We start from the raw sequence: 144,179 nt of genomic DNA, 5'->3' as shown, positions 1-144,179 counted from the left end.
AGTGAGACACATTTAATCACTCACTCATACAGTCAGTCATGCACCTACTAAATTCTTCATCCAGACACTTATACATCCACTCATTCTTCAATATGTGAAACATATTTAAACTTTACAGACACATACAATCACTGGATGTTGTGATCAGTGATGTCATCAGTGATGTCACTGACCATGTCATGAATGATGTAATATGTGACATCATCAGCAGTGGATTGCGGGTGCGCGATATATAGTTAGCGCTTATAGTTAGCTAACTATATATGGAATTTCAATGGTTTTATGCGAGTAAAATAAGGTTTTGTAAATGCTAATTCCTAACTATATATGGCCTATAACCTATGGTTTTTTCATTGAATATATATATATATATATATATATATATATACACATTTTTTAATATTAATTAAAACATTTATTCTTTTGAATTGCATTACTTATATTATTTTTATTTATTATTTTATTTTATTACCCTTTACACCCAAAAAACTAATTCCTCCCTGCTCCCTTTAAATACCCCTGCACCCCATAATCATAATCTACCCTTACTCCTTAAAATACCCCAACACCCTTAAACACTAACCCATCTTAACCCTATAAAGATACCCTGTACCCCAAAACCCAAACCTATCCCTAAGCCCTAAAAATACCCCTGTACCCCAAAACCCAAACCTAGCCCTGAACCCTATAAATACCCCTGTACCTCAAAACCCAAACCTGCCCCTGAACCCTAAAAATACCCCTGTACCCCAAAACCAAAACCTAGCCCTGAACCCTAAAAATACCCCTGTACCCCAAAAACCAAACCTACCCCTGAACTCTAAAAATGCCCCTGTACCCCAAAACCCAAACCTAGCCCTGAACCCTAAAAATAACCCTGTACTTCAAAACCCAAACCTACCCCTGAACCCTAAAATACCCATGTACCCCAAAACCCAAACCTAGCCCTGAAACCTAAAAATACCCCTGTACCCCAAAACCCAAACCTAGCCCTGAACCCTTACAATACCCCTGCACCCCTAAACCCAAACCTACCCCTAAACCCTAAAAATACCCCTATACCCCAAAACCCAAACCTAGCCCTGAACCCTAAATATACCCCTGTACCCCAAAACCCATGCATATCCCTAAACCCTAAAACTACCCCTGTACCCCATAACCCAAAACTATATCTGAACCCTTAAAATACCCAAACACCCCAAAACATATACCTCAGTACCCCAAAACATATACCCCTATACCCATACTTACCTTATCCAAACATTAAAAAAAAAAACATGCTTTTACCATTCATGCATTTACAACGAATTTCGTTGTAAATGCATGCTTGGTAAAAGCATATAAAATGTAATGCCATGCGTTATAATGGCATTGCGGAGTCACGGGACTTTCGTAATAAAAGTATGCGGAGTGATGGTATGCGGAAAGAAAGTTGCGGAATAATGGGTGTTTACCCTCCCCCGGTAAGTACATTGGTGGCACGGCGGCCCACATCTCCAGCAACATACTCATATTTTTTCACCACCCATTTGAAAAATGCACAGGTCTCTCTCATTGATGGTCAGCACCGACATACACTTTTAGACAGACCTCCCGCCACAAGTTCTAGAATTGCGAACTTTAGAGCTGGGGAGCTACTTTCGAATCTCGGCATCAGCTCAACATCCTGTGATTCCAGGCAAATCGCTTTGTCACCCCTTGCCTACCACAAATGAATGTGTTCTTCTGTAATGTAAATTGTGCTCATGCCATGTTGTCGAGTTCGCGCTATATAATATTGCAAGGAAAAATAAAGTAGGGAAACTCGAGTTCACACACTACTGAACGCGCACTCATAAGTGCAGCAGCAGTGCACTGTGAATCGGAGCGTTTCACAGGCCTGTCACAGATAAGAAATGCTATCAAAACGAAATCCTACAAAACAATATACTACTGGCCGGCAGCAATTCATACCCGGACAACGTCGGGACGGGCTGCTAGTATATATTAATTTAACAATTTTACAATATATTACATTTTAATTTAAGTAATAATTAATACTCATGTATTTGAATTAATGCCTGAATATTAATACACTCCCCCAGCCAAAAGCCCTATTTCCCATGCACCCCATCCCAGGGGATAAGTGCCAAGCCCTGTTAATAGTTTTTTCATAATTTTTTATTTTTAAACTTTTCTTACAGTAAAACTAAATATTAGCTTTTAGGCAAGCATAAAAATGAATACCTGAGTATTAATACACTCTTACACTCAAAATACCTGTTTTAAAGGCATTACGATGAAATGCCTGTGTTGTAATGGACTTTACCCGTTTGGCACATGCTCTTCTTTCCTGTGACTGTACGGGGACATTGCAAAAGAAGAGGGATGGTACTAAACCTACTTGTTTTTCTGTCTCCGTTCCTCACCAAGACTAAAAAGCATTAGAAGGATCTTGATAACATATTTCTTGGGGCCAGCATAGAAGAGGGAAGTGCATTTTTACAAAGGTGCTCTGCTTCGCCTCAATTTTCTGGAGCATCTTGAACAAACCTAATGCCTCTTCCTCTGCTAAAAGGCCCAATAAGGATGTGGACTCTCCCTCCAAATCACCTTCCCCTTTGACCTTAGAAGATCTTATGGAAGAGATTAGAGCTCTGAACCCTTTGTTGTTGAAACCAATGCAGCTCTTCAAGAATTGAGGAAAAAGGCTCTTTTCATAGTAAGAGAATATCTGCCATTGAACAGATTGGGAGTGATGTTGAAGATTCTATACCAGATGCTTCACACATTGGAAAGGTAATAGAACAACTTAAAAAAAAAAACAGAAAACCTGGAAAACAGGAGAAATAGCCGTAGTCTGTCTGGTAAGCTGTAGGGATCTGAAGGTTCCAACATGATCTAATTTTTACAAAAGGCAATTCCCTCAATTGTCTACTCAGCATCCACAGGGCTCATCGCTTGGGCCTTAAGATCTCTTCTTCATCTAGCACAAGGCCTAGGGGTATTATTAGTCTGTTACTGCAGGTTACAAAATTGATGGGTATTCTTTCAGTAGTTGGACAAAATCTGAGAATAGTACTGGCCAGGCTTCAAATTCTTCTTTCACCCATGACTCAAATCCATAAATGCTAGATATGGTTTAGTGCATCTCTGCTTTTTTAACGTCACTTATAATGGTAATACTTTTACATTTGATGACCCTGAAAAGCTCAGAGATTTTTTCAGTCAGGGTCCGGGGAGTAGTTTGTGTCAGTCGTTCACTCTTCAGCCCATACTATGAGGGTCCTGGTGCTCTGACTCTCCCTGACCATTGGGTGCAGTAGGTCAACATAACACAAGCTCTCAGAGTTCATACAGCATGGAACAGACACAGCAGCTGCTGCCCCCACTGAAAAGGTGGGCCCCCCTGAAGCCTATAGTTCCTCCGATGAAGTAGGAAATTAACGTGTCTGAGTGATTACACTTGCACGTATTCTGCCTTTGTTTTCACTCAGAAACTTAAACAGTAAATAGAACAAAGAGGTGCAAATTGAATGCACTCATGGATACACAAGTATAATGTGTGTGTATAGCTCCTGGTGACACAATCTGTGTCACTGTGATTTTACATGTGTAACATGAAGGAGCATTCGTCCATTAATTAGTGCTGAATGCTGATTAGTGATTAATTCCTCCAGTGGAGTGGAGCGGAGTGGCAAAATCTTTTGATAATTCCGAGTTACAAGAGTAACAGGGAATTAGTAAATTCCTCCAATTCCGCCGGTGGAATAAAAAATTGCACCCACCAGTAGAAAATTCTTGAACATCTGATGATAATTTCCTACTAGGTGGAGATTGTGATGAATTAATGGACCCTTATCTTGATAGGTATTCCTCAGCTAGATTTGTTCCTAACAGTTCTCATAAGGCATTTAAAAATACCATTTCACAGAGCTCCCTATATGACTCCTGAAGATTGTATTACCTGGATCTTCCAGAGTTATCTTTCAATCAACCACTCATGATTCTCAAACTAAAATTGACTATTTAACATTAGGTAATAGAATGGTTCAACATTTTGTCATTTCAGGAATTGGCTCGATTCTGCTTTCTGACCATGCCCTAGATATTCTGCAGAGCAATAAAAGGAAATCTCCATAGAGATTTAATAATTCACTGCTTTCAGATAAGACTTTCATTACCGTCTATGAAAACTTTGTCAAAGAATAATTTGACAATAATTCTACAGGGGACACCTCTTTCTACTTTGTCTGGGATAAATTTAAAACAGCCTGTAGAGGTTTTAAAATAAGTTACGTTTAAAAAAAATAAAAATGCCAAAAACCAATCTGCATTAATTCTGATCTGTTTGCATTGATGGTGGCGAAAATGCAGTTTAACGAATACACTACTGAAAAAGCTTGTAGGGTACTTCTAAAAATTAATGCTAGCTATTTTGGTGGGTAGAATAGAGCCGGTTCTTTATTGGCCAATTACCTGAAGTTCAAATGGGAAAAGACAGCTGTGAAATCTATTGTGAATGACTTGGGCAAGAAAATATTCAGAGATTCTGATCTGATATTGCTGCTTGATTTGCGAACTACTACCAACATTTAGACTTTCCTGAGACTAATTATTCTGAGGTGCTGGTTAATTTCTCCTACTCTAGTCTTTAGAAAGAAATACAGATAATATAGATTTGTCTCCTCTATAATAGCCATTAAAAATTGAAGAGTTATACTCTTCTATTAAAGTTCTCCCAACAAGGAAAGCACCAGGTCCCGATGGATTCACAGTTGCCATTTTTAAATATTCTTTTTGCAATGCAATTAAAGTTGATTAATGACTTCTCTGCTTTGAATGGTTCTGTGGGTTCTTTTTCAGAGGCTATGCTTTGTATCATACCTAAAAATGTTTGAGATCTCTTTGCAAAAATCCATTTCTCCATTAAAACTCATTGTGAAATATTTGCCAAAGTGCTGGCACTAATTAACTTCATATCAAACTGAATTGGCCTGGATTATTCAGGTTTTATTGAAAATAGAAGCATAGCCGTTAATTGCATACTTTAAAAACCATTTAAAAGCTTCTAAAATGGCAATTCCTATTGTTGCACAAACTATGGATACTGTGAAAGCTTTTGACAGCGTTAACTGGCAGTTATTTATGGAAGCATTTAAGTGGATTGGGTTTGGTCCAAAATATTTAGACTTTATATCACTACTGGATATTCTCCCAACTCATCAGTAATAGTAAATGATGTCCAATCCCCTTATTTTCTCATTAATAGGGGTACTAGACAGTGATGTCCCCTGCTCCTTTATTCTTTATGCTGGCATTAGAAGCATTTTTCTTTCAAATAAAACACTCTACTCTTAGAGTTTTTCTGGCTTTAATGTTAAAGATTAACACATTAGATTTACTGCTTGTGCAGAATGTACTTTACGGTTTGTGTCAAAGTCAGAATTGCCTATACCAGCTTTCTTCAATGAACTATGGACCATATGTATCATTCCATATTGTGATCACAAATGCCAAAATTCATAGAATTTCAGCGTTTGCGATCGCAATTGGGCTTAGTGGTATGTATGAAAGAAAAACTGCCTTGCAAAATAAGGAATCGCAACATTTGCTATTCCCTATTTTGTGATTGCATTTAAGGGATCGCAAATGGCGATTCCTTAAATGCAATGTAAGAAGCACAGAAAAAGTGCAATTTGGCATTAAGAAATCGCAAATTACCACCAACTTCAAGATAGTGGTAATTTGCACTTTCGTTGAAAAATGCACTTTTTTGCATTTTTCAAAGTGCCATGTGGCGCACATACATGCCCTTAGGGCATACATATACACATACATGCCCTTAGGGCATGTATGTGTGCCACATGTTCACACATGCACATTTCAGGGGTGCAACAGGGTGTCCTTTTTACACTCTGGCAACCTTAAAATTGCATTCCCAATTTGCAATTCTCTATTTGAGAATCGCAAATTGAGAATGGCTTCCCATTCATTCTGATGGGCCTCCTAGCCCATAGGAATGAATGGGAAGGTACTCTAGAGCGGTCTTTGGTTTTCCCTTTTTCTCAAAAAATATGCTTTTATGTCTCAATCACCAATGTTTTGGTTGCCGTCTACTGTCTTACACTCTTGTTACTTATTAAAGCCATTTGTAGTTGAAAATTATCAACTTTTTATCAGTTTGGTAGCATCATGTATAATAAATTCATTGAGAAAAATAAACATATTGTAGAAAAAGTGGACGGACAGGGGCATTTTCATAATTTTACAATTATTGAAGGATAACTCTAGTGTTTCTTTTTCAGAACAATCCAGCTCATAGAATCTCTCAAATAATATGTTTACACAGTATAATGACCTTAAAGGGCTCCTCCACATTGCACTTGGGTCACTCACTTCTTCTAGCCATGTGGCTCCTCATGTGCAGAATAGTCCTATTTCTAGGAACTTGTTCTCAAAAGCTGCTGTCATATACAAATTGCTCCAACCACCCAATATAAACTGACCTAAGCTTCCGAACAAAGCTTTTTGGGAACTGGAGTTGCATTGTATTTCGTTGGTCTCCACCTGCAATAAAATATGGGCAAAAGTGCATTCTACTGCTCACTCTGCTACTTTAGCACAAACTGTGTTTTTTCTATAATAGATTATTTTACACTCCAGTTATTCTAGAGAAACACGTTCATTAAGATGCTTGGTGGCATTGCGATGCACATGCTGGTTCATACTTGCATATGTTTTTTCTATGCCCTGCTGTTTCTGAATTCTGAACCCATGTTTGGGAAAACATTGACATTATTACCAGTGTTTCTCACCTTTTTCATTAGATAAATTGTTTTTGAAAGGGGTACACTCTGTTTGGTTTGATAGCATATTGCCAGGAAACCTTGTAGACCTCTTAATAGGATTTTGCTTCACAATTCATTACTTGTAAATGGAAATCCAGAGAAAATACTTCTAACTGCTTGTGGAATTTAGCATGTCACAACCACAGATTGGAAAATTTTAATCTGAACAGTTAGCATTTGAACGTGACAAACTGTGATAACCAATTAAAAATTACTTATTTCATTGTGCTATCAGTAATGCTACTATGTCTTCGCAAGACTAACTTTTTTGATGAATTTCATCTATTTTATGTATTATTGTAGATGTTATATTTCACTCGCATTTAAAAGGATAATTTGTGATCGTCTCTTACTATATTATACTTTTTTGTCCCACTCTCTTTTTTCCTTCTCAGTTTTCTCCTTCTGGCTTTCTTTCTTCTTTTCTATCATAATATCACACAGTAATTGCCTTTTTGATGACTTACTGATTTAGATTTTTTTAATTCTCTTCATTTTGATATATTGTTCACATCCTACTAAGTTGTTGGCTATATGATGTATTGGCTTACAATATGATTTGCTGTTTTGATTTGTCATATGTCCTGTGCAGGCCTATTGTCTTTTTCCTATATTAGCATAAGCATGTTAAAGACGGCCCTCTGCTTTGCACACGTTACTATACAATATATTTTTGTATGTGCCACACTGAACTTTTCTCACAAAACTTGCCGTTGTTTTTGCGTTCTGTTCTTTCCTGGGATTTACAGCCTGATTCATGTACGGGCCGTTTTGCGTGGCCCTAATAGCGAATCATAGCGACTCGCTATTGAGGACACGCAAAACGGCATTCATGTAGGAATTGCTAAATAAATAGCGATTCCTACATGTTCTCTATTTGCGAGTAGCAATTTGCTACTCGCAAAAAAAGGAATAACTCCCCATTCATTCCTATGGGCCAAAAGGCCCATAGGAATGAATGGGGAGTATCCCTTATTTGCGAGTAGCAATTTGCTACTCGCAAATCAGATAGCGATTTTAAGGGTGCCAGGGGTGTCCAAAGGACACCCTGTAGCACCCCTTAAATGCAAATTGTAACAGGTGATGCGCACACACATGTCCAAAGGACATGTGTGTGTGCAACATGCAACTTAGAAAAATGCTTTTAAAAGCATTTTTCTAAGTTTTTGCTATTTACCGAGAGGTCTGACCTCTCGGTAAATAGCGGCCCAAATTTGCAAAATCGCAATTTTGTAATGTGTCATGAATAGCATTTAAGGAATCTCTAATAGAGATTCCTTAAATGCTAATCCTCGCATGTTTGCTAATTCTTTAATAGCGATTTTTGCATTTGGGATCATGAATACCAAATGCAAAAATCGCACTTGCAAAGGGCCAGATTCTCAGAATCTGGCCATTTTGCGAGCGCTTTTAGCTACATGAATCAGGCTGTTAGTCTGCACACCACAGACAAGGTCAAACAACAATGCCCCTTGTTATTTTGTTCTGGTCAGACATCAGAACCTAGACAGAACACACAAATGCAGGTGTTGTATGGGAACATGTACTTTGTCACATATCTATGTACAGAATAGGTAACAACACACTTGGAGAGGGATCTTTCCAGGGAAGAGATCCTGACAGCACCTGAGATGTGGAAATTTCATCTCTGCATCCAAAACCTAGAGATCTTGTGATATATAATCATCCTTCTTCTGAGGAAGGGGCAGGGGGTTAGGCTATCCTGTCTTATACAATGACATCTTCTTTTTTTTTTACAGGTTGGACCTTGAAGATGGACAGGATACATATTAAGGTATACATTTTGGGCTATTCATTTCCATTTCTGCACTGACGGATACGACTTTGGAAATACAATTGGATTTAATATGACCTACATTTAGGAGGAATTGAACCTGGTACAAATTCCTGCACTTAGTGGACGCATGATGATGTGAATTTCTTTGAATTCAACGTATACGATAGATATATATATATATAATATATGTTTTGAATGGACCCGTTGGCTGGATTTTCTGTGTATATTTATGGATTTCAAGTGAAGAAGGAATAAAAAAGATTTCTTACAATGTTGCATTGCACAATTTTTGGATGAGAAAAATTTCCCTAATGCACCTTTTCACTTGGGTTATCAATATAGCTCCTTTTCTGCTTTATGGATTACTTACTATGCTGACCATATTTGTGTTGGGCATTTTCTTATTGTGGCACGTATACTGCATTTTAGAGCACAATAGTTAAAATAAACATTTTAAACTTTTCACGTGTCTCTGTCAGAACTTATTGTGGACTAGTACTAGTGTGAGAGAGAAAGAGTGTGTCCTGTAACCGCAATTCTTGAGAGGGTTGGGAGTAATGAGTTTTAGGGTGTCTAATCACTTGTTGCTCTGTGATTGAGTGGGCAAGTGAGACACTTTGGCTAGTCGGTCCAACGTCGTTCCCAGGTTCATGGGTACTCAGGTGGTGGGATCCCAAGCATTGTTATGTGACTCTGCAGAAGAAGCTAAAACAAATAGAAAAAGATAGGAGCAGTGAAAATTTCCAGCCCATTCAAATAGTACTGCAAGCATGCAAGATGTCAGATTGGTAAATTCAAGACCAGGAAATACATTTTCCACTTTTGCTTTAACAGGAATAGTCCCATGTGAATGTTTTTCAAGAGTTCCACATCAGTTGCAATATTTTATGGCAACCTTCATTTTGTGGCCCAACCACAACAATTTTGCACAGATCAGGCCAAGGTTACCTTTATTCTTTTGCATTGGAGAACTACTCTTTAGCCTGGCAAGGCTTTGATAGTTAATCAAGACAGAGTCTCTGGCTTTCTAACTTCATAATATTTATACAACAATGCAGCGCTATCTATTTGTGAAAAAACCAAAGCAAATAGCTCAGACAGGGTTTTGAGTGCTTTGACAAGAATCACAAGATTTATTTATCTACATTAGTTAATATCAGCAGTTGATGACCGAGGTAGTTTGGACCGATGAATCAATCGCCACAGCATTTTAACTGGGCCTCATTGAAGAATTAAAGGATGTGTTATCTCTGATAGTGAACTGGCCACATCTTCTTCAGCCACACTCACAGATTTGACAATACAAATTGACTTGCTGAAGAAACAGAGCCTCCAGGAAAGACTCTTCTTATCTAAAAAAAATCCTCACCATCGTACAGAACGTTGACATTCCTCACAACAGTAGAGCAGATGTATATAAGTAACATTTGAAAGACACTGGCAGAGTAAGAGAAGGAAAGAAGATGTTGAAGGGGTTTAAGGGCTTGATTTTCCAGTGTGGCAAAGAAGTTACTCAACTGCAACGGAGTGTGCTCTCCACCAAACCCTCGCTCAGCCCATCTGATTTAAAGGCGGACGGATCTTAATTATTTCAGTGACAGATCCTACTATGGCCTGGTCATTGACATTCTTCTCTGACAGTCTGACAACATGTGGCCCATCAGAGGTCCACATGAAACACTATCCGCCCGATTTATAGAGGAGGGTGTTAATATGTTTTCTTTGATGTTCGCCAGGGACAGTGAAAAACAATAATGACCACCACACAATTAGAGGCAACTGCTATGGTATGTGGGCCATTAGATTTTGCCCTTTTAAAAACAAAATCTCACTTTAGAATTTGCTTTTTTTTTAAAACAAGAACGTGATAAATGTTTGACAGATTCCTTCATTTTTGACGGAGCCACCCATCAAACTTTTAATACACTGACAGGACTCACCAAGATGGGCGTTATTGCCAATGTTAAGATATGTCTACAAGGCCAAGGGATATCCCTAACTGCAGAGTATGGATACTGTGCACTTTAAATAAGGCACTATGTCTTTACTGTGCAACAGCCGGGAATTTAGTTAAAGACTGTTCTCAGCATGGGGGAGACTACAGGGCTTGACCATGAAAGGTGAACCCTGGGAGGACTCCCTTCAAGAAAAGAGGTTCATCTCCATGAAGAAAGAGTTAGGAAGGCCCATCTCCAACTCTTATTCGTATTTTAACATCCAGATGTTGTTTGAATCTACTTGCTTTATTAGATTGTGGTGTGTCTGGTTATTTTATGGATAAAAAAGGTTCCATACATCACTTGACATCACAAGCTGGTGCTCCTCTCTACAGAGAACAGATGCCATTTACACTCATATCAGTCTTTTTGCAGCAAATAAATGATGTCCAGATATTATCCAAATTGGATTTGAGCGATGCATATGATCTAGGCCGAATAAGACAAGAGTCTGTACAAAGCACCTATGATAGTTAAATAATTTATTAATTACATTTTTACAGACATTTTAGATGTATATGTCGTTATTTTCCTTGAAGTCCTTAACTCGTAACTATGTAAACAAAGTGCCGCTTTAAATAGGGGCGGAACTTATTCAGGAAATGAAGAGGGGCGTAGCCTATTCAGGAAATAAATAGCGGTGGTAGAAGGACTACACGTAATCACTTTTTTTCAAACGAACTACTGAGGGAGGTCGAGACGTCTCGAGCACCGCGAATATTTTTACGGTAAGAACTCGGCACACCCCGCACGAACTCCGCATTAGTTTAATGTAATTCCGCATCTTGTTTAACGGAGTTTTTGTTAAGTCCTTCTCCGTTATCCTTCAATCTCACTCGTAACTCAGTGATCTTTGATATCCTTTTTGTGTCTAGTGGACGTACTCTGGTCAACAAACATCCAAGTTGCACTGCAGCCCCCGACTAATGAGAGCGGAGTTAAGACACGCAACGGCTTTTATCCATTACCGCGTCTCTCTGAAATAACCAACGGCTTCTATCTATTGCCACGTCTCTCTGAATAACCAACAAGTGTAAAAGGTAAATACTAATAAAGATAAGCTAACCGAGACCCCTAGAGTGATTTCTTAAAAGCAAACTGACACATATTTATGTATTTATTTTAGCTATATGAACTAACGGCTTTACCAACCGCTACGATACACTATGACGAAAGTGGCTGTGAACGCTTGAGGTTTCCCCCCCTTTTTAAAAAGATGACGAAGAGTAGTTGTAGGTAGAAGTAAGATGGAAGCAGTGAACACTGATTAAACAGGTAAGAATGTTATCCGGCATGATCACAAGCTAAAAGAGGGAGAATCCTGTAAACCACGGGTAAATTGCTATAGGAACTTAAATACCGTAATGTTGTTTCCTTTAAACAGTTATCACATACCGACTCCGGATCTTAAAGGAAAGGTGCCTTACTCCCTACATCAACTTCGAACCTTTTTGGTCATAACATATTTTAGGTAAGAATAGTAATGAACAAAAAACAAACTTAATGAAGCAAGGAAGGTCGTGTTTGTGCTCGTTTATTTAACATATATCAATCTTTGCTTCTAAAAACTCAGTGCAATACAAACTTACAGAGACTTTGATTTATTCAACTGCATTTTTAACTCTTGCTTTCTTAACTAGAGGCCTTGTTTGACTTATTACAATGAAATCTTATTGATTAACATGAACTTGCCGCATTCATAAAATGACCCTCTAGTAAAGCTTCCCGTCCTTCTTTTCTCAAACATAGGCCGTTCTTCTTGTTTAATAAACTCGAATAAATGCTAGATAGATTGCATAGGGATCAATGAGAAATCTTTTTTAAAACATAGTATAACTTCTTAGTGATAGTTAGAGGTACTATTCTGGAATGTGAAGTTTTATAAATGTTGCGCCAACCTCTACCCAGCTTTGATACATACGTTTAGAAATATGTTTGTGATTGTAACGTTAGAGATGAATTCTTGTTGTAAAAACTGTGAAATATGAAATATTTATGTTTTCCAACTATGAGTTTTCATGTAATTTGTACTACTACATAAGTCTGGCTAAAAAAAGTTATCAATTGAAGAACATTCTATTGTTGTACAAAAGCAATGCACTGTGATCTTAAAGTTATTTAAATATTATTTTTTTTGTTTAGAAAAAGTGGCTGAATATCCATTTGTCCTGATGAAGACAAAAAGACTTTGTCGAAACGCGTTGACACACAGCCCTATTCTCCATAATCAGAGAATATAATTGAAAGAAAAAGTCTTTTTTTATATTTACCATGATGCTTCTTTAATATATTTTGAAAAAAGCCACATAAGTCTTAAGAAAAATCTTTTTATTGTGTAATTTGTCAATTATATGTATCTATTCATCTTTTATATTTATATTAAAAATTATCTCTTTTGATATCATTCCAGTCCATTGCATTAATTATCTTTTATTATTTTTGTGTATATAAATATGTCTCCTTAAATAGCCAGCTTTTGTACTTAAAGTCTGCCTGGGTATATGCCTTTACATAAAAAAAAGTTATTTTCCTTGAAGACATCTTATTTTTGGGGGAGTAACTCAAAGAACATTGAAAGCAGAAAAAGGAAGAACTTACAAGGTTAAGACAGAACTCTCTGTAATGAATGAGAATGCATCTTTGATTCTCTGAAGTGTTGTTTTGGGCTTTAAGATTTCGGATAAAGGAATTCAGATGGATCGGGTAAGATTATGGTTAAGAAAATGGTTCTCTCCCAAGTTAGTGAAAGATATTCAATGTTTTTTTTTGCTTTGACAATTTCTGTAGGCAGTTTGTAAAAGGAGTTTCTGAGTCAGGCAAATATTCCTACTCATAAAAATGGAGTTATGTTTTTCTTCAGAGTTGAACAAGAGCGAACATTTATTAAACCTAAAAACATTTTCCACTGCTCCCACTCGAGGACATCTGAACTGTGAACCTGCATTCATTCTCGAGATGGAGGCCTTATCTTATTTGATTGGTGCCATTCATCCACAAAAAGATCCATAATACAGGGTATTCCTACCTAGCAGAATATTTTCTAGAACTCTAACATCAGACAAGATCAATTACTCTAACTACAATCAAGAAACTTTAATCATCAAAGAAGCTTTGGCACAATGGTGATAATATTTGGAGGGATCTCAGCGTAGGGTCACTATATGGACTGATGCCCTGCCACAACAAGGAGAAAAGCAAAAATGTAGCATAAGTCCTCCCTCTATTTTGCTGCTCATGGAAAAAGATGGTAAGGATGCATAGATCTTCCTACAGACATTACAAGAACGATATCAACCATCATTGTAGATAAGGGGTTAGCCAAGATCATGTGCAGAGGAAGTTAGAAAAAGAACTCTTATGGCACGGCGAGGAGTTTGTTTTTTGTTACAGAACCAACATTGCAAAGACTAATACTGAATGGGGGCAAAGGGCTTTGTGCATTCCTTCTAAATACCCACACACAATAAGGATCTTAGGTGGGCCTGGGTGGGCTATCACTGGAAGGATGGAAGGGAGGAGCTGGGCACAGCCCCACTTACATTGAATAGGCTGTGTCCTGCCTCCACACAGAGGGCTGCATTTCCCCCGTAGTTAGTCTGGAACGAGGTCCAGAAAGGTAGGGCACCTTTGTACTTCAAAGGCATACCCCTAGAAGCCTCTCCCCACTTCAAAGGCACAAGTAGGTTTAAATATTGGACATCAGACACCAATTCTTCGGTACACTTCTGGACCTGTAGATACTCTGCTAGGAATAAGGACTGCTGTGCTGCTGAAAGGACTGCCACTCTGCTGGACTGCTGCTCTGGAGGACTGCTGCACTGCTGTGTTGACCTGCTGCTTGCTACCCTTGCTGAGCACCGGAAACCACTGGCTCAAATGAAGCACTGCTTGGTACTTCAACCGTTGTCTCCTGGCAACCATCTGTCTTCGGGGCCTGTTAATTAGCGTGTTCGCAGGTTCCAATAAACATGTCTGGATCAGAGACATGTAAAGGGGGAATAGAGGTGTCGAGCAAGGGTGGGGCTCATTCCTTTCAAAAAGGAACACTCTGTGGTAAAGGAAAAAAGAGCAGTCTCTTTCCCAAATCCTGCATCCATATCAATAACCAACAGGGCTGAACTGGCTCTTTATCCCACCGGGGAAGTGTACTCTTGAATATCAATACAAGAATATTGTGGATCACTAATATGGTGGGCAAAATATCAAGGGACACAATATCGAAAGGTAAATGCACTGAGGGAAGTACAGGTTTACTATTATTAACTCCACATCTTTGGACCTTGACAAAATGTGTATCCTCCAGGTACATAGATGAGGCATTGGGTATAGAACATCTACACTTCTAATCTTTCAATATTTTGTCCCTCAATATTTTGTCCACAAAATTAGTGTCCCATGATGTCTTGGACTGGATATACAGGTGCCAAACCCCACTGGGCATCATCTCCATTGTCGGCTGAAGCCTTCGAAGGCGGGTCCCTGAGGCCTAAGGATGCTGCTGGGACCTGTCACTTTCTCCAGCTCTTTGCCATGGCTGCGTTTGATTCTCAGTCCAGCCCTCGGTGGAGGCAGTCGGAGGGCCAAGGGTAGGACTAGGGATCTGCACTCTGATGCCATGGCCAACATCCCGGGCATCTTGATGACGTAACTGCTGGTGTTGATACATATTGAAGTGTCCTCTGTATCCCGCCGTGGCTTAATATCACCATGCCCCTTCCACCATAGCAAGAGTGAACGTTATTAGATGTGCAGACAGACGCAAAAAAAGAATAACAAAACGTATCACTGTAGGAGACATTGGAGACTGTTTTTAGGGCTCAGGGTGGGGGGCTGGGGTAAGGGTAGTTTTGGGGGGGGGCCTTTTTTTAGGGCTTAGTGCGGGGCAGGGGAAAAGGGACAGTTTACAGGGCAGAGGGCAGTTTTAGGCCTCCGGGTGGGAGGGGCTGGATTGGGGTAGTTCATGGATATAGGGAAGTCTTTGGGGCTCAGGGCGGGGGCGCTAGGTTTGGGGTAGTTTTCGGGCATAGGGTTAATTTTGAGGGCTCAGGGGAGGGGGAAAAGGGACAGTTTTGGGGACAGGGGGCAGTTTAAGACCTCAGGGCCGGGACAGGGTCAGGGTAGTTTAAGGATGTAAGGGACAGTTTTTAGGGCTCATGGTGGAGGGATTAGGGTAGTTTTTGGGGTGTGGGTTTAATTTTTAGGACTCAGGGTAGTGGGAAAAGGGACAGTTTACAGTCTAGGGGGCATGATGTTTAGCATGCATGTCCCATTACCCATTATGTCTTTACCACGAAATTGTGTGGTAAAGCCATGCATGGTAAAGCAGTGCTTAATTTGAGCAAGCGCTTTCTGGTGCTAAGCACCGGCACTTAATTGGTTTCCGGTGCTCGGCACCATCACCTAATTGTCAACACCATACTTAGAACAGTCCAGCACATGGTGGCACTGCTCGGGGAACATCCTTTTCAACGCAACTTTTCTGACGCATGCCTTAACATCGCAAGTTTTACAACGCATGTCATTACAACGCATTGCGCTGGGGGGCGCTCTAGGATAGGGAATAGATTTAATTTACTATCCAACACCTTCCCTACTATCCACGGGGACTGGAGTTGGAATAGTAAATTAAACTATTCACTATCCAGCACCCTTCAACACTAGGCGTTGTAACAGCATGCATTGTAAAACTTGCGATGTATAGGCATGCGTAGTAAAAGCATGCGTTGTAATGTCATACAACTGGCGCTGCTCATCTAATTTAGAGAAGAGCAGAACAACGGTAGTTTAGGAATACAATATGCATTAAAATTGCTAATACCTGCCTCCCCAGCCATTCCTTCAGCTTTGGGAACCTGGAATATTCTGAACTGCGAGGGAGATGGTTAGTAGTTGTTTTGGCAGCAATGACAAGGGTGATGGGTGACGCAAGCTGCAGTGGCTGGTACATGTTTTGGGACTTTGAAAATGCTGAAAAATGTCCTCCCACTTCTACCAGTCTCTCACCATAAAACAGTTGCCCAGGCCTTAGTGATAAAGACTGGATTATGTCAACTCCTTATATTTAGGACTCCCTGAGTATCTATCAGGTAGTTTGCAGATCATTCAGAATATGGCAGCCAGGGCTATTTTTCTCACTAGGCCCAGAACACATACCTCTCATCTCTTGTGCTCACTTCACTAGCTTCCAGTGCAAAAAATAATTTATTTCAAAGCCTTTGTCCTGTTTTTTAAGGCTTTTCATGGGATCGGGCCCCATATCTAAGGGAAAGATTTCAGCCTTACATGCCTCAGCGCTCTTTAAGATCTTCTACCCAGTGCCTGATCTTGACTCCAAGGATCAGGCGCTCACGAGTAGGAGGAAGATCTTTCCAGGTAGGAGCTTTCCGACTCTGGAATAACCTCCCCCTCTTGCTGCGACAGATCCCGGACCTTCTGACTTTTAGGTGGAATCTGAAGACTCGGCTTTTCCAGCTATAGGATTTTCTTGCACTGTGATTTGGGGTATCTGTTTGTCAGTTGTTATGGTGGTCTTTTTTTAACGCCGGGACACTTTGGAGTAGCCGCGCGCTCTACAAATTCTGGAATAACATTACATTACAGTGGCCTCTTGGTCAGAGCCCTGGCACTTAATATTTTAGAAATTAAGCACTGTGTTAAAGGCATGCGTGGTAAAGGCATGCGTGGTAAAGATGCAGTCATGGTAGAGACCGTGTGGTACAGGCATGTGTTGTTCAGGCATGCATTGTACCATCATACAACCTGTGTGTATGTATGAGCGTATGTGTAAGCATGTATGTGTGAGTGAAAGTAAAGGTTAAATGGCGTGTGATGTCACTTCTGCTACCACTGACACTTTGATAAATTGACCAGTGGCGGCTCCTCCGCTAATGCAGAGGGGCGGCGCCCCACTGCTTTTCAGCAGTGAAGATTAAATTGATAATAACAATGGTTATTATCATTTTATTTTTACTCGCTCACTTCCTGCAGCCGAGCCGAGCGCTGGCACGTCCATTCGGACACAATACAGCTGCAGGAAGGAGGAGAAGTGGTGGCACTGTTTCCAGTGCGCATGCCGGCCTAACCGGCATGCCCACTTCGATCTCTCCACCCGTGCTGTGCTGTACAGCCGGGTGGAGAGCAAGCGCAGGGTCGTAGTCCATAAGTGAGCGCCTAAGTAGGGCGCTCACACCAATCGCTGTGCTGCTTCCATGCTGCGCAATACCAGCATGAGTCCAGCGTCTGAATTGGCGTAGGGGAGCCTGTGGCATGCTGGGAGTCAATGAGCAGAGGCCAAAAGAGCAACAATGCTGCAGAATGCATGGTAAGCATTTTTGTATTCTTTTCCCTGCACTGCTGCCACCCCCCATGCTGACTCCACCCTGCGCTGCCCCACCACTTTAACGACTCACCACTTTAATGCCCCAGCAGCCGCCACTGAAATTTACGTTCATGGGCATTGGTGGTTCTCTAACGTACCTGCGTGATTTTCATGAGAGCATTATAATACCCTGACCTATTAACATCATTTTTTTAATACACAAAAAATATGATAAGAAATTTGCGAAGTTCTGCCAAGCTCATGCAATTCCCCAACAGTAGGGTCAGTTTCCCATCAATGTCTCCATTTCCTAACTTGTTTGTGTTTAGTGATGTGCAGGTATTGACCGCATGTCCTGAATGAGAAATAATAATTTATTTACCAACAAATGTCAATAATGGAAGAACCTTGGATGACTTGTTGTGTTTCTTCAGAGGCTCTTAGCAACCAGCATGGGTCTTGTTACCTGTGCAGGGCTTGTGAAAGGTGAGGCGAAGGAGAGCTGGCTGTGGTCCTTGCGCGTGGAGCGCGTCCCCAGCACCTGAGGGCGAGGCGTGGTGGTACCCTAGCGCTGACTCTGAGATGCAGGTAACAGGAGGATTATTTCTGTTGCATGATTTAGAATTTTAATGTTTATTCTGTGCACATGTCTAATCAAATACTCTCACAGTACATACGCACAGTATGTGTCTATTTATCTATTACCTACCTATTTCATGTTCTATCTATCTGTATGTCTGTCTGTCAGTCTATCCATCCATCCATCCATTCATTCGTCTGTCTATATATGCATATATGTAATGATGCATATATACATATATTAATAGATAAGTAGATATGCCTCCCTGTATCTGGTTTGTAAGAGGGGCCATTATTGCATTAGGATGTGACGTCTTTAAAGAGATGTGTATTAAGCTTTTTCTTAAATTAGAGCAGGATTGAGGCAGATTGGGGCAGTCCTGATGGATATATTTTATTGTGCGTGTGTGGGCGTGCGTGCGTGCATGTGTTTGAGAGAGAGAGAATGCATAAATGCACATATACATGTATGTATTCGAATAATTGATGTTATTGCAGAAACAGAGTATTGAAACAGTTTTGGCCACTAACTTCATTAACATTTCAAGGTAGACGTGAACCTGTGAACAGGTTAGTAGCACATAGAATCCACCGGGGCAGAGGCTGAGTTACTAAAAAAAGCAACGACCACTGGTTAAGACGAGTGAATAAAAAGTGCCATTGTGTTGTGTTCTGTGACTTGAAACTGTGGATAATTATGTTGTGTGCCCTGGTCCATGATGGTGCAGCGCGCTTTACGTACCAAGAGGTACACATGTCATGGCCGCGTGCAGGACCCGGGGTGCGTGCAGCGATGTTTACATAAATCTTATGACGATGAGGGGGGCTGCAGAAGGGAAGGGCGCAGGTATAATGAGTTTTAATACAAGCATATGACTGTTATGATACCAATGAGAGGTTAAATAGAAAATGCATTTGTATTATGCATATACATGTTCTTTATATGACATACATATATATATGTGCACATATATATATGTGCACAGGATTTTGTTAACTTGTTAAATATCAATGAGTTTAACTTGCACTTTACCTCACACATGAGTGCTACCATGTTAGAATTTCTGGATGTCCAAGTACAGATAATTGATGAGAAATTGACAACCACAGCATACAGGAAACCAACTGCTGGAAACGCAATATTACACGCTTCAAGTGCGCATCCGCGTCACTTCATAGCAAGCATACCCTACGGGGAATTGTTACGACTTAAGCGCATTTGCAGCACTTCGGAACAATTCGATGCTTGTAGCCAGTCATGTTTGGACCGTATGCGACATAGGGGTTACAATGAAGACATCCTTAACAAAGCCATAGCGAAAACTAATGAAAGACCAAGATCTGCCTTGTTACCTAGCACCACTGAGTCAGATATCCATACAACAGAGGAAGATAGTTCACCTAGATTGATCACCACGTACAGCAAGCAGGAACGCAAGATACGCTATATCCTGAACAAGAATTGGCCCATAGTTCTAACTGACCCTATCTTGAAAACCACGTTACCAGAACATCCCAGTGTAACATTTAGAAAGTCCAAAAACATGGCTAACCTCTTATCTAGAGAGATCCCCACTGGGACCACCAATATTCAGACGTGGCTTCCTACTGGTAACGGTTTTCGTAAATGCGCGACTTTTCGGGCATGTAACTTTGGAGCCAATACTGCCACATACAGGACTCCTTTTAAAACCAAGGAACAGCCTATAAGGGGTAAATACGACTGCCGCACTGAGTATGCCGTATATATTCTTACCTGTACATGTGGCTTACGTTATGTAGGTAGTACGAAAAATCCTGTACACATGCGTATCCTGCAGCACATCCGTGCCATCATTAATTGTGACCCGGCTTATCCGGTAGCCAGACATTTTAAAATAAGCCACAATAAAGACGTCAACTGTCTTACTTATTTTGTGATTGATCAGGCACCGGTACTTAAGCGAGGTGGAGACAGAGACAAGGCTCTAAGGCAATTAGAGACAAGATACATTCTCAATCTTAACAGCAAGCATCCTAATGGCCTTAACGATAGAGAGGACATGCACACCTTTCTGTAAACAAATTTACCTTGTCCTGTCCCCACAACCATTTATCTAATTAGGGTCACCACGACAACATGTAGTCCCTGCCAGTAAGTGTTGGAAGCCATACCTGTAAATGAGCGATATTATGAGAAGTGTTGATTGGCTTCTTCTACTACACCTTAGATTTTATCTCTTTTCACAATCACTTTTTTTAGAAAAACTTCCTTTTTTTGCACTATCATCACTCAACACTTTTAAAACTTGGTTTATGAACTTGCAACATATGGTTACCTGATTTTTTAATGGTGCTCTCCCGGGATCGGGACAGTCAAACTATCTAGGTTAACCAGTTCCAGCACTAGCACTTTAATTGGTAACTGCTTATATAGCACGAAACGCTAGGTTTAAGCATAATATTCCAGCGAGGCAGCTTGAGTATGTACTTACTACCATTACATCATCGCAATGTTGATTTCCATTGCGGCAACATATAAGGTTATTTGCACATCTATTTTTAGCACAACATGAATGTGTATATGCAACACAATCATTATTAAATGGCTTTTTAATAGGGTCTTTTAAATAACCAATTTTAACATATTTATATGTTATTTATTTTGTGCATATAAATCAAGATGTAAATATTATCTATTGAATGTATTTTTCATACTATGTCATGCTGCTAGCTTATTTTGCACAACCTAACGCATTTAATAAATGTTCCATTGTTACACTGACTAATGTCGATATTATGAGTGCTTGTTAATACGCTGCTGTGTACATAAAACGCTATTTTGCAATTGTAACCAATCCTGTGCACATGTAAATACTCCACATTTGGAGTCTATCTTCAATGTTTATCACCAGAGCACGTGGTGTCATTGTGAAAAAAATGAGTGTGTGCCCTATTTAAAGTGAACATTACTGCATGTCCGCCATGTGATCAAGGGCAGTTCCTGCCCGAAACGCGTCATGCCTACCTTAACTGCCAATGGATAATAAACCTTGGATGTGAACACTCTGAAAGCCGTGTGGTGGTCCGTATTTCTCTGCGGTTACAGCCTGGGAAGCAGGAATCAACCTATATATATATATATATATATATATATATATATATATATATATATATATATATTGAGCTCCAAATTCTACCCCACTTGCCAAAGAATTCTCCACACTCACGGGGCTGATTTTCCAAGGTTGCTTTATTTACAACAGACAAGACAGACACGTTCGCGTCTCGGCACACAGCCTTTCTTGATGTCAGTAGCCACTAGACATCGGCATGTTTTTAAAACACTATCCCCGCAATAAAGGAAGGACTTATGGCTTGCTGGCATTCACCAGCGCCATCTTGGAGTGGTATATATTACCTTAGATATGATCGATCCTATGTATGTTATACATTTCCACATACATTTTATCCACTCATTTAACCAAGTAAATCAAAAAATGTGATATGTAATAGATTTACCATCATTCCACACATACAATTTTCAGTATTGGAATCAAATTGAATTACTTGGTTTTATATGTGTGTGTGTGTGTATGTGCGTGTGTGCGTGTGGGTGTGTGTGTGTGTGTGTGTGTGTGTGTGTGCGTGCGTGTGTGTGTGTGTGTGCGTGTGAGCGTGTGTGTGTGTGTGTGTGTGTTATTAACCTGTCAAACAGACGTATAAGGATCTTGCCGGTCACTGCGGGGTTTCTTTACATGCTCACAGCACGTTGTTTCCACTTTGAGTGTCATCCACGTGTATTTATTGAACAGATGCTCACCAAATCCTGAACTGTCTCCTGTACATTTGCTTCCTGCACTTATGTTTGGGTAAAACTGGTCGTCATTTGCTAGGGGGCGCCTGCCCTTGGAATCTGAGTAGAGCCACCCGCCATATTCAGGCACCCGCGCCTGCTCAGTGTGGGATCTCTCGGTCGCGTAACACTAACAACACCTCCCCCCTCCCCCCCCCCCCCCCAAGGTAAGGTCAAGAGGGGGGTTATTGCCTTGTTGCCATCGCCTTCACCCACCACCCAGCAACATACCACAATTCATGGAAAATAATATTGTTCAACACAATTAAATAATGCCGTAAAACCAAGTATTCTAAAATATTGTCTCACTTTAAAGCCTTTGCACGCTTGCGAGTTTTGTGTTTTCTATATTCAGACTCCAGCGGAAACCACCCGGCCTCAGAGGCAGGACACGGCCACCTAAGGCATCACCACACCAGGAGAAGGCCATGTAACCTCGGAGGGTGGGGTGTATCTGTAAAGAACGCATCCACCATGTCGTGCTCTGCACAGGGACCTTCTTATAGCGCCTAACAAGGAGCTGTAATTATGGACGGGTCGGTATGTAGTAAGTACATTTTCAACCACCCTCACGGGTGTCCGTTGTGTGTCCAGAAGGGTTGCACCCATGCCGAATAATTTGGACAACCACAAAAGATGAATGCGCATAGAGTAGAACCAAACGAAACTAGTGTATATAATTATTTGTTATCGTAAAAATATGAAGCTGACCCATTCACAGACACCCCTGCGGCGCAGGCCTTCGATTAGTTTGCCACTGTAACCCTCTCGGCCATCTGAAAGGCACGTTTGGGCCGGTTACTGGGTGTTCACCCTGTCTATATACAGGTAATTAGGTATATTTGTATCTCGTGAGTGACTTTTCTTTTTAGTGCTTATGATATAGAAAAGGGGTTCTAGTTCTAGCCGAATTGGTGTCTGGGTGAGAGAAAAAGTTTATTTACATGGAAACTGTCACGTCTTGAGGAGGTACCTAAACATGGCTATAACCAGGACTTTAAGAGGGGAAAAAAAATGGTGGTGCTCTAAAAGGGGCGTGGCACATTTCTTAAAGGGGTGTGGCCTTCCCGAGTAGGGGCGTGGTCTAAATCAAGATAACTAGCATTGTGTGTTTAAGAAAATCATGAAGTCGCATCCAGCAAAGGATAATAAAATCGGCAAAAAGATATATTTATTAAGTATGAGCCGTAAAATACCAAACACTATACCAGAGTGGTGGGAGGAGTAGCACCTGGGTCTCAATAGGGATGTGCCTGCCTGCCACAATGCTGGCTCTACCTCCTGCGGTGCGTCTGATGGCCATGGCCCACACTCACAAAGGAAGAAGAGGTGCACTGGCAGAGTGCACCCATCTGCATGTAGAGTACATGCAGATGGGTCTATTCAGCCTTGTGCTGACTCAGCCAGCCTCATGGAGCCGCCCCCAGCCCCTGTCACTCACAAACCAGACAGTCAATACACAACCAGGCAGAGGCACACAGAAAGGTTGAACAGGAAAATAGCCACTTTCTAAAAGTGCTATTTCCAAACTTAGAATTTAAAAGCCATCTTCACTAAAGGATGTGCTATTAAATTCTGAGTTCAGGGATACCAGATTCCATATGTCTATCTTGCAGTTATGGGAAGATATGCAGGTAAACATATTACACAGCAATCCCCATGTTGTCCTATGGGAAAGATAGCCTTTCAATAGTGAAAAACGAAATTGCCAGTATTTCACTATCAAGACATGTTACCCACACTAGCAGCACCAAACAAAAACCGGGATGTCTGGTCACCCTACCTTTGACCTCTGAGGCCCGAAAATAGAGCCCTCTAGAGCCCCCTTTCGAGCCCCCCCCCCCCCAAAATAACTGGAGGGGCTCTGACCCCTACAGACCCCGACTTAAAGCCCTGGCTATAACACTCTGGCAAGTGAGAGAAAGATCTTCTCAGAGTTGGGGTACCTGGTGGAGAGCAGAATGACTGCTGCCCTTGGCCTGGCAGATCTGAGGTCTCTGAAGTAACTGAAACAAGGAAAAATGAAGAGTGTGCTTACGGACATAGGGCAAAGAAATGTGAACAGCGGAAAGCAGCGCCAGCGCCTTTAATGGCACGGTAAGAGATGCGCAGAGATGTAAAGAGGACCAGCTTCTTATCTGAGACTAACTGCAGTGTGGCAAGGTAGGAAGAGGGAGTTTCTGCAATTCAAGGCAATGTGAGCCGGGCAATTGAAGAATTGGGAAGGCCAAGATAAAGAGCGGTTCCATGATCCAGGCAGGAGGAGATGAAGGCCTCAAGACTAGAGGCTCCCAAAGCCATATTTAGGAGCAGCAGGAGGAGGCCACATAGTTAACCTGACTCCTCAATGCAATGAGTTGTCAATCAAGACTCCAAAGCTGGGCACCACGCCTGTCAGCTGCGAAGAGCATTAGACCACCCGGTGAATGACCAGAATGATGCAGAGCCTTGCAAGACAGGAACTTCAGTCTTGTCTGTGCTGCCATCAGTTTCTGAGATGGGGAGAAAGAGTCATGCAGAGAGTGCCTGCTTCATACTGTGAAGTGCTGCTACTCTCCCTCTGGTTACAATGCATTCCTGCATGGAAGTGAATGTACTTTCCCTAGTAGGTTAAACAAGTACAGATAGTCAGCACCTTATACCGCATGAACATTTAAAGCAATAGTTCAGCATCATAGTGTTACTTATGATCCATGTAGCACTGGAGGTCATGCAAAGGTGGAACTGTTCCTTGCTAAATAGTTAATCATCTAGGTATCATCGGTGCATGAATAGAAGGCGAAACAGAAGGGAAGAATTAAGGAGGCTCGATGTGCAACATAAAAGTTAAAAAAAAAAGAGCAGGGCTGAGAGAAAAGGCCTAAGGGGCCTCACAATGAAGGTGGGAAACATTAGATTAGCAAGAAAAAAGGTCCAGAGGTTTAAAGTGGTTCTGAAACAAATACAAACCCCATATCAAGACCATGGGCCAAATTCCCAGCTCCTGCAGTCTGGAGACAAGTAAACATAATGTATATAGTAGAAAGTGGCTCACAATTATAAAGGAATGACAGCATGACACAACAGGTGTCTAGAAATGAAGGGAAGTTGTCAAGGGACCAGTACCATGAGTAGTACACAATCCTACTTATGCAGGATCATGAAAAGTTCTACTTTCCAAGAAGGAAGAAGGCTGGGCATTGAATGATTTGCCTTTTCCGGATCTTGCCTGAGAGAGCAGCACAGATGGGTAGATGCTAGTTGTCAAGCACTGTAAGGTCCTCCATATGTCTTTTCAGCAGAAAAACTAAAATGGTGCTATTGTGTGTATGAGTGACTGACATGTGAGAGGTTTCAAGAATATGGGTTTTTGTGAACGTGCATGTGAGGTTTTGTATAGATAGACCAATATATATCTCTATAGATGCGTATAATGTGCTACTTATCACCATTGTTGAGTGTGCGAAGAATCCATGATTTTTTTAGAGGAGATACCTCATGTGAGTCACGCTGCCAATGCCTCAACAGTTATAATAAACATATCACTTTTCGCACATCTACAAGTACAGTTTAACCCCTCCCATGCTGGTGACGAACCCCAGCCGTCACGCCCCGCGGTGGGCGTGTGCTGATGACGGCTGTGGTTCGTCACGGCCCCGCCCTGTTCTTTTGTTTACCGCACAGCGGTAAAATCGCGGCTGCAGCGAAAGGGTTAATGCATGTTGATTCGTCTGTTTAGTAGACGTAAACAAATGTAGCTATCCAGAATCAGAACATACATTTTTAACATCTATGAATTTCGAGAAAAATCACACCAAATGAGTCTTGTTTTCCCTGTCAAGTCATTAAAATTTGATTTCTGTGATAGGGCACTAAAGAAAACAAACAAAAAACAATGGTTGGAATCTTTGAACTAATCTCAGCCACAATTAGTTACCCAGGGTGCATTCCAGTCCATTGTGTGTTGCCCACCATGCTAATCCGAAGATCAGCCCCATGCACATTAAACTTAGGTCAGCTCCAGTAGATTCAGTTTATCCAAACTGACAGGCAAGTCCCCTCTAAACAGCAGCACAAGCAACCCCAGACACGTTTCGGCCTACTTTTTTGTAAGGCAATCAACAGGGTTTTCTCATGTCAGAAACATTGTGCAGTAGTAATAACATGGGTAGATATATATGCATGAATTCTTACTTCTCAGCTGTCTTTTTTAAGCGGGGTAGTCCTGATTTTTAGACCTACATTTTGGGTTTACTTTCTCTTAATTGGCAAAGCTGAAAATCTATTCTTCAAAAATACATTTTAGTCGGTTGGAGCCTGTTTCCCCTCGGCACCCCAATTGTTATTTCTTCCTTTCTGCTATCTAATGTTGGGAGTCACTCTTTCACATTGGTGCAAACTGAAGGGCTGGGGAAGGTAAGGGGCAGGTTAACTGCACACAGACTCCTCTTTATCAGTTTGAGAAAATTAAGAAGAAATCCTTTCACATACCCTTATGCTGATGCGTAACCCTGTAGGTATCCTGATTGCGTTGAAAGAGCTCTAAGTATGACCCAACGCACAGTATTATGCATAGAAGGATAAAGGGTGGGTTGATGCTGTTTGAATTCCTCCCCATGGTCTACAGATTCCATACAGTTATTAGCAGAAAACACATTAACCCTGAAGGCTACCTCTCTATGATTACAATCTGTGACATGCAGGAGAACTCAGATATCTGTGCATAGTGTAGATGAGTAAAGAGATGCATTGTGAGACGAGACATCTTTGGATGTAGGTGAGCTCAGATCCCTGCGCATAGTGTAGATTAGGAAAGAGATGCTTTGTGAGATGGCCTAGCAGCAGTTGCGCAGTGGATGACGCGCAACTGCCTTCAACTGAACGCTGGGAAAACTGAGGTGCTTCTCCTCGGTAAAAACCCCGGTCACTGGAGCGATCATTGGTGGCCCTCTCTGCTTGGCCCCACTCCCGTGCCTAAAAATGTTGTGAAGAACCTAGGTGTCTGGCTGGACTCCTCACTCAACTTCCAGTCCCACACAAAAAAGTGGCAGCTACGTGTGTGGGTCTACTGAGGAGTCTCAGTCCGATACTCGGTTTCTTCGACTCCAGAACCCGCCAACTTATCATCCAATCCATCATCCTTGCTCGGCTGGACTATGCCAACGTCCTATTCCTAGGGGCGAATAAAACAGAACTAGCACGCCTGCAACGAGTTCAGAACTCGGCTGCCAGGGCTGTGGTTGGCCTTCCGCGCAGGTGCTCTGCCAGAGCCACCATCAGGAAATTACACTGGCTGCCAATTGAATCCCGCATTCAATTCAAAACTCTCACCACTGCTTTCAAAATTCTTAATTCAGACGGTCCTGAACTCCTGCGCCCGCTTCTAGTACCCTACACTCCCCAGCGCACCCTGCGCTCGCTGGGTCAGCACCTGGTGACGGTGCCTCGAACCAAGCTCTGCAGAATGGGCGGCCGCTCCTTCAAAGTTTTAGGGGCAAAACTTTGGAACTCCCTGCCTCTGCATATCCGCACCCTGACCAACCTGACTACCTTTCGAAAGGAACTAAAAACCCACCTTTTCTCCGTCATCTAATTCTTTTACGACTTTCCCCCTCCCCTCAGGTACTGTTTAGGTTCAGCGCCGGGACGCTCCGTTGCTGGGGCAGCTGTTTTGCGCTACAACAAATTGTTAACATAACATAACATAACAGATGCCTGTGGGTGTAGGTGAGCTCATATCTCTGTGCATAGTGTAGATTAGGAAAGAGATGCTTTGTGAGATGCCTGTGGATGTAGGTGAGCTCATATCTCTGTGCATAGTGTAGATTAGGAAGGAGAGGCTTTTTGAGATGTCTGTGGATGTATGTGAACTGAGATATTTGTGCATGCCACAGGAGTGAATAGATGTACCTAGAGAGCTCTGTAATGCTTCGTTTGTGTGGTAACTCCAACGTGCAGATCAGCATAGTGGTGCCTTGTGCCAGCTCTGTGGATATTTCACTGTAAGGATAGCTTTATATGGGTCAAGTCATGAGAGCTCAGAGGACATTTCAGTGCTAAGCACATTTTGCACAGGGAAGGTCAGATTAGAGGTGCATATGAGAGTGTGGTGCTCGTCTCAGTGGTTCAATAGCTTTGCATGGAGCAGGTCAGAATAGAGGTGCATTCTGAGGGTTCGTGGAGCAGTGGTGGCTGCAACTGAACGGGGATGGTGGAGCAGGGTGATGGGGGTTGGGAGACTGAATGAAAAACAAATATAAATCACTTACCTGGGTATGGTCGCCAACTCTCCTTGTCTCTTCTAACTCCCGATCACTGGCGTAACAAAAACTGAGGGGGCCTCCCTGCACGGTACGTTGAGGGGCCCCCTCCGGGCTCAATCATGAGCTCTCTGGCCAGAGTGCAGTGTCGAGAGGGCCTCTTGGAGCTTGGGGCCCCCCCGCACCGCGTGGGCTGCGGGGGCCTGTGTTACGCCCCTGCTCCCAATACGAAGCAGGAAGCACACAGCAGCGTTGTGATTGGTCTGAGCACTGTGGTTCAACCGTCGGATGGGGAGTATGAGCCTGTGCATGTTCTCTACCCAGGTTGTGTAATACAGAAGGGTGAGGAACATGCAAAGTGCGCATGACTGTTTGGGAGGCCCTACCATTCCAAAGATACTATTGAAGCTTTCTCAGTTTTCTCACCTGCCCAGTGAAAAGGAAATAAACACAGAGGTGTGCACAGCTCTCACAATGCACCCCTTTCCTGAGTATGGTCACCCCCTTGATCAGAAAAAAAACCAGGCATTTGCACATATTTTGCAATTTTGACAGTGCCACAGTCAAGTAGGTGAATATGAATTTCTGCAAAATCCTTAACATTCTTTTGAGTTTGCTTTAAGAGACCGTAAGATTAATTTGAGCATCTATCCAATACTTTTAAAGTGATATTTTTGTTTCGATTCTGCATTTCAAAAAGGAAATGTACTGGTTTTTACTGATTTTCTTACATTTTTACCGGACTGAACAAAAAAATATAAGGCAGGCCAGTAAAATTCCATAAAAAAAGTAGATCTCCCAATGAATAAAAGGCGGAGAGCGCCTCCCCGATAGTTGCTTCCTTTCATTGACTACCTGCTCTAAACAGGCCAGGGGAATAGTGAGTTCGACGGGGAGTGAAATGTTTTCTTTTTGTGTGTAGATGCAGATATCTGTTTATTTCATAAGTAATCATGCACTCTGAAGTCCTTATGTAATGTAACTGGTTCTATTCTAAAGTTCTTTGACACCTTCAGGTAAAGTACGCGCTAAATAGAAACACAAAAATAATTAAATAAATCTGCTTACAGTACCAAACTCTACAAAGTCCCTTTTGGCCCTTATTAATAAGTGTGAGTGAAATGTGCATAGTTTTCTTTATGGAAATTATACAAAATATCAAAAAATTATAGCAAATTATACAAAATGCCAGGCTGGCATTTTTTGCTGTTTTTAAGCATGTAATGCATCCTTGCATCCGGCTTTGACGCTAAACCAGACAGGACACATACAGCAAGGGCTTGCATCCTCTTTATTCATATTGTTACTCTGCTTCTGCAATAGCAGTTTTACCCGAACCATGGATCAAGTACGCAATGTGGAGTAGTGGTGTAATTCTGGGCATTTCCTATATTACGCCGGCGTAATATACATTTTCGACCTAACCTACTCATTATGAATGGGCTGGTCATTTCTGTTATGCGCGGTAACTCCTATTATGACACATATTGGAATTATGAATGTTGTATTTTTAATTGCATTTAGTACATACTGGGTGCGATAAAAAGCGCATCCCATGTCAAATTTAGGCAGGTCAAACCTGCCAGGATTTAGAGAGTGGAAAATACAGGAACATTTTTGGTGCTGTCAGCCCCAATATCCACATGGGATGCCCCATTTTATGGAAAAATCTGATATATGGGGCTGTTTATTGCACCTGATTAATATTGTACCCCACTAACACCAGGCCACCCACTATAAGGATCTAAGTGTGTGAAATATTTGTGAAGATGCTTTTCGCTTTACTCCATAAAGTTGTCAAACTTTGAAAAATATTGCGAATAAAAAGTCCCTGAAAATCCCTAAAAAAGGAGATATTGAGGGAGGTAAAACATGAAATGTAGACCCAGATTTACCAAGCCATCACAAAATGCAGCGCAGAAATTAAAGTTGTTATGCTGCGATGTGCAGCCGAAGGAGAGCAGGAAAGCGCCATATCTACAGATATATGGTACTTTCCTGTTCGCTCCCTAGCGCTGGCGCACAATCAGGCTGCTGATTGCTAAACACACACCTTTGCATCATAGCGCAAAGGGGTCATCTGTGTGAGTCTATTGTAGGTTTTGCAGTGGAAGGGTACTCTTCTAGTACAAATACTATGCTTAGACTAACTTTAAAACGTTTCCCACTTTGGGTGTGTGCTGTGCTGTGCAAGGCACATGCAATGTGGGAAATGTTAGGCAAAATAAAAGTATTTCCCTTTTTTAACCCCTGCTTCAAAGTGATGTTTTTTTGGTGCAAATCCCTGTCTACTCTAGTTAGTAGACAGGGCTTTTCATTAAAAACCATGGGCGTTGCATTGGAAAGCCCATTCACCACCCATGGAATGATCCCTTGATGTTGAGTAATGCACAGAGCTTTGCTTTGCGTTACTTTCAGCAACTTTTCAGCACAAAACAAGGCAGTCTGTTACTTTTGTGATGCAACACAAGTGCAAACTTTTTTAAATCACGCCCTGAGTTTTCTTGCAGGAGAGGTAGCTCATGAAAAAACTTCAACTAAATTGGCGTCAGGCAAAGTTTCGCAAAGATGACAAACCTCACTTGCATAATAATACTTTCAAACGGCTCTATTTAAAATACGTTTTTAAATTCGATTTTTTTCACCACTTTGCTTGATATGCTATTGTCAAAACTGCTGGTTTCATGGTGCACCATACCCGGCAAGATCTTAGGGGCATATTACCAATGTTAAGCGATATTTATCGCTAAAGATGTTTAGCAGCGAATTTTTTAACGCTAAGCATCGCCGGAAATTATCGCAGAGATAACTTGCTATTAGCAAGGTTTATCTCAGAAGTGATAAAAATCCTCTCGCTAACTGCCAATTGAGAGATTATCGCTGGAAAACCAACGATAATCTCTCAAAGTTTGGCGTTAGCTTGATGATAGGGGCTCACAAACTTAGCCATGATATCCACCTTCCATAGGATATCATGGCTAAGTCAGGAAAATACCAGGTGTAAAAAAAGCAGTGCTAACCGCGGTTAGCGCAGCTTTTTTTATCACTAACAGGGTTAGCGAAATCCTTGATAATAGGAGAAATGTCGCTTAACACCATTTCTCCTATTATTTTTCTCTGGAACGCCCCCTTTGCATCTCATTAGAGATGCAAGGGGAAGCGTAGAGAAAAAGGGTGCTAACATGCGAATTTGCGTGTTAGCACCTGTTGCTGATAGGGAGATAATTTTATCTCCGCTTTCTTGGCTTTTAAAGCCAAAAAAGCAGAGATAAATCCCTTGATAATATGCCCCTTAGAGCCTCCTTCGACCTTGTGGTACCTGCTTAGAAAATAGTGAAAATGTAAGCAGGCCTTTGAATCCAATGTTCTACTATTTGATAATGTTTCCACAAAATGCCGATAAAATGTGTGAGTAAAAAAAAAAAGCATTTTAACCCAATTATACTTTAAAATAACTTTTTTTCTTCTCTAATTCGAGTGTTTACAGAACGCACATAGGGGCATATTACCAAGCAATAGCGATAATTATCGCTATTGCTTGGTTAGAGACAAAAATGTACCGCAGAGCTGCGGCGATTTGTATCGCAGATAAACCTTGGTATTACCAAGGTTTATCGCAAATGCGATAAAAATCGGCCGCAATGCATGAATATCGCTCAAAAATCAGCGATATTCATGCATTACCGAGCTAATGCTCCTAGCCATGTTATCCACCTCCCATTGGATAACATGGCTAAGAACTGCTCAGGGCAGGTGTTAGCTTTTGGAGATATTCACGCTTAGCGCGAATATCTCCATAAGTTGGTAATAGGAGATAGCGATGTTAGCGACTGTTTCCAGTCGCTAACATCTCGGCACGCCCACTTTGCATGTCATTAGTTATAAATATCACTGGCATGCAAAGTGGGGCCCAAGATGTTCGCTATCTCCTACTAGCTGTCGCTAACTGGTGTTAGCGACAGCTAGGTAATAGGGAGATAATTTTATCTCCGCTTTCTTGGCTTTTAAAGCCAAAAAAGTGGAGATAAACCCCCTTGATGATATGCCCCATAGTAATTTTCAGACATTATTTATTCAACATGAAATGTGAGTGTGGTCTTAAGCAATTACAAATGTATATTCAATGCATGAACATTAGTAACGTAAGTGAAAATTTGCACACTCACATATGCCACGCAAAAGCATCGATATATGTCTCTCTACCTCTCAGATAACATACCTTCAGCTGCCAACAAACACCGTCGTTTTTGCACCCAAATGTAATGCTTATGAAGAGAGCGAATGAAAAAAAAGAGTGCATTTCAGCAAGAGGAAAAGTGCCTGTGTCACAGAGACATGGAGCCTGTGTTAGAGAGGATGTGTGTTTACACATATTTGCACGTATTGTTGAATTTCTGCTTTTTAGCTCTATGATAATGTGTCTATATGTATAAGAGATGCGGTCAAGAAGACATTGAACAGAAACATTTGTAAGAAAGTTACCCCATACAGGAGTGTGAGCGAATAAGGCACCCTGGCTCCTTCCTCATGTATAATTTAGCGGAAAGATTAGTCGCTCGTCGGCGTCTTTTCCTTGTCGGGTTGCCAGCCACTGTATCAAATTCCGTCTCATCTGTTGTTGACTTGTTAAATGGCCAATTTCAGTCACACCGTTCTGGCAAAGGTCAGAGGCAAGACATCCTTCTAGAAGGCAAGACGTGTTTCCCTCAAAATTGTAACTACAGTAGCATTGCAAAGTAGGGCACAGGATCCGTTCCAATACTAGAAAGTTGATTAGTCATCAAAATTATACAACTTTTCTTTAAATGTTGAGGTTAAAAGGCATAGCCACATTTCAAAACAATCATAAAAGTGCTTAGAATTTCGTCGTAATAAGGCAACCTTCATGAAATTTACCCCAGCAAAATAAAAAGTGCAGGCAGGGGAAATTATATTTATAGGAGCAAAAATTAAGAGGATGGGTAAAATTATGTTTTTCAAACTTCCAGTTTGGTGCAATTATGTTTTAGAGCTGGTCACACCAAACTTATACAACATTGCACGGACAGAAGGACCATATATTGGTGCAGTGATGTTAGTGAAAAAGATGTCAATTTGTGCAGCTGGTGATATTATCCGTGACTTGCAAAATGGAAAGGGGCGACCACTCGGTCCCCCCCAACGTATGGTTGGGTGCCCCGATCCTCCCGGGAAACCATTTTGGGCGGGGGGCGTGTCTCGGCTGGTATGCCCAAAGCGGCGTAGCCGGGGCGCGCCTCTTTCCCGCCCAAGAGGGGTTGTCCTAGACACCTACACTGATGACCATGCCCAGTAGGCGCACCGGAGGAGGGTCCCCGCCCTCCCACAGAAGAATAAATAGAGCCGGAATCCGAAGAAGCGTCCTCTTGTTTCTGTGCTCTGAAGGCTGCACCCACTCGTTGCTCGTGAGCCCTCGACGGAACAAGCAGCAATTTTGAGAACGTGTAATCGTGTTGTTTCTCTTTCAGTTATTTCGAGTCGGAGAGTCCAGGACCCCGTGGATCGACTAGCGCAGAATACTCGAAACGATGGCTGGCAAGAAAGCAGGAAAGGGTTCAGAGACGGATAAGGTGCTACGCCTGTTAGCGAACCGGATGGTTGCATGGAGCGGAAACTCGGACAAGTTCCATCGATCGGTCGAGGTTTGGTTGAAGTCAAAAAGCAACTGGCTGCACTGAGCAATCCTGGTAACCCTAAGAAGGTAATAGGCCCGGCCTTGCCGGGAATCGTCCCCGAGGGTAGAGGGAAGCGGGTCAAGAGGAGGGTGGCTTCAGACGAGGTTCCGGTCCCCGTGGTACCCCCGGTCACCCCTGTCTCACCAGCAGACGACCCGGTCCCAATCCTAGACGCGGGTCAACCGATCCCGGTAGTAATTACCCCCGCTAATGATGAAGATATGCCTCCTGAATTGGCCACCCAGTTGGCCGCATGGCTCAATAAGAAGGCAGGGGGTGCCAAGACGCCCGGAGACACGGCCGAAGAGGCCAAGCTACTAATCCAGCAATTGCGGCAGTCGAGAGATGCCGCAAAGGCGAATGTTCCTCTTGTTTCCCCACAGGTGACACCGGTAGGACCTGCAGTTGGTCTCGAGAAAACGGCGGGAACGACGACCGAACCGGGTAAGCTCGCTTTGCCAATGGCGGGTGAGGGCTCATTACCCTCAAGGCGGGAGAGGGTTGCACAGCACATCCCTATGGCCACGAAAGAGTTAATATGGGGAGACAAATATGTCACTATGTTTTCATTATTAACTGACCACCGCGAGATGGAGTATGCTAAAACCCAGAAAGATTTGTGGCATCCGAGTGTATGGCGCGCCAAGATGGCGGGAATTTCAGGGTGGATGAAACGATAACGAATTGGGCGAAGGCCTTTGCAATATTTACTGCAGTTATGGGTGAACGTAAACCCGAGGTGTTAACTGAACTGTCTTGCTATCAAACTCGTATTATGGATTTTTATGCAATGTATGAGGGGGAGGAATGGAAAGGTTATGACATGAAATTCTGAAAAGCGAAAGAGTATGATGCCTCTCTGACATGGGACTGCCTCGACTCGGTCTCATGGCATAAGCAGCTCCTGCCGGGGCGGCAGGTACATCCTCGCCGGGCGGGAGTGGGTTGGGGGTCTCCCGCCAAAAGCCCGCGGTGCCCTTTCGAGCAGGCGCCGGTGTCGATCACCAGCCGAAAACCGGCGGGAATGGCGGCAAGCGGGGGGTCTGTTGGGGCTTCAATCGAGGCAACTGTAACAGACCGCAAGGAACATGTAGGTTCAAGCATGTGTGTGCGGGCTGTGGGAATTCCTCACACCCGGAGAGTTCATGTAGATCAAAAAATAACGGGGCGGGAGGAAAGGGAGGGTCCAAGCAGGAGTGAGGTAGAATGTGGTGACCAATTGCCTACACCCGTTGATCTCATGGCTATGACTCCTTGGTTAAACGAATACCCTGATCATGTCTCCGCTGGGGTGTTGAGGAAGGGATTTTTGCACGGCTTCCGCATCCCGGCGGGGGATTTTCGAGGGGTCTCCTTTTGTAAAAACCAGTTATCGACGCAACATAATCCAAGTGTGGTAGAGAGTAAAATTGCAAAAGAAGTCAGCTTTGGGCGAGTGGCAGGGCCTTTTCATCGCCAACCGGGGCCAGGTTTCATCTGTTCCCCGTTAAGGGTTGTCCCGAAGAAAGACCCGGGGGAGTTTAGGCTTATCCATAACCTGTCTGCTCCAAGGGGTTCCTCGGTGAACAAGGCCATTGACCCAGAAGTCTGTTCGGTACGGTACGCATCTTTCGATGAGGCCGTGGCCATGCTGAATCGCCTGGGCCCCGGGGCGCTGATGGCGAAATCAGATATCGAGTCAGCGTTCCGGTTGCTCCCGGTACACCCGGAGGATCAGCGTTTGCTAGGTTTTTCATTCCAAGGGAGTTATTACATGGATAAATGCATGCCTATGGGTTGCTCCATTTCTTGTGCCTATTTTGAAATGTTCAGTTGTTTTTTAGAGTGGGCATTCACCGAGGCCACAGGGCATAGGCATTTTATGCACTAACTTGATGATTTCCTGTTCTTGGGAGCAGCCGGCACTACGAACTGTGCGCAGGCGCTGCACGACTTCTGCATCCTCATGAGGGAGTTTGGAGTCCCACTGGCACCAGGTAAGACGGTTGGACCATCTACTTCACTAGAGTTTCTGGGAATTGAGCTCGATTCTGTGGAGGGATGTTTCCGTTTGCCGATGGGGAAGGTGGCCAAATTTAGGGCTTCACTGAAGCTATGCCTGGGTAAGGAGAAAGTGACCCTGCACCAGTTACAGCAAGTAGTGGGTCAGCTTAACTTCGCCTTGAGAGTGATACCAATGGCCCGCCCCTTCTCACGCTCTATCGCACAAGCTATGGTTGGTCTCAAAGAAGGACACCACCGTACGAGACTGTCGGCAGAGGTTCGCCAGGATATGCGCATTTGGTTGGCATTTCTGGCGGACTTCAACGGTCGAGTCGTGTGGAACAAGCCGCCAGCGTCTTCAGCTGAACTAGGTCTGTGGACTGACTCAGCTGGGAGCGGGGGATTTGGCGCCATCTTTGGTAATCGATGGTCGGCGCAAACATGGCCGACGTGGTGGCACACCAGCGGTCTCACAGGTAACATTGGGTTCTTGGAGTTATTCCCCATTTGGGTTGCTCTGATGGCATGGCCAGACGATTTCAGGGACCGCTCAGTGGTGTTCTGGTCTGATAATATGACTGTTGTCGAGTGCATTAACCAGCAGGCAGCACGCTGCAAATGGATCTTGAGATTGTTGAAGGAAGTTGTGCTGCTTTGCATGAGACTGAATGTACAGTTCAGGGCAAGACATGTGCCGGGTGTACTGAATCATGCGGCTGATGCACTCTCTCGTTCACATATGCAGGCGTTCAGGGGTTATCTACCTACAGCGGACCTAGTGGCGGCACCATTCCCCGAAGCACTTTGGCTAGTCGGTGCCCCGGATTACAAGACCTCGTGGCAGCAAGCTTAGCCCCCAGGACGAGGAAGGCATACGAAGGAGCGTTTCGTTCCTATTGCACATTTTTGGGTCCGACAGGGGATCAGAGTTGGGGTCAGGAGGAATCCTTCCTGGGGTTCCTGGTTGCATTGCACAGGGAAGGCCGATCAGCGGCAACGGCCAACAGGCATAGGGCGGCCATTTCATTCATGGCGCAGGTGCATGGCATAAAAGACCCAACGGGTTCCTTTTTGGCAAAGAAAGCCCTTCGTGGCTGGCAGCGCCTCGAGGGTCGCAAGCAAGATGCGAGGCGCCCGATTGGCTTAAACAGGTTATCGTTACTCATAGCGAAGCTAGATGAGACGTGCTCCTCCCATTTCGAAGCAGTTCTGTTCCGGGCGGCTTTCGCATTGGCATTCCATGGGGCTATGCGAGTGAGCGAACTGGTCGCAAGAAACAAGAAAGAGGTTGAGGGAGGCTTGTGCAGGGATCACGTCCAGATTAGGGGTGATTCAATGGTGCTCTCGATAGCCAGGTCCAAGACCGACCAGGGGGCTATGGGAGATAATGTTGTTATACAGCGCGCGCAAGGGTCCCCCACGTGCCCCATAATGTGTATAGAGGAATACTTGGCACTAAGGGCGGCTACATGGGGGGGGGAGTTTGCTGAGGCACAAGGATGGCACCCCACTGACGAGGTTTCAGTTACAGAGGGTGCTAGCACTGACAATCGCTGCGGCGGGCATGGACCCGTGCGATTTTGGGACCCACTCCTTTAGGATAGGGGCTGCTACGGAGGCTACAGCCAGGGGTCAGAGTGCGGAGGAAGTGAAACAGTTGGGACGATGGTCCTCGAATTGCTTCAAAAGGTATGTGCGATTGCACATGTTGTGAGGATCAATTGACATGCACTCACGCTTCTTGTCTTTTGTTTCAATTACAGTTTCGCGAGCCTGTCATGCGGGGCGGAATTTGCAGTTGACCCAGTACCAGGAGACCAGCGGTCATGGATCACCGTCTAGAGAGAGAGTGGTATGGGTCGTGGGCCACTCATACGTAAGGCGCGCCGGGGACGTATTCAAAGCAGGTGACGCGACCTGCGCTGCTGGGGAATACGGGTACAGAGTGGCCTTCCATGGGAAAGGCGGGCTCTGTTTTGACCAATTCGAGTCATTTGTTGAGGGTCTCTTAGGGCGGCAAAGGTCACCGCCATCTGTAGTCATAGTACACCTGGGGGGCAATGAATTGGTGACACTGGGTAGACGAGTGTTGTTTGATCAAGTTTTGTCTGCTTTTAGCTGGTTGGCGAAAAGAATCCTGGGGTGCACGATTGCCTGGTCCCACATGATTCCCAGGAAAGTATGGCGGGGGGGCCTTTCGGTGTCAGCACTGAACCATTCGGTGAAGAGGGTAAACAATAAAATTGGTAGATTGTTTCGCTCTGCGCAGTTGCATAGCATTCCTCATGGGTGTATTCGGGGTGATCACATGTATCTGATTGATGGGGTTCACCTGTCCCGGGAGGGGAATGATTTACTCATAGGAGATTTCATAGCATGGCTAAGGGGTTTGAGGAAGCATGACCTTTAGGAGGAGTTGGGGGGGCCGGATAGTCGGTCAACTATCCGGCCCGAGGCGATAAGGTCATGATCGGTGAGCAGTAATTTCAAGGTCCCTAGAGGGGGGCGCCACCCAGTATGGATGGGAGCGCCCAGGGGGAGGCGGCCATTGGCCCCTCCCACAGGGAGGCGGCACCCACTAAGGATGGGTCGCCTAAGGGGAGACGGCCATAGGCCCCTCCCAGGGGAGGAGGCGGCTATATGCCCCTCCTACTAATTTCCCGGGGGCCGGATATCCGCGACGGCGGATAGAGAGTGTGGGGATGGGGGGGAGTCCACGCTGTCCTTCCTACAGATACCTCACACGGGAACTCGGACGACCTTTAAGATGGCGTCGAGTGCAAAGGGGGCCCCCACCACGACAAGGAAAATTACAGTTGGCAATGAGGGTAATGTAATGTAATGTAATGTATAGGCATTTATATAGCGCACTACTTACCCGGAGGGTCCCAAGGCGTCCTCTGCGCATGCGCCACTCACACCGTGATGGCGAGAGTTTGGTAGTAGGGATCTGACACCGGTTAAGACCTTGCCGTTGGCCCTTAATTCTAGGATGTACAATTTTAATTTAGAATGTATGCATTTGCAGGATGTTAGACTCGGCTAGGAAACCTTTGTATTAGAGATTTGTTAAGGTTAGCCAAAGAACATGTCTTCATCGAAATGTAAAATTGTACATGATTATGAAACTTTTATTTAATGTTTTAAATTTTGTTTCATATTTTAATAAATACGGCGGGAGGGTGACTCCCTCCCGCCTTCCAAAAGTTCAAGCCTGCGTCTGACTTCCCATCCTTGGGGATTGTGTTGGGAGGGGGTGACGGGCATCCCGGCCATATGGAAAGGGGCGACCACTCGGTCCCCCCGAACGTATGGTTGGGTGCCCGATCCTCCCGGGAAACCATTTTGGGCGGGGCGTGTCTCGGCTGGTATGCCCAAAGCGGCGTAGCCGGGGCGCGCCTCTTTCCCGCCCAAGAGGGGTTGTCCTAGACACCTACACTGATGACCACGCCCAGTAGGCGCACCGGAGGAGGGTCCCCGCCCTCCCACAGAAGAATAAATAGAGCGGGAATCCGAAGAAGCGTCCTCTTGTTTCTGTGCTCTGAAGGCTGCACCCACTCGTTGCTCGTGAGCCCTCGACGGAACAAGCAGCAATTTTGACCCACCCACCAGCCCCTTATGGCAATGTTTGTTTTGTAATAAAGTTTGCTGAGATAGGCCTTTTTTCCTTGGTAGAAAAGTAAAGGAATGTTTAAAGTTAAGGATGTGACTTCTGCTTGTAGGATAATGTTTTTTCCTTGTAGGAGTGAGCAGTCGATGACACATTGAGGCAATGTCTGAATTGTATTCCTTAGTAGGTAAACAACTGTCGTATTTATTCTTTTGGTCGGGCGGTAAGGTCAGGATCGGTGAGCAGTAATTTCAAGGTCCCTAGAGGGGGGCGCCACCCAGTATGGATGGGAGCGCCCAGGGGGAGGCAGCCATTGGCCCCTCCCACAGGGAGGCGGCACACACTAAGGATGGGTCGCCTAAGGGGAGACGGCCATAGGCCCCTCCCAGGGGAGGAGGCGGCTATATGCCCCTCCTACTAATTTCCCGGGGGCCGGATATCCGCGACGGCGGATAGAGAGTGTGGGGATGGGGGGGAGTCCACGCTGTCCTTCCTACAGATACCTCACACGGGAACTCGGACGACCTTTAAGATGGCGTCGAGTGCAAAGGGGGCCCCCACCACGACAAGGGAAATTACAGTTGGCAATGAGGGTACAGTCCTCTGCGCATGCGCCACTCACACCGTGATGGCGAGAGTTTGGTAGTAGGGATCTGACACCGGTTAAGACCTTGCCGTTGGCCCTTAATGCTAGGATGTACAATTTTAGTTTAGAATGTATGCATTTGCAGGATGTTAGACTCGGCTAGGAAACCTTTGTATTAGAGATTTGTTAAGGTTAGCCAAAGAACATGTCTTCATCGAAATGTAATAAATGTAAAATTGTACATGATTATGAAACTTTTATTTAATGTTTTAAATTTTGTTTCATATTTTAATAAATACGGCGGGAGGGTGACTCCCTCCCGCCTTCCAAAAGTTCAAGCCTGGGTCCGACTTCCCATCCTTGGGGATTGTGTTGGGAGGGGGTGACGGGCATCCCGGCCATATGCAGCCTGCACCTTTCTGATGGCGTTAGGAGCTGGTGTTTGAGATGAGACTTGGGGCCGTATTATTGAAAGTGCCCCGGGGGCGCAACTGGCATGCGCACCCGCATTGTGCACCCCCTGGCACTTTGGTATTACAGAAGGGACTGCAGACGCTTGTGTGGCGCACATATAGCACCAGAGCTATCTCAAGAAGGTGTTCCCTTTTTTGCATGGGGGCTCAGCCCCATGCACATGAGGGCATCGCTTTACCTCTGCGCCTGGGCTGTATTATGGACGTGGGCTCAAAGAAGCTGTCCGGAGGCACACTGACAGTGAGCGGCAAAAAGGGGGTTAACTGTCAGTGCTCCCTCTGGTGGCAGCCCTCTGGAGGACCCGCAGACATCTCCTTGCAGGAGGCTGCAGTCACTCACTGCATCCCCTTGCAAGGGGACATCTATCCTCTGTTAAAGTGCAGATGGGTTGCCACCTGCAAGGTGAAACACGGAGCAGCTTTGAAGCAGCTGCTCCTTATTTCTCTTGAAATGCGCTGCCCTCCAAGGCAGCACAAGTGTGCTGCTCCTCTGAGGGCAGTGCATTCAACATATTAGGGCGCACTTTCCCCGTTTGTGCACCGTGCACCTATTTAAAGGTGCGCCGTGGCTCAAACAGGGAAAGTGCGCCCTATATGTAATAGGACCCCTGGTGGCTGGACATGCTATAGAGTTTGGTTTGGGAAGCCTTTCTGAAGGATAATTGGTGATACCTAGTCATCAGTCATGACCTGGTAGAGCATAAACAATTGGGCATTACATAGATGGTGGGACCCTGTCATGTATGCGCGGAGTTTGTTATGCACCCTAGTGAGCAGGAACACAATATAGGCTACTAGAGTAATTTATCTGGCGTACTTCTAGGGGAGGGATCACTACACCTCATATGGGGATATGGGATATAGACAGGTTCTCTTTAGAGTTGGAACAAACATGATTCACATGTTTTGAGAAGATGTCAGAGGGTGGTTGGAGTCAAGCATGACAGTATGGCCGTCATTATGAGCTGTTGTGAGCTGGTGCCCAGGTGACCAGTTGCACCAAGGAATTTTACCTCGTTTTCTGTTCACATTTGTCCCCTGATAAAAGCCGGTGGTATGGTATGTGTGACCATAAAAAAAGAACCAGAAATCAGGAAAAAACATGTGGTAAATGACATGTCATGGTAATTCAGGAATCCACATGTTTGTGAAAAGAACCTCAGCAGCTACAAAACCTAGTTGGATCCACACTAAGTTTTTATTGTCAGACTCAGCGGCTTCAGCAGAAGGCCTGCTATGACATATCCAACTTAGAAGGAATGAACAGCTTCAGCCTTTGAGCTTTCCCCACTGGAACACTTTAAACATCCAGAAGAAATCAAGAACTAAAGTAAAAACTGTGACCTGGAGGACCAATTTGATATGTCCACTTTATCACGGTCAGCTTGAAACTGTACCTTGTCCCCGTCAACAGCAAACTGAAATTCCTCAATGGCACTTTACTTTTTCTACGCACTTTTTACTTTAAAACTTTCACAATTCATATGTTCAGTTTCCCCTTACCCAATTTAAACCATTTTGATGTCTTTTTACTCTTTTCTAAATTTAATTTGAAAATTTCATTGTAATTTTTTTTACCTCAAAATAGTCTGCATTGCTTGATCTTAACATGCACTTCCCTAGGGAGGTGCCTGCTGCATGTGCCATAACTACCAGGAGTTAAGCTGAGTTTCAGTGCGATTTGTGATAAGATCTCACTGATGGATATATAAATAACATTTCAAATTAATAACCCTCTTTCTGACAAAGTGCAGCTCAATACACATGAATATAGTGATCTTAGGAAGATCTGGGGTGGCCGCATCATTCACTTGCAGTGCTACTGGACTTGACATACAGAGGTCATCCACACACTGCACATAAGTGACAATAGTACTCCGCCTCTCCCACAAGTATTTAGGATGCACATAGAAATGAGCAAGATAGGAAATTGATAGGGTGCTCCAAGTGAGAGCCAATCCTTGGTATAAGAGTCGAACCATCAAAATATCCAACACCTCTTCTCCATCTCCTCTGCTTCTCCATCTCCCTACCAGCAAACAACAATGTTTTGTGTTCAATGATTTCTTAATCTAAATGAATACCCTGTGTTCAGTAAATACATGTCACACGTTAGTTCAGTCTGACTCGATACATGTATAAATCAGTGCTTAGTTTGTAAATAGTATAATTGTAGGCGACACAAATTGTTCTTGGGATGTCTCTTCCTACTTCTACCACTTCTGCCACTCGCTTTCTCCACTGGTCCTACCCACATGCACCACAGCATACCTCAGAGCATTATTGCGAGGCAGCCTACCTTCCTCAAGAGGGATTTGAGGGGTTCTACCTGAAAGTTTCTTGAAATAATTGGGGTGAAATATGAACATGCACTTCTACTCTAACCCTAGATCAGGTCCTCAGCCTGAACTAAATGCCGCTCTGCAAGTGGTCAATGGTGTCATCAATGACAAGTTGGTGTTGCTGGAACCTTTAACTCGTTACGCCAACCGCTGGCATCCCTCACTGATTGCCCCAAACAATCAAAATTTCTGCCAATTTAACGAGCCAGCTTGATGTCCCTGTATATAATGTTTTGTGGTACGCTTGCATGCAACGGCATGGGAGGGAGGCACACTGATACATGGGATTGCTCAGTTGTAAGGCAGTGGGCAGACATTAGCGGGTATCATCGTTCTGCCCACACCCAGTTCACCTGGGTGATAGCCTCAAAGGAGTTCAGTCTTTATTAAGACACTCCACGGAACCCAGAAAACAAGGGAGTGGATGCAGAGGGTTATAGAAAGGCCCAGGGTAGTGTGCATGAGGTGTCTGGTTTTAGAAAGTCCGGCTCTGGCACTCCACGTCTTCCAGGCAACTGATTTCTCCAACTGTCATTTCTCACATTCTAACTTCAACATTCCACATTCTGCTGATGTCATTACTTCCATTACATCACCTCTACACATGCCTAAGAAGCAGCAGTGAGGATGGTTGGAGGACCGATCAGCAGTCAGTGGGCGCCTGGCGCAAACGGGTCCAACGCTGCTGGGAGGGTGGTGAAGGAGGCGTTGAACTGAGCCCTGAAAGGCAACTGGGACCAGAATAATCTCAGGGTGACTTAGCAAGAGGTTACTGCTGGTGACTGGAACCTGGGGGTGCAGAATGGTGGCAAGATGAGACCAAGTGTTTTTTTGGTAACTGCTACGTAGACCTTATATGTTATTTTTTTTTTTTTAAGCTCTCCAATTTTCATACTCAGTTATCTGTGAAGTGCAGATCCTGGACAGTGAAAGATGGTCATTTCTAATTCTTACAATTTCAAGGACAGTAATGGACATAGGCTCAGGACCTGCTCTTTATTCCTTTTGTGGCTTGCTTGTCGATTAAACCCGTCTTACGCAGCCTGCAGCCCCTCTTTGCCCCTTAGAAATATCTTAGGGTGCAGGCAGTGTACTGTTAACCCCTTCCATGCTCATGACAAGGTCAGCTAATGGGCTTACTGTGCCTTAGTGTTTGCATGCCTGGTGGTCTCAAAAATGGCCTGATGTCATGTGGCACTTGTCATCTTAAGACAAACACAAGGTTTTTCAAATGTAAGAGGTAGGTGGCCACATTTTCCATAAAGCAGTTAGAGACATTTAAGGGATTTCTGCACATCAGGAAAGTTGAGGGGAGGCAGTAAAGTCTGTTTTGTTTCACATTGACAGCTTTTGTACTGTTATGCTCCCGGCCTTGTCACGTCAGGGCCGGCCCTAGGCATGTGCAAGCTGTGCACCTGCACAGGGCCACCAAACTCCAGGGGCCACCACGCCAGTGCTTAATTTAAATATATTTTAAATTGGATGCAGCTGCCTCAGACCGCCTTTTTACAAGTCACACATCACTGCCAGAAAATGAAACTGCCTGGGTCCCTGCCCCGGGTGTAGGTCACCGTCACACCGCATTTTACAATCGTTCATGAGCTACCAATGAACTATTGTAAAATATATTAATAGCCCACCCCGTCCCTCCCTGGCGAATCTTCAAGTGTGTGCCCAGATTCAGGCCAATAAGGATTGTTTTTGGCCGCGGCCCGCCCACCATACTGCCCAACTGCAAGGAGATGATCATCAGCCGAAGAGAGAAGCGGGCAGCGTGTTGCGCAGCAGGCCTGCATCGCAGATTCATTAAGGCTGTCCCAGTAAGTAATTACTTTCACTTTTTAACATGATTCTAATAATCATAGGACGTCCAGTGTTTATGCAATGTGCCGCGAGGATATTAAAAGTATTGTTGAGGGGGCGTGGCTAGCAGCCGAGCATGGCGGCAGCTTAGCAGCGGAGCTCCGTGAGTGAGGCGATATCCCCTGTACATCCGATGCACTGATCCGACTATTTGAACACTCCAGTGAGGCTGACTGGGTCCAGGACCGGGCGGAATCCCGCAGAGGCGTCCGGAGAGCCGGCGGACACCCGTGGCAGGAGAAGAGAATCCCGGCGCGGTGAGGCCAGTGCGTGAAGGAAAGCAGCGGACTGCCCTGCGACAGGGACCCGGGCGGAAGTGAGGAGGCGGCGGGACGCACACACAGGAAGTGACCGGCGTCCAGCAACTTGGAGCGCCATTGAAATCGGAGGTGGCGGTGGGGCAACTACAGTCGGCACCAGACAGGACAGGCATACCAGCACCACGCCAGGACAAGAGCCGAGGCTCCCACGAGGTCTGGGCTCCCGGAGAAGGAGGAGGCTGAGCCGGGCGCCCGACTGGCAGAGCACCGGCAACGTAAGGAGCAGCGCTGGGTCCCCCCCCCCCCCCGAACGAGATACGCGGAGGCCGGTGGCAAGGAGGAGGCGGCGAAAGCGAGGGGGCCCCCCCCTGGCGAGAATCGAGAGCCGGGGTCGGCCCGAGGCTGTGATAACCGGTGCACGACGCACGCCACCATCCTTAACTGCAGAACCCCCACCACGCGTCAGGAACACTGTGGGTGCAAACGTCTGAGGCAGTGGTGGGTAGGCAAGACACATCCAGCCGGCAGCCAACGACGCAACGCAGGGCGTTGGGACTATAGTGCGGGGACGGGGCAGCGGGGCCTGAACAGCGATAACACTACCCGCAAATACATTGCGACAGTGCCGGAATTTCCAGAAGGGACACCGCGAACCCCTCAGCCACGACTGTAAGACAGTGCAGCCCACGGTGGCGGAAGGGACACAGCCGGGCGCGCGTAACGCCAACAGCGAGAGAGACGCTAGAAGCCTGACGGCTGCCTTATAAAGCGGGACTGGCATACAGTGGACACGAGAGGACTGCGGCCAAATAGATTCCCGGAGGCTGAGGGGGGATAGACCGCCCGCACCTAGCGGACGGAACCCGAAGGTACGGCGGCCCCACGAACCAGGAGTGGGGCAGACACAAGAAAGATCATGACAGGTAGAGGGCCCAAACACAACTCCGCACAGGCGAGACTGGACAAATTCGCCTACGACAAAAACACCTCACCGCAAGTGGACTCTCGTAGTTCGACGGGCAAGTCCCAGGAAGGGGATGGCACGAAAAAGGCGACGCTGGAGGATGTGATGCGTGCCCTGGCGCAGGTACAAACCACGGTGGGCTCTACAGCGACGGAAGTTACACTAATTAGAGCAGATCTTCAAAAGATGACCGAAAGGGTGAAACAAGTGGAAGTGGTAACGAAATCCCTGGTGGAAGACGTCTCAGAACTACAAGTTGCAATGGAAAAGATGGCGGCCGAGAATAAATTCCTCAGAGACAAGATGGACGATCAGGAAGGGCGCTCGAGGAGGAACAACGTCCGAATCCTAGGGGTTCCGGAATCAGAAGGAAAAGGGGCAATGGACCTATTTGTAGAGGAATTGGTCAAGACACATCTGCAGCCCAAGGGCCTCTCACATTTCTTTTCGGTGGAACGGGCCCACAGAGTGCCTGGTGGAACGCCCAAGCCCGGGGCAACTCCTAGGCCTATCCTAGCAAGACTATTTAACTTCCGGGACCGGGACGCCATCTTGCAGGCGGCAAGGGTATCCCCTCCCATTCGTATCCAGAACTCGACTATCGCCTTTTTCCCGGATTACACTGCAGAGGTGGCACGCAGAAGGAAGACTTTCTTGGAGGTAAAGAAGGCGTTAAGGGAGAAGGAGGTGCCCTACTCTATGATCTTCCCGGCAAGACTCCGAGTGGTGGCAGAAGACAAGGTCTGGTTCTTCGAGACGCCGGAGGCGGCACAAGACTGGTTGGAGGGCTGGAGAACCACGGGCCACTTCCATCGCACGAAAAGACAAGACCGGACCCACAGACACGACAGGCCCCCTGAATCGCAGACACTTGGAAGAGAAGGGGGAAGTGGCTCACCGACGCTGGACAGCCAGGGAGCAGCAGGAGGGGTCGAATGCTGAATCTACAAAAGACGCCGCTCAGATGCCCGTCACGACCACCTCTGACGGGAGGACGATGCCTGGACACTGGGCCTGGAGGACTCACAGGAGGGCAGGGATGTCGCCTGCTCTGGAAGATCTCCACCCCAGCGCGCAAGTACACTGTTAAAGGGATGGGTCAAGCACTCTGCTAAGTTGGGGAGGCGGGCGGTTGCAAGTCCGTACAGCAGGGAGGCAGGGAGGGGGGTGGAGGGTTGGGGTTGTTTACACGTTTTAGTAGTTCCACAAACGAGGTCTTGCGATAAACCCGTACAGATGCACAACCTGGGTCAGACACTATGCGGGCGCACCCTGAGGCAGGGACCCGAGAACCACAAACTACTTTGTAAGTTACATAATGCAAAACGCACAAGCAAGATTAGCTGAGGAGGGGACGCTGCGATCTCGGGTAACGCCGCTCAAGCTCATGTCATGGAATGTGCGTGGGTTGGGGGACAAGATTAAACGGGGGTTGGTGTTGAATGCGGTCAAGAGGTTGGGGCCGGCCTTGGTGCTTCTCCAGGAGACGCACCTTACAGGGTCCGCGGCGAAGGCACTTGATAGAAGGGGATACAGGATGGAGGTGCATTCAGAATTCTCCACAGGTTCAAGGGGCACGGGCATACTACTGAAGAAGTCTGCGCAGTTCATTACACTCAGTACCAAGGTAGACACACTAGGGTGTTTCGCAGCACTCCAGGGCCAATGGGAGGGGAGACTCCTGAATGTGGTATCAGTATATGTCCCTCCGGCACTACACTCGACCATACTTCCAGCATTGGGTGAATTCCTGTTAGACCTACCTGAGGGGGACATAATAATCGGGGGAGACTTCAACGCAGTGCTGGATCCCACTATAGATAGGATACCGGCGTTGACACAACCGGGTAGCCCCTCTCAGTTGCAACGGTTCATGACGGCACTGGGACTGATCGACATATGGCGATACACTCACCCTGCCGCAAGGCAGTACACCTACCACTCAACGGTGCACAATAGTCTGACACGAATCGATTACTTCATGGCACTGGGAGGTGGAATACAAAACATTGACGCTGCTGACATACACCCTAGAGGGATATCTGACCATTCCCCGATCACTCTCGAGCTCTCCACGCAGGAACGAAAACGTAAGAGACTATACCCAATACATGCATCATACCTCAAAATTCCCAAGATTAGTAAAACACTTAAAACAACGACGTCCCACTATTTTAGGGAAAACACTGACTCAGTGCAGTCCCCAGCAACCCTATGGGAAGCCTACAAGACGGTGTTGCGAGGCCAGGCCATAGCCACTATAACGGGGCACACAAGAGAGAAACAGCGTGAACGGTCGGAATTGGAACTGGCACTAAATGCAGCGACGGTGGCTCACGAAGCGGACCCCACGCCAGCGACTGCCCAGACAGTCATCCTAAACCAACAATTACTTAGAGAGCATGACAAGCTGCAAACGGTGTCCCAGATCACAGACACGGCCCATAGAATATATGACATAGGGGATAAGGCAGGGAAAATGCTGGCATGGCTAGACAAGAGAGGAGGTTGTGCTAGGGGGATACAGCGCATTCGCGACAAACATGGGCAGATACGCACGTGCCCGGAAGAAATAGTGGAGACGTTAGCTGACTATTTTGAGGGGGTATATACACCAGACAATAGGGTGACAGCGCCAATGGCGAGGGCAGCACTGGAGAATATCCATATACCCGCGCTCTCACCGGAGGAAGGGGCTGAACTAGAGGCGGATATCACGAGGGAGGAGGTCCAGAGGGCGATCCACAACGTCAAGCCGGGTAAGGCGGCCGGGCCAAATGGTATCCCGATAGAATGGTACCAGTCAGCGTCAGACAGACTTAGCGGACACCTGCTGGCTATGTATAAAGATAGCTTGGAAAAAACCACACTTCCGATGGATCAGAGGGTGGCAACCATAGTTGCAATCCCCAAGCCCGGTAAAGAACCGGGGGAGTGTGGGTCATATCGCCCTATCTCCCTGCTCAATGCCGAGATTAAAATTCTGGCTAAACTCCTCGCCACCCGGTTGATGGCCTTCCTACCCCAATTAATACACCCGGACCAGTCAGGCTTTATGCCCCATAGGAACACCGCCCTCAACTTGCGTAGGGTACATAACGTACTGGCCAGAGCTGACACACTGACCGAAAAGGCGGTGATCCTGGCGTTGGACGCTAAAATGGCGTTCGATATGGTGGAGTGGGAGTACCTGTTCGAAGTCCTAGAGCGTATGGGTATTGGCCCGAAATTCGTGGCCTGGATTCGTCTGCTTTATTCCGAGCCATTAGCACACGTGGTAGCAAACGGTCATATCTCACGGACGTTCCGGTTAGGGCGGGGCACCCGTCAAGGTTGCCCGCTCTCACCATTACTTTTCGCAATTGCATTGGAACCCTTAGCGGCCCAGATACGCACCACCCCATTACTGAAAGGAATTGTCTGGGCGGAGGGATGGGAAGACCGCCTGTCACTGTACGCAGATGACATGCTGGTGTACCTATCGGAACCAGAACGGGGTGTACCGGCACTACTGAAGTTGTGTGACGACCTAGGTGGGGTGTCGGGGTATACCCTGAACTGGAGCAAGTCAGAAATGTATGTGCTGCAAGGCCCAACCCCTGAACTGGGAGAAACATGCCCTCTTGCAATGGCGGGATCCTCCTTCCGATACCTGGGAGTCCAGGTTACGAGGGACCCAGCGGAATTCTTCCAAAAGAACCTGTCGCCACCACTTGAACGCCTGAAGCAGGATGTCAAATTCTGGGCGACGCTGCCGCTGACAATGTTGGGAAGAGCGGCACTCTACAAGATGATGTCGCTGCCCCGGTTTTTGTACATCCTGGAAAATACCCCATACCCGGTCGACAATAGGTACTTCGGGAAGGTATCCGCAATAATTGCTGGTCTCATGTGGAATAACCGTCCGGCGAGGATAGCTCAGGCTAAACTGCATAGGGGGTGGTATGACGGAGGGATTGCGCTACCTAACCTGCAACTCTATTATTGGGCCGCCCAACTGAAATCCATAAATCAGTGGCTACATGTACCTCAGGACGACCCGGCATACCGGGCGGACAGACTGCAGTTGGGTACCCATAATATCCTGACCCCACTCTATGACCAGAGGAAGGTGCGTACACTCATCGGACCCACGAAGCTCACTGTGTCGCTGTGGCATAAGGCACAAGCGAAACTGGGGTGGAAAGGGAGAATCACGAGAATGACCCCTCTGTGGGACACGAAGGCCCTGGGCAACCTGAGGAGTAGTAAGGGATTCACGTCATGGGACAACATAGGTCTATCCACGGTAGGAGACTTGTGGGAAAGGGACGCAGTGATCCCCTTCGACCAACTGCGACAGCAATATGAGATGGCGCCCACGGAACTGTATAGGTATATACAGGTGAGACATGCCCTGCAGTCCGCCATTCCCAGCGGCACAACGGTCCCAGAAGCATCACCCATGGAGGACCGACTGCTTACAGACTTTATGCAGGAGCGAGCGACCTCCCTCACGTATCGCAAACTAGTGAATAATCTAGCAGACCCAACCATAGCACTGAAAACCAAATGGGTGGAGGAGGTGGGTGATATGGACGAGTCGGAGTGGAACGAAGCGTTGGCGGCACCCAAAGAAGTAGGCATATCGGCAAGATTCCGCCTTGTGCAACTCAAGATCTTACATAGGGTATACTATACACGAACGTTGCTCTTCGCAATCCATAGAACACAAGACCCATATTGTCTGCGAGGGTGCAGGGAGGAAGGGACACTGTTTCACACTTTGTGGGACTGCGCCCGCATTCAAGAGTTCTGGAGACAGGTCATGAGGACTATTTCACAGACATTGGGGGTGTCCCTGACTCCCGAACCTCGGAAGTGCCTGCTCAACGTATGGGAACCCACAGACCTCACCAGACACGGGCAGCAATGGTCCACATTGGGGATGGTAGTCGCCAAACGAGACATAGCGCAGAAATGGGGGGCGGAGACCACCCCGACATTAACACAATGGTGCGCGAACATGGACAGGATTATGTTAGTGGAAAGAACAGTATACACAGTTAGGGCCTGCCCGCGTAAGTGGAACAAGATTTGGCTCCCATGGAACACGTTCAGGGGGGACATATGCGAACCCCTGGAGGAAGATGACCCACTGACATCTGACGAGGAAGGCGAGGAAGAGTAGGTAGAATACAGAAAAGGGGGTCCACGGCACCTAACTCAGGAGGGACGTTAGACGCATTCTGAGGGAGGGGTGGGGAAGGTACGCATGGTGGGGGTGGCAACGGGGAGGGCACCGACCATGATGGGTGGGTCCAAAGGGGGCTAGGAACACTGGGCAAGCGTCCAAAGACACACGGCCGATACTCCAGGCCTACACAGGGGTGCAGTACACATTGCTAGAGACACTAGGGACCGAATGTGGTAGCTACTAGTTAGTTTGTTTTTTCAAGGTTTAAAAATAAAAAACTAGACCTCAATGATTCATGTCGTGTTAAATCCACACCCTCAGGGGTGACAGTGAACTGCTGCCGCGCCCCCGGGATGGCGGCTAAGAGGCTGTGTAACGAGTCCAACAACATACATGACAATACGATGGCGGCCGGCCCCGGGGTTGTAGGCCAGAAGCTGTGTAATGTGAAAGTTCGAACAATAAAGGTCTTCCAAAAAAAAAAAAAAAAAAAAAAAGTATTGTTGAAAAAGCTTAAATTATATGGGAAAAAATGTCTGCATTTGTGCGCCCTTGATGGGCCCAGCATGTGCGTGGTTATTGAAGCCACATGCGGCGGTGGCTGCAGTTTGAGACGCTGCTGTGCAGTGACAGTATAGGGATGGGCTTCCACTCAGTGAGGCCGTGTGGGCCGGCCCTTGACACCCCAGGGCCTCCCCACAGACGCGCAAGCCAGAGGGAGCGGCCTCAGCTGTCAGAGCAGAGGGCAGAGCCTGCCATGCACGCCGGGGACTGGCAGAGAATGTATACAAGGAGAAGCCGATAGAAGAAGGGGAAATATGCAGGAGAGGCTGCAGAAAGAGACATATACAATGAAAGGGGGTTCAGAAAGAGAGTATGTCGAAAAGAAACAATGCTGAGAACTGAAAGAGAAGTGTGGAGCAGGGGCAATATAAAGAAGAGTGGGGTGTGCCGTTGTTGAGGGTGAGTAGAAAAGCGAACCATGAGTAGGGGTTGACACTATATATAAGGGTCATGCGTAGGGGAGGTGGTGGCAAAGGCGGCATTCGTATGGAGATGGGTTGTAGATAGGCAAATGGGCAGGGGTTTGGGAAGGTGGAGCAGTGTAGGTTGTGGGGAAATGTGTAGGGTGTAGAAAAGTAAAAGAAAGGGTATGTAAACTAAGATGTGCCGAGAGTTGTAGAGCCAAAGACTTGGGTTACTGAAGAAGAAATGTGCTGGGGACAGAAGGTGACATGAGAGGAAGATGGTGCATAGGCAGACATGTTTAGAGGAGTAGATGTACTGGAGAAAATGTCTAGGGGTGTGTTGTGTGGGAAATGTGCAAAGGACAGTGCACGGAATGGTGTATGTGCATTGTCTAGGGGTGTGGTATAGAGTGAGACATCTATATGCGAAAGGTAGGGGCTCTAGAAAAAACAAAATAAAGGGGGAGGGGTTTGTGAAGCTATTGTGGTACGGGAATGATAGGGAGGGAGGCTGCAGTGCAGGGAAACGGAGAGCACATGGGTATGAAAGGATGAGGTGCAGCAGAGGGCCGCGCTGTGTAAAATGGAAGGTATAGAGGTGATATGGAGGTTGCAGTGTATGGCACTGGGGCATAGGAAGGAAAAAAGGAGTACAAGTTGTAGGAAGAATAAGGCAGAGACAGCTGCTGTTTTAGGAAGGTACAGCGGTATAGGAAGGATAAGGTGCAGTTCAGGGTTGTACTAGATACACTGGAAGGTATAGAGGTACAAGAACGGTATGGAGGCAGCAGTGCATGTAAAGGTAGGGCATAGAAGGGTAGGAGCAGCCGCAGGCACTCACCTAGTGCCTTTTCTGGACGTTTTATTAAAACACCTTCCTGAGCTCCAGGGGGTTCTGCCCCGCCCGGACCCCCTCTTCCGGGGCCTCCTACCTACGCTCCCTGCCCAGGGCCACCATGAGCCTAGAGCCGCCCCTGGTCACGTGAAGGGTTCTCCGTTTCATAATGATGCAAAAACACGTTATTCACAAACAATAGGTTCCTTACGGCGCTAGCACACGTGAAATGCGCTTAAATTAATGGGCATTTTTTGTTTTTGTTTCCATTTTCTCATACAGCGAATATGCACCGGAGAGACGAGTTCAAGGAGTTCAAGTCTCCTTTTCCTCCTCCTTTCATGAAAAACCACAAACCGCCCAAGAGTTCTGCAGTTTCAAGGAATGTAGGTTACTTGGCAAATTCACAAATTAGAATGTAACTAAAAAACATGCGAATGTTCTGTGCACAAATAACCATAACAAGTTGGTCCACCAAAGATCGGGGGCTGCAGTGTATGATGAATGTGATTGAAGGTGTCCATTTAATCCATGGTGAAAATGTATATTTCAAGTATTACCTGTTGTCTGTTCAATTGTCTGTAACTGGGAGACTAACTAGCTGATGACTCAACCGTAAATCAATGATTATCTTATTTTTGGACGCTCGCATAGACAATGTACAGTGTACAACAGATGATCATGAAAGAAAAGTCTTTCATGTGAAAATAGTAGAGTTTAATGGTAGAAAGCAAAAGACAAAGCCGACATAAACACAATGGCAGCTGCTCCACTAAGGCGGGGAAGCGTCGCCCCACCGATTTTAAGCAGTATAAATAAAGGAAAAATAAAATGACAATAACTTTAAGGTATTACCATTTAATTTTTCCTTGTTGCAGCAGCTTTGTGGGAGGATGAGTTGTTTTCACTCCTTAAGTGCGCATGACTGTTTGGCGGGCCATCTTGGGCCCTCTTGGGCCGGCCAAACAGTCATGCACACTTTGCATGTTCTCCACCCAGGCTGCATTACACCCTGGGCGAAGAAAATGCCCAGGCCCCCAGTCCCTGTATGAGCATCAAACCAAGGTGTTCAAACCAATCCCAATGCTCCATTGCAGCATTCCGCAGCCCTGTTCCGGGACAGGTGACGGTGGAGAAAGCGGCGAAGAGGTAAGTTTTATTTTTTCCTTACCCCCGTCCACTCTCCCCTGATCTGTGCCAGCCACCCTTGCACCGAGGGCGTGGTTTGCAGCAGGTAGTGCCCTCGGTAGTAATGCCATTTCAGTGAGTCATTGCTTCCATGTTTAGTTATTTTGTGGTAAGGAAAAACAACCAATGGTAATAAAGTTAAGGCATATGTTATCTGTGATTGTATATGATTAGTTTGAATTTTTTGTGTAATTGACAGCTAGTTCAAAATATACATTAATTCTGTCTTGAAAAGTACATCCGATTGTCAAGTTGGATCATTTGGTCTTAATCTACATTTGGTTCTATTTTGGTTGACTCTTTTTGGATGATCTAACCCTACCCAAGATTTACGACATCGCCCTAACCCTATTTAAACCCTAACTTTATCTAGCTTTCACTAACCTCTGGCTAGCCATCACTCATACTTAAGACCTAGGGCCTGATTTATATGTTGGAGAAAAGGGAACTCCGTCAAAGCGGCACAGGAGTTCCCGGCCCACCAACATAGTGGTCCTTCCACTGGAATTCTCAGCATCCTGTGGAGGAAGAACTCTGGTATGTTCAGGAGTCTTAACACAAGAAAGAGGAGCACTAGGCAACTATGAGGACAAAGATGGGAGCAGGGAAGCTGAAGATTTCATATGAGATTGAATTATGCTACAGCACCAGCTTAAGCTGTCGAGAAACACAAGAAATACTGTGAGCTCTCACTATATTAGTGTTAGAAATAGGGGGACTCTCGTTGGCTATGGTTTGCACCTTTGCCCAAGTAGGGATCCTTGTTTCTAGTCAGGGTAAGGGAGTTATGCTCTTAGACAACCCCTGCTCACCCCCCTTGGTAGCTTGGCACAAGCAGACAGGCTTATCTCAGAGGCAGTGTGTAAAGCATTTGTGCACACATACGGTAATACAGTGAAAACATTACAAATGGACACCACACCAGTTTAGAAAAATAAGTAATCTTTATCTGAACCAAACCAAAACCAAAGACCAAAACAACAAAAATCCAACATACAATTACCTATATATGACTTTTAAAAGGTAAAAACAGTTCTGTCCATATCAAACTATAGATGCAACACTTTCAACACAAATGGGGTCATACACCCGGGAAACGGGACCGCCCGCAATGCTTGCGGCGGTCCCGCAACCACAATTAGGATGAGCCCGCCACACTGGCAGGTGCATGCCGCATGTGTAACATTGCGGCGGGCGATGCTGAAAGCATCGCCCGCTGCAATGCCACAAAAGCTAGTTGTGCCTTTCAATGCACAATGTGACAGGCACAACGCCGTGCCTGCCACGTTGTACATTGAAATGCAGGGGGTACCCCCAAGTGCAGCCCCCAGAATCCCAGGGGGCCCGCTGCGGGCCCCCAATGGTGAAAACCGCCTGCCTTTCCGTGGCGGCAAGGCTGCCATTGAAAGGCAAAACCTGCATATATTCTAATAATGGTGGCGGTGTCTCCCACCATGTTAGCAGCTTTTCCACCCGGTCGACTACGACCGGGCGGAAAACCGGCGGACGGTCTTTCCATCCGCTGGGGTCCCCCCCCCTGCCATGGTAATGTGGCGGGGGAAATTCGAAACGGGCGGAGGTTTTTAGCGGGTGGATCGCCACCGCCATACGCTATCCTAATGACCCCCAAAGTACCTAGATGCATCAAAATCATAAGCAAATTCAGCCGCTGGGCAGGTGATGCGTTGGTTCCTTACACCCAGGGAAGGTGAGGCGTTGGTTCCTTGCTCCAGGGGAAGTGTGCGTTGGTTCCTTACTGCCACGCTGGGGAGGTGATGCGTCGGCTCCTTACTGAAGAGGAGGAGTTGCATTAGTTTCTTACTGTGCCGAGAGGTGATGTGTTGGTTTCTTTTTTTTTTTAATTTTAATTTTTGGTAAACCTTTATTGTTACGTAAAGCAGTTACAATCACGGGCCTACAACCATCACGGCCGGCCATTAGTTCAGAGACGGTCAAAGCAAATCAATCAAGCCATAAGAATGCAACAGTCCGCCTCCCAAATGCCCCGTTGTAGCTCAGGATAATGTCTGTACCATATTGGTACCAGGATTAAAGAGGTTTCTTTAAAATTTTAGGAAGGAGCAGGATCTGGTGCCGCACAATCAAATAATACCAAAGCAAGGGGTTATCATAGATCAGGATATTAACAGTCAGGACTACTGCAGGCAGGACGTTGGCGCTAGCGCACATTAATCAGGATAAACAATAAGCTGTACATTTTGCCCACCAATACAGTGTACGCCCGCTGTAACATAAAACTTTATAAAGACATCCACCCTTGTAATTTGAACCATTAGAACGTACGGAGAGCAACCTATTACTCGGTTCCCAGAAAGAGAAGAAGAAGAAGAAAAGTAAAGGGAAAGCCGAGAGAAACAATAGAGAAAAAAGAGGCCCTAAAAACAGAAAAAGGAAAAAACAGTAGTACCCCTCCCCTAACCCCCCACCCTGCACCCCTGCCTAAGGCTACGGCCTCCCCCTTAGCAGCGTGCCTGTCGCCCAGTGTGTGGAACCCGAAATATAGAAGAGAGAGGAAGAATAAAAGAAAAAGATATATCGGGGGTCCCCAGTACAGGCCCCCGGCCCCCCTTCGCGTAGCTTACAATTATAACAGCGCTGTTGCAGAATATCCAGGACACCAACCGAAACAGAACAGCAGTCGCCATGCCAGCTCACCCAGTCACCCAACCTCGATAAGGGCCCCCCTTCAGCAACTGAAGAAGACGATCACCATTTTGCAACCCAGACCCACCCGGCCATAATCCGAGACGTGTCCCAGTCCGTTCAATGCATAGCCAAACAATCAAAGTACCAGAAGTACAATAGGCAGGGATGCCCAGAGGAAGGCAGGAAATCTTGCAGTACACCAGGACACGACACACTCCAAAGCCGTTCACAGCCCACGATCATTTCCCAAGCAGCAAGACAAAGTCGGGTTCAGAAAGAGTATGCAGTTCGCTTTGTCTGGGTTGCATGACGATATCAGCCATCGGAGAAAGGGCAACAGATGAGACCCCACAAGCCTCACATCCGATGGAATCCCCGACCACTCCATGTACCCATGGACCAGGCGCCATTCCGACGATTCGCTTTGTAATGACCCAGGAGTCCCCATGCACAAGCTCTCACTTATCAGCAACATGTAGGGTCATGTAGAAACACCCATCCGGGTCTCACCAGAGATTGTAGAGGGAGTCACTAAACCAAAGTCACATGGAGAAAATACCGGCATCAGGCTCTCTCGTACTTCCACATGTGCCGGGGTCTGATCACCATGTTAACCCAATCCACACTTTGTGCTGTCAGTACACGGGCGGGGCATACAATCTCGGCGCTCCGGTTGAAATGCGCGTCGCCATCACCACGGGCGGGTACGGCTCCATGAGGACGATGCTTCCAAACGGGGCTCACGGCATAAGTGCCGCCGGAGCCCACACCAGAGCCGCCATCTTGTGCATTGTCCGAGCGTCCCCCCGGTTGCACATGATGTGGTAGCAATCTCCACTTCCCCAATCCCCACCGATGGTCCCATCCATGCCACCCAGTGCATCCGAGCGATGCCAAATCGCCATGTATCAACCGGCTCCGATCACCTGAAGTGCGGGATACAGTCAGCTGTGAGCGGGTCGCGCGAAGCTCCATCAGGGAGACAAAGAGCGGCGTCGCTTGTCCTCTTTCCGCAAAGCAGCAATCGGGGGAGGGGGTGGGGGGCGTCCAGCATGGGGGGACGGCACGCAGCAGCGAAAGCTAGGTTCACGTTTGGGGTAGGGCAGAACGCCTCGGCGGGTGACCGGCATTTTCCGGGTCTTCCTGGCCGTTGTTATTCCACTAGCGGCCGGCAGCAGTATCACGCGAGGTCCCGGCTCCGGGGCTCGCGTAGGCCACACCGACCGGGAGGACATATCTCCGTCCCCAGAGTTCGGAGAGCCTCCGGAGTCACTCTCGGCGGGTAAGGTCCCTCTCCGACGTCCGAGAATATATCGGCAGCGCCGCCTCGACAGCTGGATCCGGCAGTAGGGGGAGAAGGTCGACGGAGCCGGGAGCCCGGGCGACCATCTTGGTCGCCGACCTGGCTCCGCCCCGTTGATGTGTTGGTTTCTTACTACGGCCCCGGAGTTGCTGTAGACTTGGCACCCCAGCGGGATGTGTGGGGATTCGGAGGGCATCGGTTCTCGATGCAGCAGCAATGGCGTTGCGTCGATCTCTCCAGCCGTGGTCCCCCGATGCTTCATTCTTGAAGTTGCACAGCAGGGCCTACGTCGGAGTCGGTGCGGTGAACTCGGACTTCGGAGATCCGTGCACGAGACTATGCGTGCAGCGATTTCTCCACCCATGGGCAGCCACTGTATCAGTTTCTTCAGCGGCATGGCAGAGAAGCGTGGAAATTATTCCCGCACAGCAGTGTGGTGTCAGAAACAGGCGCTTCTTTAGTTGCTTTTCGTTTCTCAGCTCCGAACAGCAGGAACAATTTCCAGCGGCCCAACACAGGAACAGGCACCTCTTGGCAGGTCAGAAATCCCAGCAAGGGAGTTCAGGGGAGCTGGTGGTGAACTCTCGGTATCCCTGAAACTTCAGAACAGAAGGCAAGCTCTACTTCAAGCCCATGGCGATCTTCTCCAAGCAGAATACACAGCACACAGCAAAGTCGTTGTCCTGTCCTTGGCAGAAACAGCCAATGCAGCCCCCACCCCACCAGACAACACACAGCAAAGGGGCAGTACTTCTCCGTCAGCTTTCTCAGCTCTTCTCCTTGGCAGAGGTGCCTCTTAAGTCCAGAAGTATTCTAAATTTCTAGGGTCGGACCCCAATATTTATAAAAAAAGTTCTCTTTGTTCTCTTCTGGCAGACAGGCTCTGTGCTCAGTCAAAACAAGTTCTGTCCTCTCTGGACCAGCTTTCTGGCAGGAGGTGGAGAAAGCATTGTGTGAGGTAAACTAGGCCTATTCAGGTGCAAGGAAACCTCCTCCCACTACCGTAAATGCAGCCCAGGTCTATTCAGCCCAGCCCTGACTCATACAGGAGAGGCAGGACAAACCTCAACCGCCCCCTGTGGCTGTCTGAAGAGAATGCACATCCCTAGCCCCTGTCACTCCAAAGCCAGACTGTCAATCCACAAACCAGCAGAGGCACACAGGATGCTAAGCAAGAAAATACCCACTTTATAAAAGTGATATTTTCAAACACAATATAAAAATCACCTTTACTAAAAGATTCCTTTTTATATTCTGAGTTCAGGCATACTAAACTCCGTCTTTCCATCTTGTCCCAATAGGAAGTTATCTATTTAAAATATGTTATAATTAAATACCCATTCTGGAGTGGACTGGAGTGGTGTGGCTCACTGGTTAGAGGCGGCAGACCTGAGAGCAGAGGACGGCCCGGGACCAGGGTTCAATTCCCGACACGGCAGGGTTGTGGACCAGGGTCAGCGGACTCGATAATTCTCATCTCGGTGCCTACTCTAACCAGGGAACACACTCGGCAACTCTGGGCATTAGCTTGCCGCATCTCCACAACGGCCCCCCCACATACGCCAGGGATTCCTGGTTTCACCTTGGAGATACCCAGTAGGGACCATCTCACAGGGAAAGCCAGGACGGGTTCCCCAGCGGTCTACTGCGCAGAGATACTCCTTCAGGAGTCGATTCTAGCGCATTACAAACCCACAATTAATTAATTAATTATCCTATCAGACAGATAGCCTTTCAATAGTGAAAAAAGAAATACACTGTATTTCACTATCAGGACATGTCACACATGTCACACACACCGGTACCTGTCACATGAGCTGCCCCCTTAAATCAGGGGTATCTTGGGCCTACCTTAGGGGTGACTTGCATGTAATAAAAGGGAAGGTTAGGGCCTGGCGAGTGGGTGCACTTGCCAAGTTGACATGACAGTAGAGACTGTGAGCAGAAACTGCAGTGGCAGGTCAGAGAACTCTTTGAAAAGCAGCTTTAGTGCTGCAGGCCCACTAACAGTAGTTGACTTACAGGCCCTGCACACACACAGTGCACTGTACTAGGGACTTAGTAATAAGTCAAACAAGCCAATCATGGAAACACCAATCCATATGCACAGTTTCTATCGGGAGCACTTACACCTTGGCACTGATCAGCAGTGCCCAAAACATCTAGACCAGCAAAAACGAAGTCCAGCACACATCAAAAATACAGGAGGCAAAGGCAAAAAGATAGGGAAAACCCACTCCAAGGATGCCAGGTCTCACAATTAGTGCAACGTTTTAATGAGGCAGAGCGGAAGCATGCCCCAGTAACTCAATCATGGACATTTCTAGCACTCCCCCAGGGTTCTAAATAACCCACAGTGTCTTCTGCATGTTTGATGATCCATGTGACCGTTGTTCGGGGTTAAGTGGATAGCGTTGGAGCTCAAGGTGACATGGTGTGGGTTGTAGTTGGGTGACCAGAGTGAACAACGAGCCATCTTTGTCCTGACCGTGTACAGGTGTAGTTTCTAGGAAAGAATGTTTCAGCAGAGATATCCATGTCATTGACTGGGCAACAGTGGTTACCTGATCATCCCAGATCACAAGTGGCCTCGATATTGATGAAAATGGCAATAGTGAATAGTTGCCATTTGAAAAGCCTCCTACGTAGACATCCATAGTAGATAAGGAGCCACAATGGCTAGTCCTCTACTAGACCAATAATGAGATCCACTGGAACTGCAGTGCTGATTTAGTGTTTGAGGTGACTTCTGTGATGTTGTGCTTCCATATGGCCAATTAAACACTCAAAAAGTGATGGGAGGAATTCTTGCAGTAAGTCTAACCACTGGCTTACTGGGGTTAGCATTCCAAACCATCGTTCTTTTGCTCACCATGCTATCTCAGTGTGGACCCAGTCAGATGCAAATCAGTCTTGAGCTCCCTCCAATAGGAGCAGAGCAGCCCGAACTGCTAGATCAGATCCACCATGAACTGGAACACAAGTAACCGAACGCAGGTTTTGTCTTGATTGGGGTCATCAGTCAGGTGTAGCTTGATTCCAGTGGCACAGTGAGCATGGGACCCATGTCGGGCATGCACTTGCCACTTATGGCTGTACAACAAACACACAAAAGGTGATGGAGTGAGTTTTTGAAGTAAGTCTAACCACTGGCAATTGCTCAGGGTAGCATTCTAACCCATTGTTGTTTCGCTCTCCATATCATCTCAGGTTGAACCCAGCCATAGCCAAATCAACCTTGATCCTGCCCAATAGGCACTGTCCAGCCCAAACTGCCAGAGCACATCCTTCCTGAACCAGAACACAAGCAACCCAAGACTGGCTTTACCCCGATTAAGGTTTTTCAGTCAGGTATAGCTTGAATCCAGTACCAGAGCGAGCATGGGGTTCATATCTGGGCATACCTTTGCCACTTAGGGCTGTACATCAACCAGACAAAAGTGATAGGAGGAATGCTTGCAATAAATCTAACTACAGGTAATAGGTTGTGGTAGCATTCCAACCCTATTGTTCTTCTGCCCACCATGCCATCTCGGTTTGGTCCCAGCCATATGCAAATAAGTCTTCATCCTGCTCCAATATGAACAGTACAGCCGAACTGCCAGGCCAGGTCCTTTCTGAACCAGTACACAAGCAACCCAAGATCAGTTGTGCCTTGATTGAGGCTTGTCAGTTGTGTGTAGCTTGATTCCAGTGGCACAGAGAACATGAGACCCACATCAGGGCATACCCTTGTCACATAGGACTGTACACCAAACACACAAAATGTATAGACAATTAGCAGGTATTTCTGCAGTCCTTCAGCATTTGTAACCAGAAGAAGAATCTGAGTGATTTATAGCAATATGATTATGTGAAAATATCTCTAGGTATCTGTGCTTAAGTGTTTGCCTTTCTACCTCCAGCCTAACCCCAGTCAACGAGCAGCCCAGAGGACCCCTCAGCGACATCCCGCTACACTATACAGAACCTTACCTGCCAGAGACAGAGCAATGGGCTTTTTTTTCCTGGAGGGACTGAGTGAAACAGACCTTTTACAGGTAATGGCATGATCAATATGAGGAAGCAAACAAGCATGCCGGAGCATCATGGCAAGATACCATCAGGTTTCTATGATATAATACTGTGATACAAAAATTTGCGTTAAACATATTATTGTACTAAATATCACATTTACATACTTATAATGTAAACTACAAAAATATTGTCTAATAATAACTGCCTGTAGTAATTAACAGTGCATCTTAAAAACACATTACTGAAATTGATATTACTCGATAAAAGTTACTAAATAAAATGAAAAATATTAAATTACAATACAAATGCACAGTAAACAAAAATGGCAAAAATATAAATTACAAAAACCAAAATTTATAAAACAACAATTAAAAATAACCACATTTCAAAAATATTAATAATAAAAACTATTACAATTAATAACAACAGACATATATTCAACAGAAACGAAAAATGTATTTTAAAATCTACATCAAAAGTATGAAGATAAAAATGTAAATTCATTTTAAACAAAAAAACTCCATGAAAATAAAAGTTACAACAAGAACATAAATAAAGTAAAATTAACATTCCAAATTAAGAAACAAATTAAAAAAAATACATTTTAAAGAATAAAATATACTAACCCACATCAATGTAAAAAAGAGTGGTATGGCATTGCACTTTAGAAGGATAACACGTACTATTCCTAGTTCAACCTAAATTACAGAAAGGAAAGTGTTGGACTTTGGAAGGGTCAGATTTACTATTCCCCGACCAACCTTTTCAACAGTAGGGGAAGAACTGAACTTTAGAGGGGTCAGATTTACTATTTCCACTACAACCTAAGCAACAGAAGTATTATGGATGGGCAACATTTACTGTCCCCCTCCAATGAAAGCAAAAGCTTGGGAAGCGTGTGATTTCTCCAACTTGAGTAACATTCGAAAAAAGGTTGGACTTTGTGGAGGTCTGATTTACTAACCCCACTGAAACATCAGCAACTGTAGAGAAAGTGTTTGGACTTCAGAAGGGTGGCATTTACTGCCCGGTAACCTAAGCAACATTGGTGAAATTATTGAACTTGAAGGATTCACATTTGCTATTCCCACTCCGCCCTAAGCAAAAGTAGGAAAAGTACTGGTCATTGGAAGAGTTAAACTTATTAGCCCCACCTTCAAACATCTAAGCAACAGTAAGGAAATGATTGGCTTTGAAATGTAGTCCAATGTACCATTGCCATTACAATTCAAGCAATATTAGCAAAAGTATTGGACTTTAGAGGGGGTCAGATTTACTATTCCCTCTCTAACCTAAGCAACCATGACAAAAGCACAAGACTTTGGAGGGGACAGATTTGCTGTTCCCATTCCAAAGAATGTAACAGTAGGGAAATTGCTGTAAAGTATAATAATAATCATTATAAAATATATTGCAACAATCTAACATTAAAAATGTATATAAAAATATAAAACATATTCCTAAAATGTTATTTCTACTCCATAAACAACCAAGAACTTAAAAAATTAGTTCAACCAATTATCTAAAAAATACTTATTAATACATAATTTAAACATTATTAACCAATTAAAAAAAACTAAATAAATCATAACAAAAAAAATGTACTCACGTAAATAGTACATAATTGATAAAGTAATTATCCATTTAAAATAAAAAAGTTTTTAATAGTAAATTAAAACAATTAATTAATGAAAACATTTTCTTAACTAATAATCTAATTAACGAATCAAAAAAATGAAAAAACTATTTTAATAATATTGTTAATGCAAAAATAAAATATCTAAACTAATTTGATTAAAAAACTAGTCACCACAATATTGTTTTATTATATTTGTGTCCACTGATATTTTTTCCACACAATATTAGTGGTGTGTCTGCCATCAGAATACCTTGGCAATGCTACTACTGTCCATTTGATTGCAAATATAATCAGACACATGACAGAGTAATGAGAGGTACGAAACACCATACATTAATAACTCATAAGGCCTTACTGAGTGAGACAATTTTTTCCTCACAAAGTTAGTATTGCACAAAGTGTCAGGTTTTACAAATTAAAACAAAAATGCAAGGTACAAATTTAAATTGCAGCTTGTAAATTTGTTTATAAATTGCAATGTCTACAGTAAGAATCCTTGCAAGTCACAATGCACCAGGGCATTAAAAAGGCCTTTTCCTCTTGCTGCAGCTCTCAAGAGAATGTTGTCAGAGTTCTTTGTGACCGCTCACTGAAGTCACTGAACCTAGAATGGTTACTCACTGTGAAAGGAAGTCAGTATCCGCAGGTAAACTTGAAGTTGTCCATGATAGCATCTTCTGGACTTTCAGACAGAGGCCAATGGAGCACCACAGGCTGGCCTGAGAGAATAGCTATCTCTAAGACCCACTGTTACCAATTCTTTAAAATATGCATTGCATGTGCTTTGGCTCCACCGAAAGGATTATTCATTTTCCCACCTTTTGCTGTTGTTTCATGGAGTATGCGTTTTCCTTCAGGAAGCTGTTTCCACTGGAATTCACGAGAGGCTATTCTGTATTTGAATAGCACACTCATCATCCCACTGCTTATAACATTCAATTGTTATGCATTCTGTATCGAAAGCAATCCTTTTTACTGCTTCTCTCAGCACTGGCAAAGCCATTAGGGAAGATATGATAAGTAGAATGTGTGCATGTCATGAATCTTATGGAGATCAGAGTTCAGCACCTCGTGCTCAAAAACTCCATTGTGCCTTGTTGGATTAGTAAACCTAGTGTAGTGCAGAGACCTGTCCGGGTCACAGCACAGACGATGTGCAAACACAATGCTATACTGCAATCCGCCACTTAGTACACATGGCCCATAGTTTCACCATGAAGGTTTGCATTACCACCTCATCCATCTTCCTCACCACAGTACTTACTAGTCTATCAATCGATCAATCAGATGTCTTGTAAAGCGCTACTACTCACCCGTAAGGGTCTTTAGTGAGCTTAGCTCCTGTGGGCAGAACACTCCAAAGCCACAAATAACTACTACATTCTAATTTTCCATCCCTTCAACATGGCCTACTTCCTTTTCGCACTTACCGTTATACCAAGGGAAGTGGATCCCCCTATTTTCCAGTTTTTTAATTTCTCTGAGAAACTATCTCCAATCAGTTCAGGTAAGTTATGTGACTTTCTTTCTTTGACATGGTTTATCCCTTTCTTTATCGATGGAAGTTCTGCTAAGCTACCTCAGAGACTGTGTAGTAGCGGTTCAGCTCTGGAGGACTCATGGCGGCATTTCCTTTAGATCTTCTAATAGCGGATCACATCGGATCACATCAGTATGCTGAAGGTCAGCTTCAGCTAGCTCTTTACTTTGTTTTTTCAAGTTCTGCTATAGCTGACTCACGTTCTTGCTGCAAAGCATTTGGTGTTCCTTACCACAATGTGACGTCGCATCATGGTTTCCTTGTGCACGTAGCAGAATCCAGTCACTGGGGGTAATTATAGCTGCTGGGAGCGAGAGAACAAGCTGCTGACATCATGACCCTTTTCTATGCAACTATAAATAACAGGAAGTAGAACTTCCCGTGGCATGTTCCGCTGTGCTGTTTATCAGGATGGTGATGACAAGGACATAAGGAGTGGAATGGTGCCAGACCCATGGCTGAAAGATGTCCTGCAATGTATTATGCTCAATTTGGCATTCCCAGAGACTGGGCAACTGGATGAAGCAGAGGACCTTTTCTTTCATTACCAGTAAAAGGAACCAGAGAATGTGCCCTTTAGATTACTGATGGAGTCAGGGTGGGGAGAGAATGAAAGAAACTCTTTTCCAAGGTTTCTCCCATGTAGCTATCCAATTCAAGATTTTGGAGAAGAGTTTCCATCAATGGTGAAGTTGGATTCACCAATGGCAGGGATTGCAGTGGTGCAGAACGTCCATCTTCAGGCATGGCTCTTGAGAAGGTGGACCTGTTAGTGAAGGGATGTTCTTCAGATGTGGTGCAGATGATTCAGTCTTCTAGAGGCCCATCTACCCTTAGAGAATACTCACAACATTTGGATAACTATCCCAAATGATGTACAGACAGGGACTGTCTTCCTGATTCCATTGATCCCATTGGGATTCTAGATTTCCTTAGGGATTGGTTTCTGTTAGGGCTTCCAGCCGCAATTCTTAGAGCCCAATGGGCATCTATGAGTACTTTTAGGAGCTCTCAGGTAGAGGAGGTTGAGCTCCTTATTATTCAGAAGCTTTTCCCTAGAGAAGCCGAAAGTACAATATCCATCTCTTTCTTGGTATCTGCCTTTGGTGTTGAAGGCTCTCCAGCATCCTCCATTCAAACCTTTCAAGAGTATAGACCTAAGGTTTCTCCCTTTTAAAGTGATCTTCTTGGTGGCAATCTAATCAGCTTAGATAGTAGGAGAATTGGGTTCACTACTGAGGTCAGAACATTTTTGGAAGGTATATCCCGACATGATGATCTTAAGATTGGACCCCAAGTTTGTTCCAAAGATTCCTTGTCGGTTCCAGAGATTGTGTTGCAAGTTTTGGCCCTAAACTCAGTTTCAAAGGAGGGATCTTTGTTATGCCTGCTGGATGAGAAGAGGGGATTCTGATTTACTTACTGGGGACAGATCAATTCAGAAAGGTTGACAACTTATTTGTGGATTTTGAGCCAGCAGGAAATAATCTAAAACCTTCCAATAATGCCATAAGTAGATGGATTAAGCAGACCATCCTGTTAGTCCCAGGGGATAAAATTGATATCCCAGGTGTAAGGAAAGTCGATAAGGGGTATGCAGCTTCTTGAACATCAATTAAGGGGGCATAAGAGAAGGACTGTGATTGCAGATTCATAATATGTGAGGTAATATAAGAAACATGTAAAGATTATTTTCCTTATTAAAGCATGTGTATTTTGCAAAGCACAATTTCTGGAAGACATGTTTTGGTGTATACCCTTCATGACGCCGATATCTGCTTAGGTATCAGCTCACTAGTAAGGACTGTGGAGAGAGAAGATGGATGAGGAGGTAAGGCCCCAGTTACTTACCGGCAATCTTCATTATTCCAGTCAAGGTCTTCTGCGACACAGTCAGGATTTCCCATCCCTCCGGCCCAGGAGTACGTGACTTCAGACTATGTTTCATGCTTGGGAGAACAGGAACTTAGGGGGATTGGCTCCTGTTTTTAAATGGGTATCCTTGAAAGGAAGTTGGCCATATTGGAGGGTTGGGGAACTAGAATGTAGTGGTTATGTATGGCTTTGGAGTGTTCCGTCCGCAAGAGCTAAGCTCACTAGTCTGGTGGCTCAGTTGACTAGCCGGGTCTGGCGGCTCAGTGGCCTAATGCATCCATTGCAGGGGACTGTTTCGACCTCATGGTCACAGGTTCAAATCCTGGCAGCTCCACTCAGCCTCTCATCCATCCAAGGTTGACAAAATGAGTACCATTGAGTGGAGTATCAATAGACATCTGTTATTCAGCACCAAGACGCCCGTCAGGGGAGAACGTGCGCTTTACACATGTTATGTTACTAGTGAGAAGTGTGGTGAGGAAGATGTAGACTCGGAGTAATGAAGATTACCAGTAAGTAAGGGGGCATACTCTGTCAGAGGGTCAAATATTTCTCTTCCACATACTTTATGCAGTAACTATTTAGTCTACTCAAAAAGCATATCCCAAAAACATTTTTTTTCTCTATGCTTGCTAGACTGACTGTCAACATATGTTTTCCCTAGACATATAGAGACACTTCGCAAAAATACCTCAGTACGCAGAGGCGAAAGGATGCACCCCGTCTTCCTGGAATCAACGTTAAATGTACGTCCATGATTATAGACAGTGTAAACTACAGCATCAACTATTCTTCACCCTACTTGTCCAACGTCTACCAGGTGTCACAGGCTTCCATCACCTCAGGAACAACTGTAGGGCTGCAGAGGCGCCAACTCTACACACCTTTCTCTTCTTCAGGTGCTCCGGTAAGTCAAATGAGAATGGGGCAAAAATGGGAATGTTTGAGAGAGAAGGGCGCAGAAGACCTAATGAATGATGAAAGGATCAGGAAAAGTGTAAGAAAGCAGGCATATATAAAAGCAGATAGTGTTTGAGAACGAGACGTGCGGTCTTTAAGGCTCTTTTCATCCACTTCAATAAATATAATAGGATCGTATTTTGAGTTTTAAAAATTATAATCAAGAAAATCGATTTTCCTGACAGGCAAAATGTGAAGCGCCCAGTGCCTAATTTGAACAGGTTTTTGTCAGACCTCATCCTCAGAACTCATTTTAGAGCAATAGGACTAATTTGAGATGCTTGTATTCCTACGTTTACTGATTGTGCAGTAGCCAGACAGTTGCAATCGTTTCATCAAACAATTACTGCTGCTGACCAGCACTATTAATTGTTGGAAAATTGCACAGTTTTGATTTAAGAAAGGGCAATGCTACCACAGTAAGGGGTTGCAGTGGCAGCTGCCCACCAAAGCTCTCCTGGATGTTGCCACATACTCAAGCCAGTAGAGCGACTGGCTTGCCCAGCATTTGCAGATATGAGCCAGGGTGACTTGGGCAGCGCTATTCGTCCAGCCCACTTCTACAGAGCTTGCATGGCAAGTAATAGCATCATGGGAGTTTTCCCCAGGATAGGGCAAACAATAACCAATTTGAAAGATGATTTAAGCTTCAGAAGGTGATCCTTGCAATCAGTTAGCATTGATTACAACAATACAGCAAGGCATGTTAGTAGTTACATGTCAAAGTTAAGATCTGTCAACAATTTAACTATTGGGACCCAACGTTACAAGAATCCCATCTGCCCCCCCTCGAACTTTCCCTACCCCATATCCCTGTGGTGTCTTGTGTCTCATGGTAAAAGACAGTAGTGACAGGGAGGTGCAGGTGACCGCAGTGCCGCGATGTCCATCCAAGTGGGCTTTGCCCAACGCCTTCCTGGGTTGCCCGGTATCTGTAATCTGTCATCCAAAGTCCCATGCCTTAGTGCCAAGCCGGGTGGGGGGAGCCCTCATGAGGATGAGGCCTTACTGTCCTCAATCATATTCTTTCTTGTTGTCTCTACTGAATCCTACCAAACTCTAACAGTCTAATGTTTGCCTGCCCCTCCTAGCTTCTCAAAGAAGCATCCCTCATTCTCATTCTGCCCATCTAAGGAGGTCAGATTTCCATGCATCCATCTGCTGTCCAGTGGGCGCCTTCCTCTGCATGGTTGTGCACCGCTTGGTCAGGACCAGAGCCAGGTCTATGACACAGGATGTTAGGTGTTTTTTTGACCGGTAGGGGGTAAAGCCCTAGTATGCATACATAGGTGATTAGTCAATTCTATGGTCCGTAATATCTTTCGGGAGGTGGAGCACCTTGGACCAGTACCCAGCCAGCAGAGGGTACCCGACACCATATGCAGCATTTGCACACCCTCCAGGTGGCATCTGGTGCATGTATGTAAAGTGTTCGGGAAATAGGTATTGAGTAAGCTGGATGCGAGGTATGCCCATTATATTACATATTAGTGAATAAATTTAAACCACGTGTTACGGGGTCCTACTAGGATTTTAGTCCAATCTCCCTCAGAGATTGGATTGTCCATATCTTCCTTGATTTCTCCTTAAGCAGGGTGGGTGGCTGAGTCATATTTGTCAGCAGTGCTTGACTGCCTAAAACTCAACACAAACAAAATGGAAGTGCTGATCTTCGGCAACAACACATCCCAGTGGAACAACTCCTGGTGGCTGTTGGAACTAGGACACTCACCCACACCGACAGACCATGCTTGGAATCGTGGCATTATCCTGGACAGCAAACTGACCATAAAAACTAAGATCAGCGTAGTCTCACCCACCTGCTTCCTCTCTAGAAAATCTACAAATGGCTCCCTATCAGCACCAAACACACCGTCACTCAAGACCCAGTCACCAGCCGCTTGGACTACGGCAACACACCATATGCAGCAATCACCACTTACCTCCTGAAGAGTCTGCAAACCATACAGAACTCTGGGGCCAGACTCATCCTCGGCCTCCCCAAGCAGACCCACTTCACCCCTCATCTCAGGAAACTCCACTGGTTTCCATACAGAAGAGATCTCAATTCAAGATGCTGACCCACACCAATAAAGCTCTGCACAACCAAGAACCAACCTACATCAACTACCGCCTGAACTTCCATCAACCCTCCAGACACCTGCCCTCCACCTCCCTCTCCCTCATGCACTTACCCTGCATTCGCCGTAGCAACAGTGGAGGATGCTCCTTCTCCTTCCTCCCGGCTAAATCCTAGAACAACTTCCTCCTTCACCTCCGGCCCTTAAACTCACTCCTAGAATTCTGTAAGGCACTCAAGACCTAGCTGTTCAACTGAACCCTCTATAGCGGCTAGACCCTTACCCTCATGGGTGATTAGATTAGTCGTGCTCTAGAAATCCAGCTTGATTGACTGATTGATATAACCCTGATACTAAACGGTGTATGACCCCTGTTGAGCACATATACTGACAGGCCTGGTGTGTCGGGAGCTTGCTGGTTAGAGCGGCAGACCCTGATGCTGAGATCTGACCCGGGACCAGGGTTCAATTCCCCGCCTCGGCGGGTCTTGAGCTCAATGTCCGAGGACCTGATAATTCTCGCCACGGTGCCTACTCTAATCATGGGTCCCACTCTGCAACTCTGGGCAATAGCTTGCTTAATCTCCACACCGGCCCTAATTGCTAAGGATGCCTGGCTTCACCTTGGGGTGCCCAGGAGTGGGTGCACCACAGGAACAGGCCAGGATGGGTTCCTCAGTGGTACAGCGTGGGTATACACTGGCTAGTGTAACCAGGCGCTTTATAAGCTCAGTTACTTATTTACTCCAGTGATCCCTCATGGCCACTACTGGGGAGCCATGTAATGGGAAATGCCCTGCCAGGATGTCGTATTCACCCTATAGAAACTCCAGCAATGGGAACAGAGTATAGTGAGGGAATCACTGTTTCGGTCCATGTAAGTCCTAATGGCATTGAGATAATCCCATTGAAGCTATCAAATGCCTTTTCAATGTCTACTGACATGACTTTAGCCTCCTCTGGAACATCTGGCTCATCTAGTAGGATAGTGTACATTCTCCGAAAGTTTAGCACCGTGTTTCAGCTTGGGATTTACCCATTTTGATCAGAGTGTATCAGTGTTTGCTTATGGGGAAGGAGCCTTTAGCCAAAACACCACTGAGGATTTTATAATCAACATTTACAATCAACAGTGGCCTATTAGCTGCCAAATTCTTGGTCGGCCTCCACGGTTTGAGTAGGGGAATGATTAGCACTTCCTGCATTGATCTTGGAAGGGAAGCCAGCGTCTCTATATAAGTCGCGTAGAAATCTACGAGAAGGACATCTGTGCCAGTAACTTTACCTCATGCCACTGTTCGCACTTATGCCCTCATCTCTTCCACTGATATTTCCACTCCTAGTTCCTCCGCATCTTCCGACGTGAAGCGTTGGAGGGGTAACTTCTCTAGAAAGCGCTGTCTAATGTCGCCTCCATTTTGGTGATTGCTAGGGAATAGTGTGGTGTAATAATCACAGCAAGGCTTGATTTATCAGGCCCTGCTTGTGTAGTGTGGTGCCGAGAGTCATTTTAATTTCTAATATTTGTGTGCCCCTCTTAGCCACATTGGCAACCATGCTAGCAGGGTCCAGCTTTGATTTTTTCTGCTTGTGCTCTGATCCTACACTGTCTTCCTGTTGAATCTTGTTGAATCTCGCCTGAAATTTAAAATGTGGTCAATTGCTCAGCGGGCCCTTTATGGTCTAGGCACTATTTATTTGCAGAAGAGATTCGCCAGCGGCGGTTCTACCATGGGGGCGTTTGGGCGCCGCCCCCCCTGTTTTCTCGCCGTGCGAGAAGAAGGCAGGAACAAATGGTAGTTATTTATTTATAACTACCATTTGTTTCTGCCTGCCCTTCTCGCACGGCGAGAAACTAAAGCAGTCAGCAGAACTTGATTACTCGAGGCTCAGGGCAGGGGGGAGTGGCTTGGGGGAGTGGCTTGCCCAATGTTGTGAATACGGACTGTTTGGACAGCCTGAGAGGCTGTCCAAACAGACAGTATTAGCAACAGTGGGCAAGCCGCTCCCCCAAGCCTCCTCCCACTCTCCGTTCTGCAGCATGCAGAGCAAGAGGAATGACGTATTTAGGGCAGCCGGCCGAACCAATCAGCGCCGGCTGCCATGGAGGGGAGGGAGGGAGGGGAGGGAGGCTGCCTGCAGCCTTCCGTGACGAGAGCCCACACACGTCAGACGCGGCGGCATTCAAAATCGAGGACGCCAGTAAGTTTTTTATATTTATACTTTACTGTATGTATTTTGAATGCAGGTCGACCACTCCTTAACAAGTATCCTGAGAAAAGTACTAACTATGCAGATCAGTGCACCTGAAAGAAGTCTGAACAGTGCGGGCTAACATTAGAGGACTCGGCTCCATGGCGGCGGGATGGGGGGATGGGGGGCGGGGGCGCGGGTGTGGAAAAAACTGAGGGAAATGTGTATTGTAATCTGGCCTTTTCGTGCTCCTCGCCGTTAAGGTGCCGTGGTGATTGAGATTGTGGTATGTCGACTCTGAGACTCATCTTGCGGTTCATAAAGTGGTTATGAATGTCTACTAACAGAAACTAGGTTCCTGCACCCGAAGTTGCAGCACTGACTTTAAAATATTCATAGTGTGTGGTCTGTGTCGTCAACTTTGATTCCTTTCAGACAGCTAGACCCACTGCCTCCATGGCTCGAGTGATTAAATTAAGCCGAATGACCGTGTCTCTTTTCAGCTGTGAGCATCCATGTAAGCAGGCTTTCCATGAAACCAGCGGGGAGAGGTAGGTACACGTCGTAGACCGCGAGGCAGGAGGTTTTATTACGTAACAAGGAACTCTCCTATTTCATAATTTATTTCACAATTTAGTAGTTCTCAGCTAAATCACATTCATTTTGAAGGAAGCGCCAAGTTGAGCAGGTTCAACTGCCATTTCTAATTCAAGCTCAAGTAATCCCACATTATTCCCGCCCTAATTACTTTTGACCCAGCGTTTCTGTTGTTCCTCCGTAATAGCTGTCACAGTTGTGCCTGCGCGGTCAGGATTAAACTAAGTAAACTTTATTATTTATCCACCGTCCTAGCAGTTTCATGCATGGTGTGTTGTTTAAAGAATTAGCCGGTAGCGCTGCAGCGACACAGACCTCTGCCAAGTTACTTCCTCTAGACTAATACCCTGTGCTGGGCGCAGCCAGCCTGCATCCGGAATTATAACTCATGCCCACAGCAGTGGTATGCGTCGCCCCTGGCTGCAGGGTTCCGCCTTTTCACCGGTGTCATTTATTGTTAAGACACAAAATGTAAAATAAAAAAATCAAGCATGCTGTGCTGTTGACTGAAATAGACTGTCTGAAGGTGTCGCACATAACGCGGGGACATTATACAGCCTTTGTTATGTCAGCCTTGAGTGGAGAGCGGGTGCCAATACAGGACAATAAGATATGGACTTTTCTCCACCGCCAATTTTATGCCTCACCAATTTCAAATGTCACCAGCCGCCACTGAGATTCGCTTTCTATATACCAGGGAGACAGTTTTGCTCTTCTGCTCAGCTGCTGATGCAGACTCCGAAGTTTGTGCGCAAAGCAAGTTTGGCCTGGAATATGCTGCCCTTGGCCGTGCGGGCCATCCAAGATCCACTGTTGTTCAAGAAAACATTAAAAACGCTGCTCTTTTAATTGAATAAGTGTGCATTTTTCTCCTTTTTGAAGTAAGCGCCAGGACAATTCCGAGTCGCTGTGCGCTCTGCAAATTAAAATAACATAACATAACATCATATATTCTTTGTAATCGAAGCATCTGAGTCACTCGATGCATTCTGTGACCGCTTCATTAGCATTAGGCAGGCCCCCTGCAACTCTGGCTCCCCACACCTATCCCGCTCTAAGCATCTCCGGGCCTTCTTAAGGGTAGCTATCTCCATTAGTAGTGTTTGGTGAATGAATGAATAAAGAATAAATGAATGAGATAATTCTTTTATAGCGCATGGCTACCCGGAGGCATCCCAGCGCTTAAGCTACAACACAGGGTCTGAAAGTGAAAGATGGAAACCAGTTAGTAGTTAGTTTCCGGGGAAAAGCCGGGGAAAAGCCATGTTTTTATTTTCTTGCGGAATGAAAGATGATTGGATTCCTGACGAAGGGAGAGGGGCATAGAGTTCCATAACTTTGAGGTGTTATGGGAAAAAAGGCGTCCCCCAGAGCGAGCCTTATTGATTCTGTTGACTTCTGACAGATTAAGATCATTGGAGCGGAGATTTCTATACATTTTGTATGGTTTGATCAGGTTAGTAAGGATAGGGGGGCCTTTGCCTTTCAGATTTTTATGGGCAAACTCCCACTCACTCCACAAATCCATTTTCCCTGCACGACCACCTTGAACACCTTCCATTCAGTTAGTTGGAAAGAGGCAGTACTGTCATTAACGGCAAACTATTCTCACATATTCTTTCCTGTAGTGTGGCGAAAGATAGGGTCCTCGAGGCATTCGGGATTCAATTTCCAGCTTGGCATAAGGGTTTATATTTGATCCCAAACTAGAGTCAGGAGAAATCAATAATTGTCTGAAATGACAACAGAATAATATGGTGAATGTGCTCTGCACGTGTCAGCAGTGGGCAGTGAAGGCAGCATAGTCTATAAAAAATATTGTGGCCCTGACACTTTTTTATCACTCAAAATTCTCAAGACTAAGAAAGATTACCCCTTAGAGAACATCCTGGTACTACTTTCAAATTCTTGCTTTCTTCTCCCTATTACACTTCTAACCCTTAATGCACCACAAAAAGACACTTGAAGTTCAACAGTGGCTAAATCATGGACAACCAGAGTTACAAATGTATATACCTTGTGTAACAATAATTTGCCCAAGAAAATAAAATCCTTGGAAATTAGTGCTAATGTAGGCCTAGGTGTGGGGTGTTGGGTTCAAGTGTTCAAATGGTAGATTGCAGAATCTTCACAAACTTTAAGAACATTTTTGCCCAGGTGTAAGATCAAGGCAGGGAGGGGTCATCTGTAGTTGGGGAACTCTTTGAAACAGAAGCAGGTTACATCGTTTTGGGTCATTGGGGGGCACTGTGAAAAATGTTTCCATTTTTGAGAGAGAACAATTCTCACTGGTCTGCAGGAACAGTGTTCAATGTAGGGTGTGAGGAGTGCAAAGGCTCTGACCAGAGATGTCGCACTGTGGGCTTCCTGCCATCTTGAGTACAAGGCATGGCTGAGAGTGTCGCTGTTGATAGAGCTTGTGAGGCATTGAGAAGACAGGCCAGGGAGTGATTGACAAACTTTAAAAGTTCCTGGTGTGAGATACCAGATACCAGCCTGAGGACGATAGAGGATGATGGGAGCAGACCAGGGAAGTTGGAGTTTGGTGGTTTGGTGAAGTTGAAGACATTGTGGTGGGAGGAAGGCCAGTGTGGAGAATATTGCATTTACATCAAGTTTTTGGAGGAACTGTAAAAATAAAAGGGGGTTTAGCTTACCCCATCCCCCCACAGTCACCACGAGGAACCTTTAAATTTACCTTTGCTGAGACATGATCCCCCACATTGGGCTCAATAGTGCTTGATCTAAGAGAGGTGTACGCTAGGCTGACGCTGGACAAACTCTAATTGATCAGGAAAAGCTGGCATAGTGCCATCTTAACAGCATTATAGGCCCCCGGGCAAACCAGTGCACTGGGCCCTGCCTACACAACCACTCACAGGAATACAAATGTTTAACAGCAAATTAGTGTTTAATTCTGGTCTGCATGGGGCCGCTATTCTCTTGGGACCCCTTGGCAACTGCTCAGCGTGCCCATGCTATAAGGCGGCACTGAGCTGGCATCCAGCAGGTAATGGGAGCTAAAAAGCAAAGAGGCCATCAGTGATACAGGAAGTGGCAACAGTACGACAGGAAGTGACAGCACTGTAAATGGAGGTTCCAATATTTTGACAATAACTGCTAACTCTCTGACAGGAAGTGCCATCACTTGGACAGGAAGTTCAGGCAGTGGGACAGGAAGGGCTGTGCTGGTAGTTTGAAAGCAATTATCTGCGGATGGCTCGACGAGGGCATGATAAATGCATGTTGATTTATTTAGTATCTATCTTATGACTGTTATTCACTTTACATTCACCCTAAATATAATGACATAAATGTTAACAGTGAGCAGTCACATTACAAGTTTACTCCTGCAATTGTTAGATCTCTCACACGTGTAAAATGGTTGCAACTCATTTTTTTCTGCCTGCCAGCCCATGCACTCAAGACTTGAAGAAGACAGAAAAATTCTGCACAGTGCCAGCAAGTCGTCTAACGTCTGCATCACTATGCAGTATCTGGGGACAGGTGGACCAGGGAAGAACGAGCTTATGACCCCCAAGGATGAACTGAGAATGTTCCAGCAGATCTGTGGAGGCGAGAACCTGTGTGTGTACCGGGGCTATCTCTGCCCAGGAGGTGAGCAGTGATGGGGCATTTGCACTTTCCACGACTTAACACCTCCCAGCACATCACATAACTTCCTTTTTAGAGTCTGCCCAGAACCACAAGGGTCCTAACATGCAAGACACTACAGCCATTTGTGTAAGCAACTCCATTTTGAAGGAAAGAATTACAGAGGGTCATTAGAAGAGGGGGCAATATATTTATGTATGTTTTATTAAAGGATGCAGATAACCCATTTGAGCCCGGAGACTTGTTGCTTTTGAGTTGTTTGATTAAAGCCCTAACTTTGTCTGTCATTAGAGTACCCTCGACTAGTGAAAAGTCAAGCTCCTCCATGTTGAGGAAAGTTAAAGGCTCCAAATAGTGGTCCTGAGCTGCCTCGCACAAGCTTTGGGTTGCAAAGAGAGTAGAATGTTATTAGTGAGATTTCCTCAAAATATCCAAGGTCTTTGTATGAATGACTCCTTCTCCATCTTTAATTGAGGCAAAATGTTTCTAGCTTGTAAATTGTGAAATGTAAAGGCTAGCAACCTATCTGCTTGCTGTCCCTCATGTTGGGCTCGCCATATATCAATTAGGGATATTTAGGGATAAGAATGCTGTTAGACCTGTCAGCCATGGGTGGTTTCCCCAAACTGCCCCTCCTAGTTTTGCGGATCTCTTTTTTGTTGGTCTTAGTACTCTACGCACTTTACCACTGCTAACCACTGCTAAAGTGCTTGGGCTCTCTCCCTTAAACATGAAATTGGCTAGTTCCATATTGGCATATTTAATTTACGTGTAATCTCTAGTAAGTTGTATTACATGTTTTCAGGGCCAGTAAATTAAATGCCATTAGTGGGACTGCAGCACTTGTTGTGCCACCCACTTAAGTAGCCCTGCAAACATGTCTTAGGTCTGCCTTGCATCCCATATGTGCAGTTATAAACTGGCATTTCGACCTGCCAAAATAAAGCTTTTGCCAGGCCAAAACCTTCCTTTTTAATACATATGTCACCCCTAGAATAGCCCTGGACATCCCAGAGGCCAGTGTGCAGTGTATTTAAAAAGATGGACATGTATATTTTAAGTTTTGCAGTAGTGAAAAACTTCTACATTTATTTTTCACTACTGCAAGACCTAGTTCTCCCATGGGATAACACTGGGTTTCCTTAATACATTTAATAAATAATAAATATCAATTGGTAGCAGGTAGGAATGTCGAGTTTGGTGTTTAAGGAATTGTAATTAAAAGTCGTCTTTAATGGTAAAGTCAGATTTGTAATCACAATCTGGAAAATACCACTTGGTGGCTGCTGCCTTTCTCCTGGATAACATGACTATGTGTAGTTGGCAGTTGGTCTATGTGTATCTCTCCCAGACAGTGAGACAAAGAGAAGCTAGGTGTTGGCAGGATCGGCCACTCTGAGTTAACAAGGGGGAGGAGCTGTCACCTACCACGCTTGCACATCACAAAGGCCCTGCCTGAGCATTCTCAAAAAGGTGTTTAATACTAGTGTATTATGACCCCAGACAATCTAGGGCCAGGGCAAGGAGGCTGGAAATTCCAAGCACCTCTAGGTGGTGGAGATCTCTAGAAGCTTCTCCAACTTCAAAGTGGGCACCAGGTAAAAATATTGGACCTCAGATCCCAGCTCTTCAGTATACATCTGTGCCTGTGGAATACTTAGAGGGACTGCTGTGTTGTGAGCTGCATGAAGGACTGCCACTCAGTTGTGCTGCTGTGCTGGTCTGCTGCTCACTGTAGCATTCTTACATTTCTGTTCTCATAGAATTGTTATTGTTAAAGTTAAAGGTAATTTTGTTTGATCTGGTTGCAAAAAAAATTAAAGGTAATTTTGTCTGATCTGGTTGCAAACAAAATTAAAGTTAATTTTGTCTGATCTGGTTGCAAAAAAAATTATCCAACCCACTGAATCATCGCCATGGGTTTCGCCAGTGGTTTTATCTCTTAAGAGCAATGGCGAGCTTCGTTTATGTGTAGATCTTCGTAGTTTAAACAAGGAGATCTGGATTGATCGGCATCCCTTACCCCATATTCATGAGCTTATTTCCACACTTTCAGGTGCTTGTGTGTTTTCAACATTAGATCTAGCCAGTGCCTATCATCAGGTGGTTTTACATGAAGAATCAACATTTTTAACCACTTTCATTACACCTGAGGGTATGTTCCAGTTCTGTCGAATGCCTTTTGGCTTAGCCAGCGCAGCATCTGTATTTCAAAGACTCATGAGAGCAGTTTTGGAGGGTTGTGAAGGAGCTATTGCCTTTCAAGACGACATTCTTATTCATGGTAAAAGTTTTGAGGAACATGACAGAAACCTAGAAAGAGTTTTAGAATGTGTACAAAAAAAGGGTTTGACATTAAAATTGTCCAAGTGCAAGTTTAGACAGAGCAAGGTTGAATATCTTGGCCATGAAATTTTTTCTCAAGGTATTAAACCCAAGTTTAATCACATTCAGAGTATATCAAAGGCACCAGCTCCATCCAGTAAAGAACAGTTAGTCTCATTTTTAGGTCTCACTGAGATTTAAAGTAAATTTGTTCAAGATTATGCTTCAAAAGTACATCCTTTAAAAATGTTGTTAAAAAAGATGTTAAATTTGCATGGAATAATGAGCAACAATCTGCATTTGTTTTATTGAAACAAGAAGTCATCAATGCTCCTTTTCTAAGACCATTTGAATTGGGTAAAGAATGCATAGTATGTGTGGATGCAAGCAATGTAGGTCTGGATTCTGTACTAATGCAGAAGGACAAGGGTGAAGAATATGTGGTATCTTATGCATCTAGGACCTTGCGTGGTGCTGAATACAATTATTCTACCACTGAGAAAGAATTATTGGTGTGCACTTGGGCTGCTGAACATTTCAGACAATTTATTTGGGGAACACAGTTTCGGCTAAGGACTGACCATAAGCCTTTGATAAACATGCTGGCAGCCGGCGGTGGTAGGACCCTAACTGCACGTTTAGCACGTCTGGCTGCAAAATTGCAAGAATTTCAATGCATAGTTGAGTATGTTCCTAGTCGTTTAAATGTACATGCCGACTGTATGTCTAGGTTGCCTTTAGTCAATTCTATTAGTATTGATGATTTTAATGATGATTCGGATGTTGTTTTCAACATTGATGATGTTAACGGTTGTAGTATTGGAGAGTTGCCTGACTGTATTTCTGAGATTGTTTGGAGAGATGCAATGAGTAAGGATACTGATCTATCTTTTGTAGTAAAATATTTACAACATGGTTGGCCTCAAGAGAGAAATTTGTCGGGTGACATTTCATCCTTTTATAAAGTGAAAGATGAACCTATGTTCGATCAAGGTTTCATAATCAGAGGTGACAAAATAGTTCCTCCTGCTATGTTGAGAGAAAAGATTATTTCCATGGCCCATGAAGGCCATAAGGGAATGTCTAGCACAAAGAGACCTATTTGTGAGTTCTATTGGTGGCCTAGCATCGATAAAAAGGTTGATAAATGGGTCAGTTCATGTTCTCCTTGTGCTAAAAGTGACAAAACTGTTAAACCTTTGGCCGTAGGTATTTCTGCTATTGAATTTGTCACGTGTCCGTGGAAAAAGTTAGGGATTGACAATGTTGGTCCTCTTGATTTGTCCACTCACAGGGAAGTATTTGCATTAGTATTGATTGATTACTATTCGAAATGGCCAGAGTTAAAGATTGTTGACAAAATTGGTTCTACTCAAGTAATTCAATTTTTGGATGAGGTTTTCTGTAGAGAGGGCATTCCAGCAGAAATTGTGTCGGACAATGGTCCGCAATTTATTAGTAAAGAATTTGTGTCTTTTCATGAAAGGTGTGGTATAGTGCACAAAAGGGTATCTAATTACAACCCCAGGCTAATGGTCAAACGGAACGCTTCAATAGGGTTGTTAAAGAATCCATCCAATTGGCCCTTAAAAGTAATTTGGATTGGAGAAGAACTTTACGTGCCACATTATTATCATATCGTATTTCCCCTAATTCTGTTACAGGTTTGTCTCCATTTGAGATGCTTAGGGGTAGGAAGCCTGGTTCTAAGCTTCTTCCTTGGTGGTTGCAGGTCAAGTTTCCTTGTGAGTCTTCATTTGATTCTTCCAAGGTTAGAGAAAGAGTTTTGAAATACCAAGAAAAGATGAAAAGCAATTATTTGTCATTGGACAACCGCAGTAGAAAGATCAAGGTTGGAGATTTTGTGCGAGTTAAGTTTGGTAGAGTTTTCGGTAATAAATGGAACAAATGGTCTGATCCATGCAAGGTCACTGAAATATTTTCCAAAGCAGTAAGAATTGAGGGGGGTAAAGTATGGAATTTCAGAAGGATTTCTTTATGTAAAGGTTTGAATTTGGACGTAGACCTTCATGTAAATTCATCTACTATCAATAATGATTCAATTGCGGATCATTCGGAAGACAAATTTAAAAAGCCTGACAAGAAAGATGACGTATCTTATTCGGCCATGGTTATACCTGTGGATGTGAAAATCAAAATTTGGATTGCCCTATTCCTGTGATTGATAATCACACTCAAGATGATGTTACAAGGGTTGTTGACAATGAAAATGCTGATAATATTGTTGTACAGAATACTGATGTTTCAGATTTTGTTTTGAGGAAGAGTGCCCGTGTCAAATGTGTTCCTGTAAAGTTGCGGGACTATTTTCATTGAGTTTTTTTTCTTCTTTTCGTTCTTTTGTTTTTTTTAAAAGGGGGAAGGTGTGTAGCATTCTTACATTTCTGTTCTCATAGAATTGTTATTGTACATTCTTGCTTCTACATTCTATGTGTGATCTCAAGCAGCAGTTATGATTAGGTATCCATTCAAGGTGGTTGTTTAAGCTGTCTCTCATCAATAAACTACCTTCTATCAACCCTTCTGTCTACTGAGATACTTCACTCACCTTCTTGAATAAGAAGACCCCAACTGCCTCATGAACCTAGGACCACCAGAGCGCCTCCAAAGACTAGTTGACTTGCCACCTGATCACCTGATCAGAAGCATCAGGGACATCACAGGCTTTGTCCATCTTGAAGCCAGCACCTGGACTCTGCCAGCTGTGAGTTTTACCCCCCCCCCCCATCCCCCTCAGGTGGTACTAACTACGTCCTGGACCCTCGGAAGCAGGCCTGAAGGTGCTCTGCCAGCCCCAACTGTGTTTCCAGCAGAACCAACACATTGGAGCCATTGGCGGTGCGTCGCCTCTTCATCGGTACCACTGCATTTAGGCACAGGCGGAGAGCACCATTCTTCACACAGAAGAAATGGCTGGGCTGCATAAGTTTCCCATCGCACAGGCCTGGGACGACATCCTGAAAACTTTTGTACAAACTAGCATAGCATTGCACGCTCCCCCCACACAGTGATTGGGAGATGACGCCTGAAATGATGCTTGGGTGGTGTGGATGGGCCGTGTACACAGGGCACCCTTGGACATGGCCGTTAGACTGGGCAACGACCCCACATTCCTTCATGATGCTACATAGACACAATCCTAGACGCATGATGCCTAGGCACCCACACAATGTTGTACTGACTGGGAACAACGACCCAATTCTATACTGCGCATGACCCTCAATATGACCTTACTCCAAAGGCACATACCGCACTAGATACATGTTTCTTTGTGTACCGTGATATCTCCTTTTATTTTATATTTCTTTTAAAGTTTTCTGGTTATGGTTCAAGAGTAGAAAAACGAAGATATCTTGCAACAAGCTAAATTGTTCACTTTCTATCACCTGTGCCTTATTGCCTATTGTTATTCAATGATTGTATTACACACAAGTGGTACAAAATGGGGTTACTAGACATGTTCACATCTGACTATTCATTGCAGGAAGAAGACCCATATGATAGATATGTCTTGCCCCTCAATATGAGGTGACAGTTTACGTGGGTATCGTATACTTATATCAAACCGCCAATGCACGTCACCTTTTGTGAACTAGAGGTAAATTACGCTGTGCTCACTAAGTGGTAATACTTGGGACTATATATGTAATGTCACAGTGATATTGATTTTGTATGTAAGTGCAATATTTACCTATGCTTGATTTATTTGTATCGCAAAAATAATAAAAATGTAATAAAGATATTCAACAAAAAGAAAATCGGTACCAATGTATGAACCATGCCCACTGAAGGACTTCGCATAATTTCCTGCAGCCTTCCAGGAACTTCTACTGTGCGATGCATCCTCGACGTAGGTCTTCACATCGCAAGTCCCTTATTGATGACATCCTCGTCGACAACTCAGGGCTGCGCATTGCAAGCCCAGCAGCTTCTTCACAACCAACTGATGTGCAAAACATCTCTATGCAGGCCTCCGCATCGTAAGCTCCTCATCGACGGGATCCTCAATGACAATGCAGGACCGTTTTTTGCCAAGCTACCAGAGGGTTAAGCTCAGGTTATTTTGGGGTCTGCTTGTGACTTGTCACTGACAAGAATTGTGGTTGATGCTTGAGCAGGGTTTCACCTCCCTCCCCCCAACCAGCATACCAAATTCTTACATTTACTATTATTATCTACTATTAGGGAGCGTGGGGTTTGTGCGCTAGAGTCTCCTAGAGAGGACCTATCTTACGAAGGGGTTAGCGCAACATTTCGGTCTCCTCCCATCACCCGCATTACTTACGGAACGCAAAGATCCTAGGGAAGAGGTCGCCTTAGAATTGGTGTTGATGGTCATTGAGACCATATACCAAGTAAGGTGAGCCATGTGGTCCTGATTGTGCTGTCGAGGCCCAAAAATCTACCTATTTTATCTACCATTTTATTGTGTAAAGTGACGGATAGGCCCAGTCTCAGCAAAATCGCTAAACCCCTAGTCTTGTTAGTTTTGTTAGGAGCCATGGCTTTGTATTGTGTGGAGTACCAATAGGAACATAGTCTAGATGTATCTTTCGCTAAAATCTTTGTTTCTTGAAGCAGCAGCACATCAACATCCTTGTGTCTGACCCATTTAAGGAAGCCACATGCTTAATGGCAGAGGTCGGCCCTTGTCTGTTAAGGGTAGCAAATACAAAAATGGGGTCATAATTGTAGACACTTAGAAGTCGCCTGGTGGTTGCCTAAAGTGTATGATGACAACAAGTTTAGTCCCTCTACCCTCCAAGAACGGTGCAGATCGTGGAACAGAATGCGGTGCATACTGCAGTAAGAAGGGTGCTAGCCTTAAATATGTAGTGATGTGGATGAATCAACGGCCCTGCAGTATTTTTTTAAGAGAAAGAGACAAAAACAACTACAGTAAAAAAAGTATCAATAAACAAACAGTGATCTTAAATATGTTCACATATAGCTTAAACGGAGTGACAGACGGTGGAGCAGCTACCGGGGTGACCCAGGCGTTTCCGGGGCCTGTGAACTTTATTGTTAAAAAATATTGACTATACACTCTGGAATAACAGTATCTCTTAAAATGAGCAATCAAAGGTTACCTGTGATACTCTATGTCCCCCCTCGAGACAAAGAAAGAGAGGAAGACACCTATCAAGTTCAAAAGCCAGAAGCAATTCAGTCAGCTCAACAAGACTGTGGTCCAGACAACTGCAGCAATGTCCTGGTGTGGTCATCTGCATCAGCTAAGCGTCTTCCCACGATTGTGGGTGAGTGTCCTCCTTGATCATTTGCCAGTGGTTACTTGTCTGGCGCCTCACTTCATTTGTTTGCAAGGCTCTTCATTCATCACCTGGAGCTATGGCAGAGAGCCCAGGCTCCAGATCCTTGTCGCCATTCATCGGGAGATAATAATACTGGATTTTATAAAGCGCGAACAGCTACCTCACGAGGAGGTGTCCCGGCGCTAGAGGAACCACAGAAGTCCTGGGGCAGAGATAGAAGACCTAGCGTGGCTGGGAGAAGAGCCAGGTCTTTAGCATCTTCTTAAAGCGGGGTTCAGATGGAGCATGCTGGATTGCTTGAGGTAGAGAGTTCCACAGAACGGAGACGTTTGCTGAAAAGGTACGACCGCCAAGGCGGGCCTTTTTTGCTCGTGGGACGACCAGTTGGACCCGGTCATTTGACCATAATGCACGGCTTTGGGAATATCTTGGAAGGCGTTTTTTTAGGTAAAGTGGGCAGGAGCCATGCAAAGATCTGAACGCAAGCGTCAGAGCTTTGAATTTTATCCGGTTGGCCACAGGGAGCCAGTGCAGGGTTCGAAGATGCGGAGAGACTGACTGCTTGAAAGGAATTTGCAGTAGCAGCCTCGCAGCCGCGTTTTGAACTACCTGCAGTTTATGGGTTAGGAATTTTGGGAGGCCCAGGTATAGACCATTGGCATAGTCAAGCCGTGAGGTGACCGTTGCATGGACTACCATTTTTCTGCAGCTCTCTGGTAGAAGTTTAAGAAATTTTCGGAGGTTTCTTAGTTTACTTAAACAGCAACCAGCCACTTGTTGGATATGGGAAGTGAAAGACATTTTATCATCCCATCTCACTCCAAGGTTTTTTGCCGAGTGACTGGGCAAGGGGGGGGGGCCCATCTCCACCGGCCACCATAGCTCTGGGGCGGGGGTTGGACCCTTACCGAAAAAGATAACTTCGGTTTTGTTGGCATTTAGTTTTAGTTTGTTAGTATTCATCCAGTGAGCAATGTCCTGGAGGCAGCCTTTAAAATTTGCGAAGGATTCCTGTGTCATCTCAGAGTATGGAAATACCAACTGGGTGTCGTCGGCATAAGAAATTGCCTTAACACCCCAGTTGGCAATTAGCGTAAAAAGGGGGGCCAGATAGATATTGAACAAGAGAGGGCTGAGGGCCGAGCCCTGCGGGACTCCACAGTTGAGGGTTTTAGGTGTGGAAGAAATCGTCCTAAGTGCCACCTTCTGCGTTCTCTGAGATAGATAGGAGTTTATCCACCTCAACGCGTTGTCTTAAAAGCCTATCTCTGCCAGCCGGCTGAGTAGTCTAGCGTGGTCCACCGTATCGAAGGCGGCCGACAGATCCAGGAGTACCAGCATAGCTGAACTTCCTGCATCCATCGACCACCTCACTGACTCGCCTACCTCTAGGAGCGCTGTTTCTGTGCTGAAACCGGGTCGAAAGCCAGATTGAGTTTCATGGAGAATGTTGTTGGTTTCCACAAATTTACTCAATTGGCGTTGTATCACTTTTTCCAACATTTTTCCCGGGGCGGCTAGAAGGGATATTGGGCGGAGATTCGTGAGGTCATCTGGATCCCCGTTTGGTTTTTTCTTTAGGGGAAGGAGAGTGGCATGCTTCCAAACGTCAGGGAAGATACCTGACGTGATGGAAGAATTCCAGATACTTTGAAGTGTGGGCGCTACAGAGTCCGCTATGGCACTCCATAGCTTAGCAGGACAGGGGTCATCAGGGGAGCCGTATTTACAGCGGCTGAGTTCTTGCCTCACCTCGTTCAGAGGGATATGCGCGAACTGGGTGAGGGTTTCTCCTGTCTCGCCCTTGTTCGCTGTGTCCTGTTTCACAGTATTTATTACTGGGCCAAAGGAGTCATATACTTTCTTAATTTTATGATCGAAGTATTCTGAGATTTGCTCGCAAAGTAATGGTGTGGGAACAACCTCTCTTTCAATGCATTGAGGTTTGAGGAAGGACTGTACTACTTTAAAAACTTGTTTGCTGGACTGTTCTGCCTGTATAATCGAGTCCGCGTAGAAGCGCTTTTTATTATTCCTAATGGCTTTCCGGAATTTTTTTTGATGCTTCCTTATATCCTTATATCTAGTTTTTTCTTCTAAGCCGTAGTTTTCTCTCCAGAGTCTTTCCAGTTTTTTACAAGCCGCTTTCTCCTCTCTAAGTTCCTGCGTAAACCAGGGAGCTGAGGGGGATTCTTTTTTTGATAAAGCCCGAGAGGCTGGGGCAATAGAAGAAACCATCCCTCCTATCCATTCATTGAGTAGTAAAGCATCCATATTGGGATTATTTGTCAAGGGGGGGGGTGGTTTGCGCCAGAACCGGGGACATAGACTCAGGGGTCAGTTTTTTCCATTGTCTTTTCATAAAGTAGATGGCAGAGAAGTTTCAGAGCTCCTATGGGGTTTTAGCTGAGTATTGTTTGCTATCTCTTGTAGGAAAGGATAATATTTATAAAGCACACTTATACCCAAGGGAAATGTAATCGGAATGGATAGACCCAACAGTAGGGACCTGCCTAATGGTCACCATTACATCATCAGAGTCGCGGAGGTAGGCCAAAGCCACAGGGAAGATATCCTGGAAGATCAAGAGCTGGTCGCCTCTAACCTGTATCATATCTTGACACTTATTTGTCACCATAATGGATTCTTTGACCTTAAAAACATGAACTTGTGTCATCACATCTGGGGTTAAGTTCTGTTTCTGCTGAAAGGGAAAGTATAACCTGTGTGCGATCAAGTATCGTACCCAAATGTAAGGGACTCTAGAGTAGCTGATGAAACAGGTCTTGGCATCTGCCTGTTGTGCAGCTTTGGGAACATCTTTATTAAGACTTTTAATGCGGATATTATTTGATGGCATCTGTTTTCATAGTCCTCCGTTTTCTCTTCATGCCAAGCTTGGCTTCTTCATCATTGTCATGGGCATGTTCTGCCAGGGACTTTTTCAATTTAGTCAAGTGTGTGATTTCTTCTTTTTGAATGGAATGGTCAAGGTCAGAAATTGCTTTCTGAAATGTTGCCTGGGTGAAGGGATGTCATTTTTAAATGTGGAGAGCAACAGCTGGATATCGGCCATTGTTGATGATGCTTGCAAATCGTGGGCGCAAAGCATGAAGGCCAGAGGTTCCTGGTGAGATGGAGCTGACTCTAGGTCATGGACTTGACTTGTGGCCCCCCATTAGTTGTTTTTGACGCATCTTGTTTATGAATGGCGTTTTCGTCGGCTTGGTTTTGTTAGCTGCCATCATGAACGCTGCAAGCTCAGTGGTGAGGATAGAATGGGAGAAGTAGCTAGTGTCCTGCTCCACTGGTTACCAGGTGCCAAAGTAATTGACAAGAAGGGCCTCACAAGACCTCGCCAGGGTAGCACTGGTCTCGGGGCAGATTAAGTGTGGATGCCTGGAGAATAGAGCAAATGAGGATATCCCAGGGTCTCAGGCCCGGTGCCGGGATAAAGTGTGCAATTCGAATCATATAATCCTCTTTTCAACAGGTGAGTGGTCGACATGTTCAGCAGAGCACCTACAGGACTGAGGGTTAATTCATGAGACATCTCACCACAGGAGAACAAGGCAATGGGGCGGTTGTCGTACCCTGCGCAAGTTGCAGGGTCATTGGGGGCTTCTGATTTTAAGACTTTCGGTATTCACAGAAGGCATTTAGGAGTCCTAAAGTTAGAAGTTCTAACTTCTGTGAATACCGAAATGAGTAAGTTCATTCTGTGAATACCAAAACTAGTAAGTGCATTCTGTGAATGCCAAAAGTAGTAAGTGTAATCTGTGAATACCAAAACAGTAGTAAGTTTAGGATTGAGTCTTAAATTCATTCTGTGAATCGGGCCCATGGTGTTGAGCAGTGGCTGACCCTTTGCAAAGGTTAATTGGCACTTCTCAGTTTTGATTGCTAAATTGGTGCTACTGGAGTGAACGTTTTGCTCGCACAGCATCTTGTGTGAAAATCACAACATAGCAAAATCATATTGCCTCAAAGTGTACCACATTTTTCTACATAATTTCTCCTTACCTGCTGCATAAATTAGTCCACACTGCTCTATTATTCCAGTGGCAGCTGGTAATGGGGATGATAAATTAGCCATGTGACTGCCATCTAAATGAAGCCTTGGGACAAAGGGGAAAAGCATTTTAATTGCCAGAGCTGCATAGATTATATTTCCACCAGAAAATGTGCTTAGGAACATACCTAAGCTAATAGACTGTCATTTCAAGGGCCTGAGTCTCATATTGTCTGCATAATAATTGAAATGACCTGTTTTCCACTGTCACAATTCAACATATTCGTTCCATTTCTTTCAATAGGTGGTTCAGCATTTATTTTCAGAAGAACCTAATTTTAACAGGATGCGAGCTATGAAACTATAAAATTGGTCTCGAGTAAAGCTGAAAAAGTATTAATTATTGTGACAACAAGATACAAGACATTTAGGGCTTATAGCAAGTCTTAAGTGGTTACAGTGCCACTGGTGTACCTTACCTCCGGATATAGGCATAAAGTAACCCCAACCACACGAATGAGGGCAGTGAAAGTTATCTGCATACGTTCTGTGGCCTCATGGCTCTTTAGGGTCAGAAAATCCCCATTGACTTGCAATATCCTAACTGCATACATTTATGAATACTTTATTTTATACATAATAACAATGTTTTCAAAATATGCTGCGGGTACTGAATTTGCACTGTTCTTTTTCCCAGTTTCTAAATGAAATGTTGACACTATAAAAATATTTAAGATTCTTGGTCAATTTTTAAGGGTAATTTGGTCTATTCTTTCTGTAACAGAGCACTTCCAGTTTTTGTCAAAACGCCATCACAAATTCCCATTCAGCGCCTCCATCTACATCAACGGGATCATATCCGCTCGGATCAGCACCTGCTGCGAGTACAAGTATCACGTGGGCTTCCAGCAAGGGAAACATGGCTGCTTCCGCGTGTCGGGGCTCAGCGGAGGCAAGCCGTGCTACAGGTACGGCGAATCCAGAATCTCATACTGGACCAAGCCTGCACAGCTCTTGCAAGACCATGAATCCTTCTGTTGGAAAGTCTTTCTCTGTAAATGCCCTCATAATTTAGTTTCTACAGGAGAATTTATTCAGAAATGTACTGATAACATAATTGTAATCCCAATTATTGTAAGTACCCTTCGTAGTCCCAGCACGTATAAAATGAGGTGTGTGTCACCTCCCTACAGGCACCATATGATTTAGCAAAATTAGGAAAGACTTCTCCTCCCAACAGAATCCCGAACCTCCACAACAAAGAACATTTATTTCCATAGGTTTAATCCTAGTTGTGGAGTACATTTCTCAGTATTAGAAATGTATTTCAGAAAGAATTCTATGAGTACTATGCATAGCCATGTCATGGCTATCCATTAGATCTGTCCGTTAGTTCCAGTCTGCAATTTTCCCATGGAAAAACCTATTCCCCTACTCCAATGTATGAAATTGTAGGCATTTGACAACTTTCACATGTTGATCCACTAAGGAATGGCCACAAACCCATCCTACTTTTCGATATGCAAATGGATAAATTCATTAAAATCTTTATTAGGCTATTGTCTTTTAGCCATAAAAGTAAAAAGCAGCTTTATCCGACAACAACCACATTTAAAATACAAAAGGATAAAATATCACCAATTAATAGGTTGGCAAAGTAAGATATTAAAAAGAAAATATGCAAACAGAAAAATAGAAATGTTGAGTATGATAATTCAATATACAATAGGATTGGGACTTTGCCCTCACAAATATAAGTTTGGAGGTGCAAAACACATTAAGAATCTGGCCCATTTAATTTGGAATAAAAGTTCTTAAGGTATGTATATTCAGATGCGCAATTGATATTTGTTATTATCACAATGGGTGAAAAAAGTGCTTTTAGAAGATGATTTCTTAAGTGTCTGGGCCTGTGGATCATTCATAGATTTGTTGGTTGGTGGGAAATATGTGAGAGATATCATTAGTAAATATTCAATACTTGTTATGACGTCCACATTTTCCTGGAATTTGCTGTGACATTTACATTTTGCTAGATTTATCGATCTGTTATTGTCATCCCCATTATCTTTGCTCAGGTGTGTAAAAGGTCACAACCACAAAAACTACAGAAGAAAGTTTGAAAACGAGTATGGAGAGACACTGACTGCCAACTGCCTGTCAAATGACTCTATCGCTAAAGACAAAGGTACTTTGCTTTTATCACTGTGTAACAATGGACTGTCAAAAAGCCGCGTGGACATACATTTCACACTATCTCTCCATGTCAGTCTTAGCACTCACTTGGATTATATTGAGTTGTGCACCTCTTTGCTTCTTCTACTGTAAGGGCTGAAGCAATATTTCACTCCAGTTCATACTATGCACAGACCTTTTGCATAAGCTCAAAATGAAATATATGGGATTTGAAATAGAATTGTTAATTTTTACCAGTGTAAGATTTAAAAACATTTGGTTCAATGGAAGTAAAATATCCCCATCTGATTTTATATTGGTGGAATCCGTGTTTTAGGCAAATAGGAACATCAGATCAGGGAGCCCTTTCTACCAGTGTCATAGAAGCAGACCAAAGCAGTCTGAAATATGTGAATAGCTGGAAGGCTGAAGTAAGTGTCAAATATATCGTAATCAGTGGTACCAGAAAATATTAATAATCCTAATAGTTTATAAACTCCTTAGTAAAAAACTTGAATTGTCTACTGCCATTTACTATACCTTCTAGCCCGCCGTAGCAGGCTATATCGGCTATTAAAGGTCTGCTCCAGCGTTAAAGGCCTGAGCTGAAGGCGAGGGCCTTTAACAAGGGTGCGGGCCTTTAAAAGCCAGTATAGCCCAACTAAGAAGGGCTATAAGGCTATTAGAGCATTCTACCACTAGGGGGCAGAATGTTCTAACAAATAAAACAAAGGCGTCTCAGAACCAGAGGGAGTTTAAATCCCCTCGAGCTCCGAGTGGCCTTTGTTCACAGCAAAAGCTGTGAACAAAAGAAACATTGGAATGTTGCTCTGCGGGGCAATACCGGCCCGGCCCGTAGCACGGAGCACTCCATTGTATTCAATGGAGGGCTTCACATTCCAATTTCCTAATAAGTGTTAATATTCTCCTCATTGGTATGCCCTTTAATAATCACAAGTAGACAACAGGGGATTGCGACGATTCTAGACCTGTTTCGAAGTTGGAAAAGTTAGTTGAATCTCCAGCTGAATGAAATGTTAAGATAAGAAATTCAAAATCCGATGTCACAAATGATGGGAAATCCCAATTTAGTTAGTATAGAATACTGAATTTGAATAGTTTAAAAAAATAACAAAACTTCATACATGTCCTAAAACATATTAAAGATCTGTGTAAAAAACAAGAAAAAGCACTAAACTACTAAAATATTGCAGAGAAGATGGAAACTGGAAAAAGTATGTTTAAAAAGAATAGGGGACAAAGCAAAGATGGCTCAAGGCATGCTGTCGAAATATAAACACAAAAAGAGGAGAAAAAGCAAGGAAGGAAGCAGGAATGATGGAGGAAAGTTCTGCAGCCAGTGAAACTTTTTGCTGTAGGAGCGCCCCCAATCCACAAAAAAAAAGACAGCATTGAGAATTCTTTGTGTCCTTGGCATCCACCTACAACATGATTGCAAGTACCCTGGAATAATCTAGGATCAGGGAAATATCAGGGATTCAAGATTGTTGGGGAACAACGTGCACTAATCGGTGCTTCCACACCAATGTCACCATGATTTACCCCATGTGGCACATCATAACTTGTAGCCCCGATGCCATTACCGGCCCCTTTGGGTTACAGAGGGCATTCGTAATGAGGCTCGATAATGAGGCACAACCTGCCGGAATTCATGTGGAAACAACAAATCGCACTGGTATTCCTACACATTATGTGTCAGTATTCCTGTTGTCTAGACAGCACTTCCAGGAAAGCGCTGCCATTGAAGGATTTCTGCATCACATGTCATCAGGCGCTAATGTGGCAATGCCAGTATTCAAATAATGGACCTTACTAGGCTGAGCTCTCTGAGACAGGTCATCCACCAATTTCATTATATTACTGGTTTGTGAATGCTTTGTATTTAGTGAAACTGAAGAATTTTCTATTTAAAATGTATTTTTAATTAGTTTATGTGAAAGAACAAACTTTCAAATAACACATGTAAATCGCAATGGCATGCCAGGCTATCGCGAGCCCTGGCAATGGAAAGAATGGCGGACATAATAGAAGACACGAGCAGAGGGTTTAATTGTACGTAGACCCCCCTGGTAGAATATTTGTCAGAAGGTTTGCCCCCATTCGCTTGTGGTCCCAGGTTGAGGGCTCTTCATCTCTTTCATATCTAACACTCTGGATGACTGTGACTCTCGGGCTGAGATGCTTGAGGGGACCTTTTCCGGCTCTGCCCACATTAGCCCGTCCTCACCTTTGACCAACTGTGATTTTGTGCTACCATGATACTATTGTTGTTTAGTCTTGTTTTTGAGTTCTGTGGGAAGAGTGGGTGTGAGTGGCAGTTGCAAGTGTCAAAAAAACAACAAGACCCACACTGAGAGTAAAATATGATGTGATTTTGGTCCACTATAACCAGACGAGGTACATAAAGGTTGCTGTCATCTCAGGTCGAGACCTAGTACACAAGATGAGCATGTCATTTGAGTTTCCTGTATCTCTTGATCTGTAAGATATGCTAGTGCCTACCACCGCTGTTTGTTTTGTATGTGTTTTAAAAACGAAATCTCATAAAAACATTTTGAAATAAATAGCAATGGTCCGAGGCTAAATTCATACCTCTTCAACCTTATCTTTGTTAAATTGTTAGAGTGTTATACTTGTACCCTAAAGGTTGTATTGCCAGAATTTCGATTTTTAAATATGGTCTTGCCAAAATATTGTATCCAGAATAGCAACTGTCACAAAATCATAAAGCTAAGTATATAAAGGTAAACTCCAATTTACTATTCTTATCTCGAAGTCTATGTACATTGACAATATCTATATTGTCAAAGCACATAGCTAGGAAGGTAAGAATAGTCAATCTATATTTACCTATACATACTTACCTTCATAATATTGTGGGGGTTGATATTCTCAATACTACATTTTGGTAAGTCGATATTTTGTCATTCAAATTGAGATAAACTGTAATACATATCTGCATTGGAGCCCAGATTATTAATTTCAAAAACTATAAATGTAAGGACTTCTCAGACTCACCTCCTATAAAGTGTTACAATGCTTCTAATATGTGAGGATAAAAACATCTTGTTATAGAAAAAGAGAAAAAAAGAGGCAGGAAAGGAAAGGGAAAAAGAAAGATTAGGATATAAAAACTGATGGTGATGTGAGAATTTATCTAACCATATATTGAATCCTGCAAAATCTCCCAGATGGATTCAAATATACCTAGAATGTTTGTATTGCAAATCATGGATTTCTTTAGGGTTGTTAATAGGGGTGGGCAGAACTCTTGGAGTTTTACTCTGCGGAGCACTGGGAGTTTGTTTACCACTGTAAAATCAGTGCGAGCGGCACCATGCAGCGCACCAGAGGACCCTGCTTCTTTCTGTCACTTGAGTAGATTAGCTACTCAAGTGACAGCTTTCTCAACTAAAACGGTAGCAACCTGTCTTGACTGCCTGCATTGAGAAATCTCACAGGGAGGCATTCTAGTGCTTGTAAATTGCGCTATGGACGTAAATTCTTGCTAGTGCTTGCCAACTCAATGTTATCGAGCTGTGTGTGAGAAAAAACTCTGCCGTGTGACGGTTGGCGTAGTTTTGCCAGAATTTCATGCTCCAAGCGGAGCATGTAGTGGTAAAACTCCACCAGCGGAGCAGAATCTTTCACTCATCCTTGTTGTTAATCTATAAATATGTTGGAAACACTCCTTCATTAAATGTGAATAAGGTAATTTCACAAGGCTCTTTTGCACAATCTCTTTTGGTCAAATGGCGATCACAGAACGGAAATTGCGTTCCTATTGAGAAATTACTGTGACTCTTTGTGAAATCATCTTGATTGATTAATATGAGGAATGACATGTTTTTAGGGTGAAGTTCACTGAACAGCCAAATTCATTGGAAAATCTCAGTCAAGTGTGATTTGAGTTGAGTTCCAATCCAAAACAAGTGATTAAAAGTACCACTTGATTTCTTGCATGTTTAACATATATCACTTTGCAATCTAAATAAACTGTACTAGAGTGCAGTATACACAAAACAACACCTTCATTCAAGACACAATCAACTCAAAGCCTAAATAATAAAGATTACCCATTTTTTTTAAATGATTACCTACAATGTGTTGAATAAGTAAATACCAATTTCCCCATCCTACATCTCCATTATCTTATCATTACATACATTTATATTATTCTTTATTTATCTACTTCTGAAATTGGTAATTAATTTGGAAGGGTGTGACTTCTACCACCTTAGTGATCTCAATGTAGTTATATCAAAACACAGTTAAGAGAGAATCTCTGCTCAACTCCTAATAGCTATGGTACAAGCAGCAATCAGTGCCCAGGGAAATGTATATTCAGTTCAAGCAGGACCAACTATTTGCAGCAATTGAAGTCCGGTTCATGAACGTTTGTCATGCCAGAAAGGGGATCCTATTTCTAAAAAGATTGGGAGCACTGATTGATAAACATTCACATTGGTAGGCTATTTGTGCTAATATTCATCCTATGAAAATATGACTTTAAATGCTTATTTATAGTTCAATAGATCAGAAAAATCAAAACCACTATGAACCTGTGAACCAAGTCAGCCAGGAGAATCTAGGTTTCTTACTGGTACCCCTACAAAAATAAATATAACAGGAAAATTGATATACTACAATTCTCAAGAGCAGTAAATTCATTTTTTTCAATGGATTTTGTTTTAAGCTGTAGCCTGCCAATGCAAACTAGTGCAGTTTGTGCATGACTAAGTGCCTGATTTAGAATCTGGCAGACAGGATGCTCCGTTACAAATAGAACGGAGTACCCTGTCTGCCTAACTCTCACTCAGCCCGCCTCATTTGGAGATAGGCCGACCATAAGGTTCTCATCGATAGAGCCCCCATAGGCTCCGTCAATGGAACAATGGAGTTGTGGTCATCAGAAGACGAGCATTACACTGCCTGCCCTATTTAAAGCGGACAGTGTAATGTCTTGTTTCTATCTGCCATCATCAGGACAAACCTGATGGTGAGGTACAAAAACAACCATGACCCCTCACCCCAGAGTTATTGGAGGGAAAAAAAATAAAAATAAAATAAAAGGTTTGTCCATGAAACTTTTGTACCTTCAAGGGAACTGCTGTGATGGTGGTTGTTTTCAAGGTAGTGATATGATCGCTGGGCCCATGGTCATCATTCAATTTGATAGACGGTAATAGTAATATATATTGAGGTAATACCCTTAGCCACACTGATGGACAAAGTACCATCCTTCAAACTCGAAGTCAGGAGGTAAGTCTGTTAAGGTTAACAATATACATCAACGACTCCCAGATTTTCCCTTGATACCTTATCCTATGCATTATTTCCACTATACATAGAGCATAGACATGAGATCGTTTTTTAGGAACAAGAATTAATTGGGAACAATGCCTATATTTTTTGTCATCAGCAGTGCATTTGTCTGCTTTGTGTAATAAAGCTGATATCATTGAAGTAGGTTTTAAACTACTACAAAGAATTTTGGAATACATTTGAACCAACCTCAAAGAAAGGGTTTCTGAGAACTTATTACTAAGTTCCATAGAGAAACCATCGAAACAAGCCTGGAGCTTTACCAAGTTCACATTGCTCAAGAGTTTGTAGACTTCTTGAGCTGAACCTCTGAAGAAAGATTTAGTCTATTTTCCTGATAAAGTATTGGTAAAGACAGGTTAGACAAGATAGTAGAAATATTGTCTTAATAGCACCATTGCTTCAGGTTGTTTAAAAGTTGTCAAAGCCTTATTAATATCTCCATGGCCTAATAAAATTACCTACTTAATAGAATTAATTACCTACAATGCCTGAGCATTTCTGAGCCTGCAGGACAGCCGCTTACTATCCCTTTCTCCAGTGGGGTCAGACACTAAAATAACCCTCACGTCTGCACTGTGCACTTTATTCAGAAGATTAAAAAAACTAGGAATACATATATCCTTAAATTGAAATTGTGCACTTTTGGGAAAGTATGCAATCATATTTGTCATTGGGTTTTAATTGAAAGACGTCTGACACATCCAAACAGCACTTCAATGTCTCTACCTCTATTGTATCTATTAACCCATAGATGATAAATTCCTGATCTGAAAATGTCAGGTTCAAGTGTAAAAAGGAAATCACCCAATAGATGTTTTACACCTGTTATTCTTTGCAAAGAATCCAGCAAAATAAACAACATGGCCTGCATTAGGGGCATATACACAACCCAACACAGAAACAAGTTTTCCAAACTATGTTTAGAAGCAAATATCTTCCGTCTGGGTTTCAAAAGTGCACCGTGTTTTTAATTGAGACAGATATCACTGTTTTTGGCATAGGTGCTAGAGTATTCCCTAGCATAGTGGGCATTTGTTAAATATTTGAAATTATGTAGGAATCTTTTGTACCTGGTGTAATATTTCATTGTGGGTGTTTTCTCTGTTCAACATACTAAATATGTTTTCCTACCGAATAGGAGTATTGAGACCTCTAACGTGCCATGACATTACATTAAAAGGAGAATTGATACCAAAAAGATGGTATTAAAATTAATTTTGTGTGTACCTCAAAATATGCATGGCCCAAAATACCGCCATCCTCTTTAAGGAATAAGCATAAGGCAAAACATGTAAAAGTGCATGAGGAAAAAGTCTAGGACGACGATAAACACAGACCTCCACCTATCACACAGAATAAACCACAACCTTGAGCTAGGGAATAAAAAACAAAACAAAGTTATGCACCACATTTACACCTTAAACGCAAACCTGTAACATAGACCAAATGCACAATTCCGAAAAACAACAAACAAACATGAATGTAGACAACATCAACACCCCTGAGCATGGCTACAACATGCTGTCGAAATCCTCACAGCATGACACCAGTTAAAGCTAAGCATAATGGCTATTAGTGTAAACACATAAGGTGTCGAGAACACAGAGCCTCTGAGAATAACTCAAACAATGAAAGGTACCCATGTTAAATGGGAAAGGCCCTTTCTTTAACTAATCTAATACACCAAGAGCCCAGACAAAATAAAAAAGAGAAACTCTTGCCCCATTAAGGCCAATCCCCTAAAAATGTGAATACATAAACATATCCCCAAATAATATACTATTTGCAACATAAATGTGTTCTCAATGAAATGAGGACAAAATGAGAGAGAAATGTCATGCACTTGTACTCAGCTCTTCATTTGTCAAAAAGTGCACACGTTGTGATGCTTTTCCTCCATCCCACCATCATTCTTAGGGGCATGGTAGTATCTGCACAGTGGGATCCTCCCGAGGTGGACTGGCGCACATGGATGGACAGTGTCTGATGCTTTAGAGCACATGAGCAGATATTGTGAGGGTCTTTCCAAGTGCCACAAGCCTTATGTAGTAATCCACACAAAAAGTTGAGATGAGATGACTTTTATTCAGTACAAGTCAAGTACAGCAACCATCAGCAAACCCACAAATACTGGTTTAAATTGGAACATTCACATTGATGCAATTCCACTGCATCATGACCGCATCATCTAATTCTAACCATTACCACATATCTTCCCCCCTATGGAATCAAAAATAAAGAAAGTAAGAAAACATTAGAAAATGTAACACATTGCAAAGTACAATATATATCAATGAACTATTTTACAAATAAATCACATTAACAATTTGCATTGCATCAAAACATACTTACAAATGAGACACTTTACACAAACTACCAAAACTCAATTTCTTCCCATCGTCTAATTCAACCACAGAGCCTTTAACTGAAACAACTTTATGTGGCTGAGAAAACTTACTTTCCCCCTTTCTTACAAAACCAAACTTCCTCACAACAACCCAATCACCTTCTTTGAAAATTAAATCCTTAACATGTCTCCTACTATCAAATTCCATCTTGTTGCGCCACTGACAATCAACAGCTCTCGACCTCATCTTTTCCCTATCAACCAAAACTTGATTTTTCTCCTTCAACCACATTGGAGACTCCTTAGTACCTGGTTCTCTTCCCTTCAAAGCCACAAAAGGAGAAACTCCAGTAACTGAATGTGATGTAATTCTGTGATCCCACATCATTCTTCGCAACTCATCCTTCCAAGATAAACCATTAGCCAAAGAAAGCTGTATGGAATCCATTATCATTCTATTGACCCTCTCTACAAGTCCATTTGCCTGCGGACGGAACAAAGCCACTCTCTCATGACTAATGCCCAAACTTAGAAGAAAACTAGTCATATCTGAAGAAACTAACTGAACACCATTGTCAGTTATGAGAGTTTTGGGTACCCCTTCTTCCAGGAAAACCTCTTTCAAAAATGCAATCACATTTGAAGTGCAAATTTGCCCCATTGATTTGCAAGTAAACCACTTGCTATGGTAATCCACCAACACTAGCAAAAACCGATTATTGCAACCCAATTTGTCAATAGGACCCAAAACATCCAAGGCTAATTTCTCCCAAGGTTTCATGGGCAATTCCACACACCTCAACGGAGGTTCCCTTGTAATCTTCACTTTATCACTATTGCTACAAGCATGACAATCACGCACAAGATCCTCCACATTCTTGTCCATTTCTGGCCACCAATAAAATTCTCTCAACCTACGTTTAGTCAGACTCCTACCTAGGTGTCCCTCATGTACAATTCTCAACAACTTTGACCTCAACAAAATTGGTGGAACTATCCTATTTCTTCTTAAAATTTTGTCACCTTGCAAACTAAGTTCATCCTTAACAGATATAAATTGCTTATGTACAATCTCTTCATTAGATCCTTCCCAAGAATTCATAATCAATTCTTTTATCTTTTTGTATTCCATATCCAACTCCAAAGCTTCTCTCCACTCTTCTTGACTAACAGCGAATTCACTGTCAATATTCACCACATAGTCTTCTAAAATTTCTACACAAATATCATCCTCTACTGGCATCCTAGAAAGACAATCTGCAATGACATTCCTACTACCTCGCACATATTCCACCACAAAATTGTAATCTAAAACCGATAGTAACCACCTTGATATACGGGGAGTAACACTTCCATCCAAACCTCGTCCTCCTTTAAAAACATGAACTAAAGGTTTATGATCTGTCTTTACCACAAATGGCAACCCCCACAAATAATACCTAAAATGTGTTATCCCCCTAACAACATGCCAGTGCTTCCTTCTCTATGGTAGAATACGATCTTTCTGCTCCCTGCAATCTACGTGAAGCAAACCCAATGATGGTCTCATTACCATCTGACACCTGTATCAACACCGCCCCCAATCCAACATTGCTCGTGACTAATATAGACTTTTTCTTAAAGTCAAAATGTCCTAATGACGGAGCCTTTGAAATACATTCCTTTACCTTAACAAATGCGTCCTGACATCCAACACTCCATTCAAATAACACACCTTTTTTTAAAAGAACTCTCATTGGTTCCACTAAGTCAGCAAATTTAGGCACAAATTTAGCACAATATTCTGCGAGACCTAAAAATGATTTTAACTGTTCCTTATTAGTGGGAGATGGAACATCCCTCACAGCTTTCACAATACTACCTTTTGGTCTTATACCATCTGCTGATATTTGATGACCTAAATAATTAACTTGACTTAGCCTTAACTGACACTTCTCTTTTTTTATTGTTAAACCATGCTCCAAAACTCTACGCAACACTTCATTCATCAACTGATCATGTTCTTCAAATGACCTTCCTACAATCATAATATCGTCTTGAAAACACAACACTCTCTCCATTCCCTTAAAAATATTCTGCATAATGCGTTGAAATACGGCTGAGGCTGACGCCAACCCAAACGGCATCCTACAGTACCTAAATGCCCCCAAAGGAGTCGCACATATTCCACCACAAAATTGAAATCTAAAACCGATAGTAACCACCTTGATATACGGGGAGTCACACTTCCATCCAAACCTCGTCCTCCTTTAAAAACATGAACTAAAGGTTTATGATCTGTCTTTACCACAAATGGCAACCCCATCCTCGTCGCCAAAATATGTAGTAATCCACACAAAAAGTTGAGATGAGATGACTTTTATTCAGTACAAGTCAAGTACAGCAACCATCAGCAAACCTACAAATACTGGTTTAAATTGGAACATTCACATTGATGCAATTCCACTGCATCATGACAGCATCATCTAATTCTAACCATTACCACACCTTTCATGCTGTTTGAGCCTGTTCCTCTCACAATTTGTCTCAGGGTGCCTTTAGATGTGCCTCCTCTCAATGTCTAGCAATATGCCCCATGAAATCACACACTGTCTATCCTGGAGCCACAAGCTCCTCATGATGTCTGGCCGCTTGGCCAACAGCTCTTCCTACTGTCCGTCATGTGACCAAGAATATCTCACCCTGTATATCCACGTGCCTTGATCACCAGACAGTCTCTGTCCCTGTAACTCAAGATATCTCATGTTGTTTAAGGACCCACTGATATCACAAACTATTTGTACTCCAAACACCTTGTACCGTCATTAATGTTGACCCAAACTACCCATTACATGTCCATGTGCCAAAAGGTTCTCATAATATGTGTCCATCCAAACTTCAGACCTTGGCCAAGAGAAAATAATAAAAGCCCCCCATTCACAATTCTCATTGGGATGTGGTGGGTGATATGAAATTATAACCGTAGTCCCTGCATATCCACTTATGATGCACAAGTTCTATTGACTTCAAGATATCTTATTGATTTCATGATTGTTCCTCATTTCAGACCTTTCATCAAAATCTCAAGTGCTCGGATCTGGAAAAGAAACTCAGTTGCCATTGTTGAAATCTCATCAAGCCCTCCATGATGGTGAGGCTAGACCAGAGGATGCGCTTCACCCTCAGAGCCAAAAAGAGAAATATGCGGACAAAATCTACCCTAGTGATTTGGACAATGTGGAGAAAACAAATCAACTAAATGAAAAGCGACTCCATGGGGATGGCAGTCAGGTGTCTGCAACTATTATTAGAAAGAGAATGAAAAAGAAGAGAGCGCCCAGGGAAGACTCCGACTCGGAACAAGAGAATCGCTTGAGTAAGAAGGATCGCCACTTGAGAAGAACTGCACATAGATCGAAAGCAAGAAATGTGAGTACGGGTGAGTATCTCAGCAATACCTCAAAAAAGGGTCCAGGATTTTAGTACTGCAGATATCAAGACAACCTGTTAGATCCCCAACATTCATTTTCCTTTCTGTGTTGGGCACAGAACGCTAATTATTAGATGGCATAATTATAATTAATATAATTATTATATATGAAAGGCACCATTGGGGTATTTAAATGTCTTTTTTTCTGGAATTTATTATGATTCTTATTGCACTGAGTCCGCCCAGCTAATTTTCCTTTGAATATTAAAGCTCAACGCAATTCAGTCTGGCTAAACAAAACAATTGTTAAGTTAAATCAAGAGGGGGGAGGAGGAAGGGATTGCGATCCATTCAGCTTCCTTGCATTATTACTCAAAATCAAAAAGGAATGGATCACTTGACCTGAGTAACCAGGGTTTGCAATATCCGTCTGGGTTGTCAATAAAAAACCCTAATTCACGTAATCAAATCGTAAGGCGGTATATCTTGGTTTTTCGCCCTGTGTTAAAAACGTGACAACATCATCATTGGGTTTAGTTTTTGTCGTATGCTTCCTCCATCCGGAGGACAACCACTGTGTATTGCAGTAATGATCAACAAAAAAAGGGGTAGTGAACAGTGCTCTAGTGCAGTGGAGGTTGGTTGTGATGTTAAAAATCTCGTATACCTAGATTGGGAATTCTTAATCGATCTAGGTTCAAGATTGTTTCAAAACCGTGTCGTGTGTATGTAGACTTGTTATTAGTCTGTTCACTACCCCTTTTTTCATTAGAAGATTTAGAGGGACCTGGGTCAAAACAACTTGAGAAGCCCCGTACATTTCACCCCAAACATATGTATGAGACAACGGGCAGCTCCAGAATCTTGGTGCCATCTAGTTCCTTGTTCTTGTTTTGCTTTCTTATCATTAAACGGGCCATCTTGCTTTAAAATCTAGTAGTTCATTCTGCAGAAGAGCACGGACTCTCAAAAAGTGTGTGACTGTAGCATAATGCCCATCTGTGCTCCCTTTGTGACATTAATCACTAACACTAATATGAGATGCTTTAAAAAATCTATTGAAACATCCCCCAAAAAATGTCATCAATTCCTTTGCTGACTCGCTCTATGATATTTTACTGACCTTATTCCTCTTAACAAGTCCACCATGTAGACTGCCTCATGGATTTCTCAGAGACGCATATAAGTGAAAATGATATCAGAACTGAAAAAAGGTGCTATCGGTATTTGTGAGAGTTACATGTTTTGGCCAGATGTACTAAGGTATTTTGCAGTTAAATCTGGTCCTTTGCGAACGCAAAAAGGCCTTTTGGTATATACTACACCCAAATGGCTCTTCGGTAACACATTACTGAATCACAACGTGGGCACCAGCTACATACCTCAATCGCTGTTTGGAAGGGGCGTGTTTAAGGCATCCATTCAAAATAGCAATTCTCAAAGGAAAATATTGTTATCTGGTCGCAAAGCATTAATACTTTACCGACTGCTTAAAAGCAGTGGTAACCCATATGCTGTGCTAGAAAATAAAAGAGCATTTTGTACCAGCTAGCAACAAGGTGTAGTCAACTAAATATAATCCATTTTTTAGGTCGAGCGTCAGCGAAAGACCTATTGTTTTCACTTTCGAGGGAATCTGAGACAGCGTTCGGCCACGCGCCTCTGCTGTCTCAGATTTGCCCTCGAGGGCGCGCACGGCGCCGTGCACATCCCCTGCCTCCGATTCACAGCCTCGCTCAATCACACACACAGCCACACTCACGCATGCGCGCACACACACATACACCCACGCAGGCACAATGCATCGGGACACACATATACACCGCACAGCTAACAGACACACAGCCACACATATACATACACACGCACAGCTACACACGCACACACACACTGTTACTTCCACACACGCGCCCCACCCCCCCCCCACTCACCGGGCTCTTCTTGTTTCCAAGGCTGCCGTGCACATCCCCTGTCCCGCACACACACACGCAGGCACACAAGCACACACACACGCAGGCATAACCACGCACGCACACTGCATACACACACGCGCACATAGACACACATACTGCCGCCGCCCCCCACCCCGCCCCCGCCGTCGCACACATACACAAGCGCACCAAGACCCCCCCTCCCGCCCCCCCCTACAACTAAGGCCCACTTACCGGCACTCCGGACATCTGCAGCCTCCGCGGGGCTCTTCCTCTGGCCAGGCACTCCGTGGACGCGGGCTTCACAAAACGGAAGTCCCGCCCCATGATAGGTTTCGGTTTTGTCAGTGCGCGCGCGTAGTTCTTGACTCTAGAAATTGCCGTATTCGCCATCCGCAATGGAAAGAAATTAACAAGCGTGAGACGTGCAAACCCACTAATTACTGGGTAAATATAATTCTTGCTACTTGTTTTATTTATGGTTTTAACTGCTGCAAATCTAGATGATCTTAACCACCCATTTGTTCATAAAGTTGCCGAACGAATATTTTTGGAGGCGATCTCTGAAGAGTCGTTTCCTGCTCTGCGCACCCCCGGCGGCAGCCACCGGGGTCTCCTCAGGAGGGTGACAGGAGTAAGTAAACTCATCGTGGAATTAAGCGGGAGGGGGGCAAGAACAGAACCCGCGTGCCACCCTGGCCCAGGACATTTAAATCGAATATTTCTGCTCAGACTTTCTGCTAATACGGAAATCGTGGAGGGATTTTCAGTCCGTCTTATGCTGTTATGTTGACGACGGGCTAATCGGCTGTAATCACGTGTGTGTATTTTGATTATTCCACTTTCCTCCTGTGATCTACTTACAGTTAAGGCTCCCGGTTTTATCGTATATTTATTTCTTATCAATATTTCCTTGTTTATTTATATATATATTTATTTTTCCTCAATTTAGCTTATGTTATACGGTTTGATTTTTGATGCCTGAAAATAAAATCCTGTAACTGTTTTTCACATTTATTGGTACATAAAATGTTTTCTCACACATGAATTTGTATGCAGATTAATGAGCCATTTTACAAAACCAACAATACATTTTTGTTACTGGGTTGTTAAAATGATAATGCGATGTTTATTTGTGTTAAATCCCTATGGCTGAACATCCGTTTATAAACTTGATTATTTCCGGAAATGTTGCTCTTTCTCTGCTGTCAGTATGCCTGTACAGTGATAGCTCAGTGACAAAGTGTGTATAGCTAACCTAAATAAATGGTTCCTGGTTGTTCCATTTTTATAAAGAAATACCCACGGGAAATGATTTCACATTTGGAATATTTGTAAAAATTAGTAAAACTGAAAATTTGTAGTCTTAATTGTACTAGAAATATCAAAGCGAACAGGCTGGGGGATCAATTATCTCTTTTCCAACCTGTGGCTTGGTAATTGTTGTGTTTTAGACGGGGTGGGTGTGGTACGCTGGTCATCCCATGGCGAATATGAGCCCTTTAGCAAGTTCATTTCAGATTATTTACCTGTCAAGAATGAGGTCGCCTGATCCATCCTTCAGGAAATGGGGAGTGGTACCTTCAGAGAGCCCTAAGGCAGAATGTTTTTTTTAGTCATTTGTAAAGCGCTGGCATTTGACACAGTTACTTCATAGCACTAGATGTTTCAGAGTCCGACGTTTTCGAATCGCCATCTCGGGCTGAGTCATCAGAAGTAGGTAGCCTACAAGCGTGGGTGGATGTTTTTTTGTGAATAAGTTGCCCAGATCAAGGTTCTACAAAAACCACTGTACTCCCAAGGGAATGGGGGTCCCTCCAGCATCTCACTGGTAGGTTGTGTGGGATGGGTAGCTGCTCAATTAATGATTTTGGGAAAGTGACCTTGCCTTTGAATATGTAGAATGGTATGTCCTGTGATTACATTTGTAAACCTACGGAGAGCGGTGTACCTGCAGCATTGGGGTATCAGCTGCTAATATAACATGGCCCATTTCTCCATATTTGTTGTGATTGGTATGTTCTTAACAATAATTCTAGTGCCAGAGTTGGACTTGTTCATGGAGTCCACTGGTGCCTCGGTGGCCGGCCAATACTTGTATCTGGGATGCTGCTTCTCCAAGAGGTCCCTCCTCCGCTCCTTTGCAGAGTTCCTCCTGGATGGGAAGACCAGGTGATTCATTTGGGGAAGGTGTTGCTGTCCATGAGTGATTTCCAAGTATCAACCCGCCCACCACCATACCAGCCACCTTAGATAGTGTTGTCTACTCAAATTGTGTGATGCAATCTGGCTTCTAGGAATGTAAATATTAAAAGTGCTTAAAAAAAAGTAAATCATTTGACCATCAGCATGTTTCTGTTCTGTGCTACTCAAACCCACCCACGTATCTTTATTGACAATACATTAGATGGTGTTAGGTATTGAGGTAATGAAACACTCTTTTTGAAACCGCCTCAGTTGTTTCATTAGATTGTATATTATGCATGATTTTGTTTGCTAAAACATACATTGAAGGGATTTTAGTCAAAGACGTTCATCCACTGGTCTATTAAATGCCTTTTACATTTAAAATGTTTCATTCTGCCCATCGCTGTATAGAGGGATTAGGTCAGCCCACTTTAACGACTTGCACTCTTCACTTAGAGAGGCTGCACTAATTCTGTGCTCATTGTTTATATCCACCTGAAAACAGTTCCTTTCTCTTGGGAGACAAAGCGTCAGACATTCACAAGCTTCAGACATCCACAAGCATCAGACATCCACAAACATCAGGTATCAGACATCCACAAACGTCAGGCATCCACAAGCATCAGACATCCAAAGGCATCAAGCATCCTCAAGCGTCAGGCATCCACAAGCATCAGGCATCCACAAGCGTCAGGCATCCACAAGCGTCAGGCATCCACAAGCGTCAGACATCCACAAGCGCCAGACATCCACAAGCGCCAGACATCCACAAGCGCCAGACATCCACAAGCGCCAGACATCCACAAGCGCCAGACATCCACAAGCGTCAGACATCCACAAGCAACAGACACCCACAAGCAACAGACACCCACAAGCAACAGACATCCACAAGCAACATACATCCACAAGCATCAGGCATCAGACATCCAGAAGCATCAGACATCCACAAACATCCAGAAGCATCAGACGTCCACAAGCATCCAGAAGCATCAGGCATCCACCAGCATCAGACATACACAAGCATCAGGCATCCACAAGCATCAGACAACCAGGAGAATCAGGCGTCCAGGAGCATCAGACATCCACAAGCATCAGGAGTTCACAAGCATCAGGCATCCACAAGCATCAGACATCCACAAGCATCAGACATACACAAGCAACAGACATCCACAAGCGTCAGGCATCCACAAGCGTCAGACATCCAGAAGCATCAGACATCCACAAGCATCAGACATCCACAAGCATCAGGCATCCACAAGCATCAGGCATCCAGAAGCATCAGGCATCCAGAAGCATCAGACATCCAGAAGCATCAGACATCCAGAAGCATCAGACATCCACAAACATCAAACATCCAGAAGCATCAGACCTCCACAAGCATCAGGCATCCACAAGCATCAGGCATCCACAAGCATCAGGCATCCACAAGTATCATGCATCACACATCCACAAGCATCAGGCATCCACAAGCATCACCCAGCAGACATCCACAAGCATCAGGCATTCAAAAAGGGTCTGGCATGCACAAGCTTCAGGCATTCACAAGCTTCAGGCATCCACAAGCGTCAGCCATCCACAAGCGTCAGCCATCCACAAGCGTCAGCCATCCACAAGCGTCAGCCATCCACAAGCGTCAGCCATCCACAAGCATCAGCCATCCACAAGCGTCAGCCATCCACAAGCGTCAGACATCCACAAACATCATGCATCAGACATCCACAAGCGTCAGCCATCCACAAGCATCAGACATAACAGCTCTTCTGTCGGGCCTTCCTTCCCTGTCCATTCTCGTCTCTGAGCCCACAGCAGAAGGCGTGCAGTGTGTTTTATTTATTTTACTGTCCATTTCAAACTGACTTTGTTGGTCAAAAAAGGATAAACGTCTAACTCGCCCAACTAGAATCAGACCCCAGATACTTCTTGTTGCACGCAGGAATATGTGGTGTAGTTAACTTGCTGAGGTGCCTTCACTTCATGGCTGGATAGAAAAAAAACTGTAAGGAGGCAGTCAAAGCAATGAGCACACTGGTAGTCCGGCTTCTCAGCGCTCACTGTGCCCGCCCGCTCAGAAAGCACAAAACTGTCAGATAAGACGCTTTGCCTATGTGCAGGAACTAAGATCTGAACTCAGGTTTTGTGCCTTTGAAGCCAGAGGCCACATGTCCGCCTCCTTTTGTTTGGTTACAGTGATTAACATCTTAGAATTCATTTATATTAGTAGCATAACACAGGTGCTCGAGGGGACACATTGAAACCTTGAATCAATATTAAAATTGCACACAGTAAATTCCTCGAATACGGGATGTTTACTGTCGCCCTCTATCTATCTATCTATCTATCTATCTATCTATCTATCTATCTATCTATCTATCTATCTATCTACCTACCTATCTATCGCCCTCACTCTATCTATCTATCTATCGCCCTCACTCTATCTATCTATCGGCCTCACTCTATATATCTATCGCACCACCACATCATCACTCAGGGCACCACAACATCACTCATCTCCACCACAGCATCAATCTGTGCAACCATTCAACAACAACTGGTTCAAATATGTTCATTCAATGTTTCAAGCTTTATTACAAATGTCGCAAAAAGATGTTAATATTTCACTTCTGTTCTTGGATTTTCGGCAAAATAAAATACACTGAACATAATCTTTACAAAAGTTATTTACAAAAGTTTAAGCTATTGTCATTATAAATTACAATAACTTTTAAGTATTAATTATTTAAAAAAAATTAAAAGCCATTGTTATTTGTAATATCAATACATCTAAGTCACGTAAATACAACACATATTGCATTACAAATGCTACAGGTGTCACATTTGCAAAAGTTAAAACTATTGGCATTGTAAATGACAAAGCTATTAATTTCGCAATTTTCAAAACCAACACATAAATAAAAAATGTGTAATTTACAATACCAATAGCTCAAACTTTCCTAATGCGAGACCTATTGCATTGCAAATGCTTGTGTTTATAGTTGCTCTTTATGCATTTTTGGTTTAAATATTATAAATAAAGTATCAGTTCACAACTCGTCTGTCAGCAGAAAGATTGTTGACTATCAAGCAATAAATTCTATTCAAACAGAAAAAGAAAAACAACACCAGAACGATTATGTAATTGCCCCAAACCAACCACTCGGAGTGAAGAAAATCAAGAAAAGATACCAAGGGCCAGATGTAGGTGGCCAAATACCGGTCGGTAATGGCCGAACTCCGCCATTACCGACCGGCATTTGGCGTTTTAGATGTAGGGGGCTTAAAAATTACCGATTCGGTAAATTTACAAATTACCGAATCGGTAAATTTACCGAATTGGTAATTTGAGATGTAGGTGGCACTGAAAACAGTGCCACAGTGCCTTAAGGATTCGTTATTTACCACCAACTATTAGTTGGTGGTAAATAACGAATACCCGTGTACATGCAAATCTGTGCATGTACACCTGTGCCATGTGGCATACATACATGCCCTAAGGGCTTGTATGTGTGTCACATTGCACAAAAGCCGGAATCAGGGGTGTAACAGGGTGTCAAAGTGACACCCTGCCACCCTTGAGAATTTGGTAAATTTACCGAATCGGTAATTACCGATTCGGTAATTACCATTGATTCCTATGGGCCTCAAGGCCCATAGGAATCAATGGCAATTACCGAATCGGTAAATACCGATTCGGTAATTACCGAATCTTAAAGATTCGGTAATTGTTACTGAATATTTACCTACAAGGCATTTACTGATTTGTAAAGACCGAATAGGTAAAATTCGGTATTTACGAATCGGTAAATGGCATTTCCCTACATCTAGCCCCAGGAGTCTAATAACAGAGCATGCATTGTCCATGATGAAGAGAAGGAATATGAACGTTCCTGTGGGGAGAATAATCCACTGATCCGAGAGTCCAGTCAAGTCGTCTGTTGTGTTATATTGTTCTCTATTTGTTCTTTTCGGTTCGTTTTTACCTTTTGATGTTGAACAGAAGAGAGTGTGTCCCCTGATCAGGAGATTGCCCATTAATTAGTATCAAGCAGTATTTGACGCAGCACACCCTTGCCCCATCAGAAGCCAGAAGGCAACAAAACTTTGGTCCTGATTACGATGGCGGTGGGATCGCCACCGTCAGGCCGTCTGTGGCAGTCCCACCAACATCCAGCCCATTGGATCTGACCGCGCATTAGGATGCTGGCGATCGGATCTCAGCTGGCGGGGAGTAAGACCGCCATGCCTGACCGGATCAAGGAGCCTGTCAGTGTGGCGGTCGGACTCCTATTCCCCACAATGGGGCGGTACCTGTTCAGGCATTGCCATATGGATTAGGATGTCCCTTTTAGCTGGCCCTTTCATGACGGTCAACCTGCAGTGAAAAGGCAGGTTGACAGTGACTTAGGGGGCCCCTAGCAGGGCCCCCTTCCCCACTGGCCCTCTGTTATGGGCCATGTTGTGCCTGCAACATGGTGCAGGGATGTTTAAAATGTGTATATTTTGTACGGCAGCACTCGCCACAATGCAAAGTGTACACGTTGTGACCGCCATGAAGGCGGTCACATCATATTGCTGGCAACGGGACCGCTGACTTCTAGTTGAGCGGTCCAGCTTCCGCCACAGTGCTGGTATGACGAACGTCTGACTGTCATCGTAATCAGGCCCATAGTGTGGTTCACTACAGTGAAAGGTGGTCTGAATTGGCTTCAATGCTCAGCAAAAAGCCATCCCAGTTAGCCATCATTGTAGGATTCAAACATTGTCTTTCGTCAGGCAAAGAGCTTGAGGGTCCCACTTCATCTAGGGAGCATTCATTAGTCCCATATTTTGGGTCTGGTGTCCATGAAATATTTTTGCGTTGGTGAATCGGTGATTTTATCCCCTGCACATGGGGACCGTTGATGATTTTCCCAGCTTAAATATGCCATGCCTTGTATGGTGGTTCCAGGCAAGAAAAATCCGTGGTAGAACAAGACAAGCCATCTGATGTGTAAAGGTAGGAGCTGTGTGGTGGATTGTCAGGTGTCTGATATTTGAAACAGCTGAAGTTAGTTTGTTGTAAGCCAGGTACTTCCCTATTTCGAAAGGAGACGTGGGAGCCACCTTTGGTGGAAGGCACATATACCGATTTTTGGTAGATGCTTGATAGCCACCAAATAATTACTGCACTCCAAATGCAAAATGATTTAAGAAAACCACTTTGTATCAACAGCTTGAATGTATCTACGCAGTGATGTTTAGTGTTAGTTTTTAAGTTTCTAACAGTAAAAAAAATATTTTTATTATTTGAAAAGAAGAGGGACAAGTTATAAAGAGCTACTAGTCTGTTTTCAGCGAGAGGAAGCTCAAGTTTAGATAAGATTTTAGTCCACCAAACATAGTCAATAGTGACTAATTTGTGAGCAGGAAACTTCAGAACTTTGAATCAGTTTATAGTATCTTGGACATTCTTATGGAGTTTTCTTTGACCTAAGGTTTACTTACTCTATTCATTTTCATTGTTGACACTAGATAATAAACCAAATACCAAGGACATCTCAGCAGGAGAGTCTTACCTCGAATCAGTTACAACCAGAACAACAGAGGACGACTCAGCGTCCCAGAGCAGCAAAGACCCCAATCTGCCAACCCAAACTACAGAGGCTGAAAAGAGAGAAAACCCAGACATTCATTCAGCTACTTCCCAGGAAGTGATTAATGAAGAGACTTTGCTTCCCCATGCAGATGCAGGGAAGAAGCTATCTGGAAATAGGAAAGGCCATAAAAGAGAAGTCCACCAAAGTGGCCAACTTCAAGGAGCCAAAACATTATCAAGAAGACACCACCATGGTCCTATTAACACCCAACAGAAAAATACAGAAAACATTACTTCTGAATTAAGGAGCCCCTCCGACTGCGGCCGACCAAAGAATGAAGCAAGATCTCAAAGTATATCTAATGAAGGAGGAGGTACGCCATTACTATGTTGAGTGTGATGGGCAGATTGGAAAGTGAAATTTATTACAAAAACTATTGGAACAGAAGTATGGGATGGGGAAGAAATGATGATCAGTGCTGTGCTTAGAATTAAACAATTCCATGGGTGAATTTATTATAGTTGAAAAAATACACGTTATCAATACATTTTTGTTGTACTTATTGTTTTGGATAGCAGTAACAAAGCCATCTAGGTGTTCCAAAGCGTTCAGAAAGTGGGGGAAGGGAGCATGTAGGTGTTAAAAGCAAAATACTTTTCACCCACCTTATTAAATATTTGGTGGAGCAGAAGCCTTGCCATTAATCTAGAGCACATTCATCCCACCAATTCTGCAGTTCGCCTGCCTCGGATAGAGGTGGTGCGGCAACTAGGCTTTTAATGGCAGAGTTTCAGCTGGTTCCAGTGCAGGAAACCCCTTCCAGGCCACCCATCTGTCAGTGGGCACCTGGGTCAGGGGCACGAAGACCCGTCTTTGTTTTGCTTATTTTTCGTGCTTGGGACCATCATGAGAGCCATGCTGCACTGGAGGTTGATGTCTTCTTCAAAAACAGGGCGAACCCGGTAACCCAATGGCATCTGGGTAAATGAAAACTATTAGTATAAAGCAAAATGATGCCTTGGACACAACTAGCACAGTACTAATTCAAGAATGGGACCTCTAAATTATCTCATCCTATACCCAATCTGTCGTATTTAGATGAATCAAATTCTTATATTTCATTTTCACTGGTCACCCAAATCTATATAGAGAACACCAAAAACGATGTTTTTATGTATTTGATTTTGATTTAATTATAACATAACCTAGAATCAGATTTCTTATTCATTTGAGTCTATTTTTGCCACATTTAAACAAACAAACATACATATATACACATCACTTTTTACATATATATATATATATATACAATACATACAAACACTGATAAACTAATATTGCGATAAATTCTAATAGCCCAATTATTTTCACAGGATGCTAGCTCTTTAGTATGGCTTCAGCATTCCTTAAGTAGTAAGCTCCTCCAGACCTATTTACAAAAGAGTATACCAGATCATTTTTTAATTTTTTGATCTGTTCAATGTCTTTTTCACTCCTTGTGAAACCATCTGTTTCATGTATAGTTTCCAATATTTTTAGGCTGGGGTCTTCTCTCAAACAAAAGTGTCGACGCGTTACAGCCCTCTTACTATGGGCCTCATCAGGACTTGGGCTAATGCAAAGCTCCGTCTACAGAATCATACAAAAGAGTACCAATTACTGTATGTATTCATTACTATATGAATTCTAAGTCAGGGTTCACTATACACTATATACAACTATATACATCTTACAAATATTTACCCAAACCTCGGAGTGGTCAGGCTAACAACGTATATCACCCCTCATCATCATTACCAGAACACACCATATGTAACTGCGTGAAGGGGGAAACCTATTCATATAATTCCTACACACAGGCCTCTAAATACACCACGTGCTCAAAAAACAGAGTGCTTAAGAAACAGACGAGATTAGAAAGAACACCCTATATATAAGGTGCACACCGGTAAAGTATATCTTTACTCCCAAATGTGCTGAAAAAATAGCTGGAAAAAATAGCCCAAAGCGAGATAGTGGTGCATATCCTTGTCGCAGTACTCACATTCTACTGATGGCTCAGGGCTTCTCGACAAAAATTCACGTAGTTGGTAGCCCTTACAAAGCACTCCGGCGTCCCAGCCAATCAAGGGACCTACATGAATGACAATGAAGCGGCAGCTTGTAAAACAAGTAATCGACATCGCTGTCCGTTATCATAAACTGCCTCTCCTATTATAAAATGATCTGACCCCATCTGTACTCACTTTCCGAGGGAGTCTTCTATATAGACTCGGTTCTCCAAACTCGGGGCAGCTATTATCTCTCTCTTTCCTCCCGGCAGCCGGTCTCACAACCCGGAACCCGATTCTGAGCCGGTCACGTGGTCCTACCACTAAGTAAGCCTCAGACACTGAAAAAGGACTCACGAACCCATTCAAGTAATAGAAAGCGAAGAGATCTACCGAAAAACAATATATCTATACAACATTATTAAATAAAAATAATCTTACTGATTAAATCGATTTCTAAATCTAGATGTGAAAAACGGTAATTTTATAAATCCTAGGGGGATAGATCAGCAAAAGGAATTTCATTAATTCGAGGAGGGGGAGGGGGGGGAAGGAAGGGGGGGAATTTTTTAGCACGTATAACCTGGTATTAGGTCCAACTATCTATTCTAAGTTGGAGGTGATATAGCCCATAGTCTGCCACTCCGCACAATCTTACCACTTAAATTACAATACACATCCATCACCTATATACAATTTCATATATTTTAATAGTCTTACATTACAAAAATAATAAAAATACTTTCAACACATATTTCATAGACCTATTGTCTCATTAGTACATAAAGTACAACCTATCACTAGTGAGCAGAACTGTAACGGTACGAAATATTACAAGTCTTATTTACACAATTCAAGTATTCCAGTGAGTGATCAAGTTAACAAGTTAACACTCTACTTTCCATCAAATTAATGCCCAAATTTCATCTCTATCATTTAGCCCAGTGTTAGCTGTCTTATATTTTTCAATCAACCTTGCCTCTAGTCTGTCAAGCCTCATCTTTGTGTCATCTCCTTTACCTTTTCTTAGAACACATAGAACCGTCCAAATAATGTCATTTTCCGTATGTTGGTATGTTGCATAATGCTGTACCAATGGAGCTCCCTGTACTTTGCATTTAACCCTCGATTTGTGTTGCAGAATACGTTTCTGTATTGCTTGTGTTGTCTGGCCGATGTAAAATCTATTGCATGGGCATTTAATACAATATATTGTATTCATTGTATTGCAGTTGGAAAAGCTCTTTTGATAATGTCTCTGTCCATTGATATCAATGTATTTGGTATCAGCTGTTTGATCACACGCCACACAATTGAGGCACCTGTAGTGTCCTATCGTAGGTGGCAAATTCAATAATCCTCGTAAGTCAAGGGACCGCGACGGCAGGGACTTTTCTTTTCTGCTTGCTCTCACCAGACTCTGTCTAAGGTTCTTACCTTTTTTGAATGCAAAGAGGGGCTTTTTTATTCCCAGATGTTCAATGACTTTCCACTGTTTCTGAATGATTTTTTTGACTTTATTGGCCTTTGGGTCGTAAGTAAGGACACTTGTCAAAGGAGCATCTTTTTCTCTAATCTTTGGCACTAAAAGCGTCTCTCTTGGAGTAAACCAAGCTCTTTTAAGAGCTATTTTGACTAACCGTTTGGGGTAGCCTCTCGCTATTAGTTTATTCTTTAAATGTTCTGCATTTTTAAAGTATTCATCCTTCTTACTGCAATTTCTCCTGACCCGGAGAAATTGCCCATAGGGCAAATTTTCTTTAAGTGTGCGCGGGTGACAGCTGGTAAAAAGTAACAATGTGTTGCGGTCAGTACTCTTAGTATAGAAGCTAACTTCTACGAGGCCGTTGTCAATTTCAATATTAACATCTAGAAATTTTAATTTTTTGGGGTCATTAGTCATAGTAAAATTCAATTCTGAAGTTCTTGTATTTAACCAATTATGGAAATCCTTTAATGATGTAGTGTCGCCTTGCCATATCATAAAGATATCATCTATATAGCGACACCAAAAATTTACCTTGATCTTAAAAGGATTGGTGTCGCTATATATCCACTTTTTTTCATATTCTGCCATAACTAGATTGGCAATTTCCGGGGAGAAACTACATCCCATTGCCACTCCTGAGACTTGTAAAAATAATTGACCATTGTAATCAAAAAAATTGTTTTTCAAGCAAATAGTTGCTAAAGTAACTAAAAAATCCGTGGGTACCTAATGTGGTCGTGGCCTCTGATCTAATACATGTTTCATCACTGCAATTGCTTCGTCTTGCGGAATATTCGTATATAGTGATTCTATATCGAATGACACTAACAGTTGGTTATCACAGTCGAAAGGACGTCCCTCTATCTTGGTTATAAAATCCGTTGTGTCCCTTATGTAAGATTGGGTCTTTTTTACTAAAGGGATGAGGAAAACATCAATGTATTTAGCCAAAGGTTCCAACAATGAACCACAGGCCGAAACAATGGGCCTACCCGGTGGATTAGTGGTGGATTTATGTACTTTTGGCAGTACATATATATTTGGGATTTTATTATGGTCTGAATTGAGGAAATCAAATTATTTTTGACACAACCATCCTTGTTCGAGACCTTCTGTTGTTATATTGAAGATTTTTTCTTTCAGCTTCACTGTTGGGTCCTCAGACAGTTTTCTATAATGATTAACGTTGGAAAGTTGTCTATTTACCTCTAAATCATACTTGTCACTATCCCAAAGCACAATCCCACCCCCTTTATCTGCCGGTTTGATAACCAATAACGGGTTATCCGCCAGATTTTTTAAGGCTATTCTCTCCTCTTTTTCACAGTTGGAATTGAAAAAGATTTTTTTAGATTGTAGGTCATCTAATTCCCTAAGGACTATGTCCTCAAATATTAATATTTCTGGTGGCAATAGTGTGCTTTCTGGAATGAAAGTGGACTTGTTCTTCAGGCCACTAACATTGTTAGATTAATTTGCTTCTCTTTCTAAGAAGAAGGCTTTAAGCCTAATTTTCCTGAGAAATGTTAGAACTTCCATGCTGCACTGAAGGTTGATGACGGCACTACAGGTACCGCGCAGGCCTTGACCGACAATAACGGTCATACTCCCCTGCCGAATCACTCCAGGGAGCATTTGTGGCAAAACGCTGGCGTTTGCTTGGTAAGTGAATCCCCCTCGCACACTTATAGCACCTTAGTGAGTGCGGCACATAGTCCCAACACACTCACTTAATTGTTATTAACTTGCACCCACCCTAATTAACGGTCCTGAGGAAAGCCAGCATAACCCAAGGCACTGGCTGAAACATGTAGACCACCGGATGTAGGAGGTCTTAATTTTACCACCACAACATCCACCCATCTTGTTTTTAACCGCTAACAGAGGCCCAGTCATTAACATTTAATTTACCCTCGGGTACTGGGACCACTGTATAGCATTTTAACTTCACTTTCCACACCACCACACTGCACTCTCAGTAATATACCTGCTCCGCTGTAATCATGCGTCGAAGCACACCCGGGACACATTCGGTGTCACCGGGTGGGCCCGATGATGAAGCATGCCACCAACCAGGTTGGTGGTCGAGGGCTTCATCACAAAACCTAATGGGTTTCTGCTGACAATACAGTTCTGAGTCCTATAATACGGTCACATATAGTTAGTCCTTGTTGATTACATAATGTTTGTAGCAACCATGGTGGATGTAAATATGCCTGGAGATTTGGCCAATTGGTTGTTGCTCTTGTTCAGTCCATCCGCATCCAGAGCAATAAACTGCTCTGAAGGAGTGTGCACCTGGCTATAGACACCAGACTGGTCTACTGTGTTCTTGGTCTTGTGGCAAATGTTCCTGCAGCAGGACTTATGAGCTTGAATATGTCTCATGGGCCTTACTCTGGCAGACCAAATTCCCCATGAATTTAATAACATTGCTATGGAAGGGGCACTATGTAAGGACATCTCAAGCGTCTATCTTTCCCAGTAAAGTCTTGCCCTCTCCATCCTCACTCTTCATACTATAGAAGGGTGTCCGCTGTGTTTTGTTTCTGTAGAGCCCCCACTCATTTTAGGAAGGAAGAATATCTTAGTGGGATAGGTCAATATATAGAAGGTAGGTCAATACATAGCTAAACTATCAACCTAAGCAGATGGTGGCCTATTGGTTGGTTTTGTTGCCAAACTGATGGCCTTTCTTGGTCTAAAGTTTATGCTCACATACTGAGTAATTCCACCGACCATATCATAAATTAAATGTTGGTATAATTTAACTAGCTGCTTCTTGCATTTAAATTCAGCTTTCACAGTGCTCCTGAGTGCATATATGTTTTAACTGTACCTTGTGTGGAGTGAAGGGGCACTTTCAAAGATACTATGGAACAAGGAGACAAATTAAAATATTTAAGAATCAAGAGAATAGTCTGCCACAACATTTGCTGCCTCTACTCTCACTTGAAAATGTGCATTAGTCGTTAACACAGTTTCCTGGATTCATAATATATTTTGCTTTAATCATTTGAAGTTGAATATAGTACAAGCCAGTCCTGAGAATGTGATGAAGCACTTTGCGCCACTTAATGCTGAGCTAAGTTTACATATTTTGCAGTCTACAGAAACAGAATGTACATTTTAGGAACAACCAGCTTTTTATAATTATATATGAAATTGAAGGTTAATGGGAGATATATCAGAAACTAATTAAGTAGTAGCTTCCAGATTCAATCATTATTAACTTTCTTGCAATGCCCGGCTTGTTTCCATATGGGTACGTGTAGAAAAAGTATTTAGTTGAAGTCTCTAAATGCATGTCCAAACCAATCAAAAGGTTAGTCATTGTTCCAGGTGATGTTGCTAATTATTGTGAATGTGGACCATCAACATGGGGCAAACTCACACAGGTAAGGATTTTTTTGTATAGCAAGTGTTACCCAAAGGAAAACACAAAGAATTGGTAAGACTTCAGCTGAAACTTTGTGAAGGCCAACAGTGGAAAAAAAACTTGACTAAAACATTTTACCAACTTCTACACTTCTACATAAAAAAAGAAGTTTCATGAAACATAGTCAAGAATGTTTATGCATTCACAATTTATTGTTTTTTGTACTTTTTATACTGAAGCTTTCCGCTTTTAACAGAGTGATATTGTTACATCTGTTTTAACCAGAAACCGTGTAAAGTTGAAAATTGACAAGTTTGTTCTGTGACAACTATTCATGATAGCAAGAGGTGTCTTTGAGTTTGTGCTAGGTATGGTTGCAATGATGCATATAATTTATTTGAACAAAAACACATAGATAAGAGTGGTGCACTGCAAAAAACTGGAGCAAAGTTAATATTCATTACAAATGCATACAATCAGCGTCTTCCACACACATGAAAATGCATATGTAAGCTTTGCTGGAAAGACTGTGGAGTTGTGAATCAAGTTTTGGTTTGATAATCAATGAGAGAACATAACAAGATATTGTTTTGTGATGTTAAGCAATATAATCTGTGTTGTATGTAGACAACCAGTGTTTCAATAGATCACTTGTTTTCTTTTAAACTAGAATGGTCATTTCAGGAAAAGCTGGTCACTGCTCTACATTGCAAGGATGGCACGCGATCTGACGTGGAACTCAGTGACTCAAGCGACACCAGTGACATCCGTGGATCGGCAGTGTTGCAGCCAGGTCAGGATGTCAACCTTGGGAAGTCCCTGGTAGAGCCAGGTAAAATATCACAAATGTATATTCTGCACATACTGTGGCTGCTTCAATCAGGCAGGGGTGTGCAAACAAATATCCTGATTTCTTGCTTGTGTTCAGTATAAATGTAACCTTTTGGAACCAACTGAGGGCCATTCTTCTGGAGTACATGGCAATTAGAACTCAGACCAAGGCAAAATATCCGGTCTATTTTAAGGCAGTTAACGTGACTTTGTTTCAACACAAAAACAGGTCAAAGGAGACACCTTCTGGGGTTGGAGACAAAGGGTAGACAAAGGATAGGGGCTTTTCAACATGAAGTCTCCAGCAGCATTCCCCCTTGTGGTTACTTTGAGCAAGCTCTTAAAATACAATGTTGATGCTCGTTGAAAGGTCTGTGAAATAAAAATCAAGTGGCAAACATCTAAAAACAAAGATGATGAGCTCTAGTAAAAAACTAAAAGGTATGGGTTCCTTTCTGATCAATGGGGAAAGGAAAATGTTGGTAGTTTAAAGTACCGGAGGTCCTTTGTACCGATAAGTGTGATTGGCCTTCACAGCTGCCTAGATGCTCCCTGATCCTTGAGAAAAGTAGCTTTAAAATGTCATTTCATGTTTTCTTTAACTGCTCATTTATATTTTTGGAAAAATGAAACACAACTTCTACATTTATACGCAGATAAAATATATCAAGCCTATGTCAAACTTTCTGTAGGTAAGCTAATTGTAGAATTACATCACAAGGCTATTCTGGAACATTAAATAAGGATTACAAGGATTGATTTACTATAACATTTTATGGTTTGGTCTCACTCCTGGTCTGCTTATATTATGTCGATAAGCTCAACTCTAAGGGCCTTATTATGATGGCGGTCAGTCAGACCGCCTTCTGCCATCATATCGGGCAAGAAACCATCCGACAATGAGAGGGCGGCCAACCCGCCCAATTATGATGAATCCGCCAGAATGGCGGTCGGAAAGTGCTTTTTACTACTGTCACTTGTGCTATGGAGCAGAAAAAGCAGCAGCAGAAAAAACACTTTGCGCACATCCATGCACTGTGTGCCAGGCACCATGTGGTGCATGGTATATGGTGAATGGATGTGTGGGGGCACTACATGTGCCTCCAGGGCTTAGCAGTAGCCCACGGGGTACAGAGGCCGTGCTTGGGGCTCCAATGTCCGTTTCCATCTGCCTTTTCATGGTGGTCGGACTGCCATTATAAGGCAATCAGAAAGGTACATCCTAATTCCTACGGCGGTGCCTGCGCAGGCACCGCCACCATTATAGGGATAGGAGTCCGACCTCCTCCCGATGGGACCTTGGATCCTGTCGGAGGTGGTGGTCCTACCCCCGACCTCTGCAGTCCAACCGGCTGCAAAGAAATGCGGCAGTCAGACTGATGCCCTGGATATCAGGCACACTTTCACCGACAGGCTGTTGTTGACGGTCTGCCTGCCATCGTAAAGTGGGCCTAAGTCGTGGTGATATATTCCAATCATCAGAGCACATAACAAAACCATTGGCAAAGAAAGAGGGCCTGAAATAGTTATAACTTAGTATTAGAAAAATGCTAGGTTTCGCGCAAAATCCATTTGCTGTTTAGAGAAGAAACTGCATTTTGCCTCTTTTTCAACAAATTGGAGAGTACTCACAGTACACTAGATGTCACAAACTGTGCCCAAGTGAAAAGGTGTTTCGGGATCATCTGGAGGTTTGTGAAATTAGTCAAAGTATAATTAGGAGTCCATGGGAGGTATTTTTCACACACAATCGTGCTTAAATTCACCTGCTGCTCTACACCCTTGTGAGGGGATGAGATGCACCTTTAAGATGAAGTGAGGTGGTCTCGTATAGGGTCTTCTGGGATGCACAGACTTCTTTATCTACATTCAGAGCTCTTCTTTCACTTGTCTGAAACCAGAAATGGACCTGCAGTTTATGACCTCGGCTACGAGGCTCAATTCCAGCCTTGCACACGTTTTGTCTACAAGGGATCTGTAAAGGAATTATAAAACACACACTACTCCTGTATATTGCTTGGAGCATATGACACATGAGAGACATGCAAAACCTGATGGTTCAGTGACCTAATGCTGTATAATGGCATCTGTTGTGATTTGCTGGTAGCAAGATTAAAGGAAAACAAAAAGGTGATTGTAGGAGTGTCTGCAAAAGTTTCAGCAACAAACAATCTCTCTGGGGAACATTCCAATCCATGTGTTTTGCCCACTGCAGCACTGCAGGAGGCAAGCAGTCATTTGCAAATCTGTTTGGCCCTACATTAATATTGATATTGATATATTTTCAAGAGTGCGCGAATGCAAATGGCGTCTTGGCGATGGTGTACCCTACTGACTCATGTAATCCTACAGATGTGCTGTTTTTTTGTGTGGTTTTTAATACCTCTCGATTTAAGGACAGTAAAACAGCCAGTTTTTAAGGTGTTTTCTGAAAGTCAGACCTAGTTATTACAGTAGGTTGTTCCAGAGATAGGCTGTGGTGTGGAAGAAGCTTCCGCCCACCCCCCAGTTGGATCTCCTGATTTTCCGGACATTGATTGTTCTGGAGTTAGTAAATGTTAGTAAATGTTTCTTGCAGTAGCCTTGGACAGCTCCGTATAGAGATTTGTGGACTAGACAGGGGGCCTTGAATGGGACTCTTTTCTTCACCGGCAACCAGTCAAGTTCTTGCAAGGTTCCAGAAACTGACTGAAACTTGGGAATAAGAACAACCCAGCCTTAGGTCCAGCCCAAAACAGCCAAACCGAGACCACTTTATCTTATTAGAAACAGTTCGAAAAATAGAAGCATGATCAGAAGTACTGTTTCCATTAAGCCCAACATAGAGAATTGGCCACAGAAGAATAGACAAAGGGACTTTGATCAGATCTAGGAATTGCAGAGTACCCTTGGTATGGCTGAGGAAATTGCTGGTGGTTTGAGACAAAGAAAGCATTCTAGGTGCATTGCCATGCTTTCCCCCCGATTCATGACAATCATCTTGAGAGGTGCAATTTAAGTATGGTGAGGTACCCACCTTTTGTGTGCTTGCTGTGTAGAAGAAGGTGCCTGTTTGCATGAGGCTGCTGAGTGTGAATGTTGAGAAGTGACTACTAGTAGCATTTAACTGAACTGAAGAAGAACCAAAAAAGGGTAAAAAAAAACCAGTCTCAACCTAGCATCTTCCTGAAAAGTTGGAGTAAAAAGTCACTTGGGTGGACACTCTTATTCAGGGGTAGTTACTTTTGATGTGTTGAAGGAGATATAGACTTCGACCAAAGGTATTGAATGGAAACTGTCCTCGGTGAAGGCAGCATAAAGGAGTTAGGGCCATATGTATCATTCCAAATTGCAATCGCAAACGTCGAAATTCGCAGAATTTTGGCGTTTGCAATCGCAATTGGGCTCAGTGGTATGTATTATTGAAAAACTGCTTCGCAAAATAAGGAATCGCAAAATTTTCGATTCCCTATTTTGCGATTGCATTTAACAAATCGCAAATTGCAATTCCTTAAATGCAATGTAAGAAGCACAGAAAAAGTGCAATTTGTCCCTCAAGAAACGCAAATTACCACCAACTTCAAGTTGGTGGTAATTTGCAATTTGAATTTGAATTTGAATTTAAAATTATTTATAAAGCGCACATACACCAGCGGTTTCATGGCGCTGCAACTAACAGATATCTGTGCGAAGGAGCTGGAGCTGAGTCAAAAGAAAACAAAACTGCTAATGAACTAATTAAAAGATTTGGTAAACAAATGAGCTTTGAGCTGTTTCCGGAATTGCGGATAAAGAGTTAAGGCTCTAAGCTCGAGAGGCAGGGAGTTCCAGAAGAGCGGGGCAAGGGTCGCAAATTTCGAACCTCCCCATTTCTTTCTCCGGAACCGCGGGACTGTGAGAAGGGATTGAGTGGATGAACGCAGTTCCCTGGAGGGAACATAGGGGATGATCTCAGATGAGATAAAAGCCGGTGCCGTGCCCAGTCGTGCTTGAAAGGTGATGGAAGCAAGCTTAAACTGGACACGGGCACGGACAGGAAGCCAATGTAAGGACCTGAGGAGGGGAGTAATGTGGTGAGACTTTGGAAGTTTGAACACCAGGCGCGCCGCCTGCTTTTGGATCTGCTGCAGATGCCTTAAGCTATATGCAGGTATACCTGCATATAAGGCATTGCCGTAATCCAGGCGGGAGATGACCATTGCCAGGGTGATCAATTTCAGAGCATCAAAAGAAAAAAAGCGGGACACCTTGCGTATAGTGCGCAGTGAAAGAAAGGAAGAAGAAACCACAGGACTAACCTGGGAGTGAAGGGTGAGTTGAGAATTGAGTTTAATGCCCAATGTTTTTACTGAGGTAGAGGGGACAGGTGGAGGGCTTAGGGAAGGGGGCCAAAATAAAGAAGACCAGGGGCTGGATGACCCACCCGTCAACACCAGCTCAGTCTTGTCTGGATTGAGTTTCAGATGGTTGTGGTTCATCCAGTCCTGGATATGGATCATGATAGATTGGAAGTTAAGGGCAGGGGAAGAAGACAGATTAAAGACAAGCTGGAGGTCATCCGCATAATTAAATACGGTGACCTCCATTTGCTGCAGTGAGAAAATAAGAGGGGCGATGTAAAGATTAAACAAAAGAGGTGAAAGGGAGGAGCCTTGGGGGACCCCGCACTGAACTTTCCGAAAGTCCGCAGTAAAATCACCCAGGCGAACTGCCTGGGTGCGGTCCCTCAGGAAGGAGGATAACTAAACCAGCGCGGTGCCCCCGATCCCCGCCGCCCTGACACGGGAAAGCAAGATGGTATGATCAACCGTGTCAAAAGCGGCTGAGAGATCGAGGAGAACCAAGGCCTGGGTCTGGTTAGTGTCCATTCCCTCCCTGAGGTTGTCAAGGACCGAAAGGACTACGGACTCCGTAGAGTGTGCGGGGCGGAACCCGGCCTGGCGGGGGGCAAGAGCCCCGTACTTCTCCACAAAAGAGCTCAGAGCGCAGGTGACATGGCGCTCGAGCACTTTCGCCAGGAAAGGCAGGAGAGAGATGGGGCGAAAGTTGGCGGGGACTGAGGGGTCTGCGCCCGGCTTTTTCAGGATGGGAACAATGACTGCTGTTTTGAGTGGATTAGGTACCACGCCCTGGGAGAGAGAGCTATTGAGGAGGTGAAGGGGGGGGGTCTGGGCAAGTAGTAAAGATGTGACGGAGAATGTGGGCAGGGCAGGGATCTAACGGGGAGCCGGATTTGACAAGGGGAATTATGGAAGTCAGGGATTCCTTGGTCAGAGAAGGGAGGGTAGTGAGATGTTCCTTGGGGGGAGGACACTGGGGATCCACAAAAGTAGGAGAGGGGGGAGGGATGTTGGCTTTAATGGTGGCTATTTTCTGAATGAAGAAATTGTTGAGGGAGTGACAGAGTTCCTGGGAGGGGGTGGGCTTCAGAGTGGTTCTGTCGGAAAATGCCAGGTTGTGCACAATCGAGAAGATTTCCCTCGATTGGTTCTCAGCTGCGAGGATTTTTGAGGAAAAATAGGTTGTTTTAGCCGCCAAGATATCCTTTTTATATTGAGTCAGGATGTTAATGAACTCCAATCGCAGTGAGGGGCAGTAGTTTCTCCTCCAGGCCCGCTCCGCTCGACGTACCGCTAGTTTGGTGGCCTTGAGATCTTCATTAAACTACAGGTTGGCATCCTTCTCTCGCTTAGAGGTGACCCGTTTCAGAGGGGCAATAGAGTCGCAGCCTGAGGAAAGCCACTGTTCAATGGCCGTGACCTGGGAAAGGGTGGATAGACCTTGTAGGGAGGGGTGGGAGGTGGTGAGTAGAGTGGATAAATTTTCCGGGTCTACTCGCCCCCAAGCGCGAACCCAGATATTCTTAGGAAGTGGGGGCTTGACCGGAGGGTGTGTGGGAAGGGCAAATGAAATCAGATGATGGTCTGACCATGTACAAGGTGAGATGGAAAGGGACTCTACGGGACAGTTCAAGGACCAAATCTGGTCTAGGATGTGACCCTTGATATGGGTAGGAGAGTGAATATGAGATGTAAAGTTAAGAGATTGAAGGGTATCTGAAAATTCTTTTGAGGATGGGCATTCTGCGGGGTCTGAGGGCCAAAAATTAAAATCACCCAAGAGTAAAATGGAGGAGTTGTTAACTGTGATCGTGGCCAAAACTTCCAGAAAATCAGGGAGAAACAATAAAGGGGATTGAGGGGGACGATAGGTGAGTATGCAAGTGAGGGGGGGTGTAATAGAAGTGGTACGGATAGCTAGATACTCCGTAGTGGCAATATCTGGCAGAGAAAGAGTTTGAAAGGGGAGGTCAGTTCGGGCGATGACCGCGCCGCCGCCCCCAGCTCTGCCATTTTGGCGATCCGCGCGTAGAGCGTAATATGGGGCTGGGAGAGTGGCCAATAGAGCGGGGAGGGAGTCATCGCAAAACCATGTTTCAGTTAAAAAAAGAAGATCTGGGGCATGAAGGTCCAGCAGCACCGATAGTTCGTGCGAGTGGGCTACTGCAGACCGGGTGTTTAAATAGTATGCCGAGAGGGTTTTAGAGGTTCCAGGGTTAACATTACCTCCGGAGGGATGAGGGGGGGTGAGTTGAAGGGGAGGGATGGCGGGAAAAGCAGCAGGAGACAGGCCGAGAGAAGAAATGCGGGAACAGGTAGAGGCTGGTAAAGGCCATGGGCCCCGGAGGCAGCGGAGTTGGGCGGGGGAGTAGGTGATAAATTGGGCAGAGTGACGTGCCCCTAGCCCCGGACAGCCGCGGACGGGCGCAGACAGGCTTGCCTTAGGCGCGCCTTCGGCGCGCAATCGTCGCGCCCGCTGCGCCCGTCCGCTGCACCTCCGGCCCATACACATCGTTTTATATGGGCGTTAAGAGGAAGAGGAGAAAAGGAAGGGGGCGTGGCCGGCGAAGTGGGCGGAGCTAACTCGCTCGCTGTTGATGGCGGCAGCGAGGGAGGATTCCCCGTGACAGCGTCAAAATCGGCTGTCTGGGGGTCAAGAGTCAGGCAGGAATCCTTGCTTTAATGCAGGTAAGTTAAAACACAGATTTACACAAGTTATTTTAAAAATACAGATTAGCAGCGCTCCCGGCTTTCCGCCTCAGGAGAATGTTAGAGTGGACGCGCTAGTGATCAGCGCGCCCTTTTAACCTGGTGGAAAGGGCGTGGCCGGCGAAGTGGGCGGAGCTAGCTCGCTCGCTGTTGATGGCGGCAGCGAGGGAGGATTCCCCGTGACAGCCTCAAAATCGGCTGTCTGGGGGTCAAGAGTCAGGCAGGAATCCTTGCTTTAATGCAGGTAAGTTAAAACACAGATTTACACAAGTTATTTTAAAAATACAGATTAGCAGCGCTCCCGGCTTTCCGCCTCAGGAGAATGTTAGAGTGGACGCGCTAGTGATCAGCGGGCCCTTTTAACCTGGTGGAAGGGGGCGTGGCCGGTGAAGTGGGCGGAGCTAGCTCGCTCGCTGTTGATGGCGGCAGCGAGGGAGGATTCCCCGTGACAGCGTCAAAATCGGCTGTCTGGGGGTCAAGAGTCAGGCAGGAATCCTTGCTTTAATGCAGGTAAGTTAAAACACAGATTTACACAAGTTATTTTAAAAATACAGATTAGCAGCGCTCCCGGCTTTCCGTCTCAGGAGAATGTTAGAGTGGACGTGCTAGTGATCAGCGCGCCCTTTTAACCTGGTGGAAGGGGGCGTGGCCGTCGAAGTGGGCGGAGCTAGCCCGCTCGCTGTTGATGGCGGCAGCGAGGGAGGATTCCCCGTGACAGCGTCAAAATCGGCTGTCTGGGGGTCAAGAGTCAGGCAGGAATCCTTGCTTTAATGCAGGTAAGTTAAAACACAGATTTACACAAGTTATTTTAAAAATACAGATCAGCGGCGCTCCCGGCTTTCCGCCTCAGGAGAATGTTAGAGTGGACGCGCTAGTGATCAGCACGCCCTTTTAACCTGGTGGAAGGGGGCGTGGCCGGCGAAGTGGGCGGAGCTAGCTCGCTCGCTGTTGATGGCGGCAGCGAGGGAGGATTCCCCGTGACAGGGTCAAAATCGGCTGTCTGGGGGTCAAGAGTCAGGAAATTGGAAAATGCATTTTTTGCATTTTTCAAAGTGCAATGTGGCGCACATACATGCCCTTAGAACATGTATGTGCGCCACATGTGCACCCATGCATATTACAGGGGTACAACAGGGTGTCCTTTTGAGACCCTTGCAACCTTGAAATTGCTAATCGCAAATTAAGAATGTCTTCCCATTCATTCCTATAGGCCCATAGGAATGAATTGGGAGGGCTTCCTAAATTGCAAATCGCACGTTGCGATTCGCAATTAAGGAATATGTAGGAATATGTAGGATTCACAAATCTTTTCTGCAAATCCTCCTACATACATCTTGTCACTATTTGAGAATCGCAAAACCAAACTTTCATTCATATGCCTCTTAGCTTCCAAACCTGAGTGTACAGAGACCCAGATCCAAGGACTTAAATAAGTTAGGTACACGTTCAGTGACGAAGGGAAGTGATGCAGACACATAAAACTTTCATGGACTTTCTTATGCTGCATGGAAAATTAACTTAAAAACCCTTTAAAATGTGGGGTACAAATTATTTCATCTCTGCTCTTACAGTCCATCGAGCTGGAAGATTATCCTCGAGTTCCCTTCGAAATTCACACGCTGCTTCATACCCAAATGTGAGGACATGGGCTGAGAGTCCTGGTGCTGAGACCATCATTCTAGTTTTGGGAAGACCTTGGTATTGAGACGTTGTCCTACACTTAGTGGTCAAAATGGGATGCACATTTTTCAGCTACTAAAATTTCGATTTTTCTTGAGCTGTGCTAGTCAGAGGAGGAGGCAAGAATCCGACGCTACCATCAAAGACCTCTTCCCTTTGTTGAATCATTTTTGCTCCTTGGCAAGAAATGGATAATCAGTGATGATAAGAGATTGAGTTTTGCAAGCAAAGCATGTCTTCTTGGATGTCAAACAGGGAAGGATGTCCTGAACAAGTCTGGCAGACACCAGTATTTGAAACCTCCCCTGGATATCTATAGACCTTGTTAATCCTACAAGTCACACATTGCCCACATCTCCTGGGAACATGCCTTTTGATTCTTCTGGTAGCATTCCTCTTGTCTGTTTACACTTTCCTCCTTTTTCCTGTTTCGTTCTCTCCCTCCACCTCAATTCCTTCTTTATTGTTCTTTTTTCCACTTGGTGGGAGCAGTGGCCATTGGTTTTTCCTTCTTTAAGGTTTCATTCTAATAAAGAGTGAAATGTGTGGAGTTAAACATGTAATGTCCTTTTTATCCGCTTCTGACAATTGTGTTCATGGTGTTTTGCCCAATAAACAGGTTTAAAACTAAAGGAGAAAGACCAAGAGGAACACACCGAAGAAAAGACAGACAAAGGATCTGCTCTGCGAACCCAGGTATAATTTAAAAAGATATATATATATATATATATATATATATATATATATATATATATATATATATATATATATATAATATATAGTGTGTGTGTGTGTTTTAAAGACTGTGACTGTGAAATCCAGTCTCATCGTGAGCCCACCTCTGTTGTTATAATATCGAGCTTTCAAGGGCCCAATGATAGTTCACAAAAGTCAGGCTATCCACATGAGATCAATTTACATAAAATGAATTTCATTATGAAATATAGTTATGGTTAGTTATATTCCAGATGTGGGTCCAGATATTGGTTACAAGTTACCAGATTAATGCTATTGTGGCGTCATTTTCACCCAGTCTTGAGACGTCCATCATCCTAGAAATAACGTATTTAATGAGTTTGCTTATTTACCAGATATAGGAATAACTCTTGTATCTGTAATCAGCAAGATATTTCGTTTCCTTAATTTATGACATTAGGCAGAGTAGTCATTACTTGAGCTTGCTTTCTGTTTACCAGCAAGTGATCATAAACCACTCCAATTGCTTTTATGTCTGATTGAAAAGTTTGTAAACAGATTCTTGAATAATGATCAAAGAAAGCAAGATAATATAAAGTACCACCTTATTCTTCTACGACAGATAGTTTTTGAACAAAATAACAAGAAACATGTTAACTGCCATTCTACAAAATGGCAAACCATACGCTTCAACGACCATACAAAATGCAAAATATTAATATCAGAAACCACACAATGGCATTACTGTCAACCATAATTTTGTTCCTCTAGATTCCTATATTGTACTGTAAATGCCACTAACACATAATTTAAAACAAATGTATATAAATAAATGAATAAATGCTGTTTCTGAATATTTGCTTTCCTCGCTGAGGACTTATGTATACCAATGATACTGAAATTCGGTGTCTTAGAAATTGTGGAACTTTTATTCTTAGAATTATGGAAAAATATTTGACAGACTTCTCACATTTCTTAAGGTTGTTTTAATTGCTAGAAAACACGTGCAAAAATATAGTTGCCTCATTTATCAAAAATGGTTTAATAAAATTGGCATCAACAAAAATTAATTTTGAACAATATTTTTCTAGCACAATATTTTGTTGAAACAACATTTGGCAGGAAATGGGGAAAACATGGCGGCAGTCGGCTGACTGCAGCAGTGCTCCGCTCCCGTCTCGTCTCCTGATGCCTGACTCTTGGTGAATTTAGCTCGCCTATGGTATCGGCAGTCAGGACCACATTATTCAACTTCGCTTCGCTCCGTTTTGGTGGATTTGTGATTTGGAGCCTTTTCTTATTTTTTCTTTTTTTTTTTCACTGTTCTCGATGTGCCTCGATCGGCCGGTCAGTCTCGGCGTGCGGGAAAAAGGGCGCGGCGGTTCCCTGGAGTCGGCTTGCAGCGGAGGTGAACGCCCACGTCCAGGGAAGCCCACAGCTGAGCTGCTACGCTGGGAACAAGCAGCCCTGGAGCTCCGCAAATCAAGGCGGATTCGGTGCCTCCGCAGCGTTACTCTTACCAGCGGTGCTTTTTACAAAATTAAGCCGGCATCTGGTACTACTGTTTTACCGCCCGAGGTCCCACCTTTCTCCCAAACAGCACAGGAGGGTGAAGTCAAGGGGCTTACTACAGAAGGTGATCTCTACACAAAAACGGAAACAAACGCCAGAAAACTCCAAAAAACTGTAAGTTTGCCTCTGGGACACATGAGCACTGCAGAGTCTGCTAGGAAGTTAAGAGGTGCAGCTAAGGGTGTATTGGGGATTAGTACATCTAGTATATCCCGTAAAAAAGGAGTTAAAAGTGCGCCACAAGTATTGGAGGAGGAGGCTGGTAGGGAGGTTTTTGAGTTTGGGAAAAGCCCTCTTTCAAACTCTCCAAATTTAAACGCTGTTCGGGAAACATCCTCTTATCTGTCAACTGAGGTTAAGGCAAAAAGGGGCAGGAAACGCAGTAAAGCTAAATCCTCCACAGACTCTGTATCTAAAATAACTCCATCTCTGCGCTCATATTTCAAGGTTGTCCCACAGATATTGAATATTGATAAAGAGCATTCGCAACACAGAAGCAGCATCAGGGAAATTTTGCCAGGTGTAGCGATCATGTCAGGTAACGGGCATGTTCTGTCCCCTGTGATAGAGAGCATAGAGAGCATAGAGTTAGCCCCTGTTAAATCCTCAGAACCTCAGCTTCAACCCGGTAATTCTGATACCTCTCACATAACAAGACTAGAAAAGAGCTCATCTGCCGTGCCTGACGCAGAGAATCTAATGCTTAAGAATACTGCAGACCTAGCTGTGCAAAACATAGACATGTCAAGGGAAGTAGGTGAAACAGTACTTCCCTCTGCCTTAGCAGCTTCAGCAGCTGGACCCAGCGCCTCTATCTGCGATGTCATTAGTATTGATCCAGTTGATCCAGTTAGCATGGAAGACAATTTTGAGGCTGGCATATTTTCTGAATCACCTACAACCTTCCAAGAATCAAGCGAGGTGGCCGGGTCACTCTCAGAACCCATTTCTGTGTCTTCAATACAATCAATGTTCACAGCTCTATCAGCGGAGATTAAGCAAGGCTTCGCCGAATCAGCCTCTAATCAAAGAGAGATAAGGAGCTTTTGTGAGTCTCTCGATGAGAAAATAGTTACCTTGTCACTAAGAACCCAAGCATTGGAGGAAACTGTGGGTCAGATAACGATGAGGGCCGAGGGCACCATCGAAGATATTACTAGACTGAGAAGAGACGATCAAGCTCTGTCAGAGAGAATGGAAACCTTAGAGAACAACGCGAGGCGTAGTAATATACGCATTTTGAATGTTCCAGAAGGAAGTGAAGGTACAGACATCAAGAGTTTTATAATCACTTTACTAAAGGAAACCTTAAATCTTTCACACTCCACTGAGGAGTTAGCAACGGACATACAGCGCATACACCGGGATCCCTTCAGACTTAACCCACAGCGGACTAAACCCAGGAAAATTCTGGTAAACTTTCATACTTACTCCTTGAAGGAGCATATTCTGAATCAAGCGCTTAGGTTAAAATCACAAGCATATAAAGGCTTCAATTTCCAAATTCGTTCTGATCTGTCCCGGTTCACCTTAGACAAACAGTGGGAGCTAGGCAAGAGGATGGATGCCTTTCGCAAATTTGGTGCTACGGTACAGATGGGTTTTCCTGCGTCACTCAAGATAATGTTAGACAACAAAATGTACAACATTAGATCAGTGCAGGCCGCGGACGATCTTCTATTATCTTTTGGTAACAGGAAACAGAGGGAGTAAAAATTGTGAGGAGTTGAAACCGTATAATAATAACACCATCAGTGTAGTTCTTAATGCCTATGTGCCTATGTGCAAAAACAAAAAAAAAAAAAAAAAAAAAAAAAGAGTCTTGTTGAAAATCTGATTGTTTGCTAAATATCGAATTATCAGGAAAAAAACGGGATTAGGGGGGGAAAAAAAAAAAAAAAAAAGGAAAAAAATAAAGGAATAAAAAAGGAAAGAAGGATATAAAAAGGGAAAGAATATATAAAAACAAAAAATAAAAAATGAAAAATAACATAAACTAATTAAACTAACACAAGAATAGCATTTGCCCATAAGATGTGTAGAACATTCAATGGCGAGTTAACACTAAATACAGTAGAGGCACACAGAGGTCGAGATGGGGAAGAGCTAGGGGCACTTACTTCCGGAAACTCTTCCGGGTGGTGAGCACAGGGTTTTCCCAGGGGGGGAGGGTTGGGCACGGGGGGGTGGTGGGGCATAAGCACATTTTCATAAAAAAGCTCCAATCATTGCGTTTAATTAAGTTTGTGGATACAAGGTTTTATACTCATCTCATTTTAGATAACATGAATCTATACAAACAGTCATATACTCTACTAGTCCTACAGTTAGCCTTACCAAGCAACCTAAAACCACAACATGATGAGTAAACTCAAATTATTATCCTGGAATGTTAATGGTCTCCGCACCAAGCCTCGAGCGAATAAAATTATGCAATATCTTCGTGATACTGATGCGGGGATCATTATCCTCCAGGAGACACACCTAACAGAAAGTGAGATACACGAGTTGGTCCAAAGGAATAGATGGATAGTATCTTCTATTTCCACAACACAAGGTTCTAATATACGGGGGGTTTCGATCTTCTTCAAAAAATCAGTAAGGTTTAAGATAAAACAACAAAAGGTGGATCCTGGAGGGCGTTGGGTCATTGCAGCAGTAGAGTTAGGAGAAGCGAAGGTAACATTAGTGGGCTACTATGGTCCAAATATCGACGACCCCTCTGTATTGAAAACCCTCTTCAATCACCTACTAAATTTCCCAGACCCGGTGATTATAGCTGGGGATTTTAACATCACTTTAAACCCACTTCTAGACAAATCCCCTAACAGCAGACAAAAGACCACTTCTAAATCTAGATCTTGCTTAGTAGGCTTAATGAACCAATACGATTTTATCGACATTTGGCGGTTTAGGGAGGGTCTGAGGCAAGATTTCTCATTCAGGAACTCGAAGTATAGACACAAATCAAGAATTGATTTTATTCTCACTAGTAGAGTTCTGGTTGATAATATTACCTCAACATACTATAATCCAATGCATCTCTCTGACCACTCCGCAATAGTGTTAGAACTAAATTTGGACACGCCACCTTTAATAAGAATGTGGTCCTTTGATAGGTCGTTACTCACAACAACAGAGGATATCGAATCTCTACAGTCAGAAACTTGCCACTTTTTTAACACTAATATAGGTACAACCCCAATAGGAATTCTATGGGATGCATTTAAATGTACATTGAGAGGTCTTATTAAAAACAAAGTGGCCTATAGAAGAAGACAATATGCAGAGGAAGTAACCATTATCGAAAACAATATCTTACTACTACAGGCCGATATAGATAATACAGGAGTAATCGACAACGACCTCGCCGGAAAACACGCTGAGTTGGATAGGCTAAAGCACTCACTATCCGCAGTTCTAGAGAAACGGGTCCTTCAGAGATGGGAGGCAAGTAAGCTTTCGCATTTCCAATATGGGGAGGGAGCAGGGAAATTACTTGCCTGGAAAATTAAATCAGACCGGGTTCGAAATAACATTTCGTCTGTTACATCCACGGAGGGCACCTTTTCAAGGGATGATGAAATTAGAGTAGTCTTTAGAAATTTTTTTCAATCCACCTATAAAGATGACCTAAACGTTACCCAGAATGACATCACGAGTTGGCTAGCAGGTATCTCTCTACCATCTCTAACACCAGAACAGAACCACTCTTTGGATGAGGAGATAACTGTTACAGAGGTAGAAGAGGCAATAAAGAAAGCAAAGGGAGGAAAGGCTACAGGCACGGACGGTTTGCCAAGCGAAATATATAAAAAACTTATTACTCAGGTCTCTCCAATTCTAGTGACTCTTTTTAACCAAATTCTAGGACACGGCGAAATACCACCTGAATCATGGGACAATGCCTCTATAACTCTTATTTTGAAGCCCGGCAAACCTCCTACAGACTGCGGCTCATATCGACCTATTTCTATATTAAACGCCGACTATAAAATCTTTGCCACCATATTGGCGAAACGGTTGGGTCGGGTGGTGCCAGATATTATAGCATATAACCAAAAGGGGTTTATAAAGGGGAGACAGCTCTGTGAGCTCACGTATGAATTACTAGGCTCTATAGACATCGCTATAAAGGAGGCTATCCCTTTGGATGTCCTCACGTTGGATGCAACCAAGGCCTTCGACAGGGTGAATTGGTTGTACCTGTCGGAGGCCTTGAGGAAGTTCAATGTGGGGGACAGATTTCTGAGAACGTTGAATTTGTTATATAGGTGTCCATCCGCCGCACTTTTGATAAACGGGGGTTTGACTGAGACCTTCAGGGTCACGAGGGGAACTAGGCAGGGCTGTCCCCTGTCACCCCTTCTTTTTGATGTTTATATCGAACCCTTCGCCCAAACCTTAAGAGACAGCATACTCATTAAACCTTTTATTTTTGGTGGTTGGGATAAAAAGGTGGCACTTTATGCAGATGACATTATGATTTTTACAACGAACTATGATGAAGCATACCCAGAAATAATTGACCAGGCCCTAAAATTTGGTAAAGTCTCTGGGTACGAGATTAATGCCCAAAAGACAGAGTCAATGTCCTGGAATAGTAACTCAATTGGCAACAATGGCACATCTAAAACTCAATTTCGATATCTGGGGATCAATATAGTTAAAGACATCAATTTGATTGCTTCACTTAACTTCAATAAAATAGCTGCAGAGTGCCGGAAACATATGAGAGACTGGTCACACCTTCCTCTCACTGTTTTGGGAAAGGTCAACCTAGTGAAGATGAGTATCTTACCTAAAGTTTCTTTTTTGTTCAATTCTATTCCACTTTTTTTCGATTCAAAATTGATTGCAAAGCTACAGAGCGCGATTACCAGCTTTATCTGGAATAGTAAGAGCCCAAGAATTTCGTGGAAAAAAATCAGGCGACGGAGGGAGAAGGGAGGGTTGGCTGGCCCAGATCTCCAAATCTATGCATGGGCTTTTCAGCTCACGCACACCCGTATGCTACTGAAAACCCCTACTTTAATAGGGCTGGGCCTTCTTTTCTCTACGTTACTTGAATGTGAAGGAGTAGACCAATCTGCATTTTTGTTTAAATTTGGTGACCCCAAATTCTTCAAGAAAATTAAATTGAAAGTTCTACAAGGGATTGCATCTACCTGGTATAAAGTGAGGCATGCGATAAATGTTGGATACTACTCTGGGAGGGCTCCCATATGGGATCTACCCGTCCCCCCCTCATGGACAACAGATGCCCTTATTAACCCGCTAATAGAGGCGGGTATAAATAGGTGGGACGACCTGTTTATGGATGGGACATTACTTCCATGGGACTATTTAACAAACAGAGTAGGCACAAGTTTCTCAAGATTTAAATATATTCAGATTTCCAGCTGGTCACAGGCATACAAAGAGCAGCCAGCACGGATTAGTAAGCTGCCTATAGGTGGCAATAGTGACTTAGTAACTTGCCTCTTGGACAGTCCAGTCGCAAAAAAAGAAATTTCATGTTGGTATAACAAAATAATCGATGAAATAGATGCCAACTTTCATCTACCGACGTCACTATGGGCTAAATTAATGCCAGGCGTAGATGTTGAAGAACTTTGGATAGCTTCTTGCTCAATGCTCTGGGACTTAGTTAAACCGGCATGGCTTCGTAGAAACCACTTATTCACTATACATAGGGCATACTATTCCCCTAAGAGGTTGACTAAGTTTTCGTTAACAGGCCCAGTCTTATGCCCAAGATGCGGGTTAATCGCAGCATCAGACACTCATATGTTTTATGAATGTCCAAATTTATCCGCTTTTTGGGAAGCCATTAGTAATAAGCTTTCACAATTCCTGGGTGAACATATCTCCATAGACCTTGCTCTTGTTATATTTGGTCTCAAGAATAAAATCCGAAATGCCGCAACCAATCTAATATTCTACTCCATTCTAGCGGCGCGTAGGGAGATATGTAGGCATTGGAAAGACGCTCAACCACCTACAGAGCATGAATGGCGAGTCTCACTTCTTCAAATTTCCAAACTCGATCTTGCCAGAGCAGGAAACCCCAATAGGAGAGCTTTTTGGGCAATGCTGGGATAGTAGCGATAAACCTGGGGTTTTTTTTTTTTTTTTTTTTTTTTTTTTCCCCAGGTCCTATGATTAACACGTACATTGCTTATCCTTGCTGCCATGACTGTCAGTCTTGGAGCTATGGGGGTCTCGATAATTTGGACACTATCTCCTGAGGCACATCCCTAAGCAAAATCATGTTTGGCTGTTGTGATTGGTGCTGAGGGGAACCGGTCTTCTTCCTTCCCGAATGAACTTTCTCCTACCAGCTATAAGCTGAGACAGCACTGCACGCGACCATTCTTTTCTTTGCTCTGTGGCGGTCCTTTGGTTTTGATAGATTGGAGCTATGCACGTAATATGAGGATAAAAAAAAAAAAAAAAAAAAAACATTTGGCAGGAAATGTTCCCAGCGAAATAGCAGAATTTTACCAGAGGCTACATTAAAAAACAAAGTTCTTGGAATTTCAAATTATCAAAATGCACCCTTTTCCAATTTTGCAGAGTCACCAATAGCTGCTAAGCCTTTTTGCGGTGTGCTAATTAAGAACTATACTTTTAGGACACGGTTTAGCCTTTTGCTTCCCTGTTGCCAAAAAGGGAAGTCTGAGCCTGCTTTGTCTCAGCCACATCATATCCTGCTGTCGGTCCAGATGTTTGTAGTAAGACTATCACCAACCAGCAGATTGGTATGTGGGTGTGTGATACGTAAAGGTGTAGTTTCTTTTCTGCAGTAAGTATGATGGGTGATGAGTGGTGTGCTTTCTCTCCTAACAGATTGCCGACTTGCTGGCTGTCCTGCGAGAATGTGACGAGGTGGACCAGTTGGTTCTCAGGAACACTGGCATGACCGATGAATTACTGGAGCTTCTGACGAAGGCCTTGATCGAAAGCCAATCAGAAATCGAAACGATAAACCTTAATCTGAACAATCTCAGCTCAGCTGCTGCTCACAATATTGTACAACTACTGAAAGCAAAGCCTTCACTTAAAAGACTCCTGTAAGTAAGGAAGCACTGTACAGGGTACCCCACATTCTGAAAAAGAAATTAACATAGTGGGTCAAAGAATTAATACATGAATTAAGTCTGGGAGGATAATTGCAACAAAATGATGTATCGTGAATGGAAATTACAGCATACTACCTGTTAGATCTAGGGGTCTTTAGTTGGCAGAGGTAGGTACCACGGTCCAAATAGGGACCCGTGCTTCTAGTCAGGGTAAGGAGGATACACTCTTTAGATAACCCCTGCTCACTCCCTTGTTAGCTTGGCACGAGCAGTCAGGCTTATTAAAGGCAATGTGTAAAGTATTTGTATCAATGCTCACAGTGAAAACACCACAAATGGACTCCACAACAGTTTAGAAAAATAAACGTATTTATTCTAAACTAAACAAGACCAAAAGAAAAAAAATCCAACATACACAGTTCAAGATATGATTTTAAAATTGTTCTTAAGGTTTGCGTAAAAATAATCCACAGTTGTGGTAAAATAGTTCAAAGTTGCGTCACCTTTAGCCCAAAGTACCTGTGGATGCGACAAAGTTCCAAAAAGAAGTTGCAGCGGTGGAAAACAAGCGATGCGACACTCCTGAGACCCTGTGGAGGCGATGCGACAGCCCCGTTGGATGCAGCGGGCGTCTTGCGATGAATCCGTTCTGCATGGGGAGGGATGCGATACCTTGTATGGATTCTGGTGCGCAGGTTCGGTATAAAGCGACTCGCAAAGGTACGATGCAACGATCTCCGAGACAGCGACGATCTCAGGTGCGGAGGCGATGCGCGGCGCAGCATCAATATTCTTCTCTCACAAGCGAACGATGCATTGGTTCTTGCAGCGACGATCTTCACTGCGACGGGAATACTCTCGCACTGTCGACGATGCGCTCCGCAAGCGAGCGATGCGTACAAAAATTGTGGAGACTCTCAAGGCAGCTTCAAGAAAAAAACATTCTCAAAACTCAACCCCTTCACCCATCAATTTCATGAACAGCAGTTACCACCAACTACTCTTAGCTCCTCCTGTGATCTGAACACGCCTATTGATAGAGGTCAGTCCAAGATATGTAACTCAAAATGGGAGAACAGAAATTCAAACCTGTTACCTGTGACTTGATTTACTCCTTCTGTAGAGATAAAGTTGAAAATTCTGATCCACAGCAGCCAGCTGAACAAATGGAATGGACCACAGACACACCCCCATTGCTCGTTGGCAGTGCAACCTTGATAATATCTCAAAATAGCATTCTTTCTATAGTTTTTCATTGATAAACGAAAAGCAGAATCCAAGTGTACACCTGGAATAGATTGGACTTTATTCCTCGCAAATAGCAGATAAATACATTAATTTTTAGTCATTTGTAAGCAAGTCGAGATTTTGTCATAGCGGTATGTTTTCCAAAATAAGCAATCACAAATATCCTCTGTTTCCATTTCATCTGAGAGCAGTAGAGGGTCCCCTAATAAATGTTCTTTGCTTTGATTGACCAAGCAAATTAGTCTGTCCCTTTCTTCCAACTCACCTTATTCCCTGTGCTCTCCAAAAGGTCTGTTTTTAAATTTGAATGTAGCCTTGCGGCTAGATCGGTCGACCTCGAAGCTGGGGAACCGGGTTAGAGTCTCAGCAACAATGCTCACTATCCTGTGATTCTGGGCAAATCACTTAATCTCCCCGTGCCTAACAAAAATGCATGTGTCAGTCTAACAAAACTGGTGCTCATGTAAAGCGCTCCAACAATGTCTCGGGTCTAGTTCGCGCTATATAAAACTCTAGAAATAAAATAAATAAATTGTGGATCTTCTTCTTTTCTTGTGTTCCAGCTCCCCAAACAGCAAGCAAAACTTCCAGAGGCCACACTGTAGCAAGCACTCTAGGAAGGGCAGACCTCTCTCAGCAGAGTTCAGGGGGAAGCTGGGGGTGAAGTCCTTTTGTTCCGGGACTTCTTAACAGGAAGCTAGCTCTCCTCAGGGCCTTGGAGATCTTTTCAAGCAAGGGGACAAAGCAACAACAAAGTGCTTCCCCTCTCCTTATCAGCAAAGCAACTGCAGGTCAGCCCACAAACACACAGCAGGACAGTCCTTCCTCTTCAGTCTTCCAGCTTTCTCTTTGGCAGAGGTTCCTTCTTGATTCCAGGATGATCTAATTTTCTGTAGTCTGGGTAACCCTTCTTATAGCAGTCTTTCCTTTGTTCTCTGGGGGTAGAGAGGCCTTGGCTGAGGCATAACCAGTTCTGGCCAGTCCTTGAGCACTTTGTTTTTCTGTCTTCTCCTCTCTTTTCAGAGAGAGGGGCAGGATCGGCAGCTGCCCAGCAGGAGATGGAGCCTGCATTGTGGAAGGCAGGCACATGCCTATTCAGGCCCAGGTGCTACTCCCTCCCACCACTCTAGATGCAGACGGAGCTATTCAGCTCAGAGATGACTCACTCAGCCTCTGGGAGCCACCCAGCCCCTGTCACTCACAAACCAGACAGTCAATTCACAAACAGGCCAAGGCACACAGAAAGGTTAAACAAGAGAACAGCCACTTTCTAAAAGTGCTGTTCTCAAACACAGGAAAAACATCCTTCCTAAAAGATGTGTTATTAAATTCTGAGTTCAGGGATACCAGATGTTTATGTCCTATCTTGTTCTCCTGGGAAGATATGCAGGTAAATACTATACACAGCAATCCCCATTATAGCCTATGGGCAACATAGCCTTTCAATAGTGAAAAACGAAAATGGCTGTAATTCACTACCAGAGCATGTCACCCACACTGGTACATGCTCTACCTTTCACATAGAGTGCACCCTGCCCAGGGGGGTACCCTGGGGGTGTCCAATGTGCACAGAAAGGGAAGGGTTAGGCCTGGTCAGTGGGGACACTGGCCAGGTTGACATGGCAGTTCACAGACTGCGCACAGGCACTGCGGTGGCAGGCCTGAGACACCATTTTAGGGCTACTTATGTGGGTGGCATAATCAGGGCTGCAGGCCCACTAGTAGCATTTGAATCACCAGCCCTGGCACACTCAGTGCACATTACTAGGGACTTCCTGGTAAAATAAATATGCCAATCATGGATAACCAATCACAATAACAATTTATACAGAGAGCATACGCACTTTAGCACTGACCAGCAGTGGTAAAGGGTCCAGAGTCTTATTGCCAACAACCACGGGTCAGGAAACACAAGGGAGGAAGAAGCAAAAAGTTTGGGGATAAAACTGCACAAAGGGCCATTTCCAACACTCCCCCAATGTCTTACCAAAAGGTAAATATTTATTTTAAGTTGACTTAGTTCCTTTAAGGGACATGGCCTGATTTACATTTAAAAAAATGTTTCCGGTAGAATGGTTTGCTGTACCTTGCCTAAGATAGTTTTGATATTTTGGGGGTATTGATTGCCCATGATATCATGGATAATAAATACCCTAAAATAGCAAAACTATCTGAGGCTGGGGTTAAAGTTCTGAAACATCTACAGCTGCATTGTTGCAAATTGCGCATTCAAGGGGTAAAACAACCAAAAATAGATTTCTTGTCCCCTGGTAGGGTTGACACCCAATTTGTGAATGGGCCTATTTGTGTTTAACATTAAGGTGCAATAACACTTCATACTCAAACAACTCAAACTACTAAAGGAGATAAACGCATGACGTCTTAATTTACAGGAAACCTCAATAATGCTACTTGTCTACAACTGCTTAAACAACATACAACTTCATCACTGGTAGATCTATGTGCCTGTAGCGAACAACTACATTTACTTAGTTCCTAAAACCATAAATATCTTCAAACAATGTAACTGTTTTTTTTCAATACCATATAGCCTTAGTAATTATCATGAGAGGCATACTGGAGAGGTCGGAAGTGACATCACAGAAGAAGGGCACATTATGAAATATAAAATGTAGCATTTCACTAGATTTGACCTACATTTATAGTAAACCCATTCACACCCTTCTCTGACAAGCATTTAGAGAAGCACATGTATGGAGAGAGGAAGAAGAAAACAATATTAAGTGTGAGGTGGTAAGAGAGTGCATAGGCACAAAAGAAGAATATCAGAAGTGCTAAGAACCGAGGCATCTTATGTACTAACAGGCCGGTAGCAAAAAGTGGTTGCAACTTGCACAGTAACTTTGCGATCTGTCTCTAATTGTGCAGTTCAACTGATGTACTAATGTTGCAAATCTCCAGTCGCAAGGTGTCACAGAAAAATCAGCCTTTGGAATATTAATTAGGAGAGTCACTATTTGCAATTGGCTACAGGCATGGAGCTGGGTGCCTGCAAGAAACAATAGACAACCATCCCTGTGTTTTCATTGCCAAACATGAAACTTTTTTTTGAAGTAGCCAAAAAGTAACATCCCATTTGGGAATACCTCAGGATGAGCAGTCAGTGGACCACTGCCTGCTGTTCCTGAGGTTGCCTGCAGGTATTTACAAAGGGTCTTTCCCCTTTGCAAATCATTCTCCTCCTCTGAATTTATCAATCGTTGGCAATTGGGGTCACAAAATTTCGATGAATATCATGTCAACTTGCACTCAGGAAGAGATGACCCTTTCATCCCCTCCTCCTAATTGTGATTCAGAATGGATCACAAACCCCATTTTGCAAGGCTTTTGCATGTTGCAAAATGGTGTTTGTAAATAGAAAAAGCCACTATGTTGTCGCAAACCCTGTGATTTTGCAAATGCAGGCTTTCTAATGTTGCTTGAACATGAAATACCTTGAAAAAACAAGAGGTGTTTGGTAAAACAGGAACAGTTAGTTTAATTAAATAGAGCGGCCGGTAGCACAGTCACAGGTAAAGGGTCTGAGGACTGTCTCAATTTACAATCAAACTTACATAGACTTTTATACCATTGATTGGATGCAATAAAATGGTTTCGCCATTCCTTTTTGGAAAGGAATGTGGACCGCTGTCTTCGGAGCCATTAATTAATCTATTGGATGAGGAATCCAGGCGGACCTAAACCTTGCATTGACACAATGCAGCCAGTAAATAACGTGTCAAGATGTCCGGCATGGGGAGTGTGTAATGACTGCATGTACTGTGTGTGCTGTCTCCTGATTGGCAGTGTTCCTAATGTCATGTGGCAACTAACTTTATGGTGTTTTGGGAACGTGCGCACCCTTCGACCATGTGTGCTTTATAAGGGCCAATCTCCCTGGACCATTGTGGTGTCACTGTATCTATTTGTGGAATTGATCTGGGATTTCCTGCTCGTGTGTGTCTGCTGGCTACCCCACCTGTGATCTGTCAACCAGTGACCTGGGGCCTCAATCTCAAGGCCTGCCTAACTACATATTTCTGAGAAGGAGTAGATGTTGAGTTCACAACGGGCAAACTCGTCAATAAAGATGCAATTTCGTTTTTGTATGTGAATGAATCGTTATTCACATTGACATCGACTTTTTCAATATGAATATTAATAGCAAAATAGATTTGTACATCGGATAAAAAGAAGTATGACAAACTCACAATACTTGCAATTATTCAATGACTAAAAAACAATCAAGAGAGTCTTAAACAAATATTTCTTTGTTTTCTCTTTTTCTCCTATTGCAGATTATTTGGAAATGAAATGGGTGATGAAGGTATCACAGAACTAATGAGTGAACTGTCAGACTTGCTCACAAAAGATAAAGCCAAGCTGCAAGTCTCTCCAAAAACAGAGACCAACCCATCAAATTCTTTAAATCTCATTGAATTAGATATTGGCGGCAACAAACTCACGAGCAAAGGGCTATGGAGTGTGGCCTCTTTTGTTCGAATGAATCCTCCCATCCAGTACCTTGGCTTGGCCCAAAACAACATTGAAAGCTTAGAAGGGTGGATGGAATTTTTTGACAGCATGAAGATTAACACCAATATCACCCACATGCTCTTAGATGAGAATAATCTTGGTGATGAAGGGACAAGACTTCTGGCAGACATGCTTAAAGTAAACCGGAGCCTTACCAAAATTGATCTTGACTCAAACAACATAGGAGAGGATGGAGCTGCTGCGATAATTGAAAGCCTGACCACCAACACACACAGTTTTTTGGTTCAAGTAAGCTTAGATGAGAATAGGCTTTGCGCGGACACACTAGACAAAATTAATGAATTACTGACAAAGAACTTTTGAGAACTACAAATACTTGCAAAGAAACACTGTATTCAAAACCCATCATGAGGATAGATTTTTTAGAAAATGAATATTGTTTTTCTGTTTATTAAATGAGACTATTTTTCCATTTTAATTTTGTGGGGAAAATAATTTTACAATGCAAGCATTTGAAGTGAATGTGTACAATTGAAAGACAGAGAAAGAAATGGTCTTTAACAAGAGTTCTAAATAATCTGAAGATTACTCCATCAGAAAAAATAAAACATTATGATGTTTCACAATTTAGTAACTCTTTGGGTCACTAGGAGAGGATTAATAGTCTTAAGTACTTTCAACATTAACTGTGGTACCCATAAGGCCTTCATTTCCAGAGTTGAGGAAAGCCTGATTCATCCAGCTGTGGAACGTGTGGGTTTACAGAAAATGCAGTAATACTGCCCCATCTGCACATTTCTAGTGGAATAGGTCTGCAGATCTTGGAAGGAGTGAAAAAGCATGTGAAAATCAGTGCAGAAACCCTGGTTTATGTGGTAATTCCCTTATCATAAGGGTCTTTCCAACATAAGTGTCGTAATACCACACACGGAAATTACCACACCTTGCAATGTCAAGATTTCTGGGTGCAGTATTACCACATCGGGTGTCCAGTGAT

The 144,179-nt window shown here is 43.8% G+C and overlaps 1 protein-coding gene across 1 annotated transcript; it reads left to right on the top strand.

Annotated features, from left to right (window-relative positions):
* The first annotated feature begins 100,878 nt into the window (after nt 1-100,878).
* Nucleotides 100,879-143,545, top strand: LOC147710300 (uncharacterized). The gene is made up of 7 exons (XM_086919342.1): nt 100,879-100,903; nt 101,573-101,944; nt 111,562-111,999; nt 119,216-119,377; nt 128,704-128,780; nt 137,205-137,428; nt 142,984-143,545. The coding sequence occupies exons 1-7, from the start codon at nt 100,879-100,881 to the stop codon at nt 143,543-143,545; spliced, it is 1,860 nt and encodes a 619-aa protein (XP_086775468.1).
* The last annotated feature ends 634 nt before the right edge of the window (nt 143,546-144,179 follow it).

Source organism: Lissotriton vulgaris, chromosome 5, assembly GCF_964263255.1.
Source record: "Lissotriton vulgaris chromosome 5, aLisVul1.2, whole genome shotgun sequence".
Classification (NCBI taxonomy): Eukaryota; Metazoa; Chordata; class Amphibia; order Caudata; family Salamandridae; genus Lissotriton; species Lissotriton vulgaris.
Note: the sequence above shows the minus strand (reverse complement) of the source record. Positions and strands in the feature narration are given on the sequence as shown.

Excerpts from the sequence above, each read along its gene's own strand:
- LOC147710300 (XM_086919342.1), top strand. The coding sequence starts at position 100,879 with ATGACTTTTATTCAGTACAAGTCAA. Across the intron at positions 100,904-101,572 it reads TTTTATTCAGTACAAGTCAA|ACCTTTCATCAAAATCTCAA; the intron begins GTACAGCAACCA and ends TCCTCATTTCAG. Across the intron at positions 137,429-142,983 it reads CCTTCACTTAAAAGACTCCT|ATTATTTGGAAATGAAATGG; the intron begins GTAAGTAAGGAA and ends CTCCTATTGCAG.